Raw genomic sequence first — 144,179 nt, 5'->3', positions numbered from 1 at the left:
TGGGCTTCTCTTACGCACACTACTTCCTTATGTCAATCTTGCAATTAACATCCACATCTCCTCCCCAAATGATGCCAACTCTTCTATGAAACATTCAAGCTATGAAGACCACACCCCCCTTCACGCTCTTTCATCAGCCCCTTTTGCAACCTGAGAATAAGCTTCCTTGGGAAGGCAACTCATTGTGTTCAGCCCTTTTCACCTTGTAAAACAGCTTGTCTAATAAAAAAGGGACATGTACGATGTTGCATCAAGAACCAAACGATACTCATCCTTGTAGATCAGGTCAGGGAAGAGATTTATCTGAATTTTCATCTGTCAGCTGACTAGTTTCACTGCAGAGTAAGGTGAAATAAGATGATCCAACGACAAACCAGAGTCTAGGAGCCTCTACACCCCTTATTCAGTTTTTTTGTAAAAGTATTTCTAAAGTTTCTGTGCTCAATTTTTAAGCACAGATAGAGAAGACAAGTCTTTCCTCCTTCAACTCTTCCTGTATCCTACAGTGTACCTGTTAGAGTCAGAGGAAAAAAGAAAACGTACATTCTTGATGTGACAGGCTTTGCAACTATTTCGTATCCCATAGTCCAAATGGGATGGAGATATTCTGAAACAAAAAAAGAGGAGTCTTGCCAACTCAAGAAAATCCTGGCGTACAGTCTTCTGAGTTCTCATCAGTGTGCCACTGGTAATCTATCACCGACTTATAGGGTATGTAGGTCACATACTATTGTTCTCCAGAGGTTACAGGGCACTAAGAGACAGCTAAAGTGCATATGATAATTGCCATATATTCTTTTCACATGTAAGCAATTACTGTGGTTGCCACAGGAATATTATGCAAATGTGAGTATACTGTATAGGTGTGAACAAGAAGAGAACTGAAACACCACACACTGACAGGATGCTCCAGAGCCCACGTTATCTAAATGTGGATCAGTGCTACTAGAGCCTCTATTTGACATTTTAAATAAGACTGAAGTCGAAAGCTCGCTTTTCAGAAGACAGGTGTCTATACTGCAAAAACCTGTCATGACACCCAGCATTCCAAATTGAGATCTCATGGATCAGCAAACAGACTTCTATTATGAATTACCTATTACACGCACATACAAACACACACACACTTACTTTACCTGCAAAAAAAGCATGTCAACAGGTCAGCAAGGAAAAACTTGCTCTGGCAGCTGTTCCATTTGGTGGAAAATCTAGATCTAAAGTTTCTTCAGCTGACACCTTTCAGCAGCATTCAGCTTTCCACTACAGACAAGGAAAGGCAGAGAAAGTAGAAAAGTAAAAATTACCATTCTCTATTAATAGAAAGTAACTGCCCAACACTTGAATTAAATTTGGCAGTTTAGCAGCTGAGGGGAAAAAAACTCAAACCATCTTAATGAGAACAAGATGATAAAATCTCAAGTATACAAGAGAAGCAGTAACAAAGTGTATTCCACAGCATGAGACAGGTCCACACAGACAAGATCAGAGCTTTCAGGCCTTCCACCATTACCTTGATGAGAAGCCCTTGAAAACACCAAGGCCATAATCAGCTATGAGCCCACATCACTGCAGAAGCAATCCACATTTCCCTTCATTGCTGCCTTCTATTCGCTGCTGCAACCCAAAAACATTTGCATCTATGCACTTGTGCCTCACACACTGAATGCGTTTGGGGCAATTAAGAAACTGTTCTGGTTAAAAAGTAACCACTGGGGAAAAAAATAAATAACAACATGCAAAAGCAGAGAAAAGTGGTGTGACTCTGAATGCTAAAGCTTGCTACACTGCCAAGAAGCTGATTACAAAACTCAATTTTCAGACAGGAAATGCATCATAACAACATTTTGTTAAACAAGCTAAACACATGCAAAGGCAAAGGAGGAGAAATCCACACCTTTCTGTCAACACTGGAGTCATTTATATTAAATTTATATTTGACATGTAAAAAGGCCGTACACATACAAAAAAATGCAAGTATGAAAAGGGTGTCTATTCATTTACACAGTGCTTAGCATTCAAAATTGATTTTACAGACATCCTGCTAACCTGTCTGGCAGAAATTCCTCCAGACTACACAAATTAATTCAAAACAGGGAGGCTGTCAGTTTTTCTCTCTTATAAGCAAGGAGGTAAAATCCTGAAATAGTTTTCAGCATGCTGAAAGGAATCATGCAGAAGTTAAAAAGGTATCTACATCAAGGGAGAAAATAATTATTTTGCATAAATATAATTTTTGGCCAAGAACTCATAGTTTAAACCAGGTTCTTAAATAGCTTTCCCATCAAAGTAGCATGAACAAAAACACCCCAAAATTAAGAGCTTATGGGTAGACACTATCAGTTTTTAGATCACAAATATAACATGGTTTCAGTAGAGGCTAGAGTAGATGATCCAAGAGATCCCTTGCCATCTTATGCTCCTGAATTTTAGGGATGATTATACCAGGTTCCTCCACAGAGGTAACTAGGAATCTTGTAACAGTCTTTTAGCATCATTTCCCTTCATTAAAACAAAGAAGTAGTCCTAAAAACTAGCCAATTTCTGCAAGCAAAATGATACCAGGGTCAATCTCTCTATCCTCCAGACCATCTCCAAATCATTTCCTGCCAGTGCCTTTAATGTAATCCTACTCCAGCCTGTGCCTCTAAACAACGGAAAATATATACCTAACACCAACATGGAACCAGATTAATCCAGAAAATTTTATGAGCTAAGGGTTAGGGGTTTTTTGTTAAAGTACCCTTTAAATAGTATGTGGGGATTTTTTTTTTTTTTTTTTTTTAATTCTACATGAAGAAAAAAAGTTTGTTTTGTTTTGTTTTTTCCCTTTGACCCCAGTTCAGAAAGGTATTACTTTGCATAGCTCACTACAGATAAAAATCCATAAGAGACCCATGAAGAACTTCTCTGCATGCTTTTATCTGCCGACATTCTGTATGGCCTTTGTTACTACTAGCTGGCTTCCACAATCTGACGATGTGTGCAGCATCACCGAAATAGTAAAATGCTGTTCACAAAATGCTAGCTTACTAAACCATGATATTTTCAATATATTTTCTTATTACTCAAAATAATTCTGAGTGGGATTCTAGAGGAAGGAGATTTCTCCATAATTTGTAGTTAAGACTAATTCCCTACCTGTCTGCTTCATACATCCATTATGTCTGGTCATAAAAATAAGATTATAAGTTTGACTTGTTAAATACAGTTTTTCTATTTTTGTTTCGCTCTATCACTTATATGTGTAAATTTGTAAGTGGAGCCTATAATTGTGTTCTTGACCAAGCTGTCCTTTAGCTTACATAATTATTTTCTCCCTTGGATTTACCTTCTTTAATTTGCAGCATAACTTAAAAACTACTGTCATATACATTAAAAAGATATAGTCTAAATGAAGTCATCATGATTGAGGTTTACAAGTTGATCAGCCTGGCATTTTTCTTTCCTTTTAGCTACATATGAAATAGTCCATCACAGCAAGTACAAAAGAGGAAGAGGAGGGAAAAAAAAAAAAAAAAAAAGAAGAGAAATAGCCCCTACCCATAGTCAGAACTAAAGTCTAGCACAGAAGGTAACCCCAAGCCTCTCTAGAAATCAGTTGACAGCAGATGTGGGAAAAGAGTATGCAAGAAGCACCCATGGAGGGGTCTCAAGCAATCAGAAGCGAGGAGGGGGCAAGAAATGAGCCTCTCAGCATATTTGTTTTAAGGATTCCAGCATGCTTCAGCCTGAAGGACATTTCTTATCCAGAATCACAAGCCCAAAACTGAAAATTGGTACAAGAGACTGAAACCACAGTCAATGAAGAACAGTCATATGAGGAACAATCCCTTTTCTGATCTGGCTAGTGCCTGTTTTCCATCATATACTTAATAAAATATTACACATATTTAAGAGTGGTGCCATATTATCCTAACATATTCAGTGTTTCAGCTTCCAAGTACTGCAAGACTGACGCAATGAATCTTTGTTACTCCTACTGAGGCAGTAAAGCAAAACACAAAGGTCTGTTCTTCTGAAGTCTACAAAAGCATGATTTCTCTATGATATGCTGTTAATATGCAGGTTTTAAAGAGAAGGCATTCAGAACATGGAAGATTCTCTAACTACACATCTGTAAAAAAAACTCTGGATCTGAAACCTTAACATCAAGCTATGGTAACTTTCCAGAACCTAAGTGCCTTTAGCTTCCCAACTCATTTAAAAACAAACAAACAAACCAACCCAAAACAACACAACTTGCCTTAGGTTAGAGGGCAAAAGAAGACTCAGTCTGGTATATGAAATCACAAGCATTTGAATAATGTAAAGAAATTCCTATTTCCAATCAGCTTTCTTTTTTTTTTTTTCATTAAAAAAGCTGTAATTATATTAAAGAAGCACAGTTATAATTAAACAGAGAGCTTCCTGTACTTGTGACCCAGGAGAGTCATATTAATCACACAGTATTGCCAGTGTGTACTTGTTACCCAGTCTCATTCACCTCCAAGACAAAATTCAGTACTGCCAGGTGGAAAATAATACATCCTTTTCTCCAGAGAGCACTGACACTTGGACCTCTTTCTAGGCACTGATAAACCATTACTGCCAGCCACAGTCTTGCCTTATGTAATGTATTTTTGGAAGAACAAGTATTTTGCTTTTGCATCAAATACACAGCTTTGTAAAAGCAAGCAAGCAACACCACACACCAGGTAAAAAAAAAATAATATACATCCGCATTCTGTATCAGAAATGGGCGGGGGGCAGAGGGAAAGAGAACACAAAGTTGCTGCCTTCTCATTTCTGAAAACTGAGACAAATGAGGAAAATATGAAATGGTAGAGGAACTGCTCCAAAAAATTGGAACCAGATATAAAAAAAAAAAATTCAAATCATGAATATTAGGAAAAAAAAATATATATATCAGCTTACATTGCTTGGGTAGACTGAGAGTCTGTCCTAAAATAGGTGTGATGAGGATATTAAAAAGTTTTAGAACATAAAAACAGTCAATTCATAGTAGTAACCTTCATGAATTAAGATGCCCTATTTTATATCAAGATACCATCAACATAATGGCAGAAGGCAGTTTTGAATGTTTCTTCAACCCACAGCAGAACAATCTGTCAAACCTTCTTTTCATAGGTAGGTTACAGGACATCCTCAGAAAGGCAAAAGCCTTTTCAAGGATTTGTAAATGAGTAGCCAAGAACTAGCCATCCTCTTTTACACAATTAATTCTGAGCTCAGGATTATACTGCATTTTATTTGAGATGAAAGTTGCCCTTTGAGACTGTATCATCCCATGTATCATAACCCACACTACTACCCAGGCTAGATATTATGAAAGATGCATAGCCTTGTGGTTTGGGAAATTTAAATTGCTTTCCTTATCTTTACCCTTCATGTGAAAGCCCAAGAAAATAACCCCAGAAACCATAGTCGACAGATTTATGAATCAATACAAACACTCCCAGTAGCAATATATGCCATTCAAAGTCTCACAAAAATAGCAGATGGACTTTAAAATATTAAAGAGAGAAGTATGTTAAAAATTAGCTCTGTTTCATACATGCATGGTGGTAATTAAGAGAAAGAACATATCATAGAAGTGATACATCCTGAGAAACTTTCCTCTGTGAGTAAAAAAGTCTCCTAAACTGTTAATTTTACATAAAATATTTGCTTTTGATTTAAAGATCAGTTGACACTGCAGGACTTCCTCAAATCTTTGGATTTTTTCTGCTATTCATGGCTTTGCCCAATAGCATGCAACTGAAATTAAAACCTTTATTTAATGTCACTGTTGTTATCCCTAGCACCGAGACAAGAAATCTCACACAGTGAATAGCCATCTCTGTTTTGTGCTGTTACTGGACGATTAAGTAAAGGAAAAGAGTGAGTGCACCCAAATAAACACAGGCTACAAGGGCAGCACAATAGGGGGTTGTTTACAACATACAGTAGATTACCGGAAAGAGTTTGCCAAATTGTCACTAACACAAGCTGATTAAGTCTGCGTGGCAGAGAGCAGACATTAGCACAGGTCTGGAAGCAGTAAAACCACAGTGGCTTGGATGCAATGCCATACAAATATGACTAAACTGTTTTTGAAGCTAATCTAGGCATCTTCACAGCAGTTTTCCTAGCACTCCCTGTTCTAGGATTTGCTCCTGCAGAGCCAGTGTGGGTATAGGCATGCCCGCAGTCCTCTTTTCATGTTGTTGTCTTATAACAGGAAGTTCTAGCTACTTTTCAACACCCACAGCAATGTGAAGTTCTATGTCTTGCTCATCTACTCCATAGGCATAATGTTTTCATATCTTCCGGATCCTCCCTGTCAGATGAGATGCAAGAGTAGAGGTAGGGAGAAAAGGAATTCTCAGTATCGCACTTTCCCTGGATTTTACAGATCGAGCTGCACCACAGTAACCATCTCCTATTTACCAGTCAAATGATCAAAAATCACCTCAAAGTCATCTAGTCCTTCCCTCTGTGCCATGGTAATACCCATCATGTTTCTGTCACAACTCTCAGATGCTTGCATCACCCATGCTTAAAATTATTCACAATTTTTCCTGATAATATATTCCAATGCAACAGTCTTACCAACCAAGGAAAGAAAACAGATCCTTGCGAGAAACATGTATATTTCACATACTTAGACTAACCTTCACTCTCTCATTTCCCCACTACCTCTTTCTCTTCTTTGAAGCTAAAATAACAGCTCCTGGTTCATTCAGCCATTCCTCCAGATAGCCAGGTATTCTTACTACTCCTCCCCAGACTCCCTCCAATGGGTTCATATTACCTTTTTTTTTTTTTTAAATAAATTCCATCTTCAAAACTGGACACTATCTCAACACTGGCTAGAAAGATTACTTCACTGAACTTGCAGAATATACTTCTGTTCTCACATGTGTGATGCAGTCACAGGACCGCACAGTAAGAACGAGAAAGGTCCTAAAGGTTTACTGAAGCAAGCCTCAGGGGGAAGCATTCGGTCCTTCTGGCCTTCTCTGATTGCTCCTATCAACCAGGAGGCAGTAATTACTTTAAAGAAGGCTCACTGTGTTTGAAGTAAGGAACTGAGCTGTGGGGCTCATGCTTTTGCTATGCAAACCTCAGTCCCAACCTGAGAACCAGCCCTATTAAAAAAAACAAAACCAAAACAAACAAACAAACAAAAAAAAACCAAACACCAACCTTTTCTAAGGGCAGAATTCAATCATTCTGTGACAATATCTTGGTATGATATTCTCTAATTTTACAATTACATAACAATGTTGACTCTTACTATTCTTGTCATCCACTATAATACCTAAATCCTTCATATGTATAAAAAAAAAAAAAAAAAACCAAACCCCCAAAACACTATCTCATGAGTCCATTCCTAGAGAAAACAATGTTTTTCAAGCAGTTTAGCACTTACCCACAGTTGATTCCTCCAGACATTCTTTAACAAGAGTGAAGTTTTGACATTTTCTATCATAAAGAGTCAAGCTATCAGAGATCAACTGCTCCTCTTCTGATTTCAGGGCCTGTTCGCATTTTGGAGAAAGAAATTGCATTAGTCTAACATGGCTGAATCTTAAAAAGAGAATCATATGGGCTACTGCTCATTTCTTTGTCATCTTCTACTGCTTTAGGAGGGTTTAATTCCCAGGGAAAATACTCAAACAAATAATCAAAGTTAAACAACGAGGTCTACAACTGCTCATGTCTACTTCCCCCCAACACCTGACAGACACTATAATCACTCTTCTCAGTCTCACAGTATTACACACATCCTCCATGAGTTAAGTAACTGCAGCAGCTCAGGGATTACATCAAACAGCTCTTACCCTTTTAATAGTGTTTTTTAAACACTTCAAACTTAAATTTATCTAAATGCTTTATAACTCGTTCCTTCCTCACACTAGCTTAGGGTTTTAGCACTTGCTCTGAACACCATGTTTGCCTCCTAGTCCCCATCTCTCTTATTAAAGATGAGGTGAAAAAAAAAAAAAAAAAAAAAAGACCTCAGTTTGCTTTGTATTATCTATCCACAGCTCCAGTCTTCAAAGAGCAGCAAACCTTCCCTGTTTTTCTTTTTACTAACATTGTATTCCTATAATGATTTCTTGTTACTCTTTTTGAGTTGGCCATTCTGAATGTTGCATTTTAAATTATATGTGCTTGTGCTATATTTTTAAACTTGTCCTTGGCAATCCAGCCTGGATTCCTTTTCCCTCGTTGTGTTTGATATTAAAGAGCTCACTAGTAGCCAAGCCAGCCTCTCACTACTTTTCATATTTATCTCTGTGGAAGAATAGTTTCAATTTCTGCCATTAACATAATTTCCTGAAGAAACAATCTCTCTCCCAATTTTTTTTTGTATTTTTTTTTTTCTCTTAACACACAGATAGTGGATAAGATTCATGTTAACCAGACTTACACGAAGTCTGCCTTTCTAAAAATCCATTGTTTTATTTTAGCACAAGTCCTCCTTCCCAGACTCTCATTTGTTCACTCTCACACAAGTCACGTATCTTCTGGTTATAACAAAGCTTGGAAGAGCCTATCCTCTGGTTGCTTTCTTCATATTTAACACCAGGAAAGCTTTACCAAGGTCCTCCAAGAACTTAGTAGGAACCTGCATCCTGCTGTACACTCTAACCAATACTCCTAAGTAATCCCGCGAGCTGGATGATTTCTGATAAGTGTCCACAAACACCCTTGTCCAGAAAATCTCCCTGATTTGCCAGCCTTCAGTCACTTCCACCAAGACAGTACCAATATTCTTTTCCTTTTTATTCACACAGACTTTTAGAAGAATTGTTTAGAATGGAAGAGTTTGTTTATTCTGCCACCAACTGTTTTTTCAACTCCCTTATGCCACAGACCCCAATATTCCTGCACCTGAATAATATTTTTACCTCAGAATATTTGAATGTACTTTGGAATGATAACTGCTTAGATCACATTATCTCCTGTCACTGAGCCCAACGCTGAGTGCTCCTGAAATGTTGCTGTTGAGTTGATGCCTCTTTCAAGCCTAAACTGTTGTTACTTTAAATGTTTGCCAAAACTTTGTACAAATGTTACCACTAGTAATGGAATATGCCTTGCTGCCAATACAACAAAATGTTATCCTCCACACTTGCTGCTACTTTAAAATCAAACAGTAACTTTCCACCTACTGAATCAGCGCACATGTACCTGCTATGGTAATGATATAATGCACAGCAAGTACTGAACTTAAGCTATGCATAGTTTATCACTTCCTAAACTAATACAACATCCATGAAATGTTAGGCATTACCATCACTTTAGAATTTTAAACTGTCAAGAGGAAGAATCAGATAACATTTCATTCATCTTTAATTAATTTAACTTTTAAAAATGCGTCAGCACACAAAGTAATTCAAATGCTGTTGAATTTCAGTGAAGGCTAATGGGAAAAGTTCATGCAAATAGAAGCCACAAATTCTGCTAACAATTTTTTTCCTTATACGCAAAGACTAAAAGAAACATTAATACCTGGAAAAGTGTTCAGATAGCTTCTATATACATCAAAAGTCAATACAGTCATTTTAACTGAGCTGACTTGAATGTCAGCAGAACCAAGGTCTGTGTGCCCAGAACTTTGTCTAGTTCCTCAGCTACAGAAATCAATCTAACGAAGAGCATTATCACTTCCTTTGAGCTTTGCCCTTATGTCCTTAATGTTGGGTGGTGGTTTTGATTTACCATTTCTGATTAACTCATTTTACTAACAAGTAAGTTGCTAAAAACAACACTAACAAAAGATATAACTTGCGAATAGCATGCATCATAAATGCAGTGTTTGCTAAACTGCCCTAGTTGCTTCTCTCTGAATATTTATTTATTTTTTTTTCCCCCAGCAATAAAGGTTCTTGTGAAATAAAAAAGTTCTCCAAGTCCAAGGACTCCACTGGCATCCAAGCAAAACAAACCTAGCTCTATCTAGCCTAAGGAAATTCTGCAAAACCATCTCGATACTACGATGTGTTCTGCTGTATCAACGCTAGCAAGTCAGGAACCCCTATGCACTGGGCTGCTGTTGGCAAACATCACCACTGTAAAAATCATGCCAGCAAAACACTGCTGAAGGCAGATGTAACCACTGACATTCCATAAAACTTCTGTGGTATCTGGCAGCCAGCTCATGCTAATGTTTCCCAGTGTTCTTCACTTTGCTGGGACCAAAACACTAAAAACAGAAATCATTGTGAGGGCAAACAAGTTTCTGTCCTCCATGTTGATTTTCCTCCTCCCCCCCCCCCTTTTAAGGAAATGTGAAAAACTTCCACTTCACATGCTCCTCATCCTACGAAAATGTTTCAAGGAGCTGATAAAGAACTTTCTAATTGTTTACCTGAAACCACTCCAAGCAGGCTAGCATAATTAATCTTAATGCAAGTCAGCAATTCAGAAAGGAAATTATTCTGTTACACCTATTGCTGAGTCTGTGTTCTATGCTTCCCTGTACTGAATGGCAAAATGGCCAATTAAAAAAAAAAAAAAAAAAAAGGCAAGACCACCCCAAAGTAACAGACTAGCTGAATCCACTACTTCTTTGAAACTCAGAATCATAAGTCCCAATATGACTGATATTCCCAATCCATGCCACAGGCATTGCAAGGACATTTGGGTGGTTCGATAACAACATCAGATCAAAACAAGGAGCAATGCATCCTTTTTTTGAAGGCATTAATGGTTCGCAGAAAAATCTTTGGCTGCTTAGCACCCGTCACAGCTGTACCTTGGTCAGGCACACAGGAGAGAGAACCCACCATAATTCTAAGTCACACGCAGAGAGGAACAGAGCCCTCACCTCCGAAACAAATCCACGCCTCGCTGTGGTTGGGAGCATGCACTTCCTGCAAAGTCCAGCATGGAAAATAAAGGGAGTTCCTCACAAGGGGAGATAAGCTTCTGTCCTCCATAGGTTTTCTTACAGGAATACTGAATTTATGACACTGTACTAAAACATATTTATGGCACCAGCAAAGTATAAAAGTGTCACAAACGTGCAAGGAGGAAACAGCACAGCTGTGTTTAATAAAGCACACGGGTCCAGTGTAACAAGGCACCAGTGTTTCAACTTCAACTTGTAATTATAAATGCAGCACCTCCCTACTCAGGCTCCCTTCTTCCCTTATATGTTCAACATACATATGCTTACAGAAACACTACTCTTAATGTAATGCCAGTACAGCGGTGAAGCACCAAGACAAATTATCTCTCCCTCTCAGGTTAGTTGCATTAGGGCAGGAGCCTGCCACATCAAAATGAGTTAACACAATTTAGTAAAAACCCACATTACTTTTTGGACCTGGCTGCACAACAGCAATTTTTCATTCGTTGCTCTTTGACCTGTGTGTCAAAAAACAAACATCTGAAAAATGTTTAGTTATTACAAATATATTAACTGCTAATTGTTAATAAAACTAACTCAAAAATACAAAATTCTCTTCCCTCCCGCTCAGGAGTACCTGAGGTTTTACAAAAGATTTTGTGGATGCAAGTGGGATTGATTCTTAAGCAGTTCAAACCTTCAGCCATCAGTGCAGTGCAATAAAAACAGCCAATAGTTAAATTTAAGTTACAATTCCAAAGTTTACTGCCATATAGGTCTTGTCAATAGTTTAAAGGCTTTATTTCTTTTACATACATTAGGAAATCCTTCCAGCTGTGAGGTCTTTTGCTGGCATCACTATCGGTTCCCCAGGAAAACTAAACTACTACTAGAATAGTCGCTACCTTAGGTCTACTTATATAAAAATTTTCACAGAAATAAATCCTACCCTCCACCAATACAGGCAACTTGTAAAAAATGAACTAGAATTAGAAGGATAAAGGGCACAAGTGTCTTTCAGCAACAGTTATTTACACAAAGAATCTAGCACATATTTTTATTATCACACAGGGTTTTTGCCCCCCCCCTTTTTTTTTTTAAAAAGCCAAACCAGACAAGTTATTCTAAGGCATGCAACTGTTTATTTAAACAAAACTGTGTCTGTCATACTGTTTGGAGACTATGGGAGAGGTACAAGGGGAGAAGATGACATTTGACTATGCTTCTAGAGTTAAACGGCAAAAATTACATAATAAGAACTTGCCTAATACTTTTAGCACTAATCTAGCTATGTATTTCCCCACACGGAAGCAGATAACATTTCCTTTACAATGCTAATTATGATTAGACCAGAATTAACTGTCATGGTCTACCATCACTGGGCAGGTGGGCAATTCAGTATTACCTCGCAATTTGGTGTTTTTTTTTTTTTTTTAAGGAAAAAAAAAAAGAAAAAAGTCATTGATTTCCCAGTATCTTACCACCCATGGGAAGACACCACAGTTTGAAACAGAACAAATTTCAGGACAAATTCTGCAACTGCTATGAAAACGTCCTCCATTTAGTTCAGAGATAACATGAGTCAAAGCCACAACTACATCTTACACAAATTAACTCTGGACCTCATTCCACCTTTTCCTCCAAAATCAACTGCCACCTGAAAAATACTGTTACGCATACATACAGAACTCCAGTTTTGGGCCTCCTGCATGCAGATAGCTATAATTGTGTCACGTTTCCAAACTTTCCTCTGTTAAAGGTAATCCCACTAGATATCAGAGGTAACACATTCTTAGATCGCGTCTTTGCCTGCCTTGAGCCTCTACCACCATTGTCACCAGCTTACCTTACCTGCTCTGCTTTCATTCCACATGAAATTGCCTCACCTGGACATGCCTTTCAGGATCACCTTTGACAAGAATTTTTCAGCCACATGGTTTAAAATGGAAAGCATTCTTATACCATCAAGGAGTCATTTACCAAAAGATACCTACATATAATAATAGGAAGTCTTATGATCAATGCCTAAGACAGAAAGTAAGGCAAGATGTGTTCCCAAAAGTTCCTCCGTCTTCGTAACACTAACATTAGCTGTGAATGTTTTGCTGCCATCACAGCACCTCCAAACTTAAGTTGACACTGGTGTATGTGCATATATATTACACAGGAGTAATTATTCCAGAACCATGTATTGCTGTATGCATTCATAAGTGCATTCAAAACCATTCTTTCAACTCAGCTCAGTCAGTCTTCAGACTTGATCCCAGTCTAAGTGACCTGCTCCCCACGACACAGGGAAGTCCTAGCTCTACTTTCCAAATCCATGAATCCAATCAGAAAAAGGCACCGTTTCTTGGAGGCTGTTCGCATGAGTTTTTAAAGGTACAGCAATTCTTACAGAACAGCCGCACCAGCAGTTACTTACAAGCCTTTATTTGGCCACTGTGCTGTACTGCAAAAAGGACTGAAGGAAATTCAGAATTTCCAGATCACTAGTGCCCCAGCTTTTGACCAGTGCAGGCCTTTGTAGCCTCTTCTGGAAGCACCCCAAGGTTGCTGGTCTTGGCTCAACACTATCAGAGCATTAAAAGTGCACCCATAACATACCTAAAGTATAGGCATCCACTGTTGTGTAATACATCACCTGAAACACATCCAAAAGCAGGACACAAAAAGCACCATTTGGCCAACAGCCTTCCTTGATGCCCTCCTTCCTGGGGGCTTTCTCCGATGGGGATAGAGAATACAATTCTTCCTGGGTTGTAAGTCAGTCTTATGCTAAATAACTATCTGATTAGGCTAAGAAGAGACCACAAGTAAGCTAACAACGCCAAGTCAGCATGTTTGAGTAGGAGAGTCTTAGAGTTTAAGTGCCTATAAACCAAAATACAGTTATAAAACTGTTATAAAAAAGGATGACTAGAACACGAGGTCACAAAAGCCCTGTTCTCAGCAGCACATAACAAACACCACAAACATAACTGCTCTAGATGTGCCATAGAGCACAGAGAGAGAGAGACAGAGAGAGACAGAGAATATCTCTCAACTGTTCGAGGGAAACTACTAGTCACAGTAAGATTATACCAGGATGTGGAGACCTGCATTTTTTAAAACTCAAGTATGCAACTCAAACATTAAAGAACGAAACAAGATTTCCATAAGTCTAAAATTTGAGAAGCCCTTGCAATGAAACTTTTCGCAAGCATCAAAAAGCAGCACTTGTACACTAATAAATAAAGATATGCTACGGTGGAACAGCAGCATTTGTGAATAAGTTCTTTTTTAAAAAGCCTTAAAACTTGATGTACATCAAAATAATCTTGATATCCCTTCAATGAACAGTTTAACAGAGAAACTGATGCTTCAGTTGGTACCGAGAGTCTGTAAATCTGAAGACTTAAGCTTAACAGGCATCAATGCATTAGTATAATCTTTTGAAAAGAAAATACACATCTAGATTTCTAAAACTCAGTTTCATGCCAGGATCACATAAAACCACGCCAGCAGAAGTTTCTCCAATTTTGGTTCTCTTACTTTCGGATTCTATAAAGTTTTGTATCCCATTTTGGGGGGGGCGGGGGAATCAAACCCAAAACAACCCTCACAGAGGATAATCCAATTTTTACCATCACCACCATATAGTTTAGCCACAACATGGATACAGTAACGTTTAAAAAAAAAAAAAAAAAAAAGAAAAAGATGTAAATTAAGTTATGTTCTTCCACGGGCTTTGGCAACATATTTTTCATCATTTTAATAGAATTCACTTATTTTTCAAAGCACATATCATCAATCATCATGGCTCAATAAATAGATTAAAATAGCTGTTAGCATAAGTCACTCGAAAACATTTGTCTTGATTGAGATGGGTAACAGAAAAAGGTATCTGGACGTTCCATCAGCTTCACAACTACCATTCTCACACCAATATCTCACTGGTACAGTCTTGCCCTTTGCAATTATTTATACTTTACAAAATAGGTTGTAAGTTTTTCTGTCTTTTCCTTCTCTCTTTGACCTTCCATGTTCATTAAAGCAGAGCCAGAGAGGAAGAAACAAATTACAGCATTAGGTCCTAATTCTTAGATTAGTTGCAGGTCAGGTGGACTCTTCATACACAGCCCAGCAGAAGTAAGGCAACATAAATAATGTGAAAACCCTAATCTGACTTCACTCCTTTGGGTATTATAAACCCTTCCAATCGCCATTTTTTCTAAAAGGTTTACTTCTAGAAATTATGGTATAAAACCAGCACAGACCAGGAACATAGGTCTGTACTTTATGATCTAACACTGTTACCATATTGGTGTGTGAGAGATCTCTTTGAATGGGCAGTTCACTCCCTCTTCTCTCTGAAAATGAAAACCAGGTGAAAGCATCATGCTTCACCACTCACGAGATGAGGCCCCAAATCCTTCTTACAGCTACAAGGAGGAACAAAAACACTGTTGTACAGGCAAAAAAATGCAACTATAAACTCTTGCACAGAATCAGAGTTTCACATTGATCAACAGAAAACATCTAGGCAGTGAGAGAGGTCATTGGCAGATTCTGAAGTCTTTTTCAGTTCAACCAGAAAAAGTATGGCAGCATATAAAATAACATACTCATTTTTAGGCATTTTTCTTCCTCTTATCGTATGGCATGTGTTAATGCTAATCAGAAAACCAATCACACACCCCAGGGAGGAGGAGGAAATCAGACTGAAGCAAAAATCTCCGAATACTACCAAGTGTGCCTTAGCATTTCGTAGTTATAAGAAACCACATGCCCCAACCTGGCAAACTATCCTATACTGGCAGGCTGACGCTACGCACAACCTCCTAACAGACAGCGTGTATCTGCCCGCACCTACACCTACAGATTTGTCCACGTGGAGTAACTCAAAATCATGCCGAGTTACTACCAACAGCCTTGGGTGACAGAACACGTTCGCACGACCTTGCTAATAGTTCCTCATTGCCTCAAAGATCACAGCAACACAGCAATCGCTTTATCAGGACACACTGCCTACTCCAGATACCCGGGCCCTGAAGTTGCTGAGACCTCTGCTTTCCTTTGCCATCCCAAGAAAATACCAAAATAGCCTTCAGTGATTTGGTGAGCAACACAACAAGTTTCCTGAAGAAAAAAAAAAAAAAAGGTCAACGTTACTAGCCTGTTAAAAGAGAAGCCTGAACCCAAACCGACAACCCACGCACAGGGTCAGGCCGCTGCCTACCTAAGTAGAAATACCTGGCACCACGTAAAGCATCACACTCGTGAGGAAAACACCTTCTTTGAAATAAAAGCGCGCATCCCACACTCTCACCTTGGCACTCTCCTGCTCTCCTGTGTGAAGCCTGGGTCCTCTCCCAGAAGTTTGCGGCCAAGGCGGCCCAGGTCGCCCTACAAACCAGTAGGAGAAGGGCCGAGCCAAAAAAGATGAAGGGGATTAGGCAGGCATTACTTCCAGTGACCTATATACTCCCCTCGGCGGCCCGGAGGCAGGCAGCAGCCACCCGGCTGCGGGGGACACCGTCCCGCACCGCCGACGGGGGGAAACGGCGGCCAGACGCCTCCTGAACGGGTGGCCCGGGCGCTGCCCAACCCCGGGCGGGAGGCGGCCGCGCCCGGCACCGAGGCCCCGCCGCCAGGTCCGAGGCCCGTCCCCAGCCGCCGCCGCCGCCCCCTCGCGGCACCCAGCCCCTACCTGGCGCGGGCGGTGGCGGAAAGTTTCCCCGGGCAGGGGCGAGGCGGGCTCCGCTCCCTCTCTGCCGAAGCGACCGGCTGCGGGAGGGAGGGCAGCGGCCGCCCAGGTAAGTCGCCGTCAGCGACGGGGCAGCCGGGACGGGCGCTAATCCCTCAGGAGGGAGGGATCCCCCTCAAGCCCGCCCTCACCGAGCGCCCCAGAGGCTCCGTCCCCTCAGGGCGGGCATCTCTCCCCCACCCCGCCCCGCCCTCCACCTCACGGCCGGCGGCCCCAACTCGGCACCGGCCGCCGAGTTTGTGTAAGCGGGGGGCCGGGCCGCTGAGTCAGGGCGGGGAGGAGCCGCGACCTGGCGGGGTGAGGCGCGGCCCCTGGCGGGCGGCCGCCAGAGAGGACAGAGTCGGCCGGTGCCGCCCTTTGAGGTAAAACTTGCGGTTATCAGGTGAGGAGGGCTCGGCCCGGGAAGAAACACGCTCCTGTAGGAGAAAAAAAAAAAAAAAAGAAATCAATGTTTTAAAAAAAAAAAAAAATTATGTGGTGGATTGGCCCTGTATTTTAGAAGCGATGCCATAGGATGAGGGTGACCCCAGTTATGCGAGTCACTAGGTGGCACTGTTACACACACACACCCCCCTTTTTAATTTTTAATTGTTATTATTACTAATTTTTTTTTTTTTTTTAGATGATACCACGGCGTATGAGCGTTGTTCCCTCTCAGCGGAAAATGCCGGTGCTCCCTGGGCAGCGTTTCGAGCCCTCTTTCCTCGGTGAGCTGCACGCTGGCCTTCGGGGCCTGTTGTGGAGGGTTGCGGGTGGGGAATCACCTGCCTGCCGTTTGCCTGGGCCCTCTGGGAGGGTTACTCGCGTAGCCCCTGGGAATAACTAAGAAAGCTTCCTGCCATCAATTTCTCCTACATGGAAAACCTGCAAACCAGAAGTACCATTTTAAATCTAGCCCGTATTACTTACAAATTAGAATTAGAGGGAGTTCCCTAATGATACAAACTATATAGTTCCTATTTTTAAATACCTCACTATAACTGCGATAGACTGCTGCGGTGAATAATTAAGCATGGTTCGCTATGCTATTGTGTCTTTTTTTTAAATGGCTTCAAATAAATTAATTAGACTGTCAGGGTACTGATTATGATTTCACTAATGACTCAAAATAGGAATAGATGCTGGCCTATTAGGGTAACAGCTCATTTAAATAAATGTATAATATAATTTACTAAGGGTAATGGTGTTCTCTGTGAGCTCAGGAAGCATTCTCTCCAAATGCTCTATGTAATTAAAGAATAATTTACTAAGATTACTAACTAACTAGATCCACACAAACTAACTCAGTCCTAGGTATGACAGAGTTAAGATTTCCCAGGACAAAACCATCATCCAAAAACCCAGTCAGAAATAAAATTGATCTAACTTAAGTCAGGTTCCTCCAGTTAGAAAGACTGGAAGAATCATTGGTTCTTGTAAAATATCTTGACACACATTGAAGCTAAATCTAAGCTTTAAGGAGTGGGGGGAGCTGCCATTTCCAGAGACTATAATTCCTTCCTCTTATGCTGTTGTTTATTGTTTTCAGAACTGCAAGATGAAATATTAGTTCCACATAATTCTTTACTGCAAATGTTATGGTAGAAGTGCTTGGCAGAGCAACTAATGTCATCCCCCTTGCAGTCTGAATCCAGAATCTGTTGCCTAGGTGTCTGGGTGCACATGTCTCTGATGGAGAGGTGTTTTCCAACATTAGATCTGGTATTTCTTACCATTCGTTCAGGAAGCAGCTTCCATGTGCTGCTATAGAGCCTGGGTACGCAGGTGGGTGGCATTCGGTGGCTGCCTAGGACGGCAGAGCAGAAACCAGCTTGGGAATTTGGTAAAGTTGTCTAGAGGACTTTAGCAGAAACTGAGAGGATACTTCTGTTTAAATTGTTTGGTCTCAGAAGCATGGGAACTGTCAGACAGCACACAGATGAAAGATACCCTTTGTGTGAAACATCTCATCATAAGCAGATCATTAAGGAGTAAGTCTCTGAAGCAGTGCCTGTTAGGGATGCTGATATAATCTATTTTGCTTCTTTCTATTGCTGCTCTAAGCATTTTAAAAACACTCCATAATTATTTCTCCTGTGATAATTAGGTTGAATCTGAGATAGCTGTCCCTTTACATCCCTATCCCTTAATCATTAAATAAGCTGTTCTATCACACAGAGTTAGAAGAGATGGAAGTGTAAAGATGCCTTATCACAAGCTCCCACTAATCCTCCTACTGCCCCCTCTTTGTTCTGAAGGCATTCTTAGCTACTAAGAAACACTTCACCCAGGTATAAGAGACATACCGCTTGAACCCAAACGCAATTGACTGACAGGATAGTTGCAAGCAGTAAAGGTAACATGAGATTTAACAAACAGCATTTGCCAGTCTTGAATGTTGTGTCATCAGTACAATTGTGCAGTGCCTCTAGTGAAGTATAAGCAATAATTACAACTCAGTTTGTATTTATAATAGCTAGAGAATGTAACAACATGTATGCTCATACTTTTGGTCACCAGTTTTACTCCACAGAAAGCTCAGGCTTTCTAAAGAAATTCCAGAAAGTTTCTGCTTTCTGTGACCCAGGGGCATGCCTGCAGCATCAGAAAAAAAATTACTATTGCAGATAAAAATGACCACGTGTATCTACATATATAGAACAGACAGCTTTTAGAAGAGCTCTTTTACTGTAAGTTTCTATACCATTTTTTTCATGTTACCTATTTTAAAGATGTATAAGCATTTGTCCATTAAGAAGTGTGCTTTTCGCAAAGAATTTAACTACACTCTCCAATTACAATTTGCCGGTGTACTACAAATAGAAAATCTGTAAGATAGAAATAGTTTCATTTAAAAAAAAACAAGTCACTGTCAACAAACCGGAGTGCTTGCTATAAATTAAGTGACCCCTAAGCTACCCCATTTAAGACAGATTTTTCTTAGATGTGATCTAGATATCACCTCAGTAAAACAAACTTATACTACATTTGCTTCTTAGCAAGAGAAACGATTTCCAGGAAAGGTGTTAGAGGATAAACATGTTCTGTTTAAGCACGAAGAGGAATACAGGAATGTGTTCTGAGTCATGTTATATGCTATGTCACAGCCTTTCTTCCTCACCTTCTGTGAGCAATAGAAAAAAAAAAAATCTGCTTTAAATCTTCAGAAATGTCCTTTAAGGATTTTCTCTATACATACCCTAAAACCTTCATACTAAGAGAGGAAAGCACTGTACTTTAAATGCTTATGAAAAGTCATTGGTTACTTCTACCTAAATCATATTTCATCTGAATGGTGTAAACCACATTTACCCCTTAATGTTCAAAGATGTCCCCAAGCTTTTTTGAGATATGGTTTTGCAGATATTTTCCTTCAACACACGATTTACAATGTAGTACCATTCTAAAATCATCAGTATGTGAAAGATAAATGTTATATTTAAATGGATAGAATCCAGACACTTGGCTAGACTGGTAACTAATGAAAATATTTATAAAGATTGGAAATTAATATGTTACCTTTAAGTGCTTAAGCAATACAATGAATACAAGAAACCTAAGATTGCTAAGAAAAAGATAATGAATTCTGAAATGTCTGTACTTTGATGAACAGAAACAAAAGATTTCGTAATCTATCTTAACTGGTATTTGTTGATTTACCTGTTTCAAGACAACTCTTTAAACAAACAAAAGTTTGTTAAAGCTATGTAACAGGATTTAGTTAAAAAGACTCACCTTTGACCATTATAAATTAGTGATTTATGAGACAAACCAAAGTAAGTTCACTGCTCCTTTAACAAAATTATTTTTTCCTCTTTAAAACTAGATTTGGTTATCTATGATACATTGTAATGGCCTGACACTAATTTGGAGAATAAGTTAATTCACTCTGCTCCAAAAGTCAGTCCACTCATAGTCTCTAATTTCTCATATGCTGTAAAATGGCACAGGTCAGCACTGCTATCAAAAGAAGTAATCTTGCCTTCCTCCACCCATTCTGTCCCTCCTTATGCTTCCATCTTCCCTGATGCAGTCAAAGAAAATCTATGCATCTGTTTAATAAATTAGATCAGTTCTCTGATCCAGATTAAAATTACACCACCACCCCCCTTTTTTTTTTACGGTTAACTTTAACATGGATCAGTTCTTTGATCTGGTTCACCTGCCACCACATAAATCCTTACCCTGGCACAGAGAGGGAGCAGCATGAGGGCAGGAATGAGCTGGGGCACCATAAATTAGCATAAAGAATATGTGAGGCTGAAAGTATGATTCTTTTAACAGATAGGCATCTAGAAACCATTGTGCTCTATCCTGTTGTTTGTGAGGTTTTTTGCTTGAGAGTATGTGTCTAAAGCACATGCTATAATATATCCTCTGCATTATCTGAGAACTTGCCTTTGTCCTCTTCAGGTACTCTCCTTTTCTCTTTATGCTTTGAAAACACAGAGCTGAACCCTGGACTTGTGCTGTAAATCCTTCAAGCTGTGTACCTGGGGAAGAGGAGGGCAACTGACAACTTTTTTAAAAAAGGAAATTAAAAAAAAAAAGCCTCCCCATCACAGAAACAAGACAAAACCTCCTTCCTGCTCTGTAGGCTGCTACTGTTGCAGGGTAGTTGCAGGATAGAAAATTTTTCCGTCTCTCATAGATTTCTTTTGGATTTGCTAAATCATCCCTGCCAGCAAAGATTTATGTCTGGACCCTAGCAAACTGCTTACCTTAAGAATACAGCTGAAGGATATTTAACAAAAATATATCCCTAGAGGACAAGTAGCAGTAGACTCTTTAAAGGCTCAGTCCTCCTTTTCTAATTACGCGTTATACTCCAAGGTCCAGGGGGAGCATTGGCCAAGAATTACATAACACATTTCTTAATGAAAATTAGGTTATCGATGTTACTCTGCTTTTCTGGTTATACAGACTGTGATTACAGAGAACATGGTGATTAAGCAAACAGAGCCAAAGCTACTTTTCCATAACCTATAACCTGCACACATGTCACATTATAGTCAATAATGGAAAAGCATCTACATTTTCTATCCCTTCCCCCTCAAAAGTCACCTCTGACAATCTGGACTTAATAATTTAATTATCTTAGATTTTTAAAAAAACAAAACGTTGACAGTTCATCAGTAGGGAAAATTTTAGTAGACCGCAATAGCACTATTGAACGCTGGCTCAGATACAAGGCCTCCTCCCAGGTAATTACAATGCGATCTATGTAAATTCCTTAGAGAAGCACTTGCTTATTAATAGCTACACAGTATTCTCCTTGTTTTTATAACATGCCTCCTAGTTTTCACCATTATATTGCCCTCCTGAAGTCACACTTCTGTCTGCTTTCACTTCTGTCTGCTTTCATAAAACCTTCCACTTTGTCCTGATAGACCACATTTTTGGTAGACTCTCTAATCACCAAGCTACTGACAATGGGAAATAGGTTACCTCTGATACGGGAAAATCCTGCAGTCTGTGTTGCACAAAGCCTATCTTCCAGATGTGAAATCAGACATACTGGATTTTTTTTTTTCCTGAACTAACATGAATTTGCACCTGCTAGAAATTGTTACTGAGGGAGGGAAAATGAAAATGTCAAACTGTACAAGCCCACTGGTCTCTCAACAGTACTACTGTCCAGCTGCATGCCTGGCCTGGGAAGATGCAGAGACAAAGCAGGCAAGGAAAGATCTTATAAGCCTGCACGTCTCTCTTATACCACTTAAAATACAATGAAATATTATTAAGTAGCATTCTTGTGTGAGTATATGAATACTGATTTCCTGTATGAATGGACCAATACTAGACAGGAGATGAAGCATTCAGCTGCTAGGCAAAAAATCTATAGTGAATCAGAGAGTAATTCTTAGTAGTGTTTTGTTCCTCTGCCTGTGCTTTTTTGTTCCTTGCTTAAGTCTAGAATAAAGTCATTCTTCACCATTGTCAGATACTTTGTGAAGTCAGTAGGCATTACTTTGTATAGAGAAAATAAGAGACAGAAATAAGACTTGCAAAGGAGGAGAGCTTGACTCTGCATTTCTTGCACACAATGTACAGAAAAAGGTTTTTATTTCCCGGAAACTCAGTTGTTTTTAATGGTTTACATTGTAGCTTAACTTCTCCTCAGAGTTTATGGCTAACTGTTAAGAGTCATAAGTATAAAGTAGTTAATTGAGAGAAGTTTTTACTTAATCTTTTGAAAAATTGTTTTTCATTTTTTGCCAATAATGATTTTATTTGTGCCAAATAAATACTCAGTGCAAGAGAAAAGCCGGGCACCTATCTCTGTGTGATATTAATTACTTCAGACTCTCAGAGTGCGCAGTTGGAGGCTCTCAAAAAGAGACTGAGAACAGTCAAGACAAAACCTCCAGTATGACTTCCAGCAAAATCACAGGCATAAAGCCCCATATTTTAAGGTCCCTCCTTGTTCTGCAAGGTATTCAGTAGGAAGTTTTACCGAAATCCTCAGCAATTTACTGAATTAGAGGTCAATGGCCATTGGAGATTTGGGGTCAAATATCAGCATTAGTAGGTACCTAAATTCTTTGAAATAAAATCCTGTTGGGATTTTTTCAAAAGCATCTGGCAGGTGAGAAGCGCTCATAACCCTTTGCATTTAAAAATCATTGGATAAAATACATAGACAGCATTAGGATCAAAGACCAGCCTCCAAGTCTCTTTCTCTCCCTTCGAGAGCTGGTTCTTAGCTGCCAGCTGGCACAATCATGCGTGCTGTTCCCAGGCTTGTGCTCTTTGCAGCATAGTACCCCAGCTTCAAAAGACTCTCTAGTTTCCCACTTTGTATAAATTGATGGGTAAGAAACATTGATGCAAGGAAGGACAGGTGAGTTTGAATTTCCTTGGCTGAGTTAAAATTAATCCATGCTCTTTTATTTAGTAGGCAAATCATCTATTAATGAACTATTTATAGTGCCAACAGCAGCTCCTCAGCAAATGTTTTGAAGATGGTTCTCTTCAGTTCTTTCTAAGAGCAATTTCTAGACTCTGGGTGCTAGCTAAATAAGAATCTTCATTTGTAGCACCAATTCATACACTGAATCTCCAGAGAAGACAGGATTGCCGTTACACTCTCCTGTACTGCATAGCCCTTTAGCTAGCTCTAAGCAGCTCCCTCATCAGCGGAGACTCCTTGGATGGGCTTTGTAAGGGGCTTAGTTCTCCCCATGCACTCCATGAAGGACCTGTAATGTATTACAGTACATTTTAAGTGCATTGGTAATGAATTTCACTCTAGCATCTGAAAGTTAGGCGGTACCACCGCTGTTGGAAATCTGGCCATTAACTGTCTTGCTGAAGGCAAAACAGAGAACCAGAAATAGAATTATATTCTATTTAATTCTATTAATTCTATATAATTCAAGGGAATTTATCTTTCAGATGCCTTTTTTAGGGTATTTCTGTTGAGTTGTTTTGCTTTTCCTATTTTTCCTTATATTTCTCTCCCCCAAATGAGATTCTGTAGTATTTTACTTGCATTAAGGGAAACTTGCATATGGTTGCCATCTACTTATACAAAGGAAAAGAAAACAATGCATGGTATCCTAAATAGATTGGATTATATAATGAAATATTATTATTTTTGAACTTGGACTGTTACAGTTCAACAAATATGGCCTAACTATACAGCATGAGTTGTACACACTTGTCTCTGAGAAATCAGTTAGAGTTTGCACACCCAAGAACTCGTATATTTACAGAATGTAAGCTGCCAGATACTAGTGTCTTGAGATTCTTTATCATAAGAAATTTTTTGTTCAAGTCAAACTCAACACCCTTGTTTAAAAAAAGAAATCATTTTTAGGGACTCTGTCCTTTAACATGTAGTCACTGGAAATTGTAATCCTGATGGAATTCAGTGTTTTTCATTTGTTGGCCCTGGCAGCTGTGCATTAGTAAAATAAATAAATTAAATAAACAGCAACATCTGTTCCAGTCACTAGAGGCTTATTGCTGGAGTTATCTGCATTGAATGGGAGGAGAAGCTCTAGTAGAGGAGCTCAGCTTTCCAGAGCAGAGATTAGTGGAATCACTAGGAATAAATATGTAGACTTGTGTGACCTGTGGGAAATATCTCACCTGCCAAATGATGATGCTAACTAGTATTAAAGTCTGAAGTCCTCTAGCATCTATTCTGCATTATTCATATGAGTACGAATCCCATTATATTCAAAGAGCTAATATGGTATCAGTCTGTATCTTATTAAAAAGAAAATCTGTGGTGTAGTTGAGAACCTAAGCCTGTAGGTTTTTTTTTTCATTCATTATTCTTGGCTCCAGGATACCTTAGTCTATATATGTATATGAATATTATAAATGTGTATATATATACACACATAATTCTTTGTGTGCATGTGTGTGTGAGTGGGACTGGATAATACGTATATGACCTTACAGGCTGTAGTCAAGGCACCTCCCTATCTTGTTTTGATAAACTAAGCAATAAATGCATTGGATAGCTGTGATGCACGGAAAGTAACACAAGGTGATCTAATAATGCCTTCAGGATTCAAACTCCATATATCTTTCCATAAACCTGGGAGAGCAGTCACAAAGTAGGTATTCCTGTGCAGGTATTCCTATGCTGGTATTCCTACCTGATAAGTTAATGAATGCTCTGTTACAATTTTTAAAAAGGTGCAAAATAAATTCATAATCAGCCAGATACATGTAACTTGCCAACTCCATGAAAAGCACCTGGGAGAGTAGTATACAGCTGTAGGTAAACAGGGGCAGAATGAACCAGAATGTTTCACTTCCTTTATTGGAATCCAGAAACTCAAACGGAAGTTACTTATCAGGGTTGCAACCATAGCCAGAAATACATGCTAATAAACAAATATTAAAATTGGAAGGAAAACAAAATTGAAGTTCATAGACTTCTTCTGAAGATGATTGTGCTGCCGAAGTGCTATAGTTGTATAGTGCATGGTTGTTTCAATTGGCAAAATCAGATTTCTGTGAAACTATTTCTGTACTGAGTCCTAAGCACTTAAGAAAAGAATTTATGGTAGTTAATCTGTTCTTAGCTAGAGCCTGAAACTCCAAAGAGGGCTTCTTTTGACAGAAATTCCTTGCTTCTGGGAAGGTAACTAGTTCCCGACCTTCTTGTGGTTCTTGTGCAGGCACCTCTTTGGATCTAGTTGTAGCAATCAGAGACCCACAGAAACACAGAATCATTCAGGCTGGAAGGCATCTCTGGAGGCCACATAGGCCAAGCCGCTGCTCAGAGCAGGGCCAAATAAATCAGGTTGCTCAGGGCCTTTTCCAGTCCAACTTCAAATGTTTCCAAGGATGGAGATTCCACCACCTCTCTGGGCCTTCGTTCCAGTATTTGACTGCCCTCATGGTAACAAAGTTGTTTCTGATACCTAGTGGGAATTTTCTGTGTTCTAGCTTGCGCCCATTGCCTCTTGCCCTATCACTCTGCACCTCCAATAAAAGACAAGGGCACACTGCTGACTCACATTCAACTTGTTGTCCAACAGGACCTCCAGGTCCTTTTCTGCAGAGCTGCTTTCTACTCATCTGGTTTTCAGCCTTCCCTGTTGTGTGAAGTAATTCCATACCTGACACAGGACTTTGCATTTGCCCTTGTTAAACTTTATGAGGTTCCCACCAGCCCATTTATCCAGGATGCAGAGGTCCTTCCAAACAGCAGCCCTGCCCTCCAGTATAACAGCCGTGCCCCCCAGTTTGGTATCACTCACAAACTTGCTGTGCATGCAGTCCATCCCATCATCCAGGAATTGGCCCTAGTATCCATCCCTGCCTGAAGGCGCTGCTAGTAAGCGACGACTAGTTGGATTTTGTACCACAGCCTCCTGGGCCCAGCAGGACAGCCAGTTGCAATGCCTGGCTTCCTAGGAAAGGCAGCTATCAGGGCCTTTCAATGCTTATTCCCTTAATTTTAGTCAGGGGAGTCTGTGGCATCATTATTCTCATAACATAATCACTAGAGGGCTGTCAATGAAGAGATCTGGTTGCAGGTTTAAAGCAGCAAGTAAGCAGGACTTAGTCGTAGTGTGAGGGATAGTAACTGAAGCCTAGGAAGAGGTGTCAGAATGCCTTGCTAGATCACTGATCATTGCAACACAGTGGCTGTAAGGCAACAGTAAAAATGGGTTCAAAGGGGAGTAAATAAAATGGAGGACAAGTCCCATTTATTATAATTGATATTGAAAAAAGTACTCCTGGCACTTTCTCTGGCTCAGAAAGTTTCTGAACTGCTTATTGGTGTAGAGAGAGCTTAATTAAGCTATTTTCATCCTCTTCCTGTAAGTATGTATTATTATCTATTGCGGAAGATGGGATATCAGGCTGGACAGACCCATCTGTGTGAGCCATTATAGAGTACTTGACTTCCATCTCCTTTCACATTGAAAACATGGAAGTATTAACAGGCTAAGTGGCAGTGAGGTAGAACTTGAAGGAAAGATGGTGTTGACTTTGTTTTGATATCCAGGAGGAAGCTGAGGAAGTTGGAGGTTCCCACTTTCTTTTTCATGCTTTAGAAACATCAACTTATTGCAAGCAGCAGGTGTGGAAGAGAAAGGAGCAGAATATGGACTATTTAGAGTAGTTGTTACTGCTCTGGGAAGAATTATATTTACGAGTTCTCCCTATTTTAAGCACTGAATGTCAGCCAAGTCAGTCAGATGGATATGTGTGGGTAAAAGGGATATGTGGCAATTTGAAGGAACCTGAGTATGCCAGGAAAGGCTTCTTCCACTTTGTGTGAGGGTGCTTTTCAGTTTTCAAATTATATCTCAGTCTGATAGGCAATTTTCAGGCTTGCTGCAGTGAAAGTTGTTCACATGAAAGTATAGTGCAGCCTATATTTGATTACTAATTGGTTGGCATTTATCTCTCCACTTTTCTCAATTTTGTATTACTTCTGGTCTGCAAAGAACATCAGTAATATGTGGACATCACAGATACAGAAATCAGGAATTGCAGCATGAAGATATTTATTGTGTAATAACTAAATTTGATAATTGCAGCTATTTGAAGTAAAACTATAAATGGTTCATATGAAATAATTCTGGTTTTAAGGATAATGAGCTATATAATTTAGTAGCACTAACTTCTTTAAAAGTTGCTGTGGCTAATGCTTTTTTCATACTAATTTCATGCTGTTAAAACTCCACCAGCGTTAATGGAGTTAATCCTGATTTTCATTTACATAAATGCAAAGAAAGCTCAGCCTCAGTGATATTTTACATACTGTTTCAAGTGTGCTTGAAACTGCTAAACCCACTTAATTCCACATAAAAATAAAGTTTCATGCAGAGAGATCTAATTGTTCTTATTTCACACAAACCTCTATGGCAAACAACAGAACAATGATATACTGTTCTTTGACATTTTAGATTTGCAATACTGGTTGAACATTCAGAGGCTTTTTGAGCTGTATTTTTATCAATGAAAAGTCTATGAAACCACTTAACTAAAAATTAGCTTGTATTAATGTAATCCTGTCCACTAGCTTCCATAGATGATGGAAGTACTAACAGCCTGTATCAAAGGGAAGAAAAAGCATTTGATTTTTAAGACATAAATCAAGTCCTTCGTTTCTTACTCTTTGATCAGCTTTGCTTATGCGGGCACATCATCTGACCCCCTTTGCCATCTAATTTTCAACCTCTTTCCTCTCCCTCCCCTTAGTATTGAGCTTTTATGAAGGCCAGATTTTTTTTTTTTTTTCCTCCAGGGACTAGTCATGCCTCATTCATTTTTCTCTCTAGTGTTTAGAAACCCTGTTGCAATGTTAAACCATTAGGAAATGCCCACTTCTTGGAACATCAAGTACATCCTTTTTTTTTGTTACTAGGCTGCCGCTCTATGGCCGTATGCATAAACTACAGCTTTAGTTCCACTGAAGTAAACTGTATTGGAGGAGTTTCTGGGAATGTGTGGCAGAACACCTGGGCTTCATGTTCTACAGTGAGAGTATGATTACCTGAGAGGACAAAGGAAAAGACTACCATTTCACCTGTAGGCACCTCCCAGCCTGATATCTTAAATACATTACAGACCATCTTTTTGAGCATTAATACTGTGCATATTGTAAGACCCTTACACGTAATTTACCACTATGCTTTTTGCCCTGGCTGTCTACAATAATGCTATTTTGAACTGGATCTGCAAATGAGAGAATATTCAGTCTTTTATGCCAGAAAGCAAAAGGATATGCTTTCAAAATACCCTGGCTAGGAAATCAAGTAGATGCTTAGACTGATACATGCCTGGTGTCCTTCATAAGGATGAAGATTTGATGCTTTGGAATCTGTGCAATAACTAAGTCGTGGAAGTGAACCAAAGTGTGTTTTAAATGTAGAGGCTTATATGTTGCCATACACAGTGGTTTACAAATGGATTAAAGTGGCATCTAAACTTTTATTAAGAATTTTTGCATTTATGCAAGGTTGGAATACACTGCCTACTAAGTTATTATATAAGTCATTATTTTCACATCTGCTTCTGAAAATGGAGAGGGTTGAAATTTAGCAGATCTGCCTTCTGGAGTACCGTGAGCAAGCTGTAGATTTATCTGCCTGTAAGCACTTCTGCTTGAGTTCTAGTGTCAAGACCTTTCACAGCCAAAACTCATGTTGAAGAGGGTGGGAATGGCACTGTATATGTGTGCAGTATTATTCCTCATCCTTGGGCAATTTTGCATGTTTCCATTCAGAAAGTGGAATAAGAGCAAGCTTGAGATGTCTTCCTGCCTTCAGTTTTAGCACACCCAAGCTAGGAGGAAAACTCCAGCATTGATGGAGATCTAACTTCTCATGTTAGAAGATGTTAACTTCTAAAGAACACAGTCCCTGGTTGACGTACTGTCAGTGACCATCAGCTACTGCATAAAATACTGTAAGGGCTTCAAAATTATACCATTTTCTGTATAAACAATACCTACAGTTTGAAAGCAATCTGAAAAATTAAAGTCCAAAGCAAAGGAAGTTCATTCATTCAGGTGAATAAAAGAGGTCTTATTGGCCAGAGAAGCCCAGTAGCTTGAAAACAAGCTCAAAATTTTTAGTATGTGTTTTCCTTTGAATGTTCTCCTGTATGCACTCCTGGGTTTGCTGGAGGGCAGAGGGGAAGAAGGATTGTTAAAAATTAAACAGCTTGCTCTTACTAAAATAAAAATCCATTGTACAGTCATCGTTGATTTAAACTAAAACAGGTGCTGACCTTTGGCCATGTTAGTAACATTGTTCCAGAGAATCTCTACAGCATTTTAATATTTTGTGTTAATGTAGATTAATATTATCACAACAGACAAAACTTCTTAGAACCGTATTTTCCAGGATGTTCAGCCATAAGGTACCTTTGGTTTCTAAACAGAACCTGCTGTTAAAAGTGCTAATTAGTTCTGCCAAGAAGGTAACAGTGCCTATGCCCTAATAAACCAAACTGTAATTTATATTAGGAGGCTCTGAATGCCCCAGTTATATCCCCCCATTTAGGAACATCACAAGTAAAATTTACTATGAGCAGGAGATTGAGAAAGAAGGGGAGATCATAAAACAATATGAAGCAGGAGTTCAGAAAGAAGTTGGATGAGAAACAGCTTGGGTATGGGAACTAAACTAGTATAAAAGGAGATAAAAAATGAGCTAATTTTCCAAAGTATTGCTAGAGCAATCAGTGCCATCAAGAGCAACATAAGAGGTGTGGCTTAAAACCACAGGCTGAAGTTGCAAGTGACAATATTGAAATATAATAAAAGTATTTGTAAAGAACAGGGATGCTGACCAAATAGCTAGAGGCTGGAATGCAAAAGAAAGTGAGGCTGCCTGAAACACGATGCAGGCAGCGCTAGATCCTCCTCTGGAGCTTATTTGTTGTATCAGAAGCACCAAGGTCCCAGAGTACCGATCGGTGCCGTGTACAAACCTAGCAAGTGCTGCAGTGCAGCAGTCTTTGACACCTAACACATGCAGCCGAAACACTGAAGTCTACCAGCAAGGCTGAAGACTGAGATTTAAAGCAGTAGACAGTGAGAAAACATCAACAAATTTTCTGTTGGGTGGCACTGTGTCAGGTATACGCACAAGCAAACTGTATGCAGAGGCATACAGCTAGCAAAAGTTAGGTTAGCTGTAGTTTGCAAGAATTAATTTAACTGTTGGTTTAAGATGGTGAATTGAACTGCAAACCAGACCAGATCCTGTAACAGTCATCACAGTTTTTGAGCTGCTGTAATAAACTGAATGGTTTCCTTCACGTGGAGATACTAAAAATGTCCTTCCTGTACAAAGTGGTGTATTTTTTTTTCCCCTGAAACTTTTGCATAACTTCGTTGCCATTTACCATTATTTTTCTTCTGCATTCTTCCTAAATGGTTTGAAATGCCAGTGCACTGTATCCCAGATATGGCTGTAATAGGGCTGCCACAGAGCTGTATGGAAGATTATTTATGCTGCTGAATTCCAAATGTGATCCATGGTTATTCTCAAAATGCCCCTGTTTCTTTGTTTTTACAATGGCATCATATAACGGGCCTGTATTTAGCTGCATACTTTTCACCTGTCTGGTCTGTCTCTGTTTCTGAGACAGTAGGTGTCCAAAACGGATATGTTTTTTTAAAACAAAATAACATGCCCTCAGTATTTTAGAAATGTAAAAACATCCTAATACTACTGAGTGATCCTAATCCTGAGAAAGGGACCTTTTCTTCCTTGTGCATCTAAATTATTCACAAAGGGAAAAGGCCTGTAAAACCAAATCAACCTTAGTGTCAAGACATGGAAATATAAATAACTGCTTTTACTTTATTTTCCTTTTCTCTTGTTCTATTTACTAGAAATTAGTCAGTCAAACAGGTTCTGTGTATTTATTTTATCATAGTGCCCAGGTGATTCAGTTATATCCAGAATCCTGCTGTGCCAAACCAGAAAGTGCCTAGAGGACCCAAATGTAGTTTTCCCAGTTTTCCTGTCCCTTGCCACTGAAGACCTTGGGTAGCATCGTTAAACTAGCAAGGTTAGAGCCATAGAGAGGCAGGGTTAATTACCCATTTCTGCCATCCCCGGTGAAATGCCATTTCACTTTTCTGTATTTCAGTTTCCACATGCATTGTATTTCCTTCCTCTTGGCTTTTTTTTTTTTTTTTTTTTGGTGTTGTAGCTTTGCATTGTGTTGGTGTTCTTCCATATTTGTTTTGATAGTAAGTAAGCTTTTCAGTGTAGGAACAGGGCATTTATACAGTGCCGAGCACAAAGGGGCCCAGTCTGAGCTGGAAGCTCTTTGTGTTGATATAATCACACTAATAAATTTTTTAGCCCAGGTACTCTAGCTCACTTTATCACTTGATCTCACTAGATGTAGTTCCTCACAGCACTTCTTCCTCAGTAATATTCTGTTTTAGTAGAGATGAGCAGATTAGAAGCGGCAGGACACCCGCTACTACCCTTGCAAAATGGTGGAGGTCATGGTCAGATCCAATTAAGAACAAGAACTTAAGAGATACCAAAGTTAGTATCCCCTTCAGGTATCCAGTGCTCTGCCTTCTCTCACCTCAGACCAAGTTTTGCATTGAAATAATCTCGTCTTGATTTTCCTGCTTTGTTTTATTATCTGTACTGTTTGTACTATTTCTTTTCATGTTATATCTATTAAGCTACTGTTTCTTTTCCCGTTGGCTTGATTGCAAAAGTCTTATCCTGAATATGCATGGAACCTAGTACAACCTTCAGGCAGTGGTGAATCTCCAATACTGTTATTTATAAAAGATATTTTGTGGACACTATACACACAGTAGTAAATTTATTGAAGTGTAAAGAGAAAAATTGCTCAATACAACACAACACTTCAGGAATGCATTTTGGTATAGCTCTCAATCACACACAAACATGAAGTTATACTGTCTGTCATAAAGGAATTGTATGTGATAAATTCTGTGAGCAGTATATTAAATCTAAGTCTAAAAACGCTAGCCACTTTCACAGTACCAGCTCCAGGAAGCTGGCTTGATTTCCCTTCGGTCTTATATTTAGCAAATTGCCATGAAATTATATGGGTGTTCTTTTCTTTTTCTTCCAAACACAGCTTTTTGAAACTTCACTCTTTAATATTTTCTGTTCACATCCTAATGGATAAATACTGACATCTCAGAATTTCCCACAGTTGGCAGAAATTGGCAGCACTGTTGTCTGTTAGAAGAGAGGCAAAGGACTGAAATGGAATGGCATTATTGCCCCATAAATGTGATCTCATCAAATCAATTTGCAGGTCTGGAAAATTTGTAGTTCTTCCATTGGATTGTTTCAACACTGGATGTGTTTTGTGGATAATGTGAGGACTTACATGCCTGATCCAAAACCAGCTGAAGCTGGCAGAAAGATTCCATTGTTTTGATTGTAATTCTTTGGAGTATGTGTCCTCATCTACTGATACAGATTAAAATAGGCGTACAGAAATACCTGTGCCAAGCTCCTGTTCCATCCTCACTGCCAAGGGGAAAGCACTCCTATTTCTGCTGTTTTCTCAAATGAGGAAACCCAATCCTGATGTAGAAGGGAGCTTGCCAAATTAAGTAAACAATGCAGCAGCCAAAAGACTACAGGAGAATTTTTACACTGCATGTCTAGAAGCAGGAGGACTGAATTCACAGCCTTAGGAGAGGATAAGCAAGACCAGCTTTAAACTGTCTTTGTACTCCTCTGATTCTGGGTTGCTCAGCGGTCTGAACTGGTTTCCGACTGGTGCTGAAGTTCTGGCTCTGACAGCTGCCATTTGCCATGTTTTGCAAGAGGCCTTTGAATAAACAGCCTTTATACTCGCTATACATTTATACCACCACCACCAAGGACTCCACCAATTGCAGAACACTCCAACTATCTTAATAGGCACAAAGTGGGTAGAGCACATGTGAAGACATTTAAAGTGCACAAGAACTACTTCACTTTTATTGACACACCCTAAGTAATTTCTATATGAGGCTCACTTGCCAGGAAGCGCAGTGCTGATACAGCTCTGTCGTCACTGTTCCAGTTCATCACTGAATTTGCTTCCAAAAATAATGGGAGAAATGCAGAAGACACGACACCAGAGGCTGTGGTGAAACCTACGCAAATCTTCCTTGCAATCAGCGTCTGGATCAGTGTGGACCATATGGGCTTGTTATAAATGTGCCAGAATATTTATTATACAAAGAATAAATACATAAATGTAACTTTTTATTGTAGCCAACAAAAGAGTAATGTAACTGGGAGAAAAGTGAGGAATTAATGAAATGTGTAGTTGATGGCACAAACATAAGAACTGTGATATCAAATGTAAGGCCAGAATTTCTGTGAAATAACAAACATCTCAGTGTGTCTTTTCATCTTTTTATTTCCTGGATTAAGGTATTAATGATACCTTAATTAATGATAAGGTATTAATGTTTGGGGCGTTTAGAACCCAGAAATAAACTAGAACGTATAGCAATTTTGTCCTGACCCTCGATTTTCGACTGCTACCCCTTGCTTCCTGGCTCTCGTTTCCATCTCCCTGTTCCTTAACATTGCTTGTTCTCATTAGCGATCATGTCACAGTCCTTCAGCAATTAAAAGTCTTGCAAGATAGTCCCTCTAGATGGTTTCTGATTCTACCATTTCTCCTGATTCCTGTTTTCTGATCCTACTGTTTCTCCTGATTCCTCACTAGCCTTTAATAAAAATGATACTTCTGGTAGCCTCAGAATTTCCTGCTTGAAATAAGCTTTCAAGTATCATGTGTGTACTAGCCAGGCTGACTGAAGACAGAGGTAGTATGAGAACTGGGAGGCCCTTTAAGGAATATTTTCAATATAAAAAGATTCATGTGACAGGACTCTGGAAACAAGACATTAAACAAATCAAAAATTAAGTCCAATGGGCATAATTTTTAAACATTTTTACTTGGTTCAGTAGAATCTGTTCAGTTTTCTTTCTCAGGAGTGCCGTGAACTTCTGTTTTTCCTATTTCTTCTTGGCTCACTGTTTGTATTCTGATATCACTTTGCACAGAAAAAGATTGCCTCTTGGAGAGTTCAGTTACACACGCCGTTCAAGTGATCCTGACAAGGATGAAAGGTAATAAAAATTGTCCATCCTTTGAACGTGATTTGGATTACACTGCAGAAATTACATGTCAATATTGGATAGAGCTGTATGGGGGATATACACAAGAAATATAGGGTTATATGTGGACATGACTTGTCATTCCCCTCTTGACACCACTCACTCTACATGCCTGTTCTTTATTTATAGGCAAGAAGCATGCTGACATTTCAATATTCCTTCAGCTCAACAGTTCAGAGTACAGTCACAGCAAGAAAAGCAACATATGTAACCATGAGTAGCCTGAGATTCATTTCACTGGATTTTCCAAGAATTTAATTTTAAATTGAAAGGTAAGCCACAACGCTAATTTTACATGAGTTTTGAAAAGGGGAGGTCAAATTTTAGGATAAAAAAAGAGATGTATGAATAGCATTCATAAGATAATGAAGAGACTGGAAAATGGCATATAAAATTCCCTTTACATTTTAGTAGTAATTACAGGAGACAACAGATGCTGTCCTGTCATGCAATGTAATGTTTTACATTATATAGTTCTGGCTTTAATTGTATTACTAGGGCCAAAAGTCAATCGTAGCTTATTTCTATGAATTGTGTATTCATTACTGACAGAAACAGGAATGATCATGTATACACAAACACATGCAAATGCGTGACAAATAAAAGTTGTGCTATTGTAATTAGAAGGATGAAAAAAGTGTATGAATTGAATTAGGCTTCAGTTAATTTCATTAACATGCCAGGGTACTGTGATCATGAGCGCATTAGAAATATCTTAACAGTGATGATTTTCCATCTCTCATGCCCCCTTTCAATATAATTTTTGTCATACATAGTAAATCATGGAAATTTATAGTTATCCCCTGAAAGTTTTGACCTGATAATGATGCAGAATGAATATGATACTTCTGTTAGTAGAAGACCAAGAATGTCAAAGTATTTCAGAGTAAATAAGATGGAGATTACATCTTGCAAATACAAGATATTTTGGTATTTTAAGTTAGCAAGAACCATTGCATTCAGGCAAAAATTCACTTCCTGGGGAGAACAGGAATTGTAATTTAAGTGTTTTCATTCACTAAATCTGTTTTTAAACTCTCCAGAGAAAAATCAGGCCTCCAAATTTTCAGAAGTCTTGAACAAATATCAAAAATAGAATCAGAATGGAAATATTCAAGCATGTCACTTTCCCAGTTGTTAACACACCAGGTGTAATGTTAGCACATCTGAACCTGTCCAGTGGTAAGCAGTTACTTTTTTTTCAACAAGACATTTTTCATCAAGAAACAAAAATAAAAGTCCTGCTAGACTCAGTAATTTCTGGTTTGGCCAACATTATGTCAGTATTATTGGGCTTCAGTTGCTAACAACTTGCAAGTTGGAGAATTAATAACCAGACTTAAGTTGCCACCATTCACTAATGAGGTTGGAACGTGACCTGCACACCTAACCAGCCATGAAAAAAAAAGAAAAAGCTCAAGGCTCATTTACTACAACTGTCAAACTAATGCATTTTCTTTAGTGCTAATCCAAAGAAGGATGAGCCCTAGTGCTGCAGCCGTATATCAACATTCAGCCAGTGTAAGCACCAGAGTAAAACAAGAGACAATTTACTCCAGAAATTCTCAATACATGTTTTCCTTTTGCTGTGAACATTTCTAATGTCTTGCCCTGGGACTGGACGATAAACCCATATTAATCCCCTTGGAAGGCTGAATTTCCTGTAATTGTGTGAGATGGGACCAAGGTTTTATCTGCATATTTTACATTCTCCTTTTGCAAATTTTTGCATTTCTTTCTCCGTCTTAAATCATTGCTTTGGCAATAATAATTGTGTACGCCAGAGCTATCAACAGTAGAAAATTCCATATGTTGCTGCACAGATGAAACGCAGAGAAGACAGTAACTCAAATCTACCTCCTTTATAGGCACCCCTCCAATCTGGGCAAAATAGGGGTGTACTGTAGATTTCATAGCTGAATTCTAGATCAAAAACTGTGTTTTAATTATATTTTCAATTAAATCAGAACATCTCACTTGTTTTCTCTCAACTCGAAGGAAGTCTGAAATTGTTGTCCAGATACAAATTCAGGGCATGACCACATCCATAGATTTTCAGAATATAAAGGCTGTGTTACAACCCTGAAGGTTTTGTAGAATGAAGTTGTCTCTGAGAGAGCTGCCTCAGGACTGATAGGTTGTTCCTGGCTCCGGCACAGTGCTGAGCACACGGCTTTTGTGAAAGCATCCCAGAAACTGGTTCTGACACTCTCTTCCTTATTTTCCAGACCATTGAACTCTTACTGATCGGGAATTGAACGCTGTAGAGATCCTTTAAACAACTTCTGGCATTTAGACAGCATCGGGAGGAGGGGAGTTCACAGTAGATATAAAAGATTTCTTTCTGTGAAGCAGTTCCTGAACTGATAAAGTTAACCTGAGGTATGCATTTAGGAGATTTTGTCCATAAATACAATTTAGTTAGTCCATGGGAACAACCAGAAAGAGTGTAGAAAGTACAGGCGAGTGTGTCTGAAATTTTTTTGCCCTGCTAATTCCTGGATGCCACTTCCTGTCCTTGGAAACAACAAAAACCCATGTAAATTGGAGCGAGGACCTTTTTGGAGAGAGAAGGAATAGCCCATACTTCCTCCCAAGGTGTAAAATCCCAGGAAATTCTACCCAGGCTTTTCTCTGCCTTTCATGCTTTCCACACTCCTAAAGCTTTCTGCTCAGCAGCCCCTTGAAGAATGTGGCATTTCCTTTGAGCTAATGAAATTGCAAAAAGCAGCTGTAAGGTTTGGACTGAATGGGCTGATTCTCTGTGAGGAAAGAGTGCAATTTCTTTCTGGGTAAAGGAATAAACATTGTGAAGCATAAACAGTATGAGTAGCTGCAGTCTGAGGAAGGCAGAGGTTTGGGGCAGGCTAGAGGATATACATGCATTGGGGAAGAGTATGAGAGACTATGCTGACATAAAATGCTACAGAAAAGAGATGTGAGGGAAGTCTAAAAAGGTTTGAAAATCATGCCTTAGAGAAAATCCAAGTTGCTTCAGTTTTCAGCTGAGAACTGTTGTGTACAGATGTCACTCATAGACTGGCTAGCGCAAAGCTCTGATGGAAGGTGTGAGTTTTCCGTGAGAAACTCTCCATCCCACTCAGGATTTTGCCAACAGTATCTTGCAAAAATGCTGCTAACCTTCATCAGTCCAGACCTCACTGGGAGCTCCAGACATTTGGCAGACATTTGGTTTTCACTTACGTAAATAAAACAGAGGAAATTTGGTTACTGTTGTGCCATCACATTATAAACATTAACTTTGTATTTTTTTAGTCACGTGAATCTTTTTCTTTTGAATGACACAATCCTATGATTATACTTGGTGAATACGGAAAAAAGTTCTGAACCCAGTGGATATGCGTACATATATGCAAAGTAATAAAGAGGTAAAAAAGTAGGATAAGGCCTCCATTGTTGGACTATGCTGCTAACAAAACGCAACATCAAAGAGTTTAGCAAGAGGTCATTGATACTAAAAACACCGGACTGCTTTGTAGTAGCAATGTGTGAATAACATGAAACTATTTCTGGGAGTCATAAAAAAGAATAGTTCTCCAGCTCCATTTTTCATCTATTTAAATAGCATAGCTATCTCCTTGATTACTCGGGAGTTGTCAGCTGAGAAACTGCCGTTGTTTACATAAGTATGTATAACTGGAGTGCAGGACACCTAAAAGCCTAGCAAAGTAGATTCTTGCAAGCATGAGTGTGAAACACACAAACCCCCTAGCTGATGTCAAGGCTCAAGCCTCTTTAAAGCCAGTATGGAGGCCCTGATGATGAGGATGCTTGCCATCATCTATTCCTCTGTTGACATTTGGTGATTAGGGTAAGGGTTGTGGTATAAAATTGAAAAAGACAGGACTGATACTATCATGTAGGATTATTTTTATTTTTCCCTTAATTGCTACTGAGGTATGCAGGTCCTTGCTTCTTATCAGATAAATTGAAAAATAAATGTGTGAGAAACACTGTTATATCTTGCATCAAGTTTGGCTGCCTGGCTTAGAATAAGTAGGTGTCATCCAAAATTTGTCAAGGGTCCTAGCCAAGTACTCAATCAAAGCTATCAAACTGTTTTTCCATTCTTCACGTTTTATAAAAACCAAATTGTTTTAAGAAGCTGTGTGTTATTGAATGTATGACTGAAAGGTAATGTCTGTAACAGATCAAAATAATTTTTTTTAGAGTTGGAAGCTCATAATATTCTATTTGTAATAGTCTATTTTGAATTTTTGAAAAACTTCCACATTAGAAAAGTGTTTTTCCATTAGCAAACACACATTAATGTAACTAGACTGGTGCAACCTCATTACTAAACTTTTGAGCACTGAACTCACAAATTAGTAATTATCATACAATTATTTAATTGCAGAATTATCCTATTGCTGAATATTAATGTACGTTTGTGAACACTTCTGGTAAGTGTGAACTGTGTCAATGTTTAGCACAAGAAAAACATGACAGAATGCCTGACTGCTCACCGGTGGTACTGTGGAAAAAAACAAAAACAAAACCAAAAACAAAACAATACAACAAAAAAACCCCAAACAAACAAAACAAAACCCAGGAGACTGCAAATTTTTGTATTGAACTGTGAAGATTATCCACCTGTATGTCATGTATATTTGCAGTGAAAGGCAGTCTACATGCATTTCATGGCAGAAGAACAAAATCAGAGCTACTCATATCTGTAACCAATTTCAGTACTGTGAGAAACTTCTAAATTTACTGCAAGGGACAAATTTATGACCCCGCTTCACCTTTTGAAAATTCTTTAGGACTCTGTTTGCTGTCTTCTGTAAGTTTTTCCCTTGTCAGCTCTTTGCACTGAAGTGCGAACTGCAGCAGAAAAGCTGGTCTCTCATCCTGGGGCTAGCATTGTATATTCTTAGGTATTAGACTCACGTGTGTCCAATGTGATAATACTTCTTACAGCATGCTGTTGCCAGCTCACTTAGCACAACATCAACACTGTCCACTGATAATGCTGTGGTTATAGAGTAAACATTAATACTTCAGGACTCAAACTACAAATCAATTTGGCCTTGGCAGTCTCTCTAAGAAGCATTTACCTCTGAAACAGCTCTTTTCTCTTCCGTATTTCCTCACATTTTTTCTACTTCTTTTCCTTATTCTCTTTAATCATGAAGGCAGTAGAAACAGATATATTTACTACCCTGTGAGTGATAATACTAAGAAAGGAGAAAAATACTGTTAAGAGATGTTTGTTAACAGGACAGGAGAGGAAAGGGTGCTTTTAGTCCACAAAAGCTGGAAAACAGCAAAAGTAACAAAATCATTTGTAAAACTAATTTAAAAACTAACAACTGTAAGAATCTCCCTCTGAACAGGTTTTCCCCACTTGACTGCCAATTTTTGGTCTTTTGAAATTACTGGATTTGCTGCTTTAATGCAGAGATCCTTCTCATTTTTCTGAGAGCAGTCTCAAAATCCCTAGTTTTGCCTAATTTCCCAGTGTTTCAGTAAGAAAGGTCCTTATTCAAGGAAATCAATAATCTTCTGTTTCACTCATCTTCACTCATCATAAAACCATCTACCTTTAGACTGTCATCACGCCGATGTGCTGGGAGCCACAAGCAGTTGTAATAATGCAAGGGGAACCCGCACTTAGCTGGAGACGTTTCAGGAAGCCTGCAGGCTCCTGATATGTCATTCTCCAGCTACACTAAAACCCATTGGCCCAGCTGAACACAAATGGAGATCAAATTATCAGATCTTGGCCCTCAGCAATGTCAGCTTCCTATACTGGCTGTATTGCCAACGTCATTCGTCTATTGAACGAGACCCTTGTTATTTTTACTCGGAACAAAAATAATGTTGTCATGTCCAAAGGCTACATTTTCCCCTTTGAAAACACTCTTTTTCATCCTTTGCATTTTTTAAAAATCCTTTGTCTGCATTCTTTTGTGGTCTGAGGCTCCTGTATCTCGGCCAAACACTGATACATTCATTGCAGGCTTCAGCTGCTTTGCAGAACCTGAATAGACATTGAGGCTACACGGGCGACTTCAATTAAGCAGTTCTATAGAGCTGATATTTTTTGTTGAAAAACAGTGTCTTTTTGCAGGGCCAAACAAAGTGGCAATTCCAGGGATGCAAATCAGAACAAAATACTTAAAAAATAATAACTGCCAAGGCAACTAATTGTAAGCATTCAGCAGATGATAGTACAAAGACACATATACCCAGTTGCTTCCTTCTTTTACACTACCGTTGTGAAATTCCAGGTATGTACATTACAGCAAAGATGCGTATGATAAAGTAGAATTTCAGGAGAAATTTCCAGATTTTAACAATCAAATTGCAGACTTTTTGAGACAGTAAGGTTTGTTTTCTTGGAGAAGTGTAGCTATGAAAATATACAAAAGTCTTTTTATTCCTACGCACATGTACACAGCAGAGATTCTCACTGAAGTACAAGAATGCAATTATTTTTCCTTCACCCTGCTTGTAAGACACAAATACATTGTACTTCGTGAAGGGCTTTAGAGCAGCATATGCCACATGCTGATGTGTTCCTCTCAACTACCTGAGACTACAGCAAGTGCTCTGCTTCTTTTTTGTTTGTTTTTTTAATACAACTTTTGCAACTTGCTTCTACATGTACTTTTTCTTCCCCTTTTATTCCTTTTTGATAATTTTTATCAGTTTATTTGCTGAAAAGTAAAAGAGGAGCTTCGTTCCTTGACTTTATGGAGAGAATTTCCCACATGGCTTTAATTCCTGCTGCACTTGAAATGGTTGGGTCCAATTCATCCCCCCCCCCTCCTCTTTGTTTCCTTCCCCTGGGCCCGGCAACCCAGCAGAAGTCTTTTTTTGTGCGTCTTCCAATCTGAGCCAAATTATCACAAATTACTCTGTCTGGCCTAGGCTATTATTAGACCAGCCAGCAACTGTGGCTCTTTTGATTATTTCAACAGCTGGTTTTGTTGCTTGTCTGAAGACCCAAAAGCACAGCCCTCTCCTCCCCCTAGAAACTGCCTACCCAGATAAGGAGCTGTGTCAGCATCTGTTCCAAGACTGCTAAGGTGGATCTGCTGTTGCTCCGTCAGAGCCCCGTCTATCTCCTGCAGACTTGTTGAAGCCTACCTCCTTCCTAGGTACCTCCATTATTTACGCACCTTTATCAGGTATCAAGCCAGTGATGGGCTGTTGCATTTGACAGAAAACCCTAAAGCTGTTGATCACTTGAAAATACCAACATAAACTAGAAGTGAAGCACAGCTCACAGTCAGAGTATGGATGAGTGCATCTGGCAAGCACTCACTAGAAAAGAATAACTTGTAAGAAACGGAGCTCTAGACATCCACCCTCTGTCTCTACTCGCTCAGATTTTGCAGCTGAGAGAAGTGAAGAGTATGTGAACATACCGTCTTACACATTCCTGTACATTACCCTACATACACTTGTTCTACAGGCATTGAAAACCTAAAAAACACCTCTAAGATTGAATGCTTGTGCCATTTGTACAGTGTGAGTACACCTACAGACAACATGCCCTGAAGAACTCTAGCTACTGGTAAGCAACCTCCTTTTGAAGGCAATGCGCTTAATTGAATGTTTTTTGCAATAAATGTTTCAGAAATATGATTCAAGTATTTCATGCAATGCTGCCTTGCCTCTTCATTTTGTTTAAATGCTGGGAATTTTTAGTTGTTTCCAGTAGTACTGATTGGAAACTGTTTCCAGTACTGTTTCCAGTAGTATGCTGGTTATTGCTACCTGCATCTGTATCCACATATGAATTGTATCACAGTTTGATCTCTTCCTCTCTGGTGAAATCTGTCCTCGATCAGTTCCAGGCATTTCTTGAATGGCTTCTCTAGCTTTAAAACTCAGTCCCTGTCCCAAATGCATTTCCCACTGGCAGAGCTCGGTATATGGCCAAGCGGTTGCTTCAGAGACTTCATCACCTTATATAATTTAGGTATTGCACTTCCGTGTTTAAGTAGGACTTTCCCTGTGAACGCTAAACAACTCTTGATGATCGTCAACATTAAATACTCATGATCCTTCCATACTGTATTATTTGAGATTTTGGGGAATGTTTTCTTAGTCATAGCTGGAACTACTCTGTTCAGCATGTTTTTCTTAGGCCTAAGATCTCTCCAAATGTATTTTTGAGTTTTATGTGCTTGGAAGCCTCTATGTTAATTGCATCAAGAGCAGTAAAAGAAGGTTTAATTCCATTTTCTGGGCTCTTTGAATTCGTATTATGTTCTATGGTATAGTTCTGTTTTTTCCTTCCTTGGGGATTTTACATGATAGCAAGCTTCCTTTCCTTCCCCTCCCAACAGTAGCTAAACACATAGTATTAAAAGGAGATATTCAGGAAGTGGAAAATGGATGGTCCTTGTCACTCGTTGTGGTTAGTGGAGTTTAGGAGCTGAATACAGGTGCTGCATTTTGGCTCCACAGCGAAGAACCAGAATACAAGCAACACATACTGTTTGTTTTACATGGGAGGTTCTCTTTTGTCTCTCACACGCGCACATACCAGCAACTTCCCTCTATTCTGCTGTTTTTCTTCATACTTTCCACATTGGAACTTCTTTTTTGTGTTTTTCGTTGCAGGTGAGGCTTTGTGGCGCAGCCCTATAGCATTATCTGCGACCGCAGTTCACCACTGAGGGACTTTGTAACCAACTGGTTATCCTGTACAAGGTACGCTGGTCTTGCATTGCAATTTGTGAGGTGAGGTCCTTTGACTAGCACGCAATCCACCCGTGCAGAGGTCATCTGAAGCATGAGGCTTTTGAGAACACGCACCTGTAGTGGAAGGTTTGATTTGTCTGTTATATAGTCCTGCTGTACATACAGTTTTATGCCTGGCCTTATGTCCCTTTATAGTATAAAGCCTTAGGTACTTCTAAAGTGTAACTATTACACCCCTTGAACACTAAATGTTCCAGGGAAAAAACCTTTTGTTAAGGAACAATGATTGTAAAGTCAAGCACTGAAACACTAAGAAGTGCATAGACAAACACTTGTATTCACACATTATGGTATATTTTTCAGTTTTGTGATCACATACTTTTTTTCAACCTGCACGATCTGCTTTATTCAGTGTACAGAGCAGACAGTGGCTAGTGAGTCAGCACAGATATTGCTCAACATTAGGATTACTCAATGTTTTGTTGTTTCTTCCTGATCTAATTTGTGGTCACATACTTTATTTATTTACTGTCCCTTATTCACCTGCTCTGAAGCTGAATTTAGCTTCCTTATATGCTTTTTTTTAGTGGTGGCTAATACGGAGTCATGTGTAAAAACATTTCTGGCTTGGATTTACAGTAACCATATGACGTGAAAAAGCAATATCATTTCAATTTTAGATATGGGCAACTGAGTCCCAGGAAAAAAAAAATAATTAAAGCTAAAACTACACCTGACTTCTAAGTGGCCAACTTGAAACGTGGCCAGGTTTTTCATATCGCTTCTGCGCTGGAAGTGTGTACCTCACCGCTTTCAAGTGCGTCCGTAAGATCGCTTAAACCACCCCAACGAGCCCACGCCAAGGAACACATCCTCCTGGCCGCGAACTAGAGCCGCCCGCCGCTTGAACGCCCGCCTTCCCTCCGCCCTGAGCCCACGGGCCACCCAGGGCCCCGCCGGCAGGGCCGACCCGGGCTGTGCCCTGCCCCGCCAGCGCGCCCCGGCCTCCCGCCCCGCTGGCAGTGACCCCCCGTTTCTCCTCGCCGTGAGGGGGGGAGACCTCGGACCCCCCGGCCGCAAGCCCTTCCTCCCCCTCAGCACGGGGCGGCCCGGGTTCACAGGCCCCCCGCTCGCTACCGGCGCTGACCCCCTGCGGAGCCCGCCCCGCCCCGCCCCGCCCCGCCCCGCCCCGCCCTTCGCCCGGCCCGGCCCGGCCCCCCGGGGCACCCCGAGGTGCCCGCCGCGGCGGAGCGCTGCCCGGCGGCGGCCGCCAGGTACCTCCCCCCGCCGCCGCCTCCTCCGCCCCCTTTTGTGGCGGTGCCAGGCGGCCGCCGGGTTTCCTGCTGACGCCGGAGAGCCGCGGATGGGCAGGGAAGGCCGCCGCCGCCTCTCCTCCCGCCCGCCGGCTCCCGCCTCGCCCCCGCTCGCCCCGCCGGCAGGAGCGCGGAGCGGCCCGGGCTGAAAGGTCGCCGGGAGAAGCGGGGCGGAGAGGGCGCAGGTGCGGGTCAGGCCCGGGGATCGCGGGGGCCGGGCGACCGCGCTGAGGGGACGCGCCGGCCTCGCCCGGCAGGGGCGGGAAGGCCCCCGGCCGCGGGCGGACATGGCAGCCCCCGCTTCTTGAATGCGTTCAGCCGCCCCCCCGCCGCCGATGGCCGAAGCCTGGAGGCTGGAGGAGGACGAGGAGGAGCTGCGGGAGGTCGGCAGGAGGCACCGGAGGGTCGCCCTGAGCTCGGCGGCAGGTGAGGGGCGGGGGCGCGGCGGGCCGTGGCGTCGCTTGCCTTTGGGCTCGCCCCGGCCCGGTCGCCGGGTCTGAATTCCTGTCAGGGGCTGGGCGGCGTTGGCGGGGCCGCCCCAGCGTCTGCCCTCCCCGTCGGCTTCACCCGAGGTCAGGGCAGCTCAGGTGCATCTGAGCCAGGGGCTGGCGGGAGCCGCAAGCGTGTCCTCCCCGGGGCTCAGCCCCAGAGCCCGCGCCTTCTCCCAGCTGATGCTGACATGGACGCTTGCTGTCCGCCAGAGGCACATCCAGACCCTTAAGATGCCATCTCAGGAAACATAACACCAATTTTTCTTGAAAATACCAAGGCGGAGGAACATCTAGATCTCAAAGTTGTCCACACATAACCACTTCCACGTAGGTATGGACAGCAGGCCTTGGCGAACGGGAGGCAAGCATTGGTGTGTACGAGAAGGCATGGAGACAGGAGGTTGGGAGCAAGCAGGTTGATACGGCGTGATAGAGAGACCTGGAGGTCGCAACAAGCTTTTACTTGGTGACGCAGTGAAATCCAGTGGACCCTGGCTGCAATTGAAAGTATTTAATTCAGACGTCATTGTTAATTGAAGGGCAATGCACATATCACTTTTCTGTAGTCACTGAGGTGTGAGTGCAGCATTTCTTTTTCTGTTAATGTAAAAATCCCCTCCAGAATTAATCGTTTTCCTAAGGTCTCTTTCCAGAGAAAATATCAGCCACACTGCGTATTTAAAGTTGAATTCCAAATATTCTGATTTTTAATAATTATGATACAACTTTAGCGATGTAGTAACTTCTACAATTCATGCGGGTTTGCATCCATTGGAGCAACAAGAAATTGAGTGTCCCCTTGTAGATGACAAAAACACAGCAATTTGAGGGGTCATGGAGGAAAACTTGCAACATGCAGGCCCTGTGGCTGCCACCCTGTGGCTTCCAGTGCCCCTGGTTATGTCCCTGCATTTCTGGGCAGGTGCAGGATTAGCAGGAACCTATTGAAACCATTGTGGCTTGGCATGCGTGCAGGGTTTTGCCTCGTCTAGGGTAGGATGCAAAAAAAAGTGTTGGTTCCTGTATGGTTTCCTCAATAGCTAAATGTTTGAGCTGCTAGTTATGATGTCTGTTTTTTAGAGGTGTTTCTTTTGGACATTTTTATTAGTGGAAAACATGAAATTAGTTCTACAGTTTTACAAATGTACGTGATCTTTGCTGCCTTTTTGTGGAACAGAGCTTGTTCCCAGAGTTTGTCTTCGGTGAAATGCTACTAATCAGTAATAAAGGGCCTGTGTCCTTTTTTTATTTTTATTATTATTTTGTCCTGACAACCTCCCTTTGAAATGGGCCCTGCACGGTTTACCTTACTAGTGTAAAGTATGTGTGAATGACTGGCATTCTGCTTTAGCTGTCTCGCCTTCTTTCCATCTGTTTGCAAGACTCTACAGCGGAAAACGGCACAGAGCATTCTTAAGGCATCACTGAAGAATATCACCCGAGGTGGATGAGTTTGCTGTTCTTCGCTTGCTTGGCAATTCTCTTACTCCTTTATTTACAGGCCTATTGAAAATAAGTGGGTTTTTTTGCATGCAAGATGCAGTTACACTGCCAAAATGGTAAATAGGTGTTAAATAAGCCTGTTGGATATTTTTGCAGGGTTTAAGAAATGGTGTAGTTGTATCTTAGCAGACCGTCAATTTAAGCGTATGAGTCTGTTAAACGAGCTATGAATGCGAGCAACTTAAATTTCTAGTACGTTCAGCTTATGCATGAAAGTGCATAAGGGCAGTGGCTCACCTTTGTCCTGCACATGCAAGGTGTGTATGCAAAGTGGCAGTTGAAAGGTGAAAGTTCACAAATGCTTCTGATGTACTAAACACTCAGACATGTAATTAGCACTGTCTTATTGCAGGACCAGAACACAGGAGACTGTGGAATGAAGAAGTAGTATTTTCCCTTGAAGCTAGTCACAGTTGTGCTATGCCAGATACTGTAGGATGAAGCCAGCTAAACAAATCTAACAGCTGGCTGCTGCCAGAGGTGTGATCTCTTTCAGGGATGCGCACTTCTGCTCTCGCCCGTGTGTCAGCTCTGCTGCTCGTCCAGCTTGTTGGTGAGTGAAGTCACCGAAGTTGTGGTTTGGTGGCAGCTTGGGCTGATCTACCCAGCGGCTGCGGAGGCCTCTCTTGGAGCCCTGGTGCTCACTAGGACCTGCACCAACCTGTTCTGGTGCGTTGGCCAAGCAGAGAGCTATTTTTCTTGTTCTCTTCAGTGGATGGGAGCCTGCTGATTCAGCTTGCTGGAATGGTTTTGTACAGGTTCTGATGAGTGTTGAAGCTGGCACAAGTGAAAGCCTAGGAACTTGCAGCTGGAGGGAGATAAGAGACTATGCCAGACAGGAGTTAGTTTGGCTTAGGTTGCTGTGAAACTGCAGCCTGAGAGCTGTTAGAGATCTACTCGTGTGGGGTTTTTTAATTTGATTGGTTGAAGGGTGGGATGTTTTGGTTTGGTTTGGTTTTTTTTCTGGATTAGGCTGGGGGCTTTTTTGCTGGTTTAATGAGCTGAAGAGGCTTGCTGAAGCACTAGAGAAGTGCCAGAGCTGATGTTAAAGCAGGGAATGAAAACTTGGAGACGTGAGCAGATGAGATGGCCAGAAGCATCCTTGTCCATGGAGTAGTTGTAGATAGCTCAGCTGATTTGTCTGACTGCCTGTTTTTACCCCATTGCATGTCATGATGATGGAATTGATTTCTCTGAATTCAAGAAAGCTTTTTAATTAGCATGTTCTGGAAAACCTGCAAGAAGATATTAAGTAGAGCAATGTGAGACCCTTCTAATGAAATTATTTTCTCTTTGAGAAAATGCTGATTGCTTAATTTTTTTTTTTATATATGTATATAGTTTTTTTAAGTGATAAGGCAGGAGAAGTAGGATACATTCTTTAAAAATTGAGAAGAATAAAAGTAGCTGCATAGGTTCATTAAACTGAATCATCTGGTCACCTGCTGTGGGAAAGGAAGCCAGTCTTGCTGGAAACCTTTAGGTTTTTTTACTGCAATATAAATAAGTAAAATAACGTGATCAATTTCTGCCCCCCTTGTTGCATATTTCTGTCACATACATTATTGCTCTGGGAAGTAATAGAGAACACTGGATTTTTACTGGACTTTTTGGTTTAGGATGTTAGTATTTTTATTTACTTTGTTTTTAATAAAGTGGAAACAAAAAAACCCCAACCAAACAACAACAAAAAACCCAAACTAAAATCCTATTTCCCCATAGGCTCTCCAGTCTAACTTTGGACATTAATCTGGTGAGCTTTCCTATTTTGACTAGCTTTTTATTCTGTGATTACTGACTAAAATAAGTGGGCTTTCAGGAAAGTTTATAGTGAATATAGTAAATCTTACCTAGGAACTGCATTGGTTAATTATGTGTCCTTGCCGCGACATTAGGGCTGAGGGAGAATCTCAGTATTCTGATGTTATCTAAAGGGCACAAGAAATTTTTAACATATTCAGTATCTGTATTATTTCACTTTGAATTCTGGTCAGTGTTCCTTGAGAAAGAATAGCCCATTATGGATGTGGCAGATGTTTCCTTACTTTAAAATAAAATTGCCAAATATAGAAGTCAATAATGAAATTTATTTGAGTTCATAATGAAGAGCTATTGTGATTTGTACTTTAATGTGTGGTTAAAAGTACAGATGGTCAATAATACAAGGAAAGGCTTTGACTTAATTTAATATTGCTCTGTTTCACTTATCACAAATGATTGTGGTTTGTTCCCACACAGCAGCTGTAAATTTTGCACATAAGTTTTGCTATGCTGACTGAAACATCTCTGGTTTTCTGGTGGTCCCGCCCCCCCCATTTCTGTTTCTCCATAGTGTTTCAGATGTTTTCTGGAACTTTTTGAACTCTAGTGAGCAATTTTATATTATGGGTGAAATCATCTGGTTTTGGTTGGTTGATTGAGTGCTTTGGGTTTTTTTTTGCCAAAGCAAGATCTAGTTCAGAGTTGGATCAATTCTTTACACTCCCACAACTCCCACATCAAACTGGCACTGACTTGTTTTGGAAGCTGAGAACAATGGGCTGTGTCCAATATAACAAATTAAGGTTGAATATTTCACTGCTCAACATGCTGAGAGGTTATGGGGGTACATTTGTGTAGTGTGTCTCATGAAATTCAGTGAACAGTAATTTGCAGGCATCATGGACTTTTTACAGATAAATTAAGAATTTGAAAGAGGAATGCTCAGCAGTTGTTCCCATGTTAATGCAAAATATGGGTTTGGTCTTAAGCAGTAAAGAATAAGATGGTCTGAGATTCTTCATTAAATTCTTAAGTCTGAGACTGATTAAGCGGTGATGTCCTTTAGAGTTCACGGGATCGTAACATGAACAGCTTGACCTTAGTACTTCCCAAGGGGTGACAGTGACCCTGGAGCAGAGAGAAAGTGTGATTATGAAAAAGATGGCTGCAGGAGTTAGTCGCTGTGTTCTTAAAATCTTAACTAAATCTTATATCTAAGAAGCAGAGAGATCTACATCTCACAGAACAGAAGTCAGCATTGTTCAGCTGGAAACTTGTTTCCCTGCATGCCTGTGTCCTTCGCTGCTGATCTGGAAATTGTTCCACTTGTCCATAGCGAGAGTAACGATTTATTGTCTCTTATTCAGAGAAGAAAAAAAAATAATCCCAATAGAGCAGATCAACTGTCTTGAATAAATGCATAAGGTCTATGATCTGCTAGTCTGTTCATGTGTACACAAGAAGCCCTTAAAAACAGGGCTGAGAGGAGAGTTGCGGGGGTGGCTGGGAATGGGTACTTGTTTTATTTAATTATTTATTTAATCAGTTGGCTCACAAGTTCAAGAAGCGGTAGAGTTGATTGCCAGCTGGCCATCTCTTCCCTCTTTCTCCTGGGATTCAGTGTGTTTTGTTTTTGTAGTGCCAATGCAGGCTCAAGGGCTTCAGTTTTAATAACTGCTTGAGGCAGCACCACAGTAAAACACTTAAAAATTCAAAGAGCACAAATAATGTAATTCTTCTGTAATAATCTCTAACTGGTGCTAATATGTTGTATCATGTGAGTATTAAAAAGATCACTTGATGAGGCCTTTTCCATAGCCCGTTGAAGTTGCTGCACACATTTCCACTAAATTTCATAGTCTTTGAATTTAGCTTGCTTGCAGTAAATATAAGATACTAACTAAAGCTTTTGTGGAAGTTAAATAATGCAGCCTGTATGTGGAAATTCACCAACATATCTTGAAATTCAAGTGTACTGTCAGTGGCAAGAAAAAAACCTGCTTGCAGCTACTTGGCCAAGAGTGTAGACTGAACCACAGAGAATGTTGTGTCTTCTGAAGAAACAATGCTTCTAAAAATGAAGGCGGCTCTAAGGAAAATAACTGAATAACTTCTGATAGTCAACAGGGTGATTCCCTAGCCAAGGAAACTGTAGAAGGACAAATAATAATAAGTATTATTAAGTGATGAAATGGACCTTCTTCATTTAGATTGTAGCCAAAGCAAGGCACAAAAATGTATTATTGTGTAAGGAGCGGTGAGTTTGTAGCCAAAGAGAATAACCCATTGAGTTATGATTGCCCAAAGACCACGCTGTTAACTGTGTTGCAAGCAATCATTTCCTGCCAAGGTAACAAATGATAAATCAGGGTTGTTGCATAAAGAATGGGGATACACAGCGAAGGGCAGAATGAGTCATAACCTCATTGCAACAAGCTTTTACCATAGTGGTTGTTGTTCACGGATGGAGAAATCTTTAATATTTGTAAATAAATTTGTCAATATTTACTTTTGACAGTATAGCCTTGATTTAAAATCTGGAAACAACAGAGAAGCATTGTTGATACTATTTCCATTAAAAGTTGATGTAGTTCTGCGTGTGTTGTTTCACTAAGTATCTCACACAATATGTGCAGTATGAAAAGAAATTTTATTTTGATAGCACTTAAAGCCATTTGACATCAACTTCTTCTGCTGATGCTTATTATCTATAGTTAAATACAGTGCTTTACATTTAGCATAGTTTAGTTTCTTTGCTTTGATGATTTTGTGTTTGTGGCTATGGGAGTGTTGGCTGGAAGGGAGTTCTGGGGCTACCTAGTCCAGCCTCCAGCTTGAAGCAGGACTGTTGCCAAGGCTAGATCCATCCGGCCAAGGCTTTGTCTAGCTGTGTCTTGAAAAGTCTCCCAAAAGAGAGGGATTTTCTGCCTCTGCAGGTAACCTTCTCCAGTGCTGCACTACCTCCTCATGTTCAACCTGAACCTCCCAAGCCACAGTTGTCACCCTGCCCCTTCTAATATTATCCACTGATACCAGGAAGAGTTTGCATTTGGGATCTTTATTGCTACCCTTCAAGTAGCTGTGTGCTGCTGTTACATAGCTCCTTTGCCTCCTCTTTGCCAGACTAAAAAAGTCCGGTCCCCTCAACCTTCTTATTGTGCAGTTCCGCCTCTCTTATTCAGGTTCTCAAACTGTACAGAAATGGAGTGGAAGCACTGGCTGTGTTGCTGGCCGTGATTTTTACTCTTCTCTTGAAAAAGAGCACGCACCAAAGTTACTGAAGCATTCCAACAGCAGACTTGGGAAGACAATCTATCATCTGTCTATCTGTGGTTTATGCTTGGCAAGCATCCTTCCCTTCAGTGAAGGACAAAAATAAGTTTTGCGGGAAAGCATAGATTTAATGGTTGATGGCACATAGAAGGAAAACTTCCTTTTTTCCCTCAACGTTGTATGAATTTTGAAAGACACGGGATTTTATGGATATTGATATTTTTAAATTGACCATCTGATGTAGTGCTGTGTTACACTAGCTGCTTCAGGTGGTGTTGTAAATCAGCAGAGATTTGTATGGATTGCATGTGTTATTCTAAAAACATCAATTTGACATTCTGACTTGAGAATTCAGGATCTTCTTACAAGATTTAATGGAATTCTAAATAAGATGCTTCAAAGATGAACTTAATTGGTTTATGAAATCTTGCATATGTTACAAAACAAATCTATACCTGCTTTCTATGACTGTATGTAGCTGTATTTGGGTCCAGCTTGAAGGGCTGGATGAAAGCAAAGCTGATAATGTTCACACCATAGTAGAAGCTGAATGCAACAGACCTTGCTATTAATTTTCTTTCCTACTGCCTTTTTTTCCCCCTAAGCTTTTTAAGAGGTTGTTGTATTTAGTTTGTGCATGAGTCACCACCTCAGTCAGCTTGTTCAGGCTTTCGGAGAAAATGTGATTGGATCAGAACATGCAGAAGATGTCAGATGATTGACATTGTTGCTTCTATAACTAAGAGGGTGTGCTGCCTCAGCCTTTCAGAGGCATGATAGTAGCTCATATACGCCCCATTGTGAGAACTGAAAAAAACATGGAACAAGAATTTTATAATTTTCATGTCCTTAGGAATGTCATACTGGATCAGACAAAAGGTTCATCTTCTCAGGTAACCTGTTTCTTACATTTGCCTACATATGTCTTCAGGAAAGTATGCAAGAAACATCTCCTAAGATTCAATTTTTACTTCTGAGAGAGACTCCTTCCCCTCTGCAGTCAATGTCTTAGCAACTTCTCGGAGTCTGCATATGAAAGGCTCTACTAAATAGTTGCCAATGGATTAATGTTTCATGAATTCAATTCCTTTGTTTAATCCACTTACACTTTGATCTTCAAATCTTACATGGTAGTAAGGAACACATTTATTATATAAAATCAGTTGCTACCTTTTACATGCTGGTTGGTATTTTTACTGGGTATTCACTAGTTCTTGAATTATGATGATACATTTCTTGTCTATATTTTGCTCTTTTAATATGGTTTTGAGTGTGGTGATTTACACTCTTAAAAACTTAGGTAAATTTTTAAGCACTGTATTTCCTACAAAGGGGTTTTGGATCCACTATCCTTCTAGACAGAATATTGTATGCATAAAAGAAGCCATTTGATTTTTTTCTTTAGCTATAACATTTTGCTTCTATTTATAAGATGTAAGCTAAAATTAATATCAATTGTTTTCTTAAGGTGATAAATTTGTATTCATCATGCACTCTGTCTTGCATTAAAACCTGAGCACTCAATATCACAGATCTGCACATGAAAATTGATTCAGGTTGTGCCCATCTGTGTTAAATCATTTACAAGAATTTTTCAGTGAACAGTGTGCTGTGATGTTATTCATTATTAAAATACTGTTGGCTCATCCTGTTGGAGCGATGGGACATAAACGCCTGGAAACCAGCTCAGCATTTTGATAACTTTCTCATAACAAATTGCTCCATCAGTGTGCTGTATTCATTTTATGACTGTCTGCACTGTAAATCTAGGGTGCAGAAACTAACAGAAATGTGAGACTTGGGATCAATGTAAAAGTTTTGGAGAAGAATCCCTCTCCTTCCACCTAGTGCTTTGAAAATGGCATTGTCGGGTGCCACAGTTTATCTGATGGCAAATGCTGTAAGCTTTGTCATTTGTCATAAGTTCGTCAACCTTTGCAAGTACGTCTGAAGAAACACCCAGTGATCTCCAGACTGGAATGGTGAAGTTCACCTGAGAATGGAGTTCCTGAGGGTGGGACACCTTCTGTAGTCTACCATGTCTGTTGTTTAAGCAGGTCAAGACAGTGCTTGGAAGAGTGTCACTACCAGCATGGGACAGGTATCACTGAATGATGAGATGGGATAATGCTGCAGATCTCATATATCCAGCACTCATGGGCATAACTTCACGATGACAAAATCTGTTTTTCCATGCTGGTGTGCAAAGCTTGCCATAGATCACGAATATCATCTCTGGGAAATTCATGGTAGCTGCTGCCGTGACATTAGGCACGCATCATTTCTCTAATTGCTCTCCACTAGCTTGATGTTGGTGGATCCATTATCAAGAACTATTTAATTGAGGTGTGTCGTTATGGTATTTTACTCTTGGCACTGTAGCAATGTAGAGGTGCTTATTAGTGTATTTACAGAGGCTGGATGCCTCTGACAGGATCTGTAGGCCTTTTTGGTGTGTGCACAGGAGTGGGAAGAGAAAAGGTCTGGGAGTGTGTGGGAGGAGAGGTATTTCTCCAAGGTACTGAAGAATTTGGAACAGCGTCTGCCAGCATTACCAGAGTGCACAGGAACCCTGAGTTTATCTGCAGTAAACACAGAATCCTTTGGTTTGGGGGTTTCTGGATGCTTCTGGCTTTGCCATCCTTGTGCTTGGTCATTTTAAGTTGCCTTATGGTTTTTGACGCCTCTCATTGAACAGTAGGGAAACTGCTTCATGTTACCATGAGTAGCAACTGAATGGATGGAATTTGCGTTTAGAAGAGTGACGGCAAGATGCACTAGCCTTATGTCAAGGCTAGAAGCAGCTAAAAAATTACTTTTATAATAGCTGCTTTTTCTGTTGTGTATTTTTTTGAGAGGCTGGAAGGAGGAGGAAGTACAATTGCTAAACATCTGGAAAAAGCAGATGAGAAGGCTCTGTGAAATACTGTAAAATCTCAGGAGACCACAGATAGGTGCAGTCAGCTTTTGTCTAAAGCACAAGGGCCACATGTGAAGACTGAAAGGTGTACGCATCTAATATGAGTGGTTGTTTATAAGGCATTTCTTAGAACTGTGACTTACAGCTTTCATTTTGTACACAGAGGGATCACAGTATTTTTACTATGATTCATATATGTTTTGTAAATTGTGTTGAATTCAACCATGTTTTCAATTTTTAAATAAAAAGCACACCAAGCTGTGTGTTGTGAACCATACTTACTTTTACTGAGCATCCTTGAAGTTCTTACCAAGTGGTATAAAAGCCGTGTGCTCTGGAAGGGTTGCCTGCCTTTCTTTCGTCACAGCAGGTGGTGTTTCTAGTCTGTGACTTGCCATTTCCTTGTTGTCCCTTTCTTTTTTCCTCCTGACTTCTCTCTTTATAAAACATTGTTATCTTCTCTTTTGGAGCTTGGGAGGATATCTATGTTCCCCACTGGTTAGGCAAGGTGACCTGTGTTAAGGTAATGGCACTGGTTTCCAGTGACTCCATCTTTCTGTCCTTGTCACAGTCACTGAGGACCTTTGGGCTTCCTCAGTAATCTGCTGCTTTTGGCACTGTGGCTGATTAGCCAGGACTTGTGATGCACTCCCACTGTTTGAATTGCCTTCCGTGTCAAATTCCTATCTCAGGTTGTAGTAAGACCCTAATTTAGTGTTGGTCAGATGAGTCCATACACCTTCATTTTCCCATGGACCAGGCTGATGCAAAAGACATGGCTACAGCGTGATCAGATTTACTGCACAGACGGGCCTTCTGCCAGAGGTGAAATCACGGTGCAAGGAATCCAGCTGTACATAGTGACTTCTGGTCAGGATGGTCCTCAAGGACCGAAGGGCACACATACGCAGATTTACACGCACACATGTTATACCAGTAACAAAGAAGTCTGAGGTACCTTAAAGGGGATTTGGTAGATGTTTAACACTTACCTTGGAGTGGATGTGGATAAACTCGTCTCACACCTCAGTAAAATGTCCAGAATGCCAGGTGACTCACATCTTAAAATATGAATTTTGGACGCTGATCTCTAAACTATCAAATAATACGCATTAAAATATGACACGTTTCAAGAATAGACAAGTACTGAGCTACCTGTTCTGTGGCATACTAGCTTAGAGTTGCACAAGTTTTAAGCACGTGCTCAAAGCTGATAGACGAGGGTTATCTCAGGTTGCAGCAATTTATTGGTATATACCAACATTATTAAACAAATCAAATTTTTACACCTTTGAATTAGTCCCTTTTATGATGTTTCTAGATCTTGTAATCTTTGTTTTACGATAAAGTGCAAGAGACCTTTTTGGGAATAATTCATTTTGTGGTACTTAAGAAAAATCCAATGCATGTGAGAAGCAATTGTTACATTCACTTTCCCAGAATTTTTTATTTCTGTGTGACTGTTGGGCAGAATTACTGGTGTCACTGGAGGAAAATATTTTGTTAATAGGCTAATTTCAAATGTGTTTCTATAGAAAATCAGTACTTGCAACAAAATCATTGAGGTTTAAGAATGTTCTCTTGTTAGGTGTCTTTATGTGGACTGGGTAAACAATTTGGGGATTCTTTCATCATAAAGAGTGACAAGGGACCACAAAATATTCCAAGAGCAAGCTATTGAGTATTTCAGTGGTATCTTAAGAGAAATAGATACTGTTATTTGCCTGGTACATTTCTTCTGTTTTTATAGAGGTTGTTCTTTTATGGTTGAGTGTGTTACAGTCTTTTATTTTAATAAGTAATTTTCTTTCTCTTTGCGTCATTTCATCCCCCTAGTCTCCAAATTCCTCCCAAAGTGCAGACCTATGCACTTACTTGCACTCACCGTAAAGTTTAATTCCTAAATTGGAAGCAGTGTCATCTCTATTGCTGTCAGTGGCTTCACAGGATGAATTAATTAAGAAAGGATTTTTCTTCTTTGTTTGTTTTAAAGCTGAATTAGTTTCCTGTGATACAGCAGTGGGAATATCTTCTGCTGATATTGCTACTCAGCACTTTATTGTGAATCCATGTCTCACGCACATTAAATAAGACACAACTTCCAAGTGCATAATGCATATGGTTACACTGGAGACATTTGTTGTTGAGGTTTGCCATCTCAACAATCAAAACATATTATTTTGGGTAAGTAAATTCAGAAAACTTCTAATTGCCCAATGGGACAGGATTGTTGGGTTGGCAGGGAGGGTAGGAAGGGTGAAATTTGCAGTGTTTTACATGCAAGAATAAATATTCTTACTATATAGCATAGTAGATGGAGATTCTGTCTTTTGAAATAAGGTAGGGTATGATTTCTCAAAAATTGTAAATGATTATCTGAAATGTATATAAAAAGGGTGTTTCTGCAACACATGGTTTTGTACTGTGTAGGTCAAAGGAAATTGCTTAAATGGTGGAAATGATATCCCCCACAGTCATAGCCTCAAATTTTCCTGCCTGTGGCCAGGAATGCACAAGTTTAGGAAACTGTTGTTCAACAGAAAAAAAATCCAAACTGAACAAGCCAAATTCCCTGTAGAAAACATAAAGAAAACGGTTCTTTTTATATTATTCTTAGAAAGCCTTTTATCATAGGTCTCCAGGCATGGAGTGTGCCCCTAATTAGTGTGGTAAGGGGCACATTGTGACAGGTAAGCGTACCTACACACAGGTGTTCAAAGCTGGAGGCTCTGTTGGTGCTGGACGTGCTGGTCCACAAGCAGGGCAAGCACCTGAGGAGAAAAATAATCTAATACATTTGGATCTTGATATGATGCATTGATGTTTATAAGATGCTCTGTTAATACAGTGTAGGGGCCACGGGTCTATTCACACATGTCTAACTGTATGGCATTTATTGTATGTTGTGTATCAGCACCCTATGGCAGGCAGACATAACTGTAAGACTGAGCTCTGTTGTCTAGTTGAGGAATATGCAAAGCCTCTACAGGCATGCTGAATCTCTGATTTGGGAAGAAAAAGGTAGTACTATGCTCTTGAAAGATAATTTCCTTGTACCTGCAATGCTAGCAACATCAGACAAATGTTTTTCAGGAATGTAGATCTAATATTTCTGAAATGCCTAGAGAGGAAGGTATTTTGTGGTTATAAATCTTTTGTCTATCAAAAAGTTGAGTCAATTGGTATTTTCCTCATGAAAGTATCAAAAAAATTAAGTAGTAGGTCTCATCTTGAGTAGCTGCCACTGTGATTCTGGCGGTGTGCGGATACTTATGTCTGCTTGTACCTGAAGTACATAATCTAAGAACTATATTGCACTGATCAGCTGAGATGTCTTGTATGAAGATGTGGGGATTTGTACTTTCAGGAGTTGCTCATTTCTTGAAAAAAATGCTTTAGAAACAATTGTATCCTAAATTTCCTTCTTAAACAAGTGTGGTAGAAGGTACGAATGTGGTAACATATGCATATGCTGTGTATATTTGATTGCTTATATACTTTGTTTATCATTCATGGCCTGAGAACAAGACCGGCTCCTGGTGCTGAGTTTGGTCTAGGTTCTTTTAACATGGACCTTTTTGAGAAGTGATGAGAGATTACACAGTCTGTTTCCTTTCTCTCTTATTTCTGCATCAGTCCCACTCTTACGCTGGCCCATCTGTTCACATTGGTGCACGCACACTTTTGCTGTTGCAGTGGAAGAGCAACATAGGAGCAAGAGTGAGGGGGTGGAAATTCAGATTAACAAAAACAAATCAGCAGCAAATGTAGCACTGGCAAATGTGGCCTCTGTTGTCCAGTAAATTCTTTTTTCACTTATATATTGTACAAGTGCAGAAAAGGCTTTAAAGGTGATGAAAGTTTATTGTTAACCTGTTCAGCAAGTTAAAGAATATGGTCTTTGGATAATTACAAGCTTTATGGTAGTCAGTAGGTTTCAAGGTTAAATACTCAACCACAGAGGTTTAATGCATTCTTAGGTATGTGTTGGGGTCCCCCCGCCCAGCCATGTATCAGTCATGCTTAAGACTGGGGAAAAAAGCATTACTCCAAGTATAAAAAAACTGCAGGAATGCTTTGTGCTTACAAGGCCCGGTTACTGTTTAGTATTAAAACTGGCAGACTAGTGTAATTTCATTTGGGGGGGTTATAATGTATTTTTTTCCCAGCAATGTACTGCTCTGGAATTCAGCAGCACACTGTAGACTTTAAAGCAAGTATAAAAACCGTCTGCCTTTACAGTTATAAACTTGGAGCGTGTCCTGGTTTTGTGGCCCTTTTGGAGTAGAGGGAAAGCTATATGTAACCTAAACTAAAAAAGTTTCTTCCAAGCCTCTCATTCATCTCTCCTTTAGCCTTCTGCCTTTTAAACAACTGATAAGGGACTCTGCTGTCAATACTAAAATACTAAAATACATAAATAAATGTTCAGTTTTATGGGTCTTGTTGTATAGCAGTTCCTAATAAAATTGAATGAAATTTATAGTAGATCCTATACAGTGGAATTAATTTGCATTGTTCTGACTCCTTATCTGAGAGAAGTTCTAAAAAGAAGGAAGGGTCACTGTGAGCCACAGTGTGCCTTAACAGAATGGAAGACAAAAAGATTGCAATATCAATAGCAGTTATTGCTTATCTTGGTGCAAATAAAGCAACCAGCATTGAAAATCCAGCACAAATGCAGATCTTTTTCCCAGAAAATGTGCAGTTTAGTTTGAGCGAGGGCCCCGTCTACATTGGCAATTTGAAATGGAAATTTGGGGCTCTTGATCTGATGCAGTTGGCTAACGGAGACTGTTGCACCATTTAGCTATGATCAGCTGGGTAATAGTCAAGATACATCTTACTAAAATAGTGGTAGGACCCATCGCATTTCTACATGATGCCTTGTAATGTTGCTGCATCGATCTTAGCATCTAGGTTTGTTAAGGCCTGGAAGCTTACAAAAGTATGCTCATTGGGGATTAATGCATTCAGATTAGGGCAAGTTGTTTAGCCTCTTTCAACAGTTGCCTGTTCTGAGAATATGACTTCACTGTATATTTTGTATTTTGGTCTTGCCAGCACTGCTTAAGAGCCCACTGTTCCCATTGCTTGGTTCATCTAGAGGCTTGCCATTGTTACAGAAATATTGTTATAAGCATCGCATGCTACTTTTCATTATGAAACCACTGCTGTGCCATCAGGGGCTAAAACCAACAGAGATGGAGACAGCTGGTTGCTCTAATACATGTCTTTCTGAAGAGTGTTATGATGTCCTGCCCCCTCTGGTGGCTGCTCAATTCAAGACCCATAATTAAGATGAAAAATACAGTATTTTCCAGCAATGGAAATGCTATGTGCCCCTCTTTGCTCCCTTCAGCCCATTCAGCTTTTAAAAGAGATCAAGCTGTGGGATGGGGTTAAGAGTAGGAAGTTACCTACCTTGGGAGCTAATTGTGTTGGAAGTTCCCCAGTGGCTTTGCAGGTTCGAAGCAGCAGAATGTGTGTTAACTTTCCACTCGTTTCTCAACAGCATTTCATGTTTATACTTAAATTTTTTTCTAGTGAGAGCACACTTTGCAGTTGAAGTCACTCTTAGCAACAAGATACTTTGAAGAAGCTTGCAAAATAAACAGAGAAAAACAATGGCTCTGGTGTGAGTTGCCTTTTTCCTTTTCTTTGCTTGTCTTCCAGAGACAAGAGTGAATGACTTAAAAGCTATTGTTTTCTGCTTTGGTGGTCTTTTTAGCAAAAACTTAAGCTGTTCTGAGTTTGTGGAGCAACTGAAATAACCTTGAGTCAGTTATTTTTCTCCTGATGGTTATGTTTATATTTTCCTTGAGAAGAAAAACTGTTCAATCATATTAAAAGCAAACAAACAAAGAATATAATTTTCCCATGCTTGAAGGGTAAGAGAATCACCAGTTAAAGAAACCTGACCCTTTCTAAAAGCAACTGAAACATGGCATTTCTGTCTGCCGCTCAATCTTTGAATGCTGAAAAAAAGCATAATGTGTCCACACTATTGGTGAAATATACACAGCACGATTTTGTAAATAAACACTGGATTTGCCAAACAGTTGTGGCATGAATAGCCGATCTTTGTGTCCTGATGTTTTCCTTGATTCTTCTGCGGTGCTTAAAACTTGGCACCAGTCTTCCCAACCTCAGCCAGGAGTCTCTGACTTCTTCCACCTCATCTGCTTCACCTGCCAGCTCCTTGACTTCTTGCACTGTATCCTGCTGCTGAACAAGGATAATATATTTCTCCCGCACTGGCTGTATTTGTATAAGGGCAGCAAAGGTTTTGTAAAGAGTCGATGCTAGCATGAAGTGGAGAAAATTCTTTAAGTCTGGACTGCGGGAGGTTGGAGAGGATGGTCGGTTCTTACAGATTGAGAGACTGCAAGTCTGGCTATGCAAATTGTGGATGGGAGGACAGGCAGAAAGACCTTTTTTCTGTCTGCAGAAGAACCACCTTCGTGGTGTATGTCTGTGCTGTCTGAACTAGCTGGCAAAATCTGCAGTGGTAAAATTAGAGAGATGGTAGCACCGTACCACCTCTAGGGTAGTTGTCAGTAAATCGAGAACAGATCTGCCATGCTAGCACAAAGCCTGAACTACACACTGTTCTCCTCTTTCAGGTTAGGGAGATGATGCTGATTTTCAAGAACAGTTCATTAACCAAAATAAACTTAGAATCAAACAATCCAGTTCTCTAGCTTGTGAGTACTAGCTGCTTAGGAATTCCTAGCTTATTTGTCTACACCTGCAAACACAGTAAGGAATTATATTGCTTTAGCAACGCAAGGATAGGGAGAATAGTACTGGTGTCTCATCTGTGGAAGGTTGTGTCTGGAAGGTAGTATCTGCCACTGGAAGTTGAATTTTTTTCCCGTGAATTTCCCATGCTGGAGCGCAGACTGCCTTGTTTGTTCATTGTGCATGCTTGTCCAGCAAATGTTCAGTGTTTGCTCTAATCTGACACGCGGTTTTGGCTTCTAGAGTTTAGAATTGAAGGATATACGGTATTGTGCTAGAAAGACATCATGTCCCATAAAGTTTTATAGCAATTTATGTCTTCGATATAGAGGAAAATCTGTAGTGCAGGATTTGATTGTCAGATCTGTGCATCTGTACAGTATTCTTGCTTGTTTTTGTTAGAAAATATTACAAACAGGTCTCTCGGTTGTTGAGGTAACATGTATAGAGTAAAAGAGAATCAGCTGTGGGCATGCACTTTTGTCACCCAACTTTTGCAAGCCAAGGATTTGCCTGCAGAATGCAGGAATGGGATCTGCGTGTGTGTGTGTGTTTAAATGTAACATGTGCGTGTGTATTAAAAAAAAAGACTTGTGTGTTTCTTCTGGACTTTCATATTTTAGAGGTGTGTGACGTTACTTGAATTGGTGCGTGTACATAATGCCAAAACAGCATATAGAATTGCAAAATTTAAGCACTAAGTTGAAAGATTCAGCTCTTTGAGTGTCTTGTTACGAATGATACTAAATCAAATTTAAAAGATTAAGTTCACAATAACCTTAAACAGGTGCAGGTTTTATTTCTACTTTAAAACGCTAACTGCGTGCTTGTAGGATTACGTTTCCCTTTGTTCTTTTTAGTGAGACCAGTGTACATGTGCATGATGTGCTTTCACTAAGTTTAGCAGTAAATAAAATGTGTAAAAACAAAGGTAGTATTTCCTGTTTCGACATTTCAATGAAACAAAAGGGCAAAGGGAATTGCATTGATTTCCTGAATGAGGAGGTTGCAGCCATGTGGCCGGGCTGTGGTGGATCTGCCGACTGGACGTGGGCTGAGGGGGAGAGCTCCCAGACACGGTGTTCACATGTGCTCTGACTCCTTTTCTTCCTTCTCACTGGTTTATTCACACAATCTTTTTAGAAGTGGGAAGGTTTCGTCTGAATACTATTAGGTTGTGACTGCGTACGTAACAGGGAACGTTGATAACAAGCAACAGATGGCAAGCAGTTTTCAGTAGGAAGTCCTGCCTTATTTTTTTCAATGCTCACAGGTAAGGAGGTTACATGAACAAATGATAAGGATGGAAGGAGCCTTTCTGTGCGTGTTTGAACAACCGTTGTTGCAACTCTGGTTTGAGCTATAGCATGCTGTTTCTAGCTAACAGAGTAGCACACAGTGTGATGAAATGGAGATCGCTGTGAGTCAGAAACACAATAAATTATACACTGTGTGGCTATGACAGCTCAATAGGAGCGCCTATGGATGGAAAAAGCATTAGATACTTCTTTGAGCACTGTTGACATGCAATCATTTTTTACCACTTTAATGAAAACATGATCAAATGAGCACATAAAACTTGGAGAAGAAAATATTTCTTCTGTACATGAGATAAAACTACACAAACAAATGTGTGCTATTAAGAGAACAAATTTTATTTCAAATGCAGAGCTTTAAGGTGAAAAATGCAATCTGTGTGTACGAAATTTTTTTAGGAAGACTTATTCTTCTGTACAGACAAGCTTTTCAATAAAGTGCTTACTAACACAGGAAAAATAGCTTTCTGTTTAAAATACACACAGAAGCAATCAGAAGCAAAATTACCATGGTCAGTGGAGATTATATATAGCTGTAAGAATACCCTTCTAATTGCATAGTGGATCTTTCTGTAATAAATGATTAAGATCCCCTCCAATTTTAGAATATATGTATTTCAGGAGGACACAAATCTCAATTGCTTCTTTCAGGTAGTTCAAAAGTCATGTGGTAAGAGATATTCTGGATTTAGAGTGTAACTGATTGATAATATGTGAATTCTAATAACACAGTAGTTATTTTGTAATGCTTGTATGATAATCTTTACTCTTAGGAGAAGTATTTTATACTTTCTTTGCATATTGGAGCTTTCAAAAAAAAAACTTTTAGAAATGTATTTAGAGATGGCTTTAGCAACTGATAAATTGTTCAGCAAAATAAGTTTATCTGAGTTGATATGGTTTTACTGTGGACATTTCTATTTGCGAGACAATCTCATTAGTGCAAATAAGCAACTTGAAATACAGAATAAACAAAACCCTTTCTAAAAACAAAGATTCAGTACCTAGAACACTCAGAAGTCGAAGAGTTAATGATGGGGCTGCACTGGATTCAGTGTATTTGCAGATGTTGCTGCAACCAACTGCTGATTTTTGTCCCATCCTGTCAGGGAACTCTGCCAGCCGTGATTCATGGAATGATTTTTTTGCGCTGAGTAATCTGTGGTTTTTCTTTTTTCCTCTTCCCTCTCCCTTATTTTTACCCTAAACTAAAGTCCTATTCATTTCAGCTAAAGGGAGGGGAAGCTTCCAAAGCATTAATAACAAAACATTAAATACACTGTGTTTTGAGTAGAGGAATTTTAACAAACGTTAAACTTGCAGTAATTTTACTTGGTCTTCAGGCAGAGTAGTCCAGAGCAGAAAAACAGTTTTATAACAGAATCAGCTTTTGGTTTTGCTAGTCATACAGTGTCACAGTTGTTTTAAGACTTCTGTACTAGTATTGCTAAAGAACATCCAACTTTTGTGCTGATATTATGCCTCCTTTCTCACAGATCGCTCTGAAAGAAATAAACCAGACTGCCGCTCTTCAGGGTAAGAACCATATTTCTGTATTTATTCTTCCCTTTTTCTCCTTTTTTTCCTTATTTTTTTCCTTTTATGGGATGAACTAGGAAATTAGCCAGAAAAATAAAAATGCCATTCTTCTACTTCTCTGCTTTGGTAACAGTAATGAAATACCAAAATAACTTTGTGTTAAAGGTAATTGTTTTATATTCCTTATGGGCAAAATTTTCCAAGGACTTAACAGGGCTTACTACACTATAATTGTGTGCACTTAAACTGCAAAGGCTTTTTTATGTATCATGTACAGGGTTGTCTGGTAAAACTGTGGTTTCAGACAAGAAGCCCTCATGACTGCTTGCTTCTGTAGCAAGGAAAATAATTCCATTAACTCTGATCCCATCATACCTAATGTTTCAAAACTGAGCGAAGCAAACGAATGGGTATTAAACAAAATGCACACACAAAACATTTTGTGTTTGTTTAGAATTTCCAGCAGCAATTGCCATGAACTTCTAAGCTATTAATTTGCAAGGCCACATTTTCCCTTAAGCTTCTGAATATTCTGTAGTTCTCCTTCTTATCCTCTCATTTTTTAAAAAAATCTCTTTCTCTTTTGCCTTATTTCCAAACTCTCCCTCTCAATTCTACACTAGGGAATAGGATCTCGTCCATATCCTGTGGTGGATAATGGGATTTTAATGAAGTGATGGAGCAGACCAGCTAACGCTGGCTCTCCCACTCCTTTGTGAAAAGCCTTTCCAAAGGATGCCCCTGGTGTCCAGCCTTCTGACATGACATGGCCTTTTTGTTTCATTTTTACAGTCTGATTTTTTTTTCTTTTTGTTACATTTTTACAGTACAGTGGGGTAGCTTTTATAGCTAGAAGAACAGAGGGAACTGTAGCCTCTTCTTATAGCACAGTTGATGTGTTCTATCTGCCGTGTGACGTGATGGAAGAGAGGATGCTTTTCCCTTCCCTCCCCTATCCGCAACAGCACTGCAGCTGTTTCCAGCAGTGTGTTTAAGTTGCAGGGGAGTATTGCCTTTGTCTTTGATTACTTATACCTACTTAAAACGTCAATCACTGTATTTCCTTTTATAATTAAAAACACTTAACTTTTTTTCTTAAAATGATGCAGTTACAGTCTACGTGTTTGAACTTTTATTAGATCATGTCACATTACAATTATGTCAAATAAATCCAAGTCATTATCAAAAGGAAATCTAATTTTATCAATAAGGCTGAAACAGTTTCAGTCTGTTCCCCTTTCTTCTGGCTGGTCCTTCCCACCAGTACCTTTTTGCTCTGGAGTGTGTTTTAGAAGTTCTAATTTGGAACCAAAAGCAAAGTAAAACTTCAGATTTTTTCCATGGAATTGGAATTTCAAATGTGGACCAGCCCTGACAATAACACACTGCCCTAAGTTGTCTGGGTTACAGATTCCAAATTCTCACATGGAAAGCACAGAGAAATTAACAATATAATGTAGGTTGCTCATAATGTTGAGAAATATGCAGCTTTCAATAGTTTTTCATTCCTGTCAGTAGTACATGTGCTTTCTAACAATATCTGTCTCTTCTGCCCCCTCCTCAATCTCACTGGCCATCATGTCATGATAGTTCTGCTTTCCAGGATGAGCTATGAGGAACAAAAGTCATTGTTTAAAGGGTAGTGTGGTTTTGTGCATGTCTCGCTGCTGCTTCTAGGCTAGAGGAGGAGCAGCCTGCCTTACTTAGATGACGTACTCTGCTAATTGATACTGCTACACTCTGTGGTTCATCTCTCATTATAGTTGGAAGCATAATCCTGCGGTGACAAATTGCTGGGTGAGACTCTTATCCCCCGTCTGGCTATATCATGCCTGGGAAAGGAGCTGCAGACCAGAGCCCCTTGCTGTAAGACCTGAGGGAAAACTAAATAGTGACGTATGCAAGACTTTAATTAAAGTGCAAAGCACACTTATTCTTGTAACATGGGCAGCATTTCAGAGCTGTTTGAGTTCCACTGGGGACAGTTTTATGGCTTATGCCATTTTATGATGAGCTACTACGCCCACGACACTTTCATCTCTAGAGGCAGCTCATGACAAGGGAAAGAGAAAATACAATGCCTCAAAGGCATCTTGTCTACTTTTTCCTTAAGCTGCATGTTGTGGGACGCATCTCTTAAAAGTGCAACGTACCATCCCTCTCGTGATCTAAAGTAGAACAAAAATGACCCTGCAGGTCTTTGTACTTGGACTCAAGGTCTAGTAACAAGAATTTTGCACTAGAATTACTATAAAATAATGGAGGTGGACATGGGGATACAAGCTGACCAGATGAGGACATATGCAATGAGCCTTAAGAAAGGTAGATATCCTAAGATGAAGTAGCGGGTGTAGATATTTCCAAGAGAGAGCCAGAGAAGTAGAAGTTTATTTCATACAAAGCCCTGGTAAGATCTTGCCCAGAAGTCTGTCCAATCTAATCACAAATGTGGAACACTGGGATAAGAAAAGACGAAAAAAAGCCCAAACACCACCACCACCTCTGCTTCCTCAGGCTCTGTAAGGTTAAGTTTTAGTCTGGCACATGATCAGCTTAATAAAAAGATCTCTGATCTGATCTGAATTCTTTCAGTGCCAGGAGGCACACAAGGCGCAAACATCATTCTTCCACTTCGGTCGGTCTGTGGCTGCGTGCTCTGGAGTCCCAAGGGCCACAGCGCGGTCTTCTGTTGGTTTTTTCCTCAAGACATGACCGATCCAGCTCCATCTCCTCCTTCTCACTTCATTACTGATTTTCTCCATCTCCGAGTTGATGCTCGTCGTTTCTGCAACTTTTTATTTTTTTTCCGGGAGGAGGTAGTTGGCCTCCTGCCCAACCCCCATGACTTGGAGGGCCAGTGGTTTTTCTGTCAGGGTGGCCTTCCCTTAGGCTGCGTTGGTTCGCGGCACCTTCTTCAATTTTATCCGGTGCACCCTCCAGAGAGGGATCCCCTATCCACCACCCAGGGCACGCGCCTTCTAGCCGTGCAGCCCCAGCCGAAGGTAATAAAAAGATCACATGACAATATTTCTTGTGACTCCAGGGGTCTAAAGCTTGTCCTTTCCAACACCATGTTGTTATATGTTTCTGTGTCTGTGTATTTCTAGATCAGCTTGTGCTTGAGTCTTTGCAGTATTAGGGATGAAGAGCTCATATACAATGAGACGGGAACAGTTTCACCAGTTTTAAAACGTAGTTCGAACATAATTCATTTGCAATGAGAAGCATATAAAAAACTGTTCTAGATAGAACAGTATATAAATGATCTTTAATATAGTTCCTTTTATTATTGGATGATGCCATTTAGATAATGCAGAGTGAAACATATTTATAGCGGTATCAGGAACTCTGGCAAATATTCTGGTTTTGTTACTAGCCTATCAAATGTTTAGTATGGGAGAAATGCTACAGGAAGGTGGAGTATCTGAGTGGTGATACTGGGATCTAGCATGACACTGGGAAGAAATTTGGGGAGTGGATGAACCAAAGACCATAGATAATGGTTTAAAAAGAGGGAAACAGATACTACATAATGTTTACAAAATGTGCATTAGTACACTCTCTTTTTCCTCTTTTGGCAATTAGCAACCATCTGCCACGCAGGAGAGTTCAGATAAAGCGAGGAGCAGCAGAAAAGGCCCTGTGGATATCTTTTTCATGTACCACTCTGCACTGATTTTAGGTTAAATATTAGCACATTAGTAAGATCAAAACAGATGTTCCCTGAATCCAAATAATACCTATTGCTATGTTAAATTTTTATCAAGAGACATTTAATTTCATGACCTAATATTAACCATCCTTCAGTTGTTACATTTCAGACAGTATTAAAAATGTCTGTACTGGCAACAGTGATCTGTAATTATCACTATTGATTTTACTGTCCGGTCACGCACTGTTGGCTCTGATAGCTTCAGGTCATGCACTGCTGTAACACAGGTCAATTAGCACAAAAGAAGTAGACCCTTTAGTCTTATGCCTCTAAATGTTTTTACACTGAAAATTGTGTGATAGTAATAGAATACAAGATTTCAGGCATCCACATATTTGCAGTTAATCCCTGAACATAGTAAAGCTCGTAGGAGGAACTAGATTAATTAATTTCATTATGCCTTTTTTTTTTTTTTTCACCTTTGTGGTAAGGATTATGGATCAAAAAATCCTGAAATACAGTCTTGTAATATGATATAATTCATTGTAGTTGCCCTGACCTTGGAGATGAGAGGATGAAGGTAGCTAAACTCTGCAACAATTTATTGAGAGATTTAGTAGCGTATCAATCACTTGAAGTCAAGTAAAAGATTTTGATTTTTAAAATCTAGACATCTACTGTGAAAGCTTGCCCTCAAAATGGGGAGGAGGAAGAAAATAATTAGTTCATTTCTGGCAATAGATTCTAGGTTTTAGTGGCATATAGTCTGTCTGCTGATTGTAATGTACTGAAGTTCTTTTACAGCTGGTTGCCTTCATTTGATTGAACTAAATTGGGCTTTTTTATTTAAAATACATCAAGTCAACAATACAAATAGACACAACCCTGCTTTTGTTGCTTTATAAAGAAGCACTTGAAGTGGCTGATCAAAGGGGCTACAGATCCCTTTAGTGAGGATCTGGTAAATCAAGCTATCATTTTTATGAATGGTATTTTGTATCTTACTTTGGTTTTAGTTTTTTTTTTCATGTAGCAGAATTCCATTAGTGAAAGCTTCTCTGCATTTCTATTTCCTCTGCTATATAATGTTGATCTTGTGAAATTGTGTTTAATAAATATTACCGTAATGGTCTGACTATATTGTAAGAATGTGTTTTCCCAGATCATCTGTGAAGCCTGAAAGATGCCTTTTAATTAAGATGTTAAGCCTTTAACAGAGAATGAAGGGAGTCTCAAGGCACAGGCCTGAGAACATAGTGGAACTGTCCTAACTTTATAGTTAAACCAATGTGCTTTTACAAATCAATATGCTTTTGAGGTCCTAAGAAAACAGACAGTAACAGGATTTTCTGTGTTGTAACCATTATGGTCAGTCTGCGGTCAGTCATTTAGTAATTCCAGCTTTGCATATCTGAAGGGGAATATGCAGAGATCTTGCTAGCTCCTAGCCCCCGAAGCCTGGGGTTCTAGTTTGAAGGCTCTCACAAATTGCTGCCGACATTTGTGCACATAACAACTTGAGCTGTTTTGTCCTCGGGAGTAATTTCACTGCTAATTTTGTAAGCCACTTAACAGATATCATGTGTTTTAGGTAAATTTAAACTCCAGGGTACTGTATTGGAATTGGGCATTGAGAAGAGTGACAGGTGCTCTTGTAACCCTACCAAAGACCTCTACTTCTCTGTTGTGCCGTAGTCAAATGGGCAGCGTGGAGAGACTTCTGATGCTACTTCTGCTTCTGTACTGAGAAACCACAGAACGGTGGGAATGTTGGTGGGAAGGGACCTCTGCAGCTCATGTGGTCAAATATCTTGCTCATAGTGGGAAGATGCTAACACTAGATCAGGCCAATGATGTCTTTTTCTAGACAAGTCCTGAAAAACTCCCAGGAGAGAAAGATTGAGCCCACTTATTTTCAGCCTGCTTATGGGCTGCTTGTCTGTCTCATACTAACTTCATTTCCAAATTATAATGCTGTGGAAGACAGTGTCAAAAGAACCAGTCTAAATCTAGTTCTTTAGTTCAAACACTGGACTGCTTAATATCCAAAAGGACCAGATTCCTTCCCACAAGCATACTGAAATACAGTTTTTCATTGCTGTCGTTCAAAAGCCTTGTGTTGTCCACTGGCAACGTCTGCATTACCTTGTCGATGCAGCTGTTCCACACAGGAAAATTTCAGGCTTTTGCCCACCCAGCCAGTGTTACAGGCTGTAATACAGATCTGAAGTTTGAGACTTTGAACCTTGCTGACACTCCATCTGAAAGGGAGGGGTTGTGCGTAGAAGAAAGAGCAAATGTTGGGGAGTGACACGTTTTACTGTTACATTCTTATTCTTTATATTTAGCTTTTACAATTTTTAAGGCTAGGGAGTAGCAGGTTGCTCCTAGTCTAAGCATACTTTTAGGTTGTGAAAAGAGGAATGTCCTGCTTTTGTACACTCCCAGTAGGTCAGAACTTGATGTAATAAAAAGTGTCTCGTCTCCTTCCCAAACCCCTGGGGTGCAGTTTCACAATTGTCCTGAGCTGAGCTAAGCCTGTGCCACTCCAGAAGGAAGGATCTCATTCCCTCCTTTGGGCTGTTATCAGTGCTCACGTGGTTAGTTGGATCAGAAGGCTGATCTCCAGGGAAGAAAACAGCTGTGTCTCTGCTTTACAGATGAAGCAGGTTCAGCAGAGGGGGGCAGAGTGATTTCTTGCAAGTCACACAATAAATCAATGGCAGAGCTGGAAGCAGGAGCTCAGTGTTGTGACTTTTGTTGTTGGTATCTAAAAAGCAGGATCATGTGGCTCCATTTTTTCCATTCTGAGAGCTAAATTTTGGGCTCAGTCACTCAGAGAGTGGTGTAATCCCACTGGTTAAGTGTGATTGTAAACTGGTGAAACTTAAGATTGGAATCCGCTTATGTGTCTTTCTTTTGTTTATCATGCGTTTCTGGTCAGCAGCACGTGCTGTGCACGTCAGAAATGTTCCTCCTGGGAGCAGAATAAGCTGGAGCAGTTCTGTGCAGCATATTTCTTTGACAGCTTCTTTGCCACAATAAATCATTATGTTTAATTTATTCTTTGCAATGTTAGTTTTCCCTGCTCAGTTTATACTTATCTGTAAATGAGAAAAAAAATCACAGGTAGAGCAGAGGAATAAATGGCAGATGGGTTCAGCTTAGTTGTTGGCAATTAGGGATCATGTGGGTATCTGGAGCCTGTTGCTGCGGGTGTTTTGTTTTAATGCCGCCAATTCATCACTGTTGTGTTGGGGATTTTTGGCTATTCATCTCACAGATAGCGGCAAAGACTTATTGTGAAGGGTGCATCCTAGCCAGCCTTCCAGATTCCTTATTCCTAAACAGAGAAGAGGGATTTGTTTTAATAAAAGAGCTCTCTGTTCCTGGTTTCTGCAGAGGGAATTTTGAAGGACTGTTTGCTTTGGTGCCCTGAACAACTCCTTCCGTTGTCTGGGCTGCTCTCCAGTGCTTATGCTAATTCATAATGCAAAATAATGCTGAGAATGGGATGGTTGTTGAAGGAATACAGAGAAAAAGGTTCACCCTCCTTCTTCACTGAAAGAATTTCAGAGCTTCTTTGGGCATCTTGTGTACATGAGCAAGTTTCACTGTCCCATCACCTTTCGGAGGAGACTCCTGTAGAAGGTACTGAGGACCATCCAGACACAAGGCTGCTCTCTTTGTGCATTAGGAGAATTGTCTGGGGTATAACCGACTGCGATAGACCTTAGTTCTAGAAAAGGTGGTTTCAGGAAGCACACAATTACACGTCGCAGTTTTTTTAATCATGGAGCTTTCCTTTTAAAGGTCATTTTGAGAAGATTTCACTTTTTCCCTATAAAATGGCAATAATTCTCTTTAAAACAACCATATGGCTTTGTCTTTTAACCCTGCTCTGAGGTGGATGGAAGATGTGGGGAGAACTGGAATTCTCTGTTTATAAGTAACGTGTGATGGGCCAAATTATTCAGTCATGGTTATAATACTGCTTCTTTGTGATTATTCTTTTTTCTTCCCAAGACATTTCAATGACAAACAGCACATGAAATTCATCTGGTGGATGGGAAAGAGGGCTGGAAGAGAATTCTTTCCAAAGGTATTTGTAATAGTCTCAAAGAAAACAGAGAAGGAGGAGGAGCTGCTAAGGGAAGCCAATGGGATATATGTCAGGGCTGAGGAGGCAGGCTCAGCAGGGTGTAAACTTCCAGCTCAGAAGTAGTAGTAGTTTGGTTCTGTCTGAAAGAATTTCATGTTGATATTTTGAGAGTGCTGGAGCTGATAACTTGAGCTTTGGTTTATTTCCCTAAGGATTTGTGTAGGTTTCTGTCTAGGCTCAGGTCAGTATCTCCATTTTCCTTCACCTCTGGAATTTGAGTGGGAGAGCTCAGTTTGCAGTTATATTGTGTAGGTTTCCATGGCCTCTTACTCCGATGTGCACAAGAGAGGAGAGACTGTTCCTTTTTTTTGTTCTCTTTTTCTGTACTACTCACCTACGTTGTCATTTCATTGTGAGTTATTCTTTGGTGTCTGCAGATCATTCTAGTATAGGTAATCGGTTACCTTAAGTAGCATCTGATTTGTCAGGTTGAACATTGAAATGATTGATCAAGAACTCTTTCAAAGCATGTTACAGTTGCATCCTCACTATGTCATGGAGGAAAAATATTCCTAGTGAGGCCTGTCACATTGATAGTTTCTTCCTTCTTACTGTATTTCTGTCTAAGGCTTGCTGTGCAGTTCGCACAGCTGTATTTTAGGCTCTGATCCTGTCATTTGTGAGACATTGCATTTCTGAAGCGGTATTTTGCTCAGTGCAGGTATCACCATTTGAATTTAGGCCATGTTTACATATGGGATTTGTCCTAGTTTTGGTCATCTGTGACATCCCACAGGCTCAACTGAGCTAGTGCTAGCCCTTAGTGCAGACACGAATGAGCTGCTTTTGCATCTGTTTCCAACTACTTCAGCTTCAGGAAGAGAACTAAGATTCAGTGGTACAAAAAGTCAAGTTGCCTGTTCCCATGGAGGCTACCCCCAAGGCAGGTCACAGGCAGGTCCCTTGCTACAGAGGACTGAAATTAGACCACACAACCCTAAATGTGGAAAGTATTCATGTAAGTATGGTCTTTATGAGTATGCATAGCCACATCTTAATCTTGGGAGTGTTGTTATGAAAGGTTTGTCATCTGTTCTGGGTATAGTGGACGTTCCCATCTCCTGAGGCTTGAGGCAAAGGTTGACTTCTAATTAAAGAGGAGGTCCAAATCTAATCATAGTGTTCCAACCACAAGCAATGATTACTTTGTTAAATCTCTCTTTGATCTACAACATAATACCTAGTTCAAGCAAAAGAAGTACATCAGTGATCTCCTGTTATATTAAGCAATATTTTTGCTTGGAATAAATGCTTAGTGGAAATAACTAGCTTTGGTTTTACTATTATAATTCTTCTATTCCAGGTCATCTGGACTTCTGCTTCCCCATCCCCTCACACATGGGCATCTAGTATTAATACAGTATTAGTTCAAACAATCCTGGTATCATTTTATAACTGGGCCAGTTCAGGAAGTTTCCCTCCTCTCCCAAGAACACAGTTTCTTTTGGGCAACTGCTTTTAAGACCATAGTGTTGTTTTATTACCTTTTTTCTACTGCCCCTTCTAAAATACTAGGTCCATGAGTAGCTAAAGGCATGTAGTGCTCCTGACGGGTAAAGGTTGGACAGCTAGGAAGGAACAGAACAGTATCATGGGACAAGTACAGTAATGTCAGCTGCAGGAGAGGCTTTCTCACCACACCTTACTGGTGTATAGGACAGAAGATTATTTGCATTACTGCCTAATCTATCTTCTTCCTTCTGAGGCTGTTGACAAGGAAATGTGTTAAATGAATATCTTACAGTGTGAACAGACTACCAATGCTTTCTGTTAATAACAGCATTTATTTTTTTCCATCTAGGACAGATCTGAAATGATGACACAGATTCTCTGTATTTCCTTTAATTACTGTCCCTGTAGTGTCTTTTGTAGATTTTTAAAATTATGTCTGTTAGTATTTGAATTGACAAAATGTGCTGCTCAGTGCAGTAACTGCCTTGCTGCAGGTGCTAAACAGGTATTTTGCTTAGTGTAATACAGATGTACTTGAATGGTGATACAAAACGAAATCGTTAATGTTCTTGGAGGGCGTAAAATAGAAATTGCCAAGATTATTTTCACATTTAAAAAAAAAAAAAAATAGGATTTTCAAATGTCTTTAAAAAGTACACAACCCAAGATCTGTCATTTTATCTTAAGATTTATCTTATTAGAACAACTGAAGTAACTGGAAAAAATGGTGAAGCTTTCAAACAGGTGACCTCCTTCCATCCTGAAGGACAACTAAGGGTGTAAAAATGGCCTTTGTGGAGCAGACCAAAAGTCCACCTATTCCAGTATTCTCATTCTGTCTTTGCTTATGTGTGAAGTAGAAGCCTAAGGAAGAAGATAAGGAAAAAACAAGCACGCATTGGAAAGTATCCAGCATCCAGATTTGTGTGTCTCGGGGCCTCTGAGAGAGGCGATGCTTTGTATTTAATAGCCCTCAGTGGGTTTTCTTTAGGTTTTTTTGAATTCATATACACTTTTAGCACCCACAGTGTTCTGTGGCAAGCAGTGCCACAGCTTAACCTGATGTTCCATGCTGAAAAGTCTCTTTGACTCTTTTGAACTTGGTGTCTGCCAGTTTTATATAATGCTTTCTATGTCCTGTAGTGTAAGAGAGTGAGCTGTCATTCCCTATAGCCTTGCCGCTTCTTGAGAAAGCTAAAATGCCATTGTTCTGGGTTTAAATAGATCATGTTAATCAATTAGGCAGTCTTAAGGAAAAGGTCACTATTACTTTTGGAGACCCAGAGGCATGTTAGCAAGGGGAGAGGGGGATAAGGTTGTTGGCTGACATGAGAAGAAGGACAGGAAAAATTTAGTGCCTTTGGAGTTAGGAGCTTTGCTGAGACTGGAGGTTAGAGAAATTACCTGTTATGTTATCTGAATCCAGAGCTTTTAAGCTGCCCTGGAGATTTTTTTTTTTTAAATAATATTTTCTAAGCCTGTCTTTGTAAATATTTGGGATCAAGGGTCAGAGGTCAGAGAGGAAGTGGTTGTTATGAGAGAAGGGTAATTCCACTGATTGGTGATTTTTCTGTCCTTTCAGTTGCCAGAGTAAGGTGAACCTGATACTTTGTGGCTCTTAATTTCCTCTGCCTAGTTTACCTGATGGCATATGGTGCATTGATTGAAGTGCATGGAGAAGCATGTGAAAGAGCTATGTGTTTTGGGGATTCTTACAGGCTAGGGAGGGGCATTGATTTCTGTGGCTGTGAAATGTTTTGGCAAGGTATTTCTTACGACTGTTGTTCTGGAAAGGTCCAGTTCAATCTGTTCTACAAGGTGTTTGTTTCTGAAGCTAAATTTAGTTGAGTGGGGAAAGGTGATGATAGTGATTATTTCTTCCAAGCTATAACCATCCATTAGAGGCTGCAGTATTTACTGATTTGCCATATAATTTGAGGTCCATGATGTTGTAAGACAGCCAGGGTATATGATTGAGGGTCGAGGAAGTTCCTTTTGTCTTATAGTACGTTTGCATGGTGAGTTGTTCAAAGATGGGATCTGTTTCACTGGAGAAGCGTCCCCAGTGGTTAAAGGCCTTCTCTTGGTTGTTGAGGTAGGTATTTTGAGTGCTCTTACAGCAAATTCAGTGCTGTGCCCACCTATCAGGGTTTTGCAGTGTGTTTGGGATAGATGCAGGTTTTGTAGGCATAAGTGTGATTTTAAAAATCTGTTTGGCTCTGATGGTTGATGCTTCTGTTTCACCCTTGGAAAAGAATTTGAGTGTCTAAAAACTTGGCTGTTTTTCCCCAACTTAGACTAACAAAGATATTACCTTTAACTATATGCTGTACCTTACCTAGATCCTTGTAGAATCAGAATTACAAGACTTGAAAAATAATCTTTGATGCATACCTTTTGGGAATGGTTGACATTAATCTCAGAGTTGCTGGATCTTTGTGAGTGAATAAAAAGGACTGCAGTTTAAGGTCATATTTAAACTTGGAGGTAAACATTGTAGACCTACAGATGTATGAATGTATGGTTTTTTGTTATGTAGTGTAAGTTTCTGAGGAATCATTTTCTGTATTTTGTAACCAAAAGCTCTGTCAGTATCTATGGTATAGAAGAAAAGGAAGTGTTGCAGTGCTTTTGGAGGAGGGGCAAGGGAAGAGTGTATTGGCAAACATGCCATTTCTCTGACTGAGCTGCATGCAGGGCACTTTCTGGAAAGACAGGTCTGGTGAAGGGTATGGTTATGAGATTTTATTTTACAGTTTCTGTGCACTGTGCATTCTGTTCATGGACCTCACGTACTGTAGGGTGTAACTGGGTGAGTCAACAGTCCATTGGAACAAGATGTGATCACGCGTGAAGATAGTTTTACTTTTGTGAGGCTTTAACATGGGAAGGTTAAAAATGAGTGTTTCTGCTGCTTGTTAAATTATTTATTTTATTTTATTTATAAATATAAATGTCCAGTTTGAAGCCAGTATGTCCCTTTATACGGATGACCTTGTAATATTCTTACACGCATTTTTTTGGCTGCTGGTTCACATTTACAGTGTAGAAGGGTTTTTGGTTTTTGTTTTTAAGTGCTGAATTAAGACTTCACTATATTTGATGCATAGGTATTAATACATCTGTTTTATAGACTGTCCCTTGGCAACAAATGTCTTTGTTCTCAACATACATCTAGAATTAAAACAATGAGGAAATTCCTTTAGCTGAATGAGGAAAGAAAAGTTTAAACTCCAGCACATTTCACACTGCTTATTTGATTTGGATGGCCTATGAATAAGTTGAATTAGGCTAAAGGAGCATGGAAATCCTGTGGGATGGGACTTGTCAAAGAGCTCAGCATTGGCCGTTGTCGTACTTTGAAATTCTCAAAGGTGCTCAGCTGATTTTTTTGGCACTGAGGTCACACCAGCATCGAACACTTCTTGTAATCCCGCTTCTGTGGCTTAGGTTGAACTTTGCATTTTGGGTGCTTCTCAAACAGCTGGCTTTTATATTACAGGGCTGGAATTGTGTGCTGTTAATCTCTGACTAGGCAGGATCCAGATGCTATCTTAACTGCTGAGCGTAGAAGCTATTTGGTACTGTCCCTTGGAAGTGAGACTCAATTATCCATCTGCCGGAGGCCTTAAGTTGCCTCAAGATTCCCCAGGAGCTCCTTCTTCATACATACACTAGTTTCCTCCTCAAAGGATGCAAAACAATTGAAGCAAATGGGCCTGTATTTTACAGATTATTTTTACACTGGAAACAGAAAGGCCTAGGCAAAATAAGAAACACCTATACTCTGTTCCCTTGGTTTGATTACTGCTCTGAAGTCTTTGAAGCCTGTATGCTTGCCAGCACCCGAGCATTATCCTCCAGATTCCTCACCTCCAGCTCATGCATCCCCTGGGTCCTGCTGGGTTCTTGCTCTTTCAGTCAACACCCTTTAGTTCCTGCTTGTTCCTCTCTGGAGCCAGGCGCTGTTGTGTTTCTATTCCTAAGCTTCTTAGCCTCTATGTTTTCAAAAGGCCGGATGAAATACACCCGTCTTTTTATTACTTTGGGTGATTTCCCCCTGCATCCCCTATTCTTTTCTCTTTGCTGATCTGCAGGTAACTGGTTTAGTAGGGATTTAAGATATTCACTGTTGCAAAGCAAAGTGTTATCTGTTTTGTTAGTAATCATTATTAATGCTTCTAGTCATACGAGGACATTCACATACCACTTTGCTCCTTTACAAAACTTCAAAGACAACCTTAACACTATACTTATATGTTCTATGAAGTACACAGACTATTTGAAGAAAATCTAATATCCATACTTTATAATAGTTAAAGCCCTGTAAAGATGTCTTGAATCCCGTGGATCCAGATCTACAGGTTTTCTTTATGCCTTTGTCCTGCTCATCCTTCATGATTAAACTGGGTTTTATCCCTCTGTGATGTCAGTTACAAAGGTTCTGGAGCTCATTCAGCCACCAGATTGTATTTGATGTACAGAGAGGTATGAAGCAAGCAGAATGTCCTGTCAGTGGCTAGAGAGGGCTTTGATTTACTGAATGAGATGCTACTCTACTGCAAATAATTGAAACAAAGAACGATTCTTCAGAAACAAGCTTTGTTTTGTATTGTTTAACTGTAGAAGTAGGGCACTGTCATCTTTCCCCATTTGCGAATGCAGAAACTCTGTAGACTTTAATGATAAAGAATTTCCATCAGAAGAAGCTGCAGTTTGCAGCTAAGTTGTTTTATCTGAAAGAGCTGTTTTTTCCCTTCAGTTTTTTAACCCTTACTTTTGTGTCTGAATATAGTGCTGGCTGGGCCCAAATATTCTGTCACTATCACTATGACAATTCAGTGATACTTGCACTTACATTTATAGTGCTGCATTGCTATTATGCTGTTATTAAAATCATAGGTGCTTTCTACTGCTGGAAGTATTTACTGCCAAGGTTAAATTGTCATTAAAGCATAAATACTATTTATTAGTTTTAATCAAAACATGCTAGCAGGGTTATCCTAACAGTGAGTAAAAATATGTTGGCAGATGGCATAGAGGAGAATATTCTTAGCTGTTACAGGAGGGCCAAACTCTTCAAATAAGCAGAGCCCTCCATTCTTGTAACATACATTTTATTGGGAGCTGAAATCAGTAAATATAAAATGAAGACTGAGAATAACTTGAGTCATGCTCTGAGGATTTGCCTTTCTGGAATGGTCCTGTTCATACAGTCATCTTTGGGGGCAAGGTGCAGTTCAGGTCAGGTTGTTGTCTGAAAGAAAATGCTAGGGGAAATCTATCTAGCATGTCTGTAGCTCTGGATCAGGAAAGAGTTAATTCAGGGTACACATGAGCTGAGTGACTCAGATTCATAAAAAAATATGGGAGGTGTTTCGGCTTCAAGACCTAAGCTGGACATTATTAAGTGTGGAGGCTGTTGCAACCTCATGACTTGTAGTTTGCTGTGGGAAGTGGAGTGTGAAATGTTATCACCTGCTGCCATGATCTGCTTTGACTTTCTGCCTGTGTTCTGCCTTAAAATTGAAGGTTCAGTTGCTGAAAAATGATCCCCAAGTATGACAGTGACAAGCACATGAATATGTAATAAGTGGTTAAAGAAACAGCTAGAGAGCAATTCCTGAAAGGATTTCCCTATGCTGATCAACGTGAGCTGTTTTAATTAGCTGAGCAGCTGGATTTTAGCTGCTGCTTAACTACATCCTCGCTTGTCCAGACAGTGGGAAGTTGCAGTTGTGGCATTCATTAAGTGATGCAGAAGTAGACACCTTCAGCATAGTGATGAGGATTGAATTGTCCCCGGACTTAATTACTGGTTCAGGATTACTTGCTTTTGGGGCTGGACCCAAGAGAGAAGTAAAGTGGTACCGTGGTGAGTCTGATTTCCTAGATGACCAGATCTGTCCTGTTGAGCACATGATTTCTTAGGTGACTGGATCTTTGTTAGCCTTCTGTACCTGCAGGGCCATGACAATACCCCATGATTTAGCAGAGAACGTGAGAGTGCGTCTTCAATTTACAGAGAGACCTCTGTGGTGCCAGGCTGCTGCCAGCTGCTTTTTTCTGGTGCTTGTCTGATCTCCCAGTGAGCCAATCTGGATGACCAACATCAACAGGGAAAAAAAAAAAAAAAAAGAGTGGATCAACTGATAATGAAGGGTGAGAAGAACAGCTGACCCAAGGCATAGTCAGCATTTGGTGATTTGCTGTCAGATTAGCTGCAGAGTCACAGACTTAAGGTTTGTTTTTGTGAGTAGAGGCTGAACTGCTTACCCCAAGGACTGCCACTGGCCACCCCGGCCGTCTGCTCCCACCACTTCTCCAATGTCACCCTGGTGCTTGCGTGGCTCTGCAGCCAGCTGGAGCAGTTGGTCTGTCTGGCTGAAAACTCATCGGGATGTTTGGGATGGGTTTGTTGTTAGCAAAATCACGTGGCTGATCCAGCAGACTTGTGACCATGTCGGCACCAACACAAGAGAGCTGGTGGAAATGGTGAGTGTGGGGAAGGTGGGACTACTGGCTGCGCAGTCTCCACTTCTCTTACACTAATGGGGTCTGTGTGTCACGTAATCTAATTTATACATCTTGGTTGGAGGATTGAGAGTCCTCTGCAGTGGAGGCATTGAAGAGGTTGAGCACTGTGGATACATTTTCAGTGTAGATTCATTTAATCCGCAGGATTAATACAGTTCTCTCTACTGCATCCACATCATGAAGGTGGGATAGCTGTGACTCTTCTGTCCTAACTTTGGGAGCTTTTTGGTCGAACTAATAGGTCTACCTTTGGCCCGCTATCAGGGTGATGGTAAATCTGATCTTTTGCACCACCCTTAATTTAACTATAAAATTGCTAACATCTTTCTGTGACTCAGTCTGCTGTGAAATCATTTAGGTGGCATTTTAAACATTTTGTGTTTGGAATAATGTCTTCTAGTAAGTTTTTAAAATGTTACACTGTAGTACACTGTCTGTTATAAAGACGGCATGATTTCTAAAGTAACCGAGAGGAATATATCATGCCTTTTATTAAACTGGTGTTTTGCCTCACAGTAATTTCAACATCAGCTATTTAAAAATTCTTGGCTCACATTCCGAGAAGTCACAAGACATCAGAAATAGCAACATTTTAACTTTTTTTACTCTGTGTGTGTAAGACAGGGTCAATAACCATCACAATTAAAAATACGTTAAAAATCTTCTACACAGGTGTGTGAACCTAAGGACTGATACTTTAAGAAAAGCTTCGTATAACATGACATGAAGGATAAATTTTGAGATTTTGCAGCAGATGCTTAAGTATATTAATTTTTTAGAACAAGCAATCATTCTTCCCCCCACCCCACCCCCCCGGCTTTTGTGTGTGTCTAGAGTGATGTATGAAAAAAGTGCAATCAGTTTTCCTGTAGAATATTCATTGTTATGTCAGTTTAGATAAGGAAACCAAAGGTCCTGGTTCTGATAAAGGGTGCAGGCATTGTGGAGGATGGCTCGATTCCCACTGAGAATCCCATGCAAGCCAATAGGAGACTGGTGGAAGTGGATGAAGGAGAGATGCTGAGACAGGACCAAAGCTTGGGATGTCTTTTGTATTGCAAGCAGTACCACAACTGGTAGGGCAGAAGACTGTAGATAGCCTGGGGATACCCCCCCTAAATGGTTACAGGTATGCTCACAGGCAGGAGGGAGCAGTCACAAGCCAGTACTGCCTGTGCTCTCCAGAGGCAGGCAAAGCCCACCACTCCCCTGCCTGGTTGTGCTCAGCAGCAGAGCTGGCTCACCATCAGCTGGCTGGTGGGAACATGTCCATGAGGTGCCCTCGGCTGGGCTGGAGCCACTGCTGCTCCTGAAACAGCTAAAAGACGTGGGGGTGAAAAGGTAGCCAGGACCTCCTGGCCTCTTTGCTTGGGTAATGTGTGACTTAAACACTGTCCTGCTCCGGGCACACACAAATCCCTGGGCTGCTCGCTCGGAGGTGCTTGCATGATTTGAGCGTTATTCTACTTGAACAGCACCTCCCCTCTGCTGTGTGGGGACTGTTCAGGTGAGTGATACTCGCCTAGTCACTGTGTTGGGTCAGGAGTCACCCCGCAGGAGAGGGCCTTTGAGAAATACTGTAGCTACACTGAAGTTGTGTTTGAAGAGAGACACTGCTCAGTGCAAGCAGAAGTGTTGGAGCAGAGCCCATAATGAGGGAGAGAACATGGTTTATATGCAGTAAGTGCACTTACTCCACTAAACAGTTTACAGCTCTTTGCCCAGTCTAGTTTGTGGCAATTTTATTTCCCCGATACACAGACCTAAAATACGCTTTTGAAGCGTTTTCCTCAAGTGTTTGTATTTAGAAAACCTGTCCTTGAAACCCAGAATAAAGCCTGCCAGGAAGAGTGAGTAGGTGTTTAACAACTTCAAACACACCACTCCAGGTTCTTTATCTTTCAGAAATGGTGACCCATGGGACCCTTTTCATATTACTGCCGGCTTAAAGTACCCAACTGCTTTCAGCATAGCAGGTACAGCAGCTTACAGATCTCCTCCGAACTTATTGAGTGGGTTTGGTTTGGGTGCGCAGAGGGCCCGACAGAGGTGGGTTAGTTCCCCCTTTTGAGGGGCTGGCCGGTGAAGCTTAAGGAAGCTGCTGCCTTAGCTGGAAACGAAACAAAGTTTGCGCTTTAAATTAACAGTGAGGGAGGTCTAGGATAAATGTGCTCTGGTTGTCCACTCCTGCATGCTAAATCGTGGGGGGGGTGGAAGAATAGTTTGCATCTTTAGTTATTCTGTATTAGGTGTGGCTGGGGCGGTGTTGGAGCTAGTGTTTATCAGAGTCTTTAATGCTCAGAAACTTCCTGCTGTCTGCGCTGTTTTCTTCCAGCAATATGAGTTTGGACTTTGCTTATGTACATTGCAGGGCAACACAGGAGCTGCTGTCCCCCACCCCCAGGGGCTAGTTATTGTCACGTTGTCCCCTCAGGTGTTCTGATGTAACTGCCGGGGAAGTCGTGCTGGGACCAGGATCAGAGGTCCCACGCAGATTAAACTTCTTCCCTCTTAGTTTTTCCTTGACATGTGCGTTTGTGGGGATTTTGTGTGTGCTCTGGTTCGTTGCTGTGCCTTATGGACAGGAGGAGGAGGTGGGAAAGAGGCAGGGATTCCACACAGTAGAGTAATTGCTGCGGTTCCTACCTCATCAAATAGGAGAATTAAATTTGATTTGGTTATGTTAATTATTTAGATGGCTTGAGAGAAAATGTGTTAATAACTGTGGAGCAGAGGAGGATATTAGTAACCTTATCACTTCTCTCTTTGCAAGACAGGACAAGAGACCAGAAATTGTTACCTGTGGAACAGGGAGGGGTTAGCTCAGCATAAGGTATGGGCAAAATCACCAGCTGCCCCAAGAAAAGCATCTTATTTAAATTACTGGGGTTAATGTGTAACAAAGTTATGGAATTTGCTGTTCCTTTACAGGGCTTCATGGGAAAAAAAAAATAAATTTTTCTACATCCACTCCCATTTCCATGTTTTTAAAGGGCTTAAATAACTGTAAGCTAAATGTAAATCAGACTCTCCTGGGGGTAGGAACTGTAGTGCTTTGCCAAAATGTTTTTGATGGGTGACCTGTTAACGGAAAGTGGAAAAGAAAAACTATCTGCTAACAGCTTGTTTTGCCTGTGAGCTCATAAATTTTCTAATAGAACCATGTTATCCTGGGTTCTAAATTACACGGATAGTTGCATACTTGAACTGCCTTGCTCTTGATATATCCATACTGCAGCTTCACTAGGTTGGTTTCGTGAAAGGTTTTGCTGCTTTGTTCTTTGCATTTTGATTTTAAAGTCGTTTTCTATACCCTTTTGGTCCTCATGTTGCATGGAAAACTTGAACTTTTGCCTACACGATGATTCCTATGATTTCTAGCCAAAAATACCTGCTCATATCTGAAAATGCTCATCAGATTCTGAGGCAAATTGCAATGGGTCAAAGGGCTCTTGCCAGCTGAAGAAAGAACTTGTTCCTTTTGGTTCTTACTGATACTTGAATATGCATACTTCATGGATTTCCTAATTTCCTGCTATAAAACTTAAGTAAAACTTGAATTCTGAGTATAGGAAGTTTTTGCTATTCCAGAAGATTTCAGATTCGTGTTACCAGACTTCAGTCTCCTTCCTGTCTGATACTAAATATGATTAAAATAAAACCCTAAAGATTGTAGTTATTCACAGCAATGAAAGCAGAAGAATAAAGCTTCAAAAATGAATACCCGAAGGAAAGAGACTTGAGTTACAAGGAATTAAAAAAGGAGTCTGGGGTACATCTGGGAGGAACATACAACTAAAAGTGTTTCTTAAAGATAAGGCTGTATTATGATGGGACATTTTGAAGAAAAATTAGAATCCTTTTCTGCTGAGAATGCACAGTGAAATATGACTGATATAAATGTTTTCTAACACAGCTTTGCTAGCTGTGTGGATAGGGGCCAAGCCACATTTGAACTGTTTCTGAAACCAGACAAATAGGCATTGTTTATCCTAGACTAGCCAAACTATTTCAGAAAACAGTTCAGTCAGAGCAACATTCATTTCTAGTCTTAATTAGTTTTCAGAATGGCTGTAGAGGGAGGACATTTTTTTATCCACGTCCTTTTTGACTGTCTCTTTCTTCTCTCCTCCAAATCCCCCTATTCTTCATCCCACTGGATTAATCGCAGCCATCAGCAATTGCAGTGGAAGTGCATGTGGAGCTAAACTGAGCCCTGACAGAGTTGGTGTGCTGCATGCCTGCTGCAGGCAGAGTGAGAGCAGTGTTAAAATGCTAATGCCCTCCCTGTACTAACATTCCTGCTGTTACACTGCTGATGAAGGCCGTGGTGGAAGGTTTCCGGAAAAGACTTGATTAGTGTACCTTCCTGTTGTAATTAAGATGCTGTATTAATTTGAACCAGATATAGTCTATTTATTTTCAGCCTTTAAAAAGACTATTCGGCACTTCCAGAGGCTTCTCACCAACAAGTATTCTTTACCTGTTGTGTTTTTTTTTTTTTTAAAAAAAAAAAAAAAAAAAAAAAGAAGGAAAAAAGAGCAAAAAAGTCCTTTTCTGAAATAGTTGTGTGTTGGTTTTTTTTAATCTCCTCTGTAGCTTTGCACAAGTGGCAGGTTATTAATACTATACTTGTCAAGTTAGTAACACTTTCTGAAAATTATAATCCCAAGTTAGTTTTGATTTTTACCTGCAAAAATATTAAGGACTGCTATATCTGTTAAATAAGACCTTCAGAAGAGAGGCATCAGAAACCTTAGTCTTACCAAGAAAACAGATGAGTTGGCAAAAGGAAACATTTTTCTGTCCTTGTGTATCAACAAATTTTTGGTCATGTTGTCTTCCTGTCTAACCCCACCCACCAAGTTATTACTGAAAAATGCAATCTCAACTGAAAAGCAAGATAAATTGTTATGTAATTGTTAAAAATATTTAGCAAAAGGATTGTAGGTTTTCACTCAGCTGCATAAGTTTTATTTATTTACAAGAATGCTAAGTCATTAAATGCTTATAATCTGAGAATATGCACACCCACATGGGCTCTTCTCCAAGTTTTTCTGTCAAATGAGACAGAATGTGAACTTCAACACAGAATCAAGAGAAAAAATGGTTTCAATAATTGGCTTTCTATCTTTGCAGAGTCTTGCAGCTAAGCTCTAACCTGGTTTTCATTAGAAGGGGTTGGGTATGGTTGTATACTCCAGGAGTTTTGGACAAGTTTCTGTAAGATAACAACCTAGGGGAAAAATGCACTTGGCAAACCCTTTACAATATATGGTGAATTTCTGCATGATGGTATTTAGTTGTTTTCTCTTTGAGACATTAACAACATTGTAATATTTTTTTTCTTCATTAAGCCAAGGACCCTTGTCATCCATAAGAGCAGCGATCAAGAGATGTAAGTCTACTTTTCCTATTTTTTGAGAACCATAGTATTGTAAGATTGCTACATCTTTGTTTTTAGTAGCTGGTTAACTTTATATGTGAAAACAAAGTAGCTAGCAGGCTTTTAGGGGGCTGTAATTTCTTTCTCATTCTTTTTCTTTTTTGTTTCACATTAGATCATCTTTTTGCTTTGCTGACAGGCTGTTCCTTCTTGCCAGTTACTAACATTTTCTTATTTATGCACTAATGCATTTGTGCACAGATGTGTTCCATCTTTGAAGAACTTGGGTTACATGTGCCTACTTTTTACTTCACTTGACAAAACAGAAGATTTTTCTGTTTTAGTAGAAATCTGCAGTAACTGCTCATGGACTATACCGGCGACAGGATGAGATTCATGCACCAGGCTCATTTTGGAAAACAAAAAATTGTTTATGAATCTTGAATGAAAGTCCAAACTCTTCTTCCCTGATTTCATTATTTAACTCCTATTTCCCTTTCCCTGCTCGTGATATTTCCAGGCAAAGAATTTCTTTAGCTGCGTCTTCCGAAGTATTTTATGCTATTTCTTTGTTCCACTTTTCATTTTTATTTCCTTTCTGTCCATGATTTCCATTTCATATTAATGAAACAACCCTCAGGATTCTGCTATGGGGAAAAATAAATTAGTGTATGTACTACTGATTTGTTTCTCCTGGACCTATTAGTCAGGGGCTCATTAGTATGGATTAGGCTGGAGGTGGTCAAAAGGGATCATGAAAGCTTTATTCAGAGCAAGTCTACATGACGCTGTAGTTAAAATGCAGCACTTTATCTGTGCTGTTGCTGCCGTAGATAGGAAACTGGAAAACAGAGAGCACCAGACCACAGAGGGCCTTTTGTGGTGGAGTCAGAAATTGATTCAGACTGCCTAAGCCCCAGTACCTCCTCTAACCGAGAAACCATCTAAAAGGTCATTAAGCAATTGATATCTATTTTTTGAAAATATAGTAGCAAGTGATACTTTGGTTTGAGGCACAATCAAGTGAAAAAAAATCTAGTCAAGAAGCCCTGCCTCATAAGTTATAATATTATACTTAATAATATTAATATGTAAATAACTATAATGACATATAAGTACCATGTGAATTATTCAGATGGTAAGCTAGGAAAAAATCTCCATGCACATATCAAAGCATTGTATATTAAACCATAATTCTTTTTATGCCAGTAACCATACCTGTGGATGGACCTAAATTAAAAATGGACCCTGAATAATTCCTAACTCCCCTTGCCATTAATCTGGAAAAAGTATGTTATTCTCTGGAAAAGTGTATTTCCCTAACGGAGTGAGAAATCTATCTTTATTTCTTAATCACAGCTTCTGTGGGCTGTTTATCTCTAATTTTCAAGAAATATGATAGGTATGCGCAGGGTTTCAACTTTCCAACCTGTGGACAACGCTTTACATCACTTTGTATCGGTAAGTCTCTCCCTGTCTTGGGGCCAAAGAGGAAGAGGGTTTATTTTCCTTTCAACCACCCTGACTACAACTCTGAATAGAAAGACAGCATCATTTTGTTTCAATTGTTTGACAACTCAGTAGAATTCAGAAAAATGACCCCAACGTGCTTGAAGAAAGCAAGCATGTGAACATGAGATGTGCTTGGGAGTAATTTTTTAATCTCAACCCTTCAAAAGTTACCCCTGGATTTCTAATGATGGTCTCGGGCCAGGACACACCACTAAGTCCAGCTCCCGCTGAAATCAGTGAAACTATTTCCATTGACGCCAACACAGCAACATGCACAAGAATGCCAAAGAAAGTACAAAGAGGCAAGCCAAGTGCTGCAGTAGTGAGACAAAGGGGAACGATGTTTTTGCTGGCTTCTCCACTCTTCCAGAATAGGATGGCATTAAGGAGCAGGGCTACAGAAACAAGTATGCTGCCCTAAAATGTTGGAAGAACCTGCAAGCTTGTTCCATTCCCATTCTGTCCTAAACAAATACGTGGCTGAATGAAGGATGTGTAACAGCTTGTATGCACTCTGAGGCTGTGGCTTCCCATTTGGCAGTCTTGCAGCCATTTTTGGCTGTGGGTTTTGTTTGTTTTTCATTTTTGTTTTGTTTTGCTTGGGGGCTTCCTAGGTTCTTTTGGCTCCTAGTTTTTCCCAACCAGATCAATTCCGTGATGTCAATCTCTCCCCATCTGCACAAACATTTGGGCTGGCATAATGCAGGGAATGGTGCAGAGGCAGGAACATACAGCCCAAGGAAAGGTGTAGGAAGGAGTGAAGTGCCTTCATAAATCATTATTGTCAAATTTGAATGAAACTACAGGCTTGCTCTAAGGGTGTAGTTATGCAGATTTTATTCAGCAGCGATGCCAGCCTCTATGGTGCCCAGCAGTTTGGTCAGCTGTGAAAAGGGTATTTGACCTCACAGGGGGTGGGAAGAGGAATCCCCGTCACCCCCCTAGGTTATTTTTGATCAGTTTCCTCACTGAAGTTGCACAAAGAACTAGAGCCGGGAAGCAGAGACTGGAAACAGCAACTGCTCTTGGGGGTGGGACATTCCTTCCCCTGTACTGCTGGTGATCTGAGCCCAAGGTGAGCAGGTTCAGGGAGATAAAATGGAAAAAAACCTGTACAGAAAGTGCTTATTTTTCTATTTAACACTCTGAACTCACTTACGGGAGTCATATGAGTGCTAATGTTCATTCAAGAGGGGACAAAAGTCCATGTTTGGAAGGGGAATTGGGCATCACCATCTCTTTTTGCTACATTCAAGGATTAAATCAGCCCAGCTCTAATGTCAGACAACCTGACATTTCCCTGGGGTGCCTGGAAACAGAACTAGAAGAAAAGGAGCAAGACCTCCCCCTTGTGCCAAGAAATAGTTCAGGAGAAAAGCTTCAACTCTCTAACTTCAGAAATACACGAAAAATTCCAGTTAGTTTCAACTTCTATTTGTACAGAAGTAGTCTAGTCAGATCTTGGGTGAAATCAGACTTTTTTTTCTGTTTTTGACTTGAGGATTACCTGATCCTTTTAGTGTTCCCTGAAGAAGGGCCTCCACAGCCATGTCACACCTTTGGTATTGCAAAGACCACAAGCGTGGCCTCTTGCATGGGACCATTCTGTCAGCTCTTCTGGTGTTTTACTTTGTAGGTAAGGGAGGGAGTGTTTGCCCACTCTTGAGGCTCTCCTTGAGATACTGTAATGAATAACCTTTATTCCTAGGCAGATATATAGTGAGAAGAATAACTTCTCAGTCTAATAATCTACATATTTCATGGGATTGATGGTAGAAATGTGTAGCCCGGTATTAGAAAAGCATTGAAAGAAGCTGTATTTTTAAATATTAGCACACATCCTTGTTGTAGAAAGTAAGACTATTACTTTAAAACCTATTAATAATAGTTAACATGAATTAACTGAAATAGTTAATTGGCAGGATTGTGTTTACTCACAGCTGCTGGAAGGGACAATAGATAAAAGTAATCAATCAGAAAAATTTGGAGCTTGATTTCCCACAAGGCTGGGGCTATTTGAGGCTATGGTTCCAGTCTTTAATGCAAAATGAAACTGGCTTTTAAAACACTCTGCAGTGACAAAACTGTTCAATATTTCATACAGATTTGCTAATGGAAACATACAAATATTATTATGCAGTGTCTATCTTGTGGAAGTGCTCAGTGCTCACAGCAGGATGGTATCTCTGAGCAGATCCCTGAATGAACTTCATAGTTGCCTCTATATTGCCTAAAAAGATTGCCTGAAAGACTAAATTCTAGCCCAGCTCTGTTCCAAAGACTCAAAAGTGCATATCAGACTTCTGTTGCGACCAGCTTGTCTGTAGCATTGCAATTTATGGGTTTGTGGTATAATGGTGGTTGTACTTATGCAGACGTCTTGATCTCATAGCTTAAAATGCCCCCTGTGCCATAATCTGTATGTGTTTCAAATATAAATGACATACCAAGTACACTTGAAAAGTAGGACCCAGAGAAGAAACAGTAGAGGAAAAACATTCATTGCACATTCAAAAATAATTGGATAAAGCCCACCAAATAGTGCTTGTAAGAAATATGTACAAAAAATGAATCTATAAGTCACTGATCTGTCCTCTATTTACAGTATTACCATTAATCCTTTACTTGCTTAAACTCTACTATACTAGGTTAAACACGTTTAGATGCCTCATTGGCACTAATGGCAATAAATAGTGACAGTGTTATAAGTTGATTTGACATTTTTTTCTTTCCCCTGAGACCATTAAAGTTATAAGATGAAAAAGCACGGATTTTATGCACTGAGTTTTTCCCGTCTCACCCCTTCTTTAACTGCTTTGCTTACCTTTTACTTAAATACCACTAAGCATATGCTTCTGGAAATGTCAACAGTTCTCACCCTGAACATTTCTTAGTGTGGAAGTTGAGATGCCAACTGCCTTCAGTTGTCAGTATGTAAACCTGCGCTGAAATACATTTCCATTGACTCCCCTGATGGAAGAAAGGTTTCTTAAATCTTAAAGCTGTCATAATTTGAAATCTGCTGGAAAAATTAATAGCATGCTTTTTCAAGGCAATCCACAAAGCGAATGAAGAATAGACTTACAGGATCAAAAGACCACAAGGCCAGAAAAGTGGCTGTAGGTTTTTTTCTTTTGTTTTTAAATCAGGTGTGTGCTATAATTTAAAAATTCATGTCTTCTCTCATACACTTTTTAATTTAAATTCATTTCTTTGAAATGGTGAAGGAATAAAAGCTGTGCAAGTCTGGGGGCAAGGATTATTTAGAAAGTTTGTATTTTCTTTTCCCTAGCATTTGTGGAACTCCAAGGAATACGTGAAAGCAGAAGATGCAGTAGCTTTCACCTCTGCTCCTACTGTGGATTTAAAACCTTCCAAAACAAAAGATGTTCTAAAAGTGTGGTTGTAAAAAAAATGTGACAGCAAAAAGAGGGGAATGGTTGATGGAAGAAGGGAAGAACTTTGTCAAGGTCCTTAAAAAATAAATATTTCTATTAAATGTTTACGTACATGGAAGTAGCTTGATTCCATAAATACCTGGGAGGTTGTTTTTTGTTTTTTTTTTTTTTCCAAATAGACTGAGCACGTTCTGAAAACATATATGATAACTTGAGTATTAGCCCTTTTGAAGAGACATATTTATATCAAGTAAAGTTATTTTTATATAAATATTTTAAATGTGTTGTTTTCAAGTGAGTGTACTTGTTTACTTGAAATTTGGAATTTGGATGGACTACAGTTACCTCACTGGCGTTTTTTTGCCTATGTTAAGAAAGGAAAAAGGTCTTTCAGACTTTTTTTAGGTATTTCTTATTTGTTTTAATAACTTTAATAAATTGGAGTTCATTTAGAGTCTCACAGGAGGAAAGAGCATGTAGAATTTATCTAGAAATGAAGAAAGAATAAAAGAATTTGACAGGTTTATCAGTTCAGTTTTACATCTCTCATTAATTAGCTTTTATTTCTAATGCTCTTATCATTGTAATTTGGCTATACCCCAAGCAGTTGTATTGAATACATTTACCAAATGAATGCTTTCTTCCATCCTCTTTGCAAAAGTAATCTTGGAATTGGTTGGTTTGGGTCAGTTTGGGGTTTTTTTTCTTTTTTTTCCCTTTAATGTGTGTATTAGATCAACGCTGTGTTAAGATCTCTGAAGAAGTGAAGGTGAGGCATAGGGGATTTTTATTTACTTATTGTAGCCAAACAGTTTTTACAGAACTGGTTTAGGAGATGTGCAGTCATGGCTGAAACTTTGAGGTGTGCCTCTTACTGGGATTAAGCTGCCTGCCCATACCTCTTTTGTAGGTGGGAGTATAAATTATGGCATCCCAGCTTCTTTGCATCTGTATCAACTCCTCAGTGTAACCAATTATTTTTGGAAGGGAAAAAGCGCAGACCCAAATAAACCGTGATTTTAAACTAAATAAAGCATTCGAAGAGATTTGACTTCCCTCTTCTCATTCCTACCGTGGCTCTTTGTTGAGCCATACAGTGGACATTTCCATATTCAGTTATGTTCTTCATGGTTAATTTATTGCAAGGGAAACTTCTAAACAGCCATTGTTAAAATCAGCATGAGACTAGGAATAAAATCTGCTTTTATTTTAGTTTTTTAAGACACTATATTGTGAATGGGTATTACAGTTGTCCTCTTACAACACTGGCACGTGCGCTATTCTTGCGTGACTAACCCATTTGATCATGGTTTCTGGCCCTCTGAAGCCTTCGTTTGTTTTTCTTCACCTCCTCTTCCTCTTCTGTAACCCCTTCTTTTTTTCCTCTAGCACTCATGAATAGTGCACATCAAAAATGCCCTGTGGAAGAGGTATGTGTGACACAACACTATGCAATTCTTGAATCAAGTATGCTTTGCTGATTTCAGCTAATGATTCTGTGATGGCACAGGAACAGCATAATTGTCAGCTTTTGCACAATAAGACTCTACCACTTCCTAAATTGCACTTGCTATGCAAAAATTTGTCCCTCGGATAAATTTCCTTTTCTCTCTAAAGAAATAAAAATGAAAATTGAATGTGGCCATTGAAAAAATTATTTGAATATAAATATGGCAAAAATAGAAAAATGAACAGGTCAGGATTCACTTATTTTATGTCACTTAAAACACATGGCTTGCGGAAAAAAAAAAAAAAAGAAATGTTGCTGACTTTTAATCCACAAGTGATTAAACTTTAGGAAATTTCTAGCTGGAAACATTTAATTTTTTCTTTTTACATAGAGGAGAGTGAATTAGATTTTGTGCCTTAGTACTTTTTCCCTTCTCTAAAACAAACAAAAAGAGACATTAAAAAAAGATTAAAGAACACATCTCAGAAATGAGCCATCAAAAGCAAAGGCTTTTATTCATGGATTTTTTTAACTAAAGAAAAAGAAGTTTCAACTCTAGGGGTACCACAATGCAGAATGCAGGAACATGTGGCGAGGAAGAAGAAAGGGGACAGGACCATCTCTCTTGGTGGTAACTTGGACAGAGGGTGACTTAAACAGATTATGGAACTGCGCCCTAAACCTTTTAAAAATTTTTCCTCATATTTAATACAAATAATTTTTTTTTAAACTTGGCCACTCTTAAGATCTGGAATTTATGATGAGATGCTGTATGTTCTTCATTTCATTGATAGTGGATTGGTAAGGGCTCTGCTATTATCCTCAGCTTATTGCTGTGACAGTATATTTTAACCTCTTCAAAACTTTTGTTTCTTTTCTTTAAATAGCTTCTCGGACCTCTAGCCATAGCGAGCAGCAGAGGGATAGAAGGTATGATGCTGTTTTTTATATTGCAATTAGGTGTTATTGTAAAACTTGTTAGATTGTGTCACAGTATTACTTTTTATGGCTTTTTCCTCTAGTTTATCTTTTTTCCTTCTCTCTATCCTTAGTGTGTTTAAAAATAACTTAGACTTGGAATAAAATAAATATACTGTGATTCTTAAGCACAGGGTAGGTTAAGAGTTTGAGGAGTTTTCTCATCAACTTTTGTATGTGTCCTCAAAAAAAGGATGCAGCCAACCATCAAACCTCTGCAGAACTGCTTTACTTTCCTGCCATCTATTTACCCGATCACTTCAGAATGAAAATAAGCACACTCTTAGGCCTCCTTCCAGTTTCTCAAAGGGTATTGAGAAAGGAGGTCACCAACCTGGATAGCTGGTGAACCGAGTCTGCCATTATTTCAGGTGTGAAGGAACTGTAGCCCTCTTTTATTTATTTTTTTTTTTTAATTCTTTTTACAGTAGTTTTAGAAGTTACGCTTCTGCAGGTTTTTTCTGTCAGCAGACAGAGGCTTCTGTAGCAGATGCTTGATCCACTCACAAAACTCACTTCTCGAAGTGTATTTTGTGTGAGACTCCAGATTGATCAGTGGTACCCTGGGGGCCACGGTCTGGGAACGTGGGCCATCACTGCAGCTTATGCTCTAAAGCAGTTGTGACAGTGATAAAACAGGGGTAGTACCTATGGGTCCTTAACTGTCATGGAAGTCCCTGTTGTGCTAGATGCTGTAAGCAAATAGGCCCTGTCCCAAAGGCCTTGTGAGGATTGCTCTGCCCCACTTCAGCACAGTCGGAGGTTTCCCTACAGGTCAGAGGATAGACAAGATTTTAGGTAGGCAGCCAGAAGCAGTTTTAACTATCCTACTGTTCTCACATTGTAGCAGGCCAAGGGCAAACACATGATTAGTTCTCATTATCCCATGAAGACTAAGACTTCTTCCATCTAATTGAGTTACACTTGTGTTTAAGTACTTTAAGCACGTAAATTATTTCACTGAAGCCAATAAACCTACTTTTTGGCTTAGGCATTTAATTAGGTGCTTTGAATGGAAGCCTAAGTGCTTGTTAGAAAGGTCCGGTAAGTTACTTTGAAATCATGGAAAAACATCTTGGTTAAATCAAAAAGACCTGAGCTATTTTGATTTCCCATGCTGAGAAAACCTTTGTCTTTTATACTTATAAGAACTATTTTTAAATGTTCTAGGTAATTATTCCCCTTTGCCTTCTTTTCCAGGCGTCCTGAAATTACAATAGTTGCTGCTGAACCCCTCCGGCCATCCTCCTGGTTTCCAGGTGCAAGCCCTGTCACTCCTCAGGGATTAGGATTCCCTTCTGCTTCATCTCATGCTCAGTGGAGGAGAAATGAGCGTATTCCTGCTGAGGTGAGTGTGAATTTATATGAGGTGTGTTTGATTTACAAAGGTAAAAAGCACGTTAAGTTAGAGAGGAACAGAGGTTTTGCTTGCTTAGACTTTCATCACATTGAAGAAAAGACTATGACAGTGTTCTTTACCTCTGCATATGTTAATTTATTATTTTTAAATTTATACGCTTTTTTTTTTTTTTTTTTTTAAAGGATCACATCTGGACATACATTAATATTTATCTTTCTGTTTTGTAGCTTCCACCATCATATGAGCAGGTGATAAAAGAAATCAATCAAGTGCAAGTCAATACAACAAATAACAATAATGCTGCTGCTCCTAGACATACCACTACTTCTGCAACACAAACTGACTTTCCAGAGGAACTAATCAGCCATTTGTCGGGAAGTAATGTAAAAACTAGTGTGCCTACACACTGGGAATCTGCAGGCTATCCAGGTGAGGCTGTTTTGGATTTTTCATTGATGAAGACCTTACTCTGTCTCCTGAAGATGTTTTTTTATTGGTCTGTGCAGCACTTAATATGAATAACAGTTAAATTTCTGTGAATGATTACTGCTGTAAATTTCTGTAAAAATCCGGTCTTCTGAAGAACTACCATTGCATTCATGCTCAGACTATAATTAAATCTTGAAAGTTTTGTTTGATTCAGCCGTAATGGCAATTGCTTTGGGCCCAGAGGAGCTCAGATGCCCAATCAGAATAGCAGCAGTGTTACACACTCAGATTGAAAAGTGTGCAGACCAAGCTAGGGAAATTACTGTACTATTCTTTGGTCTAGATGTTGCTTGCATGACACCTCATGCTGCAAGCTAACAAGTAGTTTTGAACTCACAACGTGTAGATACCATGCATTTCAGCAATCTTCGGCTTCTTCCTAGAGTTCGTATATTTTTTCATTCATCTTTTAGAAAGAGAACTGCAGTTTCACGAGCAGCAGTAAGTTCTGAATTAAAACGATCATGTTTACCATCCTGATGGCTGACAAAAAATAACATAAATAAAGTGTTCTGAAATAGATGACTGAAACTTTTTCTTTTCTGTTAGCAGGGCAGAGTCCTCTTAAACCTCCTAGGCCTTCTGCATCTCTCCTGAATAGGTCTCCTTCAGAAAATGAGAATCCCTTAATAGTCTTTGAAATTTCTGAAGGTCAGAGGTGCCAAGAAAATCCCAATGCTGTGATATGTCCTGTGCCAAAGCCAAGATCAAGAAGCAATCTCAGACCTGTGGTCAAAAATACTGAAAGTAAGATAGACAATGGAGAAGTAGTGAACCAGTCTACCACAAAAGGGCAGCAACCTCCAATTCAGCAGTCATCTCTCTTAGATGATAACTTACTAGACAATCACTTGGCAATGGACAGCATGAGTACAGAAAAGAGCCAAAATAGTATTGTTTCAAGGATCAAAGTTTTTGAATCCCAAGGAACTAATGATACCTCAGGATTATCAAAAAAGCCAGAAATTGCTCCTCGTTCATTCACCCCAAGATCTGTTACTGCAAAGAAGCCAGTAGTTGCTCCAAAGCCAGGGGTAAGCAGAATTTCAGGAGACTGGGATGCATGGACAGAAAGCAAATCGACACCTTCCAAGGAATTGCAGCCTCAGGCTGAAGCAGTTGGGAGCAGTGTTGTAACCAAACCTGAACTGCCAAAGAAGCCAAAACCTGGCCTTGTTAAAAGTAGTAGTAGTGATTTTCTTGATGCAAGGAGTGGATCAGTTGCAGAGAACAGTGATGGACAAAAGAAATTTCCTGTTCCTGCTCCGAGGCCTCTCGTTCCTAAAAAGTCACGTTACGCAGAAAATCCTGCCCTTTCTTTGGCCTCACTAAAACCGATTGCTGCTCCCCCACGGGCTTCCGTATCTGCCCAAGAAAAAGTTTTCAAGCCTCCAGGGGAATCGTCACCTGCAGCCAACTCCTCAGCACCTGCTTTGCAAAATAAACTAGATGTGGAAGGAGATCTGATCAGTTTTGATGATGACGTTTTGCCCCTAAGTCCAGCTTCTGTAGTTAAAGATAGCATCAGTTCTGAAGCAGCAGCAGGTAAGAAGAAATTTTTTTTTAAGCTGTCACTGTGGTTACTCTTTGCAGGTGTATGCCTGTGTGACTTATGTCTACCTGTCTTGATGGGGTTTATGTGTGTGTACGAAATTCTTAGTTTTGTGTTATGTCAAGATCATTATGAAATTACTTGGATTTTGAGACTCAGGAGGTTTCAAGGATATATAAATCTCAGAACTTGCCTGCTGGATTTATTATGTGCTTACTAAAATAATGATAAAAGACTTGATGTTATACACTAGATGTCACCTCCAGAATGTATCACAATTCTCTCTGGGCAACTTGGGACATCTTATCTCTCGCCATCTAATCTGACTAATTTATTTGAGTGCCTGAAGTTCTGTAGTGGAAATCTAGTCATGTAGAGAAGCAGGGATGTTTCTTGCATTTAGGGAAACTTGTGGTCAAACGTACTGAGATACTTTGTACGTCTCACCCGTGCCTACTTATTTTCTCTTTCCTATCTTCGTATTGTCATGTGACTGTATGCTTGTTACACAACTTCAATTTTTTCAAATAAGTGAAAATAATTATTTCATATGGACAGATTAATTACTACAGCTACATCCCTTTCATAAACCTTGTTTGATTCCATTAAGCACTTGGGGTCAAATTTTTTAATGCTGTTTTAGGTAGTTTAAGACACAGGTGGGTGTTGGGCTGTCATTAAATTTTACAGCAATAGGTTTTTCCCTCTTAATATTCAGGTATGTCCTGATGTAGCTTACCAGCCCCATTGCAATCCAGGGAGAGTTCTGCTCTAAAACAGATGATGTGTCATACAAAATGCTTGTTTAAGGGACTGTGATTTTTAATCTTTTTTTTTTTTTTAACCTCATTTATCATTAAACATCTCGGCTTTCTGAAAAGAGAAGCATAGATACTGCATAGTTGTCACAGTAAATCGATGTTAAGGATTGGTAACAAATGAGATTTCTTCACAGTTTGTGGATTATATCATTAGATGAAGTTCTGATTTGTTATTGTTTCTCCTCTGTACTGACATAAAAACCCCAAGGCAAATGTAGAAAGTCCCTTAAAGCCCTAAACTGTTAAGATTGGTATGTACAGACATACAGACCTCAGGGGAGCTTATGAAAGCAGTGAAATAAGGCGACAGAAGATCCTGCAGGAGAGGTGATTAGTTCAACATGGATCCAAGTCCATTTTTTCTTGGACTAACAGATTCCGGGAGTACTGCAGAAGCTGTACCAAGCCTGGAAGGAGGCAGGAGTAGAGGGTGACTGGAGAAGCGTTTCATACTTGCGTCAAGGAAGTGTATGACTGACAGTGTCTAGCTGGGAACAGAGTCATGATCATCATGTCTGGAAACTGCAGTAGTGGCCCAGCCACTGTGCGTGTGATGGTTTTAAAAGAAAGTTAAAAGCATGAGGGATGACTCTGTTTTCTGTGAGTTTAGAGTAAAACTTGTAGTTTCAGTCATTTTATTTTGATTACTAGATGCAACAAACAGAGGGAAAAATGTAAGTAGTAGGCAAGAAAAGAGAATACTTACATTTTGAAAGTGCATAAAAAGGAAAATGATGTTTTGGCTATGTACACTAAGACTGCCTTTCACCCAACCTGGAAAAATTAAATAACATTAATTCTTCTGTTAAATCAGAGGTTGAGTGATCCCAAATGAAAATCACCTGAAAAAACAGCTTTCATGATGAAGTGGTAAGAATGTCAGTCTTCATCTTTCTGGTTGGTGTCCTAGGTGTTATTCTTGATTTAATTAAGGAGAAAATACTTTCCATTGTCATGGTTAACTGAAGAATTATTCAGGTAATAGTTTCCAGACTTCTTGACTCACCTGTCCATGATTTTATTAATTCAATAAAATGGCATCTTTGCTGCAACCCTTCTTACCTACTAAAGAGAAAAAGGTCTGACAGCATTATCACTTTATTACACTGTAAAATTAGGATTCATTCCAGATTTTTGCAGGCATTTGTGAGCTCAAGATCATATCCTGTACTCTTGATTACTAATGCCGTGCTGTGTCTTGACAAAGCATCCACAAGAACAACTCTGGCTTTCTGAAAAATGAGGCAACACAGAGCCCTAACACTAGCTATTTCTCATGTTCCCATAGGAACAGCTTAGGATTTGCAAGATGAATCCACAGTAAAATGTTTTGTACAGGCAGGAAGAGAAGCTCTCATCTTGCTCCCAGTTCCCCAGACCTTTGCATTTCTTACATATTAGTCATTGTCATTACTTAGCAAAATTACAGCGCTCTGCTTGTTGTTATGGCAACCCTAGGAAAGGAAGAAGGCTTTTATGCAGTGGTGCTTGAAACTAAGAACCAACAGCTTGTTTGTCAAAGAGCGGTGTTACATCACAGATTACAGCGTTCACAAAACGTAATTTTTTTTCTGATACAGCAGAAACGCATCTAGTACTTAGACTGATGTAAATAGAACTGGACGGATCGATCACTGCTGCTACTAATGCCTGATGCGAAAGTAAGAAGGTGAAGCATTCAGTTGATGATGGGGAGGGTGCAGAAGTTGAAGTGAGCATATGAATGAAAAGGTGAAACAGGCAAAACAAATTCAGAGTCTCACAGCGATTTAGTTGACTGACCTAAGACATCAGCTTCCTCTAACAGAAGGCTACCATCTCCACACTAGTGAAAGATATTTGAATATTACTTAGGTACAGTGTTGGCAACAAACCACTTTATAGTTTCACCAGTTTAACTGTCACTGTTTAACTGGTAGTTTAACTACCAAAGCTAGCTGGATGATTTTCTTTCAAGTTTACCTCAGGCAATCCCATGGGTTTTGTCAGTGTTTGACAGCATTTCTAACAGCACAGCTGTTAGTAGAGTGAACTTGCCCTTATCCAAACATTAATGATTTTATCTTTGTCCCGCTTATATGGAGAGGGGGAACCGTTCTGGTGCAAATAGAGACTCTGGGTACCGAGATCCCTTTCAAAGTGTTGTGGTTTAACCCCAGCCTGCAACTAAGCCTCACACAGCTGCTCACTCACTCCCCCCCCCCCGTGGGATGGGGGAGAGAATCAGAAGAGTAAAAGTGAGAAAACTCATGGGTTGAGATAAAGACAGTTTAATAGGTAAAGCAAAAGCCGCACACGCAAGCAAAGCAAAACAAGGAATTCATTCACTCCTCCTCATCGGCAGGCAGCCATCCTCAGGAAAGCAGGGCTCCATCATGTGTAACAGTTACTTGGGAAGATAAACGCCATCACTCTGAGCGTGTCCCCCCCCTCCTCCTTCTTCCCCCAGCTTATATACTGACCATGACGTCATATGGTATGGCATAGCCCTTTGGCCAGTCTGGGTCAGCCGTCCTGGCTGTGCCCCCTCCCAGCTTCTTGTGCACCTGGCAGAGCACGAGAAGCTGAAAAGTCCTTGACTGGTATAAACTCTACTCAGCAAGAACCAAAACATCAGTATGTTATCATCAACATTATTCTCATCCTAAATCCAAAACACAACACTAGACAAGCTACTAAGAAGAAAATTAACTCTATCCCAGCTGAAACCAGGACACAAAGCTTTCAGCATCTGCTCTGCCAGTTGAAGTCTGCAGGAGCTTTGGAAGCTCAACAGTTCTGAGATTCAGAGGTGAACTGTGGCAGAACCTTGTATCCAACTCGTGTCTCTGAGGCTGGCCCAAGGGAAGTGCCAGGAAGGAGAAGTCAGGAATGACAAATCTGTAGAACTGCTCCTTTCATCAGCAGCCAAAATCAATGCCAGTTTTAAGTGCCATAATTTTGGACTCAAAGGCTAGAGATAATGTTCAAAGCCATTTGTATCCTAATGAAATTACTCCTGTTCAAGTCAGTCATTTAGAATGTGAAGGCATCTGTTTGGGACTCTAAATCTTGAGGTGCTAATGCTTTGATGACAGTTGTGATACTTTGGATCATCTGGGGTATTTTTACATTTCTCCTGTAGCTGATAACAAGGGATTTGTGCAGTTCCTGAAGCTTAAAAGTTTCAGCAATCTGTCAGGTGGTCTCTCTTCTCACCAATCCATTTTTACAAAGGCTTGGAAATGAAATCCTAGTGCAAGTTGAACTGACTGTAATTTCCATGGCTTCAGAAGATCGATGATTTTACCTATAACTTGTATTAGTTGCTATGTTAAAGCATGTAGTGTGCCAGCTTGCTAAACATTCTGAGAATGCATGTTTTGGACAAAGGAAATAAGGTAACAGTGCGTTTAAAGCACATATTTAAATTAAAACCTGGAGAAGATTGTGCTAGAATGTTTTAATTCCTTTTTGCTTGTGGAGAGTTATTCTTCTCCCTGATCTTCTCTCTCTCTAAAACAGCATATAATTCACTGGTTGCTTTATGCCTGATACACCAGAACTCAATTTAAACCAAATGCTTTGAAAAGTACTTCAGAGAGAGCCTTCCCTTACCAGCAGGGGACAGCTCTCTCTTGATATCTTCATCATATTAGTGTATTTCAATTCTAACAGTAATATGACTACTGCATTTCTTAATTGTTTTATCTATCTATCTACCTACCTATCTAAATATGTCATCGCAGTATAAAAGTTCATTTCTGCCTGTATGGCAAAAAAACCCCAACCAAACCAGTGCTACTGTCCATTTATATGTATTGTTCCTTCTTGTGGCATGAATGGTGGAATTTGTGTGACATTGTAGTAAATTCAGAAAAACTGCTGCTTGAGGAACTCCAAATTTGTCTCCTGTGGGGATATTGCCCATCTGCTTGTTCTTAATTGCTTCCTCAGGAAGGAAAAGAAAAAAAGAACTGAAGTATTTCTAACTGGTAGATTAGGCTAGACATATCTTCAAGATAATGCAGCTTTTCTTAGGGTTCTGCTGTGTCACTTCTAATGACTCTTCTAGTGGTTATTTTAAAGTTACCTGTCTCCTTTTTTACTTACTGCCAAAAGTATCATCCCCAGAAAAGAGTGAGCCGTCTCATCCATTTTAGTCTGCTATTTGGCTTAAACCCATGACAAAAACAGATTTACCTGAAGACATGCTACTGTGGGGTGAGTAGTGGAGGTATGGGTCTGTGCTGTGTCGTGTTGGTTTTGCTCCAAGGTTGGCAATCTCCAGCAGAAGTGGTAACAAGCATCCATTAACTCTTCAGACACTACAGATGTTTGCTTAGTAAACAAAAATTGGAGCTTTCAAGGAGCTTGGAAGTGATTCCACTGTTACCACAGGAGAGGGCCTTATATCTAATTTCAGGAACCAAGTAAGGTTTTTAAATCATAGCTACATAATAGATGAGGAGCCCTTTAGGTTGTCAAATGAAAATTAATTTGCTTTTGAGTTCCATGTCTGTAGATGCTGTTAAGTGGTAACACACAAGTAATAACGTTCTTAATTATAACTGTCTTCTCTGGTGATTAGATGTGTTTGTTTTACAATAATACTTGAAATGCAAATATCCTTTGACCAGAAAGATTGTCAAAGAACAACAAAATGCTTATTTAAAAGAAGTGTTTATAAATAAAACTATTTTTTTCCTTTGCTGAAAGCATGTGAGTGTCTTGCAAGAGCATAGATAGGTATGTTAAACAACATTATAAATTCCCTTGACCTTCACAGTTTCATTAAAAAGATTTTGTATGCCCTACTGCTTTCCATCACCAGTCCTCTGCTTTGGAGATTCCCAACTTGCCTGTTTTGGGGCACTTGAATCTCTTGCCAGTGAACAAGCATTCATTCACCCAGCAAGAATGGACAAGGCTGTGTTTCTTAATCTCCAGCGTAATTTGGGGGTTTGTTTTTTTTGTCATCCACTGTATGTCCAAATATCCTCTGGCAACCAGTTTTTAAAGTTCGACCAGGTTATGCAACCAATTTCTAACATGACCTCATGGCTGACCTGTTCTGGGCAGGAGATTGGATTAGAGACCTCCTGAAGGCTCTTGCAATATGAACTACCCTAGTCTTACTTCAACTAGCAAAATAGATTAATGATGAAGGAATAGCCTCGAAACTCTCACGTAATAGCTCATGCTGGTATAAGCAATCCTCTTGTGCCAAAGGCGGTGTAATTACTATCACCTTCGCTAGTATGGACAAGCTAGCAATGAACCAAACGGTTGTGCTTTTAGGTGCAGACAGATAGTAAGTATGGGCATTCCCACAGTTTGAGAAAGAAGTGTTGAAAGCTCGGAAAAGGTCTGTTTATATCTGTCTCTGTGTATGATGTAGCACTGCAGTTTTCCACCCCATAAATGCTTGTATTGCCATTAAGTGTTACAATAGCCCAAGAAATTTTGCTATTCTAGTAGTAGATTTTATTTTATCTGCTCTCCAACTTTCTGACGCTGTGGATGAGATATTTCATTGCTCAGTTAAGGACATATTGCATTTTCAACAAGTACATTTAGGCTGGATCTTCTGTTGTATCTCTCAGCATTTTTTTTTTCCTGTACTTTCCAGAGAATATCAAACTCTACATAATTCTTTGACTTTGTGCACTTTTGTCGTACTGATGGCTAGGCTCCTTCTGCAAACTCCACATGTATCCTGTAAACATCATTTATTCTTTGGGTTGGACTCATTCCTCAAAAATAGTGATCACTGGCCTTGAGTTGCCTTACTGTTTGTGGTGATCCGTCAGATGCCAGCAGTGAACAGGGGGCAATGCCTAAAACCTATGCAAGTAGTTCACTACATTTTCTCTGCTCTCAGTGGCAATGAATGTTGCTGGATAAATTCTTCCTGTCCTGTAGTCTTTGCACAACTCTTTTTAAAAAATCTTGCTAATGGGTGAGAAGTTTGAAATTTCTGTTTTGGCATCTGGACATAATGTTTCTGGGAGTAAAGAGAATCCTCAAGACAAAACTTTCTGAAATTACTGTGTGCTTGCTTCAGTGTTGTGTGCTTTTGATAAAACAGCATAAGCAGGTGCATAAATAAAACTAATGCTTTGGCAACCACATTGGAAAAGCTACTTATATGTAAAGGTTGTTACATATAAGAGATTTTTACCAGCCCGCTCAAGTACCTGTTTGACTAAATGTGCCATATCAGGTAAAGCAAATCTCCTTGGCCTGATGAACTATAAATCTTTGATAAAGCAGGACCACACAGTCCGTTCATAGCCTCTACCAAAATAACTGGGCTAGTCATGAAAAACCTCTGTGTAGACTGGGGAGAAAGAAATCCTAGAACGTTATGATAGCAGATTTCCTTGTCTCTGCTCCAGTTTTAAGTCTGAAGCCATACTAAGTTTACTCCTGAATACTGTATTCCTTTTATTTGAGTGACCTGGTCTGCTCTCCTAGTGTTAGGAGAATGCTGAGAAACCTGTGTTTCACCTGAGCTTACTTTCAGGTTATGCACAGATTACATCCTGAAAGAGCCTGCATCCTGTTCTCTCTCTTTTTTTTCCTTTTTCTTTTTTAGTTTCCCAGACTATTAAAAGATATGGTCATGACCAGATCATGGCAATTTTCCATGCAGAGGGACCTGCAAACTGCATATTTTGGGAAAGGTGGTGTAGTCCACATTATTCTCCTTTGGTCAGAAATACCATTTCTAAGAACAGTGAACTGTTAATTTTGGTGATGAAAAAATACTGGGTGAAACTGAGATTGGGAAAAGCACTGATGCTGGAATTTCAGTAGGATACCTGTCTAATATGTCTATTTATAGTTGTAAATAGGTTGAGAATTAGAACATCTGAGTGAACATCAGACTTTTGGTTGTAGCGTTTCACAGTGTTTCTTGAGCATGGACCCCATTCCTCTTTGGGATGTTATCTGTCAGGTTTCCATTGAATCTCCAGCTTTATTACGAGGAGGGGCCTGTTGTTGAAAATCTTCCACCAAGTATGGGTTAAGTATGCTTCCACAAACACCAGAGTGGTTTCATGGGACTAGGTAAAACCCATTTGTTGATGCGATTTGGCTCTGTTCTCCGTTCCTGGAAGATCCTGATAACAACACAGTTCTGTGTGAAGAGAACGCGTGAGCCTTGCCTTTAACAGCTGATGTAGTTTTTTTAATTAAACATTGAAAGTAGACACAGTTGCATACTTCTGTAGTGGCAAGTGTTATAATGTCAGCATCAACACCTTTCGTACTATGTTATTCTCGTGTACTGACAGTAATTCTTGCAGGACTGAGCATCTTCACAGTAGATATTACTATTCTGTGCTTTTAGCTTTCCACATCTGATTTGTTTGGAGATTCCCCTTGTTGCTGCTGAGGTATCTGTTACCATCTTACTACCACTTACTTAAAGACTACCAATAAATATTTCAGAAGGATATCCATCTGCCCTGCTCACACGGGCAAAACCTAGTGTTTGCTCTGTAACCTCCTAATTTTTTATTTTAGACAAGGATGGTAAGTGAGAGTGGGGAAAAAAGCTGTCTCTCCTAAACTGGTAAAAGTTAAAGATGACATACGGTACATTTGAATACACAGCTTTCATTTGTCTTTCCTGCAAACAAGCACAGTAATATATGTTATCACATAAACCTTTGAAACAGAAGCTGTAGAAAAGTGAGACTAAGAAAGACACAGGCTTTAAGCATCATTGTAAAAGTTTAATAAAAAAAAAATCGATAGAAGTCTGTTGATACGTGTTATGAAAAATGCCTTGCAGATTAATTTCCTTGAGCTGAGAAGCTTTAAATGAGTATATTAACAATTCTGTTTTCACACCTCCGTGAATTATGCTCAAACGATGCCCAATTGTTGTTAAACAACATAAAAATTTGATATGTTGTCAGTCCCATTGCACAAAGCAGCACAGTCGTTTACTCAGCCAATTTCTGCTGCAAACCCAGCACTGGGGAATGGAATAACACAAACAAGGTAATGAGTTTTAAACTAATTATGAGGTGCCAACAGTATAATTGAACATAAGATAATGAGTGGAAAACTAAGGTTCATCGAATGGTTTTCTCAGCCTTAGAAATTACTTTTCTCAGACTTAAAAATTACTTCTCAGATTTACTGATTTAGAGACCTCTGCCAACTGTTGAATGGTCGAGAAAACCATTTCTACGCATAGCAATGACTAACAGCTGACAGTAATTTTGTACAATTTAAAATCTCCCATAAATTTACAAGAATACAGATCTGTGATTATTTTGGGTGTTTAGAGCATTTTCACTTGTTTTCACAATGTCCAGAGTTTTATAAGGTGGAGGCTTCGGAAAATTGTTTCCTCATTGTTCATGCCGAGCTTCCTTAACCTCTGCAGAACCTTACCGTGAGAGGTGCTCCGTGTGCCCGTGTGTTCCCTACGATCCTGCTGTGTCAAGGAGCCTGTGGCTTAGCCCTGTTCCCCTTTCCTCTGCTCACCCTGTGTCTCCAGCTTCCCAACGGGCCAGTGCAGCTTTGAGGCCCCGCTGCCCGGCTGCCTTGCCAGGGTCACTCCTCAAATCGGTCGTAGAATTGCCAGATAACTGAAAGAGAGAAGAAAGCCCGCTCTTGGTTTTCTTTTTTCAGCTGCACTGAAGTCATGCTGAACACCAGCATAAGAGTTAAGATTAGATAAATCTTATTTTTTTAATGCAATTCAAATGTTAGCAGCGTAGCTAGCAGACATAGGTATAAAGGAATAAAAGAGAATTATAACTGCAGGCTTGCTCTAAGAGTGGGATTTTTGTTTCTTGTAATGACCATACTGCCAGAATGCTTGCAACCCTTCTTGTGGTCTGTGTTTTCAAGTCCTCTAGAAAAATCTTTGCTCTGATGCAGCTTTCACTGAAGAATCCTAAACCTTTTACCAACTAGTGCGAATCCATAACTTAAACAAGATGTTAGTTTTACCCTTACCTTCTACAAAATTGTGGGTTGCCTGTGCCTGTTTTCTGGAAGTGCCAGTGTCTTTGGGCACAACGTGATGGAGCCATCTTCTGACTAGATGGTAACAGAGCTTATTTTTAACTATAGCCTGTATACCTTTAGCTGTAGACAAATCGTTGACCTGTCATGATTCTTCCTACCTGAAGTGTACGCTCAAAGCTGTTGTACAAGCAGCCTGACAGAAGGAATTGATGTGCTTTGGTTCATGATTAAAATGGGTCATGAAGGTACCCAGGCAGATTTCTGGGGAGCCTGTAGGCAGGTAGATGTCTTGACTTTGAGGGAGACCATGGCACAAACGCCCATGGCACACCTGTACGTGATGGATACACCTATGAAGAGAGCCTTAAGCAAGGACCTAGTGGGAGGTGGACATCTGAGCAGGGGGGAGCATGCACGGGCCCTGCGGCACGTTGTCCCTGCTGTTACTGCAGCTGCACGCTGGCAGCGGGAGCTGGCGATTGCTGGGGGCACGGGCAGAGGGGGCTGCCAGCTGCAGGCAGAAGTGCCCGGCAAGGGGGAGCGGCAGCAGAGGCTGGGGGAGCTGTGACCACCAAGCCATGTGCATGCCGGAGGGCAGTCCATTACACTGTGATTCAGCAGCTCAATATTACACAGTGTTTTCTTTCTGTGAAATTCCTTTGGGCTTATTTTTGGTAAAACAAACAAACAAACAAACAAACAAAAAACAACAAATAAAAACCAACCAGAGCTTGAGGTACTTGGTCTTCTTCCCCTCTCTCTAAAAATGCCAAGGCATTTTTAATTAAAAGGCTAAAAGGTTTTTAATTAGGTTGTTCATAAATAAATGCTGTATTTCTGGATTTTCTTAAATCTTAGGTATACTCCCAGACACAGATTTCTAGTGTCTTGATAACTGCAGCATGTTATACTACCGAAAATTATCTGTAAGAAATCATGACTTCATATTACATAATTTTTTAAATCGTTTTCTATAGGTGTTGAAGATAAAACTTTATCAAACACAGGGCTTCCAACTTTATCAGAAAGTGTGGCGGTACTTTTGGGAAAGGGTATGTGTTTGTAAAAAGTCCTGAAGAATTTAAAGAGATGCCCAGCATACTTCTTCTCTGAGACTCTGACACTCCATAAATAACATCTCATTGAGCTACACATCTAAAAAGGCCACCAGAGGAGATCAAACTCAGTTGTTGGGGCTATGAATGTGTGTCATGGAGAATTTATTGTCCGGAGTGCTTCTCCAGTTTTCTACTTTACATATTTACAATACTGTTAAGCGTTGGCATTTTACTGCAGTTTTTGGTAATGTCAGAGGAAAAGGTAACAACAGAGAAGAGGTATAAATGAAGTATTGCTCTTCGAATGGAAGGTGTACTTGAGAAAGAACCTATTGATTTGGATTTTATTTATGTACAAGTATTTTTGCAGCTGCCTTCTACATGCACATATGTTCCCATGCCTATTAATAAGAGACCAGTGCTCAAGTTTATGAAGCATATAAAACATCGCTCCTGTCTTACCGATGGAATGATTGGACAGGCTTGTAGAGGAATGAGTGATACAGGCAAGGGCAGAGCTCAGGCACGACTCCCCGTCCTTGGTCCGAACCAGTCTCCCCCATGACACCAGGTTTATAATCAAAATTATGCAGAATCTTCCACGGAATTAGTTGTTCTACAGCAAAGACATTTTGTAATCAGTAATATTTAAATGCTTTGTTTTGTTTTGTTTCTCTAGGCATTTTATCTGCTGCAGTGCTGATTGTTTAGCTTTGGCAAGATTTTATTGATCAAAACTTTTTAGCGAATGTGTTCACAGCTATGTCTGCATATTAGAGCAGCTGCTTTGAAAACGTTTCCCTAAAGCCATCCTGATTTCAGGTCCCTATTACCAAGCAATGCAGTTCCTCTTGTTCAGTGGCTTATATGATCCCAGAAGGCATCTGGAGCATGTTTATGTTAAGTCAACTATGAATGCAGATGTACAGAAAAGATATGTTATTTACAAAGAGCTGAGCACACTATTTGCATCAGCCTGATTTATATTTTTTTTTTTTATTACTTTCTTGGGCGTGAAATATAAATGTCCTTAATAATGAAAGCAATACCCAGAGAGATTAGTGTTCAACAAATAAATATGTTGGGGTTTTTTTTTCCTTTTAGATCCTTTTCAGTTTCTCACCAAAAGTGAACCTGCAAAGGAACAGACAGCTCAACCAGCTTTAGCCCGGAAACCCACTGTGATCCGGATCCCAGCTAAACCCGGGAAATGTAAGTTCTTCTCCCAAATTGTCTGAGAAATCTCTGTCAGAAAATAATTCTAACTGGGACTCAATATTTGCTAATTGAGTTGCTGTTTACTAGCTATATTAGCTGCCAAAGGAATCCTTTGGTACAGTTTGACAAGGCAGAGGAGCCAACCTAAGGGCTGTGGTGGGAGGGAGAAATAGCTGGGAGTCATGTTCCCCCCTTCCCTGGCTCCCAGCTACCTCATCTGGCTCCCTCCCTTGTGCTAAGTTTGATGTCCCTCAAACCTTATGGAGCTAATGCATATCAGAGGTGAAATGGTGTGTGAGGGGAATCTAAAGGCTGGCAGGGAAGAGCTGGAGGAGACCCTTTCAGCAGAAGCAAGCTTGTTTCGTCAGCTAAACCATCTCACTGAGCTGTGCCTTTGGTCAAATTGACTTCTGTTCTGACATCAGCTGATATTGTAATGCTGCTCCCAAGCTTCCTGGGAGCAGTGCCCCCACTTGTCAAAGGAACAACATTAGTGTATTAATCTTTGCTTCAGACACAGCTTAGTTGGGATGTAAGCATAGTTTTCACAGCTTACATTAAAAAGTTCCCTTGACCCTTGTTAGATTTGAAATCTGTGGCCATTTAAGCAATAGTATTTTGGTAGCAGTTGAGGGAATAAAAAAGGCATGAAAGAACTTGGATGCAAAAACCTGATGTGTTCAATTTTGTGTCAAGGTCTTGACTATAGTTTTCTGACAGTTACTGTATCCCTAATGCCTTCCACGTCTAATCCTTTACAGCTTTACAAATGACACTGACAATATCTCAGAGTGGAAGTTTATCAGAGAGCCACAAGGTCTTTGTGTTGATCATTGTATGCTAGAGTACATACTTGTTTGTGTTTAGCCTTATGTTTTATCCTCAAAGCTTAGGCATAAATGTCACAAGATAGCTCTTAAGACTCACATATCAAAATCTTGTTTTACTACACTGAGTAGGTTTAGAACCAGCTTCTAGCAACTAGATGTCTGGGTGGCTTTTCTCCCAAGAATTTCTCTCACTATTTCCTGAGTTCCCTGCTCCCCCACCAACCCACCCCAGTGCTAAAATACTAGGTTTTCTTTTCCTCTGCATATGCGAGAAATGCAGTTGAAATGATTAAAAATGCAAAGAAGAGTGAAGATAAAGCTATGAGGAAGTCTTTCTGTTAATACCCAATCATAAATAAGAGGGGTTTTTCAGTTGGATGAATATGTTTACGAACTACTGTAAAGAACCCAAGACATAATTCTTTACAAAGGAAATTGTAATTTCCATTTTTTTTAAAAAAAAAAAAAAGACCTGACAATTTTTTTTTCTTTTTCTTTTTTTTTTTTTCCTGAGTAGGATTCTATTTTGAACTTGTAGATAACTGGTCCCTTGCTGCTCTCTAGTGGTAATTGAACTTTCCACAGGAGACTGCTCATCATACTTTACTTAGCTACAATTATCAGAGGGGTCTGAAGGACTGCTTTAAGGGAGGCTGTGGCTGGAAGATTAATGGGATGTGGAGGAACAGAAGCAGGTTCCAAGAAAGCAGAGTAGACTTTTGTCAGATAGGAGCTGCTGCAGAAATGTAAGCTGTTAAAAGTTAAAAAATGAGAGAAGTACAACTGGGTCAAGGTATAACATGGATATAGTAGGATTTACCTTGTAAGAGGGCCACATGGTCTCAGTACCAAGGGGTCTTTCACCATCATGAGTATGGAGGGAGATTAATTCTGTCAGGAACGAGCACAAACCAAAAAGAAAAACCCCAATAAACAAAAAAAACTCCCAGCCAGCACTACCAAAAAGGGGACAGAGCTGGATGCTTAAGAATTTGAACTCCAGTAAAGCAATCATTTTGCATTAGCATTTTTGTCAAGATGTGATTAGAAAGGAAGCATTAAACTTCCACTTCAGTTATTGCACTTAGAAATCACTGAAAATAACACCTGCCTTCTAGTTCTTGTTTTGTTGTTCTCCTCCCCCCCCCCCCCCCCTTTATTTCCTTTAATTTTGGTCTTATAAAGAGTAAAGGCAAGGAAATTAAGCCATCTGTGTATATATCAAGACTTGAAGTGGTGTGAATAAATAAATCTCTTGTGCTTTTTATGTATCAGTAAGGTATGATAAGAGAAGATTTCTCTTGCAATTACTGTCAGGTATTGCTTTTACTTTTCATCCATCATACTAGCTTAGAAGAGTGATGATTTCACTAACTTCTTTTCCCTGTGCTTGGTCACTGCCAATAAGGTAACTGTGACCTGCTCCTAAAAATAAGGGATTTATCCTTGAACTGATCCATTTTAAAACACCACACCAGTGTTTTAGATCATAGTAATGCAACTGAGGTGTCAAAACCAAACAACACTTCTCCTTCCTATGTGTTGTTTCTTTGTTGAGAGTACTTTTCATGAAATGAACAACTGAAAGTTTTCATTTGGCTAGAATCTCTCCTCTTTTTTTGTCATCAATAAATGTCCAGGCTGTCTACACATATATTTACATAACTCCAAGACTGGCAGGAAGTCAGAAGAGCTTAAGTGCCTGAAGTTCTTTGTATGAAATTAATTTTCTTGGTATACAAATACATTGTAAAATAGATGGCAAGGTTCCAATATATAAAGACAAAATGATTGGTAAATATGCTGGCAAAACCTGTCCAAGTGCTTCCCAGGTTTCAATGGCAGAGACGTTGAAAGCAAATGTCATATAATTAGCAGGTTTTTGTGTTCTTTATTGAGACTGAGAACATCATCACTCTTCCCTAGTAACAACTGTACTGTTTTCTCTTCCGTGTCCCAAATTTGCTTAGCTCTGTAAAGACTACTGGGGAGCTTCCATCTCTGTTTTCTTTCTGTGACCCTGAATTTTGTAGCAGCCAATGGTTTCTTTTCTTGCCTTTACCTTTCTGAAGATTCTTCCATCCAAGTCTCCTGATCTTTCAGGGTTACTTGAAATAACCCTCAGCTGTTTTCCAGCCTGGAGGATATTCCAGGAGCTGACAGCTGAAAAAAGTGAGCCAGTTTAGAAATGTGGCTGAGAGATGGTGATGGTGTTTCAGGGTATCCAGTAATGAGTCTGACATTCCCAGGGGCAGAAATTCTTCTACTCGTCTAATATTCAAGTATTGCAGCTGAAACCCTGAAACCCTAGAATAACTAACTTGCTGATGTCCTGAGAGTAAAGTGAAGATCCGTTATGCAGGATGGGAAGTACTCCTGAAGTCAACCTCAGAGTTGCAATGTTCCCTTCACGTCCCTTTTCTCTTCACTAGTCTTTAAGTGGTCCTGCCCATTGGCTGCTCTGGCTTTGAGGAAGGAAGTTGCATTCACAAAAAAATGCCCCAAACCCAGGTGGATTCCCTTACCTATTGTTGGTTCATGTAAAGAAGCTATTAATTAGACTTTCATTTGGGAACTTTTGGGGTTTTTTACAGCTTTAAATGAAATCCTGCATAGCCCTCCGCCACTTCCTGCTGAAAAGCCTATTGGGAACACCTCTGATATCACAGTTGGAAAACCCAACAGTGGTGACCTAGTAAAAAAAGTGGTAAGTTAGAACTGTTTTCCTGTATTACAACTTTGTCTGCTTTGGTTAACAGATCTCTTGACTCTCAAGCATTTGTAAAGTAAGTCATTTGAAGGACCAAAGGATGAAAAGGACTACTCAAAAATATAAGGCTTTTTTCTTTTAATTGCATCCTCTAATTTAATTAGGTAATTTAGACTGCTGTCAGTTCTGAAAAGCACTTTGTTGATTTTACTAAACTTTGATCACATCTATCTTCAATTTTCTGTATTTAGCAGCTGGAATCAGGATATTCTGCAATTTAGTTTCAAAAGCACTGCAAAGTGGTTCAAAGTCCAATGAGATTTACATAGCGAAATAATGTCAAAGTCCTTTAGAAATGTATTTTTTTACCTTCATGCACACAGTACCTCTCAGTGTCTGTGCTAATTTCAAGGCAGAGGAAACTTTTCTGTAGATTAATGAAGCTTGCTTTCTTCAGGTCTTTCCTTCTAGTTGTTTTCTACTGGTCCTGTCAAAGCCTGAGTAGAACCATCTATTTTCAAAAGTAAGGCTCTGTTCCGTGCTCCTGAGCACATAGTAATGGTAGACATTGTAGCTGTGTATCCTCTACGCCCTTTGACACAGATTTACGAAAGGGAATTAAAATAAACTAGAAAACGACAATAGAATTTCCAAATATTGAGTGCTGCTATGGCAAGAATGGCAGAGAATCTTGTGGAAAGCACAGGCAGTAAAAAGATCAAATCAAATCAAATCAAATCAAAAGCCCTCCCTAGATGGACAGCTGCCAACAAATGTCTTTGTGGCTACCTCTGCTAATAGGATAAAGGGGTTTTTAAATGTCATGATTGAAGAGGCTATTCATAGAGGTCCCCTCTTTTCTGGATAATGCTGAAAAAATAATTTCCAATACAAGATGTTAAATAACATTTTATACAATGCAACCCCAAAACTTTTACAATGTCATCCAGGTTATTGTGACAGGCGTGTGTAAGCTTCAGAGGGTTTTTTTAAGAAAAAGACTGCATTGAATCCACTGAAACATTTAAATCTTATCTTTGGAAAGATAAGAACTTCTGTGCTTCTAAACCTAGTATTGCTTGTCAGTGGAAGTGATTAACCAGCAACAGTAAAAATTGTTGACTGTAAGCAGCAGTTGGTACGGATTTCTTCCTTTTCACACAGAAGAGGAAAATTTTTGGTATGAGGATAACATCCCCATCTGAAAGTGGCAGGTTGTTTTCTTTCTAATCAGGATCATTTAATCAGGATCATTCATTTGGGGACTTAATCAAGGGTCAGAATTTTGTTACAAAATACATCTAGGTATTTTCTAGGTGGGAAAAATCACGGAAATTGTTTACCAATTTCAAGCACATGTATCCCTAACTAAGTAAACAAGACTGTTCAGAGCTATTTAAAATTACTGGTTCAAAAAGGGTACTTTTGAACCCAGATTCAGCACTCTGATTTACCACGCTGTCCCAAGCAGCTGTGCTTGTTCAGCAGAACTGGCAGTACTCTCTGGCACTGGGATGAAAATGAACAGCAGGAGGCAGAAAGGATGGTAACTTGTTAATCCATTACTGTGGTCCAAGGCCTTCAGACATGGCCCATGTTCCCCTCTGCTGACTCTGCTACAGGGTAGTAATCTCTGGCAGGGTCAGGATGGGCAGCTGGGAGGAGTGATGCCTTAATCTGCCAAAGCAAGATTCACCAGGGTTTATCTTTTAGATCTCTAGGAAACATACTTAGATGCCTTCTTTAATGAGAAGTAATGTTATTTGCAAGAGACGCTGTCCTGTGTGAGTTGCATCAATGTCATGTTTTCTGCTTTAAACCTGTTCAAAGTGTTTCACCTGTCAAAGTTAAATCAAAATTGACAATGTAACTGTGGCAGTTGGAATCCTGTGGACAGCGAAATTGTACATTTGTATGACTCTCCTGAATTTGGCTCTTAAGCCCTGACTCCCATGTAGTAGGAAAAGAGGGCTGGGTCGTACCTAATGCACAGTTTAAGCTGTGATTCAGGTAGTCAGCCAGGTTATTTACATCTCCCTCTATGTCCAACAAGACTTTAAAATGATAGAATACTTACTACTTTATTCCCAGATTTCCAGAAACTCTTGTTTTTCCTGCCTGTAGGATATAATTTAGTATAAGAAATGCATCATTTAAAAAAGATCACTTTTGTTTCTTAGAATTAAAGAAATGCCTTTTTTCTTCTGAATCTTTGTAGGAGTTGGATCATTCAGAACAGGGTGGAGTGCCTCAGCTAGAACCTGTACTACCCCCAAGGTAAGCACAATTCTTCCGTGACTCACTTAAAAGTGGTGTTTCTGAGCCAGTTTGCCTAGTTAGTCTCAGTGTAGACACTACCAACTCTAGTCCTAACTCAATAGGCTTGGGTAGGTAGCGTGCTCACTAATAAATAGGCAGGACCAAGTTGCTAGCTGATTAATACTTGTTTGTACATTATTTGTATGAGCAGGGAGATTATAGGAGGACAGCTGTTTGGCTCTTCAGCTAATGTACAGTGGCTGCTGACAGTCATTCCTTTCTGCATCTTTAACCTTGTCACCCACAGCTGAACGTAGAACATCCTGCATGTTGCTGACCTTTTGATCAATAGCATTTGCACTTGTGGCCGGGTTTGAGTGCTGAAGGAATGGAGGTGGCAGATGCTGCCACCCTGGAAAGGGCAGATGCTGGGCCAGCACCTTCCCAGAAGCACTAGCTAGTTTATACAGTTCACTTCAGACCTAAAACCCCTGGGGAGCTGCAGAATCAATGATATACTTGGGGTTTTTTTATTCTTTTGAACCAACAAGAAAGAAGGTCTGCAGAGGCAAAAGTAGCAGGAGCATCCTTAAATTCAGGTTCACTAAATGCCAGAGACAAACCGGGGGGAGATAAGGCATTGGCTAGCTAGCCCACTGCGGCTATCTCAGCATCTGCACTGTAAATCTGTGGGTTTAAACACAAGAGTTTGCTCTGTTGTGTCTGGACAAGAGAATCTTTCAGTTATTAAACTTAGGCTACCAAGTGTTCATTAATGGGAAAGAACATGGTTGTACCCTCAAGGAAACACCTCATTATTGCTCCTTATGGCCTTGTTACTTTCCCCCATTCTGTTTAGTGTAAGAGCATTTCTGATTCTCCCCAGGGTCTCTGGAACTGTGACAAACATTTTGTCCCTTCACTCTTCTGCTGAAATGGATTTTTTTTTTTTTTTTTTTTTTTTAAAGTAAGCAGTAATAATTCTCTGAATTGCTTGTTAGGGTTTTCTTGTTTAGTTGAGTTGCCTGTTTGTTTATTTCCAGATTTAATGCAGTCTAACTTGGAATTTCCCCTTTTGTCAATACTAAAAATGCTTAGTTTAGGATGAGGCCAAGAAAGGGGAGAGGTGGAAGTTGAACAGAAGTGGAATTTTTTTTTTTTTTTAATTTAAAAAATAATCCATATTCAAATAGTAATAGAGAACTCTTACCAGGAGCATTAGTAGAGCATTAATATCTTCTCAAGTGGTGGATGACACTCACAAAATATGCCAGAAGGATACTCCAAAGATCCACTAATGCGCATTTGTTGCTGTTGATAATTTTTACAGATCCTTGAGGAATTCACGCGAGCAAATAATTATGCTGAATTACACTATATGAAAAAAAGAGAGACAGTTGTAGCAGAAACTTGCAGTAACTGACCAAAGATTTCCCAATACCAATCAAACAGTACTGTATTTGTGGAATAGTGTTAGTGCCAGGGTTCTCAATAACAGGAAGCCAAAGTTTTATGTACATAATGCTTGTTTATAACAGAGGTGATTTTTAAATTAGCAAATTATTGATTTGGCCACACTCTTTGATTCTAAAAATCATGGCTCGTGTGTGCTGTATAGGCAGCTTTTTTTTAATCAATGCTTAGTAAGGGGGATTTTTTTTAGATATTTTATTTCTTTTAAAAATTACTGCTGTCACTTACTAGTCTTTGATTTTGGTTTCTAAACTACTGGTACCCTAATGAGAGTGTGGTACCTCCAGCGTTGCTAGAAAAGTCGAGTATTTTCACCGGTGTTTTCTTTCTGCAGTAGACACCTGTTGCATAAAAATGGTAAATTCTGCTATTGATGCCATTGTGCAAAGTGGTGTCTATGTCATGAGTTTCAGCAGAGGCCCAAAAGTCATTTCAGGTAAGTGAGATCCCAGGGAATAAGCTAGGCTGATACTTGAAGACCAGCTAGGTCAGCAGAGCTTCTCAAGACTTTCCCTAAAGAAGAGCAACTACATCCTCAGGCAGCTTCAGACAAAGCTTTCTAAAGGTGGATGGCTGAAAGAAGTCCTGCTTATAGAGGGGGCTCCTGAGAAAGCTGGCAAGCTGTTGATAAGTGAAAGTGGTGAGCAGACTTGGAAATATGTAGTCAAAGGATCTGTCTAAAGACTTGGTCATTCAGACCCAGTATCTGAAGAGTTCTTGTATTTCTGGAGAGCTTCAGATAGATACTACACACTCTACAGCCCAGGTCGTCATGAGTCATGTTTCCTTACTGCATAATCTATAGCTAGGGCTGTGGTGGAGGATGAGATGGCAGGCTTATTAATATGCATATTTCTCTGATCGTTTGCCCAATTTTTAGGCCTGTGGATGGAAAAATTATACCTGCTCGACCTCCTCCACCTAAAGGTGTTCCTAAAAGGCCACCTCCACCAAAACTCTCTGCAGCCAAGACCTCCTCCCAGAAGGATGCTCTTTCGCGATCTACTTCTGTCATCACTCCTGATAAAAAACCCAGCAAGTTCAAATTGGGACCCAAGAGAGCAAAAAGTCAAGTCTTTAAAAATCCAGACCCAGCATTACCTCCTAGACCTAAACCGGGTCATCCTCTCTACAGTAAATACGTGGTGAGAGTTGAGATATTCTGAGACTTGTTTATAAAACAGTGCTGGTTAAAATAGTAGTGAAAAACGTAGTAAGGTAGGTTACTATGATGTGGCTTTCAAAGTGCATCTATCAGCATAATCTTCCTTAGAAAATGCTAATGGATAAATAATAAGTACTGTAAGGTAATACTGGAGAAAACAATATATACTTGCAAAGTATAGATATATGTGTGTGTATTTTTGTGTATATATGTTTTATATATCTATATATCTATATAGATATATATAGATATCTATCTTCAATGCATAGCTTTTGGGTTTTGGGGGTTCTTTTTACAGTCACCAGTTCTGAATTCTATTACAGCACCTAAAATGATGCTAAATAATTGCATTTGTATATTGGTTTTCCCTGTATATGTCAAAATGCTTAAGAAAATTGAGGAGCATTAGAACTTTAAAAGTCGTTTACCTTGCTTAATCAAGCCTGCAAAGAGTGAGAAATGTAACATCACTTATCTTACATTTTCATCCTATTGATGCCATACCTTTTCATTACAAAAATGTTTCTTTTTGGTATTGCCTGTGTTGTTAGGGAATATTAAATATAAAGGGATCAACATTACAGATAAAAAGGAGAGAGCCTTTCCTCAGATACTTGAAACTGGTCAGTGATCAGAGCTGGTGACTGCTTGAAAAAGTGCTGTTGTCAAAAAAAGCACCCACACAACCGTATCATGAACAGCATCAACATTCAGCATGAAGTGGAAGCTTTCTGTTGCCACCATTTTGATCTTCACTTTTGCATTTAGATCCTTGGTGGAGCAAAGGAGCAAGAAAGAGAGAGAAAGACGTATCTAAGTTGATAGTAGGAACAGCTTTGAGATAAGGGAAGCATGTTGCTTCCTCTGGTGTAGCCACACCTATTTACATAAGAAATGTGTGACATATATTTTGTAGATGAGATTTTTTTCAGTAGCAGATCACTAGTAATTCCCTACCCTCAGGTGTTACTGTCAACGAAATTTTCCTCCCAGGTTGTTTTTCCGGTGCCCTCCATGACAAATGAGTACATTTCTGTGTCAGTGTGTTGCTGAACATTATGTACCGTATGGTATGACACCAGTTAGGTGGCTAATGCACTTTTAAAGCAGATGACACCACCTGGGTTTCTCGAAGTGGCAGTTCCCACTTGCAGTGGGTATTTCAGGTGCTTTGAAGTGGAGCAAACTTTTCCATTTGCCTCTGTTTCTATTCAAGCTACCTGTGCCTCCTGGAGTTGCCAAGGAAGATTGTCTTCCCAGGAACACTGGAGAACTGTCCTGTAAGGTAAGGCATTTTTTTCTGCTGATAAATATTTAATGAGCAAGACTCCTGTTGCGTTAAAGTGTCGAGTGCTTTAGGCTTTAAAGGTTACACTTGAGAAATGTAATAGTGGTTTATTAAATCCTTGTGCTTCTTTAATAAAAACAGAACAACCACCAAAACAAAACCCAATAATGGTGATTTGCCTTGTAGCACAGGGACATTCTGCTTATGGAGCAGAGCAACAGTAATTACTTGGAGTGCCAGAAGGGAGAGGAAACTGGTAAAGTTTCTCTGTCTCATAGGAAGATAATGACTCCCTTGGCTGAGTATCTGAAAAGTGGGCAAAAGATAAGCGAGTAGTTTTATGAAATTCTGTACGTGATATATCAGTGAATTGGCTTTGGCATACGGACTTCCACATACTTTCCTCTCTCTGCTTCTACAGATCCTAACCTGGTTTTAGGGCATGACTGTATTACTATTAAATAGCTAGTATAAATTATAGCTATGAGCAGCCTTTTTGATTATTATCAGAAACCTACATGGCTGAAATAGATTTCTACGCAATCTGTTATCTGTTGTAATTCATATTATTCTAGCCTTATCTTTGTCCATGTTAGGCTTTTTTGGGTGGGTTTTTCGTACACAATGAAATTACTTTGAATGTAATTCACACACAGTGATTGTGATCAGTATAGTCTAAAAATTCCCAGTTGGTGGGATAGAGAAGGCGGCTCAGCATTTTGAATATAATTTCTCTTTATAAAGATCCCACAACAAAATTGTCGTTTCCCCTCAGTGTTGTCTTCCTGTAAGCAAAGGCCTAGTGGCTTGCTCGCCCCTCTGCAAGGCTTGGCAGTCAGCAGATGTACTGCCCCTGCTGAGTGTGCTGGGGAGACGGGCTGGGGTGTTCTCTCTGAGCAAGGAAGGGTAACTGGCGGCACACAGGACCCAGCAGTAGTGCAAAATTTGGCCACATCCCTTGCAATGAGAGTCGCTATCAATGCTCCAGATTTCTGACCCACAGAGATAGCTGAGGCTTTCTCTATACTGGGAAAAGTTACATGCCTTCCCTTCCTTTTACTGGCTCAAAAGTAGATTTTGGTGAAATGCATTCTAGTTTATGCTGGTGAAAGCCATACAGAATTCAGACCCATAGCTGTGTGACCGATACTAACTGTTGCCTCCAAAGGTGGCCTCCTCCTCTGATACCAGAACAGCATTGTGTCCAAAGTCAGAAAATTACTTTCAGAGTATGTAACAGACAATCTCTGTTACTATCTTCCACGATTTGTAATCTACTTGGATTTATTTGTTGTTGTCAGGATTCAAACCACCCTCCAAAAGTTTCTGACACAAGTGCACCTCATGCTGTAGTCCTGCATGATTTTCCTGCAGGTAAGTAAATGTGAATATTCTGGAAGCTTGTTTTACTGCAAGACTTTCAAATGAGAATTTTCTTAGGAATTGGAGCTTAAAACATGATGAGGAAGCTCAGCCTGCAAGGTCTGCATGTAGAGTTGTTCAAATCCATGGGTTTAACTATAGTTGGGCCAGTCTTTTAGTTAAAGCTAACTGGTTTATCAAGTATAATTAAGACTTTCTGAAAACTCATTCTGGTTTTGTCTGTGGTATTTATATTAAGAAGGTTTTACTTAGAGAAAATCAGTGAGTGTGACAACTACTGTTAACGGAAATTATGCTGTCTTACAGAGCATGCTGATGACTTGGACCTTCATTCTGGAGACACTGTTTGTCTTTTGGAGAAAATCGATACCGAGTGGTACAGAGGAAAACGTGGAAATCGCACAGGGATATTTCCTGCCAGCTTCGTTAAAGTAGTTGTATGTAGGCTTTGTATATATTGCTACATAAGATCCTATTGCATTTGTTTTCTGGTTCTATTTTACTATAGCTGCTCTGTGTTTAACTCCATTCTGTATTTAGATAATCTCTTTTCCCTCTGGCAGCACAGAAGACATATCAACTTTTGTATGGTATTAGAAAGATGCTTGATTTGGCACGACCAACTTGTGTTATGGGGATTATTTTGCTGTTAATTTGAAGCCAAGTGAGAAAATCATGGCTCTCACCAGATTCTCTTCGTTAACCTGGGTGGTTTCTCAGGGTCTACAGAGCAGACTATTTTTCACAGCTGCATGTAAGAATCAACACTCAGTAAGATGGTTGCTTTCTGTGTCTCCCCTCAACCTCCCAGCTTCTCTCATTTTCTTGTCCTTTGAACTGTGCTGGAATCCATGTGCTAAAACCACTTTTATAGCCATGTAGTGAACGAGGTCAGGGCAGCAGTTGGGCCCAATGAAACATGGTTTTTTGCTTCCTAGAATATTTTTTTTCCAGCTGGATCAATTTGCCTAAGTGGCTTACTAAGTGGCTGCAGAAATGGTTGTGCTGGCACAGTGCAAGGAGATTGTGTTGTTGTAAATGAGCAGCTTAAAGCAATCCTGTTGCTGAATGTGACACTTGACAGTAAACGGCAGGCAAGAGACAGGTGCTGTTTTGGAGCCCAATAGCAATTAACTGAGTGCCTCATCTTTATAAGAGATTCACTGCATCAAAAGCTGGGTCAAATCTATTGCAAGCCTGAGTCTCAGATTGAAGTCCATTTTGTGACAGTAGAAAGGGCTGTTGGGCTACCCACACCAGCCGCATGGACACGGAGGAATGCTAAACTGACACCAGGATGCAGTGAAGGTGTATGGCTGGGCATTGAAGACAGTAAGTGTCTGTATAGAGCCAGGGCAGCTGGCAGAGATGAACACTGCTGCTACCTCCCTGGAGGTATTTAAAGGATGGATAGACGTGGTGCTCGAGGACATGGTATAGTGATGGACTTGGCAGTGATAGGTTAACGGTTGGACTCGATGATCTTAAGGGTCTTTTCCAACCTTAATGATTCTATGATTCTATGATACGTGGACAATACCAAGTATTTGGTAACCATCAGAGAGTATAGGGTGTCTGTTTAGTTTGTAATGGTGTTATTGGAGAAAAAAATTTAAGATTCAAGAAGTGCTGAGGAACAAAAATTAAACTCAGGGTTATAATAATGGAACCATGCTTGATTCGCTTTCATGAGAAAGATTTGTTAGATAAATTGATGAGCTGCTTCTGCACAGACCAACAATTTAATTCAAAAGCTCTCATTACTACTCATGACTAATAGAGAGATCTTATGTTAAAGCAGTGGAATGAGTATTTGGGGTCAAATTCAGCATTAATACAGACAGATACAACTTTATAAAAGTTAGGGAAGATGTGTTTCATGTTTCTATTTTAGTTGTAAAACGTGGTTACTCTTTGAGTGCAAAAATATTTTGTTTCAGCAAAATAAAAAAAAAAGTGCAGTACATGAGGCTAATTTGCTGAGTGAATTCTTCTGTTCATTCAGGTCAGATTTGATCTTGATACAAGGTCTCTGTACAATATGCTATAGTGTGTTTTACAATATTGAGCTGGGTAGTAGCTTAGGTCTGAACACCTAACAATAATACGTGGTTATTACTTCCCAGAGAACCTTCAGAGCACCACAGATACCAGCTCCTCTAGCAAGAGCACTGCAAAGATTATTTGTCGTAAAAGGCGGCATAATTTCCTCCAGTCCTTCACATAAGCTAATGAAACATTCTTGTTTATTTTTATGGGAACTGGCTCATGCAATAGTGAGCTGTAACCCAAAGCTCCTCGCCAGGGTCTCTAGGCTTGTACTCCTATACACCTCACAGATCATCCTTCATGTCACACCAAAAATACAATTGAAGTCGTCTTATGGTAAAGAACTTGAATGCTGTCTGTTTATATATCTGTGTATTGATTTTTCTAAATTATATTTCTCCAATTCGAGTGAGATTTGAGAGATGTGTTTTTGTTTGGAGGACAGCTGGCTACCAGAGCTCAGAAAGGATACGTGTAAACAATAATTTTGTCTATTGTGATATATCGTGCTAGTAAATAATGGAGAGCAATTACCAATTGAAAGTTGGGAGCTAAATGCAACAACACACAGTAGCATCCAGTCCCATATTCTGTCAATCAGTCATGGCACAAATAGAAACAGTAAACCAGCTTCATAACAGAAAACATTAAATAGCACTCCTTGTTTGCATGAGATTGAAAAATGAGAAATCAGGCATATAAAACCAAAATCTACATTAATATTGTCATATATCATAGCATGCCAGCAACTGTAGAGCATCACATGGAGGTCATAATTGGAGCTGATGCTTAGTGGAAAAATAGATTATTTTAACCAGTTCCAAGTTTATTGTAGTTATGTTGCCATGAGATTGAAATGGAAGATTGTACTTATTTTGTTGTCTTATTAGATTGATGTTCCAGAAGAAGGCAACAGGAAAAAAATACCCTGTTCATCACAATGTGTTAAGTGAGTCAGATAAATCTTATTTTCTTTCTTATGTTGATTTACTAGGAAGTAAAAAGAAAGATAACTTTGAATCAGGTGTTATCTGCGCTGAGGTTAATATGGTTAACAGTTTCTTCACCAAAATATATTTTAAAAATTAAGCTCTCAAAACTGAAAGTTTATGATGTTTTAATAAGAGTCATATTCAGGTAAAAAAAGCCTAAAAACTCACTTCATGGCTTCAAAAAAAGCAGTAGATCACTTTCTCTTTGTAATAAATGTTTATATAGATATAGTCCCCTTCACTCACTTCCCTTCCTCTGACAAGTTGTATTCGAAGAGCATTTCCCATAATTTTTCATGAAAATTGGTTACAGAAACTGTGAACCAATCTGATTAACTTCAGCAGCGTTGCACTCTCCTCTTTGCTCCTGGCCTTGTTACTGTCTTCCAGTATCCTCATAAGATGTAACATGGTAGGGCTCCTACTCATTTGAAAGAACAAGATAAAATGGGACAGAATATAGCTGTACTTTAAGTAGAGAAATCTATCTAACCTTAAAGTGTATAACTATAGAGGTGAATCTAAAGTTCCCCGGATCAAATTATCATATGTACTTCAAGCACTTTCATTTCTGATTTGCAAACAACTTGTACTAAAATTTGTGGGCAAGGAACAACTTTTCCTGCTATTTTTTCTCAATTATGATTTATTGGATTTCATAACCATTCATTGCAGCAATTAAAGCAAACTCAGGCAGAGGCAGGAACTAGTATCAATGGGATTGTTTGGTTTGTTCTTCAGATGGAGCTTGGCTTGTCTTAACTGAAACTTTATTTTTAAAAGCTGCTTCTGCAACTAAGAAAGAAACAGAAAGTGCTAGCTCTGTCCTGAAGCTTTTGCAAAGATATGAGTGGGGGACAGGGGTGGGAATCAAGCTTCTTACAGTTTGTATGCTATAGAAAGAATTAAAGCCTATTATCACTTTTTTCCAGCGTAGTATTTCTGATAAATTAAAAATCTTCTTAGAGTAATTTCTTAAATTTAATAGTTTATTAAATCGTTAAATCTATTTAAGTGTGTAAAAAAAAAAAAATTTGTTTTTTCAGTATTATACCAACTTATGTAAAATTTATCAGATGCACTGATGTTTCTTTCGTCAACAGATAATTTATTTCCTCATGCCTGCGATAGATTTTACAGAATAAAGTTTGTCAAAGTAGCTGAACAAGCTATGAAACCTCCATGTCTTTGGGATTTGGGACAAATACACAACACCCACCCCCCACCCACGTTTGACTGCATCTAAATTGGATACTAGCTCAAAAAAACATCAAACTCTTAACAAAAGCCTATCAGGACACTTACTTGGGATATGGGCAAAAATATAAAATGGGACAGGTAGCCCAGAAACAAAGTGATATTTTTGGCGTTGTTTGGAAGAGAAATAGGGTCTTATACAAAATACTCTAACAGCCAGGAACTGGGATGCAGAAGCTGTGTCCAGCTCCTCCAGACTCCATACTCATCCCCCTCAGAAAGCAGAAATAAGAACCAGGGTTAGACCACAATTTTCCACCTGTTCTATCTTCAGTGCATTCTTTCATTTTAATTAAAGATATCAATCCATATTTTGCACAATGCTGCCTTACTATTAAGTGGACAATAATGATAAATAAGCAAAGTAAGTTTCTCTTTTGTTTGTGCAGAGGCCCAAGATGCGTAGCACGATTTGAATATATTGGAGATCAGAAAGATGAGCTCAGTTTTTCAGAAGGTGAAACTATTATCCTTAAAGAATATGTAAATGAAGAGTGGGCCAAAGGAGAGCTCAGAGGCACATCTGGAATTTTCCCCTTGAACTTTGTGGAAGTAATTGAAGATCTTCCTGGAACAGGTATGAATCCGTTTGCAAAAATCTTCAAGAACATGGTTTTGTGCTGCATGTATATAGGCAGCATATAGGAGAAAAGTCCGAAAGGACAATGAATGTGGGAAGGAGGTAAAAAGGGAGAAAAGACAGATAAGAAAAATCAAAAGGAATAGTAGGACTTCTTAAGACGTTATTCTTAATAATCACTTTGAATATCTAAAATCTCTATCATTAGTAACATTTTGAATAGTCATTGCTGCTATTCTAAGTTGTCCTTTACTTATGTAGGTCCAGGAGCAGCACCGAAGAACAAGGTGGAGGTTACTTCTGCCCTTCCTCAGGTAACAAAATGTTATAGGTGAGGGACAGAATTTACATAGCGGTTTCATATATTTACATAGACTTTCTGTGATAATGTCAGATTAGCTGCACAACTTTAAACCTGAATGTAATACAGCTCCCACAGCACACAATGCTGCATGGTCACATCTTGAATTCTGACAGTTGGCCTAAACTGATTGAATTCATAGCTTCTGGCAAATTAACATAAGTAAATTTTTATCCTTTGTGCTTAAACAAATTCTTGTTAGCTCTATTTTAAGTATTGCTGCAGTGGTCTAATTTTGAATTTATTAATCCTGTCCCCTGCCACCAGTGATAAAAAGGAATGTGTCTGAGCCTAGATGAAATTCTGTGGTAATTGCTGAAATGCCATTCTAGTCTACATCTGCAGTGACACTATTGTATGAGAGAAAGTCAGGACGCCCGTGTTCTGTACAGCTGCTTTCACCAGTATCCATCAGCTTATGGCCTCCATTAACGTTTCTAAAATTAATGCATTTCTTCTGTTCACTTGAATAGAACAACAGACGCTCAGTAGAGTGGTGTGAAGCCCTTCATGATTTTACAGCAGAAACCAAAGATGATTTATCCTTTAAAAAGGGAGACTACATCCAAATACTGGAGCAAGTAGATTCAGAGTGGTATAAAGGAAGACTGAATGAAAAGGAAGGCATTTTCCCAGCAGTTTTTGTTCAGACCTGCTCAGGTATGGTGCTCCTACTAGATGGCAATTCATTATTCCTTGGCTTGTGACAGTCATGACAGAGTTCTGGGAGAACCCAACTATTCCATTGCATTAGCAAGCCACACACCACCACCGTCCTTAGTATTCTAAAGCTAAACTAAGCCTTGAACCACCCTCTCTAATAATGGCAATATAATGCTGTAGTCAGTAAGTAATCTGGGAGGTGATACAGATTCCGGGTCAGTTTAAAGTGTGGCAAAACAGGACCATTGAGCTGCCTTTAGTAGGAATTCATGGGTACAAATGATGGGGGGGAGCCAGGTTCTCCTTCAGCTGAAGAGAAACACTGCAGCACAGCCAAAGAGCTGGCAGAGCTGTAAGTAACTACAACTGCTGCATCTTGGCACAGAACTATTGTAATGCCCTTAGCGAAGCAAGGAATGAACGCTGCTTGCTCTCATCAAGCTTCTGTTTGAATGCAGTCAAAACCTTCACAGAGGACACAGAAAATCACTTTTTTTCTCCCATAGTTTTTGCAAGGAAAGCCATGAGTGAAAGTTGACAGGAAATAAATTCCACCTAACTGGCAAACAGCACGTACGTAGTGCCGCTTCATCTCCGAGTACAGAGAAGAAAAGATAGCTTTCATTAGATATTGCCATTGGAAATTTGAAGTAGGTGAACTTTAAATTTAGTCCTCTTAGAAGCAGAACTGTGAGAATGTGTTAGTGCTGTAAAATGAACTGGTGTCAGTAGATATTTTTATTCCATTAGGCCAGTGAATTTGCTAAGTAGCAGTAGTAATAACATCTGGACACCCTATAGCACACTAGTGGGGAGAAAACACAAGAATGACTGGGAACTTCTCCAGAAACAGAGATTTATTTCACTCCAATCCAAATGACTTGTCTTGTCCATGTTCTGCAGCCAGGGTAGAGCTGTCACAGTCTCTAGGAGGGAAGAAAGGAAAAGCCAAAGCTCTTTATGATTTTCATGGAGAAAATGAAGATGAGCTTTCCTTCAAAGTAAGTACCTCTCTTCTTAGCCCAAATTTCTAAAAGGTCTTACACTCCTAAAGAATACTAAAAAACAGGATTTATCCACAGTGAAAATAGGCTTTGAACAGGAAAGAACAAAGCACATAGAATAGGCATAGATATTAACACATTTGGTAGATGGCCTCTAAAAAAATTTTTGCCCTTACCAGTTCTGTTTCATATTGGTGAAATTTTCACTGAAGACATTGACAAGAGGTCAGGAATTGCAGAATTCCTCTGACTTCTCTGATCCACTAAACATGACAAGACAAACCAACCTCATTTTGCAGTACATTCAGTTCTTGATCAGTTGATATGGTCAAGGGAGCCTCTTTTTTTAACTAGAAAGACAGCAGTGAGAAGGAGGATAGTAGTAAGAGTGCCAGTGCTACAGCAGCAATGCCTCTAAGGGACACCTAGTACAGCAACACCTAGAAGACTGGCAGCCCTATACATAGTTGCCATGGGAGCAAGGGGCGAAATGAAATACTTGCTGGATGCCCAGGTAATATTAAGAGGCATGAACAAGAAACAGCGTGCCCTTGTAGATTCAAAGTCATGATTTAGGTAACTGTGTCCTCAAAAGCAAATTTCCAAGAAACAGCAGACTTTCACAGCAGGCCCCACATTGTGTTTATCAGCTGGAACACACTATTTTCTCCTTCTAAAGCTAGCAAAATAATTAGCTTCAGCATTAGCAGCTTGCAATGCTGAAAGGATGGATTATTCTTTAAAGCAGAGAAGGGAAACAGAGGTACTGGAAGAAAGGCCAGGGCCACGACAGTCCTTCAGGGGAAGGGTGTGGTATGGGACGATGAAAACAGGAACAAGGATCAAATACAGGAGCTGCAGTTTATTTTAAAGGGCTGCACTGAGCTACTTAAATGATTGCTTTCCTTTTTGGGAAAGGAAGGTTTCTAGATGAAAGTTTCCAAGTGCTGGAAAATATTAGAGCTAAATTCTAAAAAGCTTTGAAGCAGTTGAAGAAAAGAAACCCTCATGACAGTGCAGGGAAACACACACAAATAACAAGTAAGGCAGCAGGCCTGTGAGCCGGCTCTCCAATGTACCTACCTACCTGGAGAGCTTAAGCAATGCACAAAGTTATCCAGCAGTGCTATTTTTTCCTTCTGGAAGGCAGAGATTTTTCAGCATAGGCAAATATTTACCCTAAGAGAAGCTTCAGCTCGTTTTCACAAACAATCTTGAAAGAGATGTAACCAACAGAAGAGACTGGCCACATCCTACCTCTATTTGATTGATATTAATTGCTTCTCAATAACATCAGCTATGCATGCATTAACATTGCACGATAAGCTGTACTGGCTCATGTTGCTCCTTCTCTTACAGGCAGGTGATACAATAACAGAGCTGGAATCTGTAGACGAGGACTGGATGAGCGGAGAGATACAAGGAAAGTCTGGGATATTTCCCAAGAACTTTGTTCAGGTTTTAAAAACACCATGAAGCGTGTTGCCTCTCTGTGTACTCCCTGCACATGGGAGAGAATGTTTTCTATCCTAAAGGCACAGCAAAGACATCAACGTGTTTTGACTATCAATGTTTTGCACTACTTTTTCTAGACAGTCATACTAGTGTCTTGAAGTCAAATAAGAAAATTTTAGTCTTCTGTGACAGTGTATGTAGTCATGCTTCATGAATGCTCTGAGAGCAAATACAAGCAGGATTTTTAGCTGTTTCCAACTAGGGAAATACTGTGGTGCAACACCGTTTTAACTTAAATAGCATTCTAGTAAGTTTACTATCTGGTATTACATTTATCATGTACAAAGTGTACATAAAGTAAGCTTCTTTGGGCTTCTTTAAAAGTTTTTTTTATATCCAAATTTAAAAAATTGTTTTTAAGATACAATTACAGCACTCGATATGTAGATCAAGTTTGATATTCAGGTTTCATTACTGCTTGACTTCCACATTAGCAGTAGAATCCACTTGTTTTATGACTTAGAGGATAAGGAAGATAGATAACTGATATTTCATAGTAGAAAAATATCAAATCTAATACTGGTATGAGGGAAAACTCAGAAGCAAATCCTTGTGTAGTATTCTTCTGTTCTTAGCCCAAGCTGCTCATACAGGAAGATCACAAAAGTAAAACTTAAGCATTTTGCCTCTTAATGAATAATGTTCCAATTGGTATGAGTCATCTTAGACCTTCCTTCCTCCCTTCCCCCCAAATCCTTTCCAGATAGAGGTTTAGATTTTTCTACTGTACTTCGAGCACCATCGTACCCTTCTTTCCCCGCTGAAGTTAGTTGTGACAGACAGCGTTTACTGAGCTTTCTCAGATCCCCTCCATGCAGTAACTGCGCTATTCCAACTATTTGCCCCTCCACTCCCTTCGTGTAAGTGGAAAGCCAGTCTTCACTCAGTCTGCATTTCATTTGTCACTCAAGCACTGGAACATACTTCAGTAACACTGTTCCTATCCTTAACACGAAGGATATTATACAGCCTTGGTTTTAGCTTTCAGCAGACATGAGATTAGTTTTCAGTTTGTTACCACATACCAACTATACTGAGCATCATTATAAATGGTCTGTCAAGGCCTTAAGGAAAAGACGCCTGGCAAGAAGTTACTTCAAGAAGCTCTAACAAAAGCATTTAGAAAAAGCAGCAGTGTGACCTGAATGACAAACTAAGCCAGACATCATTGAGGTAGCTTCATATTATAGGAACTTCTGGTAGTAAATTCCTTTTTGCCACACTTGGCTTCTGACAAAATAGTTAAATGCATCTTGATTAACTGCTAACTTAATCAGACTGGAATAGAAAAAATTATGCTGCAGTCAGCTCTTTCATTGCAGACAGTATTCCATCACTTTTGTGCTACGTAACAAAAAAGAACCAGTAAGCTGTTAGCATGAGTCATTACTTCAGAGAGATGCAGGTCACTAGGTATCAAGATACCCTTACAAGATTTTCCTCTGTGGGTCTGGAAGTTCAGGTTGCACAAGGGCCAACAGTTGAGTGGCAGATGGAGACTGGAAACTAGAATCATCACGATTGACCTTGAGATAGTTTTCACTCAGTCACGTGTCTACTTACAAGTTTATCGATACGAGGCCCAAGTATTATGGCTACAAATACCTACTGCTAGAAAAGATCGGGGTGCATCTAAATTGGTGTCAAAGCAAGCTGGTGAGGGCAGCCCTCCCCTCCCTGTGCACTGCACTTTGGTTGCCATCACAGCAGGCAGAAGCAAGCTTACAGCCAAAACTGAGCTGAAGGACTCCCCCGCAGCAAGGAACGGGCGTCCAGTCTCGGTAGCAGCCTGGAGCTTGCCTGAAGCGAGCCCAAGGAACATGCAGCACAGACATGAGGTCCTCGGCACCGTTCTGCTCTGCAGAGTCACTGTTATGCCACAGGACTTGTAAGTATAGACACAGGCGTTAGCCCTCCATTTTTTTTTCTCTAGAAGCTTCATGAGCGTGAAGTGTTGTGTATTTAAACTGCACCGATACCATTCACACAACTGGTGGATGAAGATCGCACACAGTTTTAATGAGCCAAGAACTGGATTCCTACTTTCATTAAGGGGATTAACATTATAAAACCAATTATAAATCATGTGCTATTCTAGAAAGGTGGAAACACAACAATTTATACCGCTATTATTCAGTTTTACCATCCCCAACAAGCCTATCCGGAACTCCTGTGGAATCAAACTTCAACTAAGTCCACCTCCAAGGACAACCCTCCCCGCTCTCCAAGCTCTTCTGGCAGGAGATGCCAAAGGTTCCTGTTGTTTATTCCAATAAAACAGCCACCTCCTTCTAGAGGAATCCAAGGAAACAAACACATAGATAGGTAAGATTTCCTGACTCCTGCAAGCCCACTCAGACTTTTCAACCATAAACTTTCAGTGGATCACCCTATTAAAACGGGCTTCTTCCACCATGACCCGTGCCAGTACAACTCCTGAACCTCCCGTGTGCACAGCCAGGGGAGAAGAGCAGAACCAAGCAAAGCCCACACCGACAGAATACCCGGGTCCTCCAAAAAACATACTGCATCATTAGGGTGGTGGGCGAGGCTCAAGTTTATGACGTTTACTTACTGTTTGTCTGGCAGTTTTCTAAGATTTTGATACAAAGTCTCAAAAGTAGAACTGATTTTTTATATTTTTTTTTTTCAATTTCCTCTTGCCCATTTTTGTAATTGTGTATTGATCAGTTGTTTTTGTAACTTCCACTGAATGTCTGCAGTCAGTGCCTGTCAGTAGATAAAACCACTCTGCTTTATTTTAATCATCTCCTCCCTGTTACGCAGGGCAGGAAGAGCAGCAAAGCCTTATATTCAGAGCGAGGAGTGCCATCTAAAGGCTGCTTGCATTACTGCAGGCAGCTAAAACTGCATATTTATTAAAACTGAAACAAGTTAAGATGCTTGGCTTTTACAGGAAGGGATTTTCTTAAGACTTGATGCCTAATATCACCATGAAGCTGCATACAGATCATAACAAAATTCCTAAGGTGTACAGTACATAATCTGAAAAAAAAAACAAACAAACAAAAAAAAAACCAAGAATGAGGTAGAACACAAATCCTAACTGCAATATAATAGGAAATTTCAGCTGTAACCTTGAAATTCAGCTAGACCCCCATACATGAGTATGACAATAAAACCCTCATTTATCAGAACATTTTCTGTTTGACCCACCCTCTGGCAATATCTTCAGGAAGACATCTCTGTTCTGTGTACAACTAACAGTGTCCTAAATAAATCTTTCAGTCCAGTAAGTTTGTTATGGTACCTTTGTAAATTAAGAATGTATTTAACCAATAAAATTTTTATAATTAAGTCATGATGGCATTTTTATTGTCTTATGCTGTGGAGAGCGGATCTCTCCACTTGACATGACAGTTTTATGGGTCTCATTCTGCTTGTATATTTAACCCAACAGCAAAAAAAAAAAAAAAAAAAAAAAAGCAACAACACCCTAAACAAATACTACAATATCGCATCCCTTTAACGAGCAGTCCAAACCCCTCAGAGAATCCTGATGGCTTTAATACAGTTTCTTCAAGCCTTCGGACTCGGGTACGTTTCACGCTTACCACCTGCAGAATCTATGACGCTTGCTGCCTGCAGCAATGCACCGTCATCGCGGGGCACCGCACAAGGTGGCGACGCTCTGCTCTTGCTGCGGCAGGATGACCTGTGACGAGGACACGGGCTGAGCCTGAGCCGACTAGCAACTCCGCGCATACTTAAGTGTGCTCTGCTGATGGCTGCTACTCGTACACCGTGATTTTTCAGTTGATTTTTTTGTAGAGAGAATACAGAGGATGTACAAAATTTTCCTTCCTGCTTACTTTTCTCCACCTGAAATAATTTTATAAAGCGTACGTTTACCCAGAGGCCCTATGTGGTAAGGCCAGCAGTCTACTGTTACAAAACAAAAATAAATAAATAAATAAAAAACCCAAAACCAGAACAGCATGAAACAGTAGGACAATTTTTGAAAAACTGAAAAAGGCAAGTTCTTGTTCTTTCCCAAAACGCTCTTGCACTGGCCTTTTTGCAACATATACTCCTCAGGCGTACAGCTGAGGGAAAATGTAATGGGATAAAAGACACACAGGCTTTCAGAAATGACACCTTAGGATTTCCAACGCTCCTAGTCTACAGAGCGTCCAAGCCAGCTGCCATCCCTTAGGATTTGTTTGACGGAACTATTGCTAAGCAGAGAAAATACAGCCAACACACGTCCCTTACTAGAAAGCTCTGACAGATCTTACAGTAATGCAGGGCTTGCATATATACATATATATACATACATATATGTACACACCCGCATTAAAACTTACTGTAGTAGGTTCAAGGATTTTCAACCTGACTATGCTTACCCTAAATTGTGGTTTGTTTCTAACTCCAGTGAAAAGTTCTCATTTTTATTAGAGAAGGGGAATTTGTTGCAATTTATGGCTTCAAAAATACGACCGTCCGGGACTCCTGGAGGAGAATGACACCTGCCTCAGCAGTAGAGATGAAAAGAGCAAAGCGGAAGACCAAAAGCCACACTGTGCCCTTCTCCTGTTTTAGCATCACCAAAGTTCTGAGCACTCGCTACCCTTCCACTACACAAACTGGAAAAAGCAGAACCAGTACGCCTATATTTACAATTCAATGAAGATGGTTACCTGAATATTACTAAGTCACAGGCTGTTCTAAAGATCATCCCCCATATTAAAATAGTAACTTGGAATCACAACATGAAATCACATCACCTGCAGTCTTCTAAATAAATTAGAAAACATCCATTTCATTTTGCCTATTATTTGCTCCAAACCAGAATTATCAACGAGGAAAAGGTGACGATCCCTGACACTGAAGAGTACAGCCCCCCTGGGCAGCAACACTAACACCTCCTTGCTTTCCTCCGTGCCTTGTCCTAAGCTGACTTCTTGTCACAGCTGACTGCAGGAGCCGCCACCACCACCTCGGTGACCGCCCCGAATAGCTCAGCACCATTCTCTTCTCCGGTTTTAAATCGCAAACTTACCAACAATGTAATAGCACAAAGTTCAGGTTTGTTGCCCAGTTCTAAGGAAAACATGTTGATAGTACAAAATACTCCTTGTTTTAAGCCAAAAAAACACACTCTTCCATTTTTTTAAGCCAGCATAAGCTGCACAAGCAAAAATACTACCAGGTAATAGAAAAAGCACTCAAGTGATTTGCTGAGTAATTTTAAGTGCTTTACTTTCAGAACATAGACCATTGCCTTTTTACAGTAGATTTTTTTCCCCCCCTGAAGCTCCACATGTTTTTCAACTGTGATTACGGTTACCCCTCGGTTTTGATAGAGGTTAAAAAACTACATGCAACCCTACTCCTGAGCACGTTCGGTGTTTTTACACTGCTCAAAATTAACACTGCTTCCATCATCAAAATTACAACTTAAAGATCGTTTAACACCTTTTTTGAGTATCAGAGACCAAATCTATCCCATGAGAGGCCGTATCAAGTAAATTACCACCAAGAAGCTTAACCATACACATACGAATTTCTCAATTAAGTATTCTGATAAATCCCTACAGCTTCCTTGTAATAAAAAATTCTGAAACGGTAAGTTTCCCTGTGTGGCACCCCATTTGCCCAGCACAATGCTCCTCTTCGAAGCATCTTTCACCAATAGAACAGAAGCTACCACCTCTGCGCACATTCCGCAAGATTTCTTTCACGAGGACCAAAATTACTGGGGAAAAAACAACACACAGAATCTTGGTATTGTACTTCCCACCTTTCAAGAAGGACAAACCGCCTTCTTCCACCCATCTCGCAACACCAATCATGAAAAACAGATCCAAGGCAACAGGTTTACCTTATTAAAAACCCATCCACACATCCAGTACCAATGCAGGCAACCAAACATTAGTTCTGTATATTAAAACTTTTATTTTCGATCAATTTTCAGTTTCAGACAGACTCTTGCACGGGCGGCTCGTATCCATCAGCTCGCTCTACTTTAGTGCCTGCCTCATCCCCAGAAGGTTTTCCAGCACCACCACCTTCACCATGCAGTTCCATCAGCTTGCCCACTGAAAAGAAGAAGTAGTGTAAGCAGTGAGAGATACACCTATTTAAAACAGCTTTAAATTACCGAATTGCTCATCATACACAAATTAAACCAGAGAACATTTAATGTAGGTATGATCAAGTCCATTCCAGAAAGATCTTGCAAGGAGATGCTGCTGCATTAACTGACAGAGTCAGACAAAAACAGGCAGTGAAGTAAGTGCTACATGATGAAATTGCAAATTAAACTTTTCCTTAAAAAGGGGTAAAGTCAAGAACCTACTACTGCATTATATGGGAATGTCAGAAAATGGGGAAATAGAATCATTCCGTGTCATCTGGGACCGAAACATTTTGTCATCATTCATTCCCAAGCCAAAGCCTTTAAACATTCAGCAGCAGTTTCAGGCAAGGATTTAAAAAAGCCCCAAACTGAGCGATCAGTGCTTTGTCGGGCTAGAAGGACAAGCCTTTTAACAGCTGCTTAAGCTTGTGATGCTGCTTTAACATCTCTGTCCAAAAGCAAATGCATTTTAAAGTAATGGCTTCCCACATCCTCCTCTAAGAACGCTAAATGTCTGCAGTAATCAACTTACATTCAAACTTGGGCTTCTTCAGCATCTTAACCTTGCGGACATAGACATCGTGAAGAGGGTAAATGGACTGACACGCCTTCTCTATGTCTTTGCCAATGCTGTCTGGGATCCTGAGAAATCAGAGAGCACATCGGAACCAGAACGTTAAAAATTGTACCTGCTTCTTCATCAGCAACACAGGCTTAAAAGGATTCTTAAGAATACATAACATTCTACCGAAGCTCACGTCAGTACTACCTTCACTCTCTGACAGTTTTCTTCAAGTATGTTTAGATTCTAAGATTTTTTTCCTTGCAATGTTAGAAGGGATATAGTGCAAGTGTGCTCACTTTGAGAGCAAATCTGCAATCAAACTTTTGGAAGCAAACACCACGTTTTGGAAAACTTGCTTCTATCAGAAGGACCCAGAACATTCACAGCCCCAAGTGATCAGAATTACAATTTTAGTCTGTAGAAACATAAATCAAAAAATCTCTGGAGAGCCTGATTTTACATTTATGCAAACGTGGTGGTTGATGGGAGTCAAATATGACGCAGAGACTAAGAGAACATTCGAAGAAAACGGCACATCAGCTTTTCAACGCAAGAGGCGCCTTGCCTGGTCTCTGCCAAACAAGTACATGAAGCACCAGCGTTCCCCAAGTACTCAGTAACAACTGACCAACAACCAACTACTTAAGCTGTAAGGGAGAAAAATGAAAACACAGCCAAAGCTTACAGCTTATTGACAACTTCTTTCAGGTCATTGGTTTGGACCTCTCGGGTCATGATTTCCATCATCTTCTTGCGAATCTGTCGAACCTGCTGATGCTGGGCATAGGAGGTCTTGCGGATTTGGTTATTACGCTTCTTTGTAAAACCCACGCAGAAGAGGCGCAGTAGGTAACCATCAGTGGTTTTGACATCTACATGGGCTTCGATCATTGTCTGCAAAAGAAACGGTCATTTATCATCAACGTGACAGACAGGTTTCTCAAAACCATGCACCTGACATTCACTAATACTTGCTGATGCCACTTCAAACATAGCTTTGCAATGCATCAGTGGTTATCTCCTTTCCTAAAGGCACCAGCAACAACGCAGACCTTGGTCTTTACACACCTGCCACTTCTTGACCATGGAGCACATTTTATCCCGGGTGAGGTCCATTCCATGGAAATTGGTCAGACAGTTTTTGCCCTGAACGTCCTCAGTTATCAGTTTAAATTTACGGAAGGCAACCTCATCGTTCTGCAGATCAGCCAGGCTCACTTCAAATACACGACCCTTCAGGCCATCAGAGGCAATTTCTGTGTTACGGAACAGAACAGAACGCCTTTTGTTAACATTAGAAAAGTATTATTCAAGTCACATACTGAACTTCCATTTGATGTTTTCTAATAGTAGGCGATGCCACTAGCTTCACAGCTCTGAAGTTTATGTGTCTCTTGAGCAAGATCAAATCAACTCACAGAACCAAATATTGTATTTTGTTAACTTTGTGAGGAATCTTTTTAAGAGAATTGTATCAGATGCTGAACACAAATACTAGTACACTGCAGATTCCGTCACGTGTAATAGTTTGGGTTTGTTTTTTTTTAAAGTGGAAGGGGTTACAAAGTATTGGGAAATTATGGATAATAATGGAGATAAACATAAAAAGCCACGTGTGCTCAGCACAGATAAAGCAGTAACAAACACCTAAGTGCAGTCATTTCACAGCTCTACCTCTAACAACTAGCCATTTTAGCACTGGCTGACTCATACTTGGTTTACAGTGACCCTTATTTTACTTGTTTCACATGTATACAGGTCAAACTAATGATCATCTTCATAACTGTAAGTGCAACCAGAATAGTATAATGCAACTATTTAGCCATTTTACACAGCTAGCCTTCCAAAAAGTTACCTCTATCCAGATCATCCTGCATTCCTAACAGAGGCTTCCTTTTCCTATATATATAGGAAAAACCTTTATATAAAAAAACCCTTTACCATTCAGTGATACATCTACATATGCTCCCATTAAGTTAGCAATTCCAGCTCTCAGAGATCTCTCTTTACCTAGAAGTTTCACATTTCAGTCCCTCCTGAGGCGATGGTCTTTATGATCCTATTATGACCACAGTCCCCTCACCTCCTTCTCTGATAATCAGAATGACTCCTTAATTCTTAGCTTTCCTCAAATTCATCAGGTTTCCACAACAGCAGTTCATTAGAACCTTCAGGCACGTCCTTCTGTATCATATCCGTGGTTTGGTACTCTTGCACAAACAAGGACCACACCGCATTAACTTCCCCGCAACTAAGCTCATCGGTTTAAACAACTCTGTCAACTTAAGGAAACATTAGAGGCACTTGTTTTTTTTTAAAAAACTTCCAGGTTCGTAATATGAGTAAAACCTATTTGTCAACAGTTTTTTAATGAAGTCTCATTTGGAGTTAGCACATGCCACAAATACATCTCCCTCTACTGCATAAAACCCCACTACTCACTAGTTCCTTGAGTCCTGGTGACAAGTGTCTTCCCGATGTTTCGGATATTAAACATTGCTGGTGCTTTGACATCATACCAGTCTTTTTTGGAGAAAGGATCAACCCTTAATTTAAATAAAGCAGAAAAGCATTTTTTTACTATTTTTCTCAGATTAAGCCAGGCTGAAATGTGAGCTTCCTCCCCATATGCTTTGCAAAATGGAAATGCAAACGTCGACAATTTGTGCTTTCAAGTTTAAGGTGGACGGGTTGGTAAGTATGTGAATGCAGACAGTTAATGTTACCCATTACAGTGAGGCAGGCATTCATTTCCATTTACTTCAGGAAGACAAAAACCAATTGCAGAAGCATCGTGCAGCTAAGATGACAAAAAAACCGTACAGCGCTACAGCTCCGGCTGTCGCTCAGGAGCGATACAAGCACTGCACTGTAACTCCCCGTGAAGACCCCATTTGATTTCTTGACTCCTGCGGCGAAAACGCACCAGGCGCAGCGAAGCTCGCCCCAACGCCGCCCGATAACCCCCGCTTCGACAGCGAGCCAACTACGCCAGGCGCACTAGGCCCGAGCCCCCCGGGTTACAGCCGGCGCCGAGCGCGGGGCGCAGGCCCGGCCCTGCCCTCCCACACGCCGCCCGGCCGCCGAGCGCTCCCCACGCCGAGGCCTTTCCCGGCGCCGGGGCAGCGGGCACATGGCGGGGGTGCAGCAGGCCCAGCTCGGCCGGGACCCCCCCCTCCCCGCCCCGCCGCGGGCTCTCCCCGCGGGCCGCCCCTCCCGCCGCCACGCAGCCCGACCCGCGTCCAGGCGAGGCCCGCGCCCGGCCGCCGCCATGACAGGAGCGGCCGGCTCCCGGCCGCCGCCATCCGCCCCGCATCCACGGCATCCCGCCGCCGCGGCCCCCCGCCCAGCGCCCCCGGGCCCCGTCTCCTCCTCCCCCGGCCGCCCTTACACTTTCTTCTTGGCGCCCTTCTTGCCGCCCTTGGTGAGGCGCTTGTTCTTGCCGACCGCCATGGTCGCGCCCCGCCGACGAAAAGGCCGGAAGCGGCCGCTCGCGCGAGATTATACGAGAGTGGGGCTCGCGCGAGAACTGCGGGCGGCGGCGGCGGCGCTCTCGCGAGAAGGGGCCGCACCTCGCCGGGAGGGGGCGGCCGGCCCCCGGGACGTACCACAGCCGGACGGAACCAACGGCGCGGGGGGCGGGGGGAAGAAACTTTGAAAAATTTTTAAAAATTTTAAAAATTAAAAATTAAATTAAAAAACCTAAAAAATTAAAGCGCAAAACATCAGGGCCTTGTGTTTGCGGTACGCAGCTCGCCCGCCACGCCAGCCACCACTGGGAGGCAGGGCTGGCGCAGAGCCTTGCCAGGCGCCCGGGCTTGCTGCTGCGGCCGCGGCCGCTGCGGCCCCATCCCAGCCGCCCCCGGGCGGCGGCGGGCAGGGGGTGGCCGGCGGTGGCGGCGATGGCAGCCCCGGTAGCCCCGGTCCCGCTGCCGCGCCCAGCAGGAGCGGGGCCTTGTCAGCCTCAGGGAGCCAGCGGGGCTCGGGCCAGGCGCCCGAGCGCTTCCCACCGCCGGGGCTGTGAGACTGGGAGGGGGGTTTCGGCAGCGGCCCGGGCAGCCGCCGAGGGGCCACCGCCGTCCAGGGCCCGGCGCTCTCCACGGCCAGCCTTAGACCTCGTCCGGCTCTTTCGGGGAAGGTGGTGCCCAGGACCGAGCCTGCCGCAGGCTGAAGGAGGCGGCGGGCCCGGGCCGGGCAGGGGGGCAGCTCCGCGCTGTCCTCGGGGACGAGTGGGGCAGGCCTGACGCTGAGAGGCGCTCGGGGCTCCTCGCAGCGGCCCCTGGCCGGGGCTGAGGCCCGCTGGCGGAGCGTCGCTGTCCGCCTCGAATCGCTGGTGGGGTCAGACGTGGGTCCTCGCGCAGAAGGGAGGCAGCTGAGGGCTCCTGTCCGCTTTCCTCCTCATCCTCCCTTTGCCACGTCCCCTCACAGTCTCTGTCATGTCTTTGAAGAGGAGGATGGAGACCGCTTGCACCCGGTGGCGACAGCACGCCTCTCCCTCTGGAGGGGACACGGTCTCCTTGGGGCTCCATCAGGTTCTCCCTGATGGTCGAGGGAATATGGTAGGGTTTTGACGGGTTCAGGCTGGCTCCTGGCTCTTCGCTTGTCCCCGCAGCCGGGAGCGTGTGAGGTAACGGTGCAGCAAAATGCATCCTGGCGCTTCCCAGAGTACCAGCTTGCCTGCCAGGGGGCACAGGGGGAAGGGACGCATAGCTCCTGAGGCAATGCAGGGCAGCCGTGGACATACCACATCGTCCAAAAGGGGCAGGAGCGGCTGTCAGCTGCCTTGGAGGTGATGCTGACAGCCTGCCTCCCCAGCCAGGGAACTAGGTATCTTGCCGTGCCACCCAAGAGGACCCAGGTGTCCTGCCCGCCGTGGGACACGTGGCCGAGGCCAGAATGCATGGTCCAAGGCAACATGGGCATGGGGCACCCGAGGGGACGTGCGCAGCCAGTCATGTTAATGACTACCTAATGACCTTGGGGGGGCTGCGAGGGGGAGCGGGGCCTCCTGGACGCCTGGCACCCCCCGCACGTCTGCTGGACCTTGCTCTTTGCCCTGCCCCTCCTCCTGGATCCTTGCCCATTGGGCCCAGCTGGGGTCAGTATAAAAAAGGTGCGGAGGAGTGGGAGGGATCCCAGAGACCCCGAGGCCATAAGGGAAACTGAGGCGCGCACACACAGAGGTGCGGGTGAGGATGCGTAGGGGACCAGAGGGTCTGTGGGAGGGGACTGTGAGGGACCCAGCATCCAGTGGGGAAGGGAGGATATGTAGGGGATCCGGGTGTCGGGGCAGGGGTGGGTCTATAGGGGACCCAGGGGTCCGGGGGAGGGGGTGTTCTGTAGGAGACCCGGGCTTCTGGGGAGTGCAGAACTGTGGGGGACCCCGGTGTTCATGGGGTGTTCTGTTGGGAACCCAGGCATCCAGGCGGGATCCACAGATGGCTCGGGTGTCCAGGGAGGGGGTGCCCATGCATTTAGAGGGGATTTGTAAGGGACCCATGTATCTGGGAGGGGGAATTTGTAGAGGAATCAAGGGTCCAGGGTGGGGTTTTTCAGTCGGGGGCCCGGAAGTCCAGATGGCCCTGACCCCACTTTCAGCAGGTGCCCATGGCGGGCTGGGCCCTGTGCATGGCCCTGGTGCTGGCAGCACTGTCGGAGGCGGTGGGCGAGAGCCGCTATGAGAAGTTCCTGCGGCAGCATGTGGACCACCCCCGGACGTCCGCGCTCGCCACGCACCGCTACTGTGAGACCATGCTGGCGCGCCGGCGGGTGACGGCCCCGGGGCGGCCCTGCAAGCCCTCCAACACCTTTGTGCACGCACCGGCCGAGGAGCTGGTGGCTGCCTGCACCCAGACGCCCGACGCAGCGGGGTTCCAGAGCACCCCGACCTCCATGAGCCTCACAGCCTGCCGCCTGCGGGGGGGGGACACCCGGCCCCCTTGCGCCTACCGGGCCCGGCAGCTCCAGCACCACGTGCGTGTCTCCTGCCTTGGCGGGCTGCCCGTGCACCTCGCTGGCACCCATGCCCCCCCACAGTGAGGCTTGATTTTGGGGGGGCTGTAGGTGGGGACATAGATTCTTCCTCCCACGGGGCGCTGCGTTAGGGCCTGCAATAAAGGAGGTGCCAAAGGCCTGGGCTCCAGCATCAGCTTCTGGGGGGACCCTGCGATCCTACCCTTCTCTGGGTGCCCCTGAGCCCCCTTGGGTGCCCCCAACCCTGTCCAAGGGGGAGCTGGCCCCCCACATGCCCCATAAACCCCTGGGTTTCCCCAACCTCCTGGGTGTCCCTAGGGTCCCTCTGACCTCCCCTGTGCCCCATAGAGTCCCCTTTCCTGGGTGCTCCACAACTCCCCTGGGTGCCCCATTAGCCCCCCCAGGGTCCCCCTCATCCCCTGGATGTACACCCAACTCTCTTCCCCAGTATCCTGACCCTGTGGGTATCACATTGCTTTCCTGGATGCCCCATAGCTCCCACAGGGTCTCCCAACCTCCCACATGCCTCCTAACGCCCTGGGTACCCCCGACTTCCCCCATGCTTGCCCTATAAACCCTCATGTGCCCTGCAGTCCCTTCTCCCACATGCCCCTGACCCCATCCGGGGCCTCTCTAGGGCTGAGGCTGCTCTCGGGCCCCCATGGCACCCCGCTGGAGCCGAGCACCGGCTGGGGCCACACGCAGCCCTGAACCACCTCCCCACGCACGCTGAACACACGCAAAAACACAACACGCACACAGGCAAACACACAACGCACACAAAACATGCACTGGGCATACAACACACAACCACACACCACACTCACGACACAAAACGTACACACAGATGTTCTCCTACACACAACAGGCATACGCAGCACAAACACACACACCCCACAGACACAATACACAAGCACATACGCACAACACACTACGTGCACGTGCATACGCAAACAAGTGTTTTCTTGGGTTTGGATGGGATTTCATGTGTTTCATCTTGTTCGTCACCTCTTGTCCTGCCACTGGGCACCACTAAGAGGAGTGTGGCTCCCTCATCTTCATTCCTCCCCATCAGTACTTAGCAGTACACTGATAAGCTCCCCCTGCCTGAGCCTTCTCTTCTCCAGGATGCGCAGTCCCAGCTCCCTCAGCCTTTCCGCTTATCAGAGATGCTCCAGTCCCTTCATCATCAGCAGCCCTTTGCTGGACTCCCTCCAGTATGTTCATGTCTCTCCCGTACTGGGGAGTCCAGCGCTGGATCCAGCATTCCAGGTGTGTCTCAGCAGTGCCGAGCAGAGGAGCAGGATCACTTCCCTCCACCTGCTGGCAGTGCTCTGCCTGATGCAGCCCAGCAGGCTGGGGGTCCTCTTTGCTCTGGTCCTGTTGCCGAGGGAGCCCTGAGGACTTGGATGGAAGTGTTGACATCCAGGTGCTGTGCTGCGGCAAGAAGGCAGCCCGAATGCACTCAGAAATTGTGGCTGAGGAGGAAAAGAAGTGCAGTAAATGGTCTTCCTGATCCTTTTCAATTGCTCCCTGTCCAAGATGTCTCTTCCTCATGTGCCTTGAGTAACTCAGGTGCTCCTTTTCTGGAATTCAGCAGAAAGGCACTTGGAGGGTCCTCCATGCACTGGAGAATTCTGACTCTCAGCCCTACCCCAGTGAGGAGAGCTCCACTCCCTGAACGCTGGAGAGGAACTGGGGTATTTCAAGGGCATTTGGGGCATTGCTGGCTGTTCCGGGCATTCCCTGCTCCCTCCTGGCGGTGGGAGGAGCCGGGTGGGCTGACCCTCTCAAGAGGGAATGCCTGGGGTCTCTGCAAGTACAAGGATTTGATCTCTGCTCTGTTTCTTTCTACCTTGGTTCTTCAAGGCTTGGAGGAGGACACCAGCCTCTCCATCTGTTCTCTGGCAGCTCAGGTCATCCTGACATCGAGAGAGAAAAATACCACCACTGTGATTTACCCTAGGAGCCTTGCACTGCAGGCTCTGAAGAGCATGGGAGAGGTGGCACCCGTCTTGGGGAGACAGCTCTGAGCAGCAGCCCCAGGGCAGCAATGCCAGTTCTGGGATGCCCTGCGTGCTGGGGCTACCTGAGTGTGCTGGAAAGTCTGGGTTGTTCCTGGCATCTCCCCTTTGCCTGCGCCCCTCCGGCGCATCCCATCCCATTATTGAGCTCTTGGTTCACCCCTCTGCTGTGTTTTCCCCTAAGAAGCAGCTCTGCTTCTTCAGCATATGTTAGTGTCTGCTCTTCGTGAAGGCTAAAGGGAACAAAACTCATGGGTGGGATCACAGCTGCGATAAGAGACTTCCGTGCTATCCTTGAACTACTGGGATGTGGCCCTTTATCCAGGGAGACAAAAAGGCCTTTGCCACAAGCAGCAGTGGGCCATTTACAGGCAGCGGTCAGCAAATCTGTAATGGCAACGCGTAGCAGAAAGCCAGCGTGGGACTGGTGCCTGAAAATAAAGGAAGGATTTTTTGCATTTTTGTGTTTTAGTAAACCATTGCATTTATTTCTTAATTCCTTTCTCATTTAGGTATGTTTATGTCCTGCCTATCACAGCCAAATGTAAAGTCCCAATGTTTGTGGTTGATTCTGCCTTATAACACCACAGGGAGACGGAAACTATCATCATCTCTGGTTTGTGGATGGGAGTTAAGTGGCTTTCCTAAGGTCACAGAGAAAGTCTGAGACAGGAGCTCAGTTCAGGCCTCCTGAACCCTATTTAATGGCCTCCCTTCCCATTGACGTGCTCTTCTCTGGAGAAAAGACAAACTGTGTCCGTCTGACTTTTTCTTTCAGATAACTTTTTTTGCTTTCAATGTACGTCTTTCACTTTGCAATGTGTCCTGCAGCAGATCGGTATAGGCTGCATTACAACAGGCAACCACAACTGTTCCCAAAACAGCACCATATCCCACCAAGAAAGCAACTGTGGACTTTCTGGATACTAGCCCAAAGCTAGTATCTGAGTTGTATCTGCCCAAATTTCATGCCCAGAGTTTGCTCTGACAACGGTCAGCCTGCTCTTCTCACCTGTTGTATTACCAAACAATTAATTCCTTAGCCAGGAACCAGGCAGCTGCTTGTTTAGTACATGCAAACGGAGCAAATAATGCTCTCTCACGTGTTTCACTACGGCTCACACGCTTGCTCTAAGATCACACTTCCACCACCCGGCATCTGATAGCGTAAAATGAGAGGCATGAGCAGGGTGTTACCATTTCCAATGCTACTGTGGAAGTTCGTTTTTGCTTCTTGAAAAGCAATGGCATTTTTGCAGAACCGTAGCAGGAAATTGCTTAAGCAGGCATGGCAAAGGCCTTCAAAAATATTTGCTCAGCAAAGTCAATACGGGCTCCATGGAGTTGGCAGAATGAGTCCTGTGAAAGCAGGCTGTTGCTGCATGCCATGCATGCCAAAATTGACATGGAAAAAGCTTCTCTCCAGTGCTATTGCTTGCTCTTAAAATATACCCTGCACAAATACAGCAAAATACAGCCGGTTTCTCTGAAGCATTTGCTCTAATAACTTTTTCCATGGGGTTTTGGTCCCCCACCTTCTGATAACCAAATAAGTCATCCAAACAATGTGGTAAGCTTTCCAATGTCATGACAGCTTGAAAAGCTCAGTGAAGAGTAGAAGCATTCATAAAAGTCAGACGATATATTTCTTAAATCAAAACGTCTTTTTAATGAGCACAGATCTTTCTGTAACTTTAAGCACCAATTTTGCTCTTTTTATTGAAAAAT

The 144,179-nt window shown here is 40.8% G+C and overlaps 3 protein-coding genes across 4 annotated transcripts; 2 read left to right on the top strand and 1 right to left on the bottom strand.

Moving 5' to 3' along the window:
- The first annotated feature begins 44,948 nt into the window (after positions 1-44,948).
- Positions 44,949-127,912, top strand: SH3D19 (SH3 domain containing 19). Its single transcript, XM_082316035.1, has 20 exons — positions 44,949-45,132; positions 64,211-64,250; positions 85,414-85,454; positions 92,690-92,732; positions 93,981-94,128; positions 94,368-94,569; positions 95,182-96,174; positions 108,144-108,251; positions 111,682-111,794; positions 114,016-114,074; positions 116,410-116,674; positions 117,911-117,979; positions 119,284-119,356; positions 119,672-119,802; positions 122,305-122,363; positions 124,053-124,240; positions 124,505-124,557; positions 125,078-125,264; positions 126,171-126,268; positions 127,631-127,912. The coding sequence occupies exons 1-20, from the start codon at positions 45,015-45,017 to the stop codon at positions 127,745-127,747; spliced, it is 3,105 nt and encodes a 1,034-aa protein (XP_082172161.1). The 5' UTR covers positions 44,949-45,014; the 3' UTR covers positions 127,748-127,912.
- Positions 127,913-133,685: 5,773 nt separating this feature from the next.
- Positions 133,686-137,962, bottom strand: RPS3A (ribosomal protein S3A). 2 transcript variants are annotated; one of them, XM_082316385.1, is made up of 6 exons: positions 137,846-137,962; positions 136,897-137,000; positions 135,523-135,710; positions 135,140-135,348; positions 134,422-134,531; positions 133,686-133,848 (listed from the first exon to the last, which is right to left on the bottom strand). In XM_082316385.1, the coding sequence occupies exons 1-6, from the start codon at positions 137,905-137,907 to the stop codon at positions 133,727-133,729; spliced, it is 795 nt and encodes a 264-aa protein (XP_082172511.1). In that variant the 5' UTR covers positions 137,908-137,962; the 3' UTR covers positions 133,686-133,726. The 2 variants fall into 2 exon arrangements, with proteins under 2 accessions (XP_082172511.1, XP_082172512.1); XM_082316386.1 differs by lacking the exons at positions 133,686-133,848; positions 134,422-134,531; positions 135,523-135,710 and having other exon boundaries at positions 135,163-135,348.
- Positions 137,963-140,061: 2,099 nt separating this feature from the next.
- Positions 140,062-140,493, top strand: LOC309591974 (ribonuclease CL2-like; the record flags this gene model as incomplete). The annotated part of the gene is made up of 1 exon (XM_082314983.1): positions 140,062-140,493. One exon carries the CDS (start codon positions 140,062-140,064, stop codon positions 140,491-140,493), a length of 432 nt encoding a protein of 143 aa, XP_082171109.1.
- Positions 140,494-144,179: the final 3,686 nt, after the last annotated feature.

This window comes from Platalea leucorodia, assembly GCF_965183815.1.
Source record: "Platalea leucorodia genome assembly, chromosome: 6".
In the NCBI taxonomy this organism is placed as follows: Eukaryota; Metazoa; Chordata; class Aves; order Pelecaniformes; family Threskiornithidae; genus Platalea; species Platalea leucorodia.
Note: the sequence above shows the minus strand (reverse complement) of the source record. Positions and strands in the feature narration are given on the sequence as shown.

Coding starts and splice junctions, on each gene's coding strand:
- RPS3A (XM_082316385.1), bottom strand. CDS start 137,907: ATGGCGGTCGGCAAGAACAAGCGCCTCACCAAGGGCGGCAAGAAGGGC. Junction 137,001..137,845: donor AAGGGCGCCAAGAAGAAAGT/GTAAGGGCGGCC, acceptor ATTTAAATTAAG/GGTTGATCCTTTCTCCAAAA. Junction 135,711..136,896: donor CACCAGGACTCAAGGAACTA/GTGAGTAGTGGG, acceptor TCCGTAACACAG/AAATTGCCTCTGATGGCCTG.
- SH3D19 (XM_082316035.1), top strand. CDS start 45,015: ATGCGTTCAGCCGCCCCCCCGCCGCCGATGGCCGAAGCCTGGAGGCTG. Junction 111,795..114,015: donor GTGACCTAGTAAAAAAAGTG/GTAAGTTAGAAC, acceptor GAATCTTTGTAG/GAGTTGGATCATTCAGAACA. Junction 124,558..125,077: donor TTACTTCTGCCCTTCCTCAG/GTAACAAAATGT, acceptor TCACTTGAATAG/AACAACAGACGCTCAGTAGA.